The sequence below is a fragment of the Danio rerio genome, chromosome 16 (genome assembly GCF_049306965.1).
Source record: "Danio rerio strain Tuebingen ecotype United States chromosome 16, GRCz12tu, whole genome shotgun sequence".
Lineage (NCBI taxonomy): Eukaryota > Metazoa > Chordata > Actinopteri > Cypriniformes > Danionidae > Danio > Danio rerio.
In genome coordinates this window covers 49590933-49735111 of record NC_133191.1, presented here as the reverse complement: position 1 = coordinate 49735111, position 144179 = coordinate 49590933, and the positions used below count along the sequence as shown (strand labels likewise).

General features: G+C 34.5%; 5 protein-coding genes and 2 long non-coding RNA genes across 14 annotated transcripts in view; 6 read left to right on the top strand and 1 right to left on the bottom strand.

Annotated features, from left to right (window-relative positions):
• hpn (hepsin) overlaps positions 1–23262 on the top strand; it is a 39829-nt gene extending 16567 nt beyond the window's left edge. Inside the window, exons 5-13 of one of the 2 annotated variants that reach the window (NM_001098187.2) lie at positions 1245–1374; positions 1512–1628; positions 5122–5162; positions 5235–5400; positions 7240–7436; positions 10368–10463; positions 14605–14747; positions 16865–17029; positions 19039–23262. In NM_001098187.2, the coding sequence (NP_001091657.2) occupies positions 1245–1374; positions 1512–1628; positions 5122–5162; positions 5235–5400; positions 7240–7436; positions 10368–10463; positions 14605–14747; positions 16865–17029; positions 19039–19092 (1109 nt within the window). In that variant the 3' untranslated portion in view covers positions 19093–23262. The remainder of the gene's footprint in view (positions 1–1244; positions 1375–1511; positions 1629–5121; positions 5163–5234; positions 5401–7239; positions 7437–10367; positions 10464–14604; positions 14748–16864; positions 17030–19038) is intronic. The other variant, XM_021466731.3, reaches the window with a different exon arrangement.
• Positions 23263–36190: 12928 nt separating this feature from the next.
• Positions 36191–44025, top strand: fxyd11 (FXYD domain containing ion transport regulator 11). Of its 2 annotated transcripts, NM_001282018.1 has the most exons (7): positions 36191–36250; positions 41391–41434; positions 42103–42135; positions 42594–42608; positions 43283–43357; positions 43462–43486; positions 43615–44025. In NM_001282018.1, exons 2-7 carry the CDS (start codon positions 41401–41403, stop codon positions 43640–43642), a joined length of 210 nt encoding a protein of 69 aa, NP_001268947.1. In that variant the 5' UTR covers positions 36191–36250; positions 41391–41400; the 3' UTR covers positions 43643–44025. The 2 variants fall into 2 exon arrangements, with proteins under 2 accessions (NP_001268947.1, NP_001268949.1); NM_001282020.1 differs by having other exon boundaries at positions 43462–44025.
• A 2593-nt stretch (positions 44026–46618) lies between these two features.
• Positions 46619–69514, top strand: fxyd3 (FXYD domain containing ion transport regulator 3). Of its 2 annotated transcripts, none has more exon segments than NM_001256212.1 (8): positions 46619–46760; positions 62332–62382; positions 62471–62506; positions 62597–62620; positions 62766–62840; positions 63732–63768; positions 64402–64445; positions 68868–69514. In NM_001256212.1, coding segments are annotated over 7 exon segments (270 nt in total). In that variant the 5' UTR covers positions 46619–46760; positions 62332–62348; the 3' UTR covers positions 68888–69514.
• On the bottom strand, positions 53233–112902 carry LOC141378317 (uncharacterized). Of its 2 annotated transcripts, none has more exons than XR_012392522.1 (4): positions 112672–112902; positions 112103–112246; positions 54765–54839; positions 53233–53357 (listed from the first exon to the last, which is right to left on the bottom strand). It is a non-coding gene; the product is annotated as an uncharacterized lncRNA (long non-coding RNA). The 2 variants fall into 2 exon arrangements; XR_012392521.1 differs by having other exon boundaries at positions 53233–53354.
• Positions 93693–99324, top strand: si:dkey-33i11.9. The gene is made up of 2 exons (NM_001386350.1): positions 93693–94112; positions 98793–99324. Exons 1-2 carry the CDS (start codon positions 93792–93794, stop codon positions 98958–98960), a joined length of 489 nt encoding a protein of 162 aa, NP_001373279.1. The 5' UTR covers positions 93693–93791; the 3' UTR covers positions 98961–99324.
• Positions 112903–114858: 1956 nt separating the features above from the next.
• LOC137487975 (uncharacterized) lies at positions 114859–118394 on the top strand. Of its 4 annotated transcripts, none has more exons than XR_011006833.2 (8): positions 114859–114903; positions 115462–115534; positions 116493–116550; positions 116640–116733; positions 116857–117014; positions 117110–117205; positions 117380–117497; positions 118241–118394. It is a non-coding gene; the product is annotated as an uncharacterized lncRNA (long non-coding RNA). The 4 variants fall into 4 exon arrangements; XR_012392520.1 differs by having other exon boundaries at positions 117380–117509; XR_011006831.2 differs by lacking the exon at positions 115462–115534.
• Positions 118395–120201: 1807 nt separating this feature from the next.
• On the top strand, positions 120202–122977 carry si:ch73-343g19.4. Its single transcript, NM_001386409.1, has 2 exons — positions 120202–120547; positions 122436–122977. Exons 1-2 carry the CDS (start codon positions 120251–120253, stop codon positions 122616–122618), a joined length of 480 nt encoding a protein of 159 aa, NP_001373338.1. The 5' UTR covers positions 120202–120250; the 3' UTR covers positions 122619–122977.
• The last annotated feature ends 21202 nt before the right edge of the window (positions 122978–144179 follow it).

The following is a 144179-nucleotide window of genomic DNA, read 5'->3' as shown; positions in this document are numbered from 1 at the left end:
AAGCTGATGTGATGCTTAAGAATTATTTAAAGATCTGCATTTATTTACAACAGAAATTTTTTGTAACATTACAAATGGCTTCATAGTCAGCTTTCGTTGATTTAATACATTGTTTTATTGATTGTTGATTTCTTTTAATTTATTAATAACATAAGTTTTTGTATACACCATTTTTCCTTTACATGTTTATGGTCATCATATATTATATTTTATATTATATATATTTTATTTATTATATATATATATATATTTTTCCACTTCTTTTGGGACTAATGCATAATTTATATATATATATATATATATATATATATATATATATATATATATATATATATATATATATATATATATATATATATATATACATACATATACTATGCTGTATATAGGCTATTTACTTTGAAGATAAAACTATTAGCCTTCTTGTGAAATATTTTGTTTTCAAATATTTCCCAAGTGCTGTTTAACTGAGATTTTATTTGTCAATATAAGAGGGCCAATATTATTGAACATGGCAGCATTTTATCAAAAAAATTGTTTCTTCCAGCCAAACTGAAATGAATCAGACTTTCTCCTTTATATGCAGAGTTCATATGCAAAAACCTCTAAATGCTGTATGAAATCTTATTTTAAAATGAACATTTTTCTCCAGCTCCTTTGTTTATGCTTAGTTGTTTCACTTAAAATGCAATAAAATAACATATTTATCATAATAAAAATAAAATTACTTGACCTACACATAGGAGCCTTGAAAAATAGTCATTTGAGAAGACAATTTCAGGTGGCACTTAGAGAAACTCTTCATATATACTCTAGATATTTACAGCATGTGTACATACAGTTGAAGTCAAAAGTGTTAACCCTCCTTAAGTGTTTTTCAGTCACTTTAAAAATATTTCTTAAGAAAATACTTTTTCAGCACATTTCTAATTCTAACCATAATAATTTTACTAATTTATTTAGTCTTTGCCATGATTACAATACATAAGATCATTCTACTTTTTTTTTTCTTCAAGAAATCAGACATTCTCCAGAATATATATTTTACAGACAGTACTGTGAAACATGTCCTTGCTCTGTTAAACATCACTTGAGGAATATTTGATAAAGTACATTTCACAGGAGGGCTAATCATGTTAACTTCGACTATATATGTACATATTGTATTGCCACAAATCATAGCAAATGCATAAGGTAAATTAAAATAGTATGAAGATGCTCACAGTCTTGATTGTGTCCTGCAGTGCAGGTGAGTGCAGCAGACCAGAGGCTGAGAGTGTTTGACTCCACACAGTGGAGGTGGAAATATGTTTGCTCATCCAGTGTCAACCAGCTCATCGCCAACATCACCTGCGAGGAGATGGGCTTCGTTAGGTAACAAGCCTCATATATACTGGCAATCATTTGAGACAGTCTGGATAAAATAATGAGTGAAGCTCATCATTGTTTTACCTACATATGAATTTGTATTTGAGGGTAAATTAGTCATTTGTAATGTTATTTCTTTTCAGAGCAGTAAATTTCTCAGTGACGTGTGCTCCTGAGAGTGGCGGGGACCGAGATTTTTTCTGTGTAAAAGAGAGCGAGTTAACATATGGGAAGAAGATAAAAACAGCCCTCTATCCTTGGTAAGACATCGCCGTTTTGTAAATAAGAAAATAATATATACATACAGTCAAGCCCAAAATTATTCATACCCCTGGCTAATTCTGACTTTATTTGTTCAGATGTAAATAAATCTGAGAGTTTTTTTCCACAATGATGCCTCTTGTACATCGCCTTATTATCATTTGGAAAAAGTCTTGGTTGTTTCCAGTCAAATAAAATAAATTGCTCATTGAATAAAAGTAACTTAAAGTCAGATTTTGCCAAAGGTATGAATCATTTGGGACTTGACTGTATTAAGCATCTACAGCAAAAAATACATGTCATATCAGTATACTAAAATCATTTCTTAAATATCATGTGACACTGAAAATTGGAGTAAAGATTCTGAAAATTCAGCTTTGACATTAAAATAATGAACATAATTTTAAAATATATTAATTAATAATTATATGTTATTTTGGTAACACTTTACAATAAGGCAGGGGTATCAAACTTATTTTAGCTCAGGGGCCACATGGAGGAAAATCTGTTCCCAAGTGGGCCAGACCAGTAAAATCATGGTGTAAATATAACCTAAAAGCAACAACTTCAGATTTTTTTTTTCTTTGCTTTAATACAATCAACATAAAACAAAGCTGGAGCCTCAGGAAAACACAATATCATGGCATTTCGTAACTTTTTGATTTAGTGGCTAAATCCTATGAATTTGGATGATCTCATTCGTACAATTTAGTACGATTTGCTTATCCACCAATGACGGTTGGGTTAGGGGTGTGGTTGGATGCCACGCCTCCTTTTTAAAATCGTACATTTTCGTATGACTGAACAAATTAGCCACTACACTGACAAAACGTAAAATAGTTACGTTTTTTTCGTGAGAACACCTCAGCGTGGTATGGCAGGGCATAGATGGTGTCTTTTTCTCTGAGAAGGCTGTCAAGCTGATGCTGATTTAGTCTTCTGGATCGGATGAAATTAACAGTTTAAAATTGCTATTGTGTTCTTGCATCCAGTGGACACAATTGGAATCGCAGTTTCTTTCATTGAAAAATTGCAGCTAATTTTTTATATAATATAAATATACTTTAATATATATTTAATATATATAAATATACTTTACAGAATTATCTTGCAGGCCGGGTTAAACCCATTTTGCAGGCCGATCATTTGACAACCCAGCAATAAGGGGTCCGTTCTTTGTACCTTGCTACAATGATCTAAGATGATTTGGCAGATCCTGGATCTTTTAATCTTGATAACTGATCTCTGGCTAATTGTTCTTCAAACAAAATCACTTATCAAAATAAAAAGATGAACTGATCTGAGATCTCTGCGTGTGTTGTGAAGAACTGATCTGTCGATCCTCAAAATCATGATCAGCATTGCAAAAAATGGCTGACGGCACAGCAGCGTAATGACATCATCTGATTAATATTCAATTATCCATGTGGGCAAAGTTGCATAAAACTCGTAGTTTGTTAAATATGATATACAATAACTTTCCACCTTTGTTGTGGGCTGCAGGCTTTACACTTTCATGTATCAACAGTATTTAGCAGTTTATTTAGTTTTACAGTTAGAGCGGATTTTCTTTCATCAGCATAATAACTGGCTGTTTAAATTAATTCTGCATCAAAAAAGCATTTTGATATCTGTAAAGGTGTCTGCAACTTTTGCAAAGCATCAAATCACCGGCATATTATTTGTCTAAGCATGTGCATGGCTGCAAAAATTATTATTCCTTTAAAATAAATAAATAAATAAAAAAAAAATTAAAAAAAAAACAAACTGCTGATTATTGTGCATGTCTATTATCATAGCTGGACCGGTACCTTTAAAATAGTACGCGTTTGTATCTAAAAAGTCCATATTGATAAATGTTCTCTTTGAACCCCTTGGGAAGAGAACACCCTGTGACAGTTTCTGTACTTTTATTTTGAAGTGCACATATATAGAGTTGAAGTCGGAGTTATTAGCCCCCAGTTTATTTTTCTCCCCAATTTCTGTTTAATCAAGAGAAAATTTCTTTCAGCACATCTCTAAACATAATAGCTTTAATAACTCATTTCTAATAACTGATTTATTTTATCTTTGCCATGATGACAGTAAATAATATTTGACTAGATATTTTTCAATACAGCCCAAAGTGGCATTTAAAGACTTAACTAGGTTAACTAGTCAGGTTAGGGTAATTAGGCAAGTTATTGTTTAACGATGGTTTGTTCTGAAGACAGTCAAAAAATATATAGCTTAAAGGGGCTAATAATTTTGACCTTTTAAAATGGTTAATAAAAAAATTAAAACTGCTTTTATTCTAGCCAAAATAAAACAAAAGGACTTTTCTCCAGAAGAAAAAATATTATCAGACATACTGTAAAGAGTCCTTACTCTGTTAAACTTAATTTGGGAAATATTTAATAATTCAAAGGAGGGCTAATAATTCTGACTTCAACTGTGTGTGTGTGTGTGTGTGTGTGTGTGTGTGTGTGTGTGTGTGTGTGTGTGTGTGTGTGTGTGTGTGTGTGTGTGTGTGTGTATAAAGGAACTAACCCAAAGTAAAATGAATGCATGAATATTAGCATGACCTACTATAATAATAAACAATTCCTGTACAACATTAATAACCACAGTTTAGCATTTACTAAGGCCATATTAAAATACAAATTAATGCTAGAGTTAACATGAAGTAGCAATGCAACAATTTCTTTGAATCAGCATTAGCAAAGATTAATAAATACTGTAATAAATGTATTCAAAATACATTTGTATGTTCAAAACAATTTTCATGTGAGTAAATGCATTACCTAACACTAACTACTACAAATCTATTGTAAAGTGTTACCGTTATTTTAAATAGCAATATTATTTCACATTCTTTCTGGTTTTTCAGTTTTCAAGGGTGGCACGGTGGCTCAGTGGTTAGCACTGTCGCCTCACAGCAAGAAGGTCACTGGTTCGAGTCCCAGTTGGGCCAGTTGGCATTTCTGTGTGGAGTTTGCATGTTCTCCTCATGTTAGCGTGGTTTTTCTTCCAGTTGCTCCGGTTTCCCTCACAGTCCAAAGACATGCGGTATAGGTGAATTGGGTGAGCTAAATTGGCCGTAGTTTACATGTGTGTATGATTGTGAGAGTGTATGGGTGTTTCCCAGTACTGGGTTGTGGCTGAAAGGGCATCCGCTGCGTACAACATATGCTGGAATAGTTGGCAGTTCATTCCGCTGTGGCGACCCCTAATAAATAAGGGGAAAAGCCGAAGGAAAATGATGAAATGAATTTAAAAAAATCATAATTGTCATAAATTCATCCATATGATCATATTTAGACAAACAAATAGTTCTGCCTCAAACGCACACCATTGAGTTAGTCAACATACAGTAATTTCACTTGGTTTCAGCTAGTGAGTCACTATGAACAGCAAGTCAGATTGCTGTTCGACAGACAAAAAAAAAAAAAAACACAGATAGTTGAACACCTGCCCAGCTCTGTGATTCATTCTGTTTCATTTCTGTTTCAGTAAATGTGACAAAGGGCAGATTCTTGAGGTGATCTGTCAGGGTAAGTTGTCATTGTTTGTAACATATTGAATATTTCTGTACCACAAATGCCTGATGTGTTGATGCTCTGTAGACTGTGGTCGTCGAATGCTGCCTGAGGAGCGGATAGTGGGGGGAGTGGATGCTCGACAGGGCTCGTGGCCATGGCAGGTCAGCTTACAGTATGATGGAGTTCATCAGTGTGGTGGATCCATCATTTCAGACCGCTGGATCATCAGTGCTGCACACTGCTTTCCTGAGTGAGTGACACACACATTTCACTATAGACTGATTTCACGTGATTTTAAAAAGCTAAATCGAGGCTGTGGTGGGAAGAAACCCGGAAATATTGCTTGGTGTTATATCCGCTTGTTAAGTGTGACGTCACGCGAAGCAGCTTCCGGGTCCAAGGGCTCTATTCAACTGAATCGGGAGACTCATGAAATGGTAATAATAAATGTTTACAAAGCGATTTAAGGCTTTCGAAAATCAAGATAGCAGTATATATGTCCATGCCTAACATCCGATGGCCAAAAAGTGATTAATTTTTTTTATAAATTGTTAAATTTTTGGTATTTGTTATGGAGCTAGCCCAGAGATTGTTGTGTACACTATGATTTTATATAAAATTAACTTTAATGTGTGATAGGAATAAAACGTGATCATAAATGAATGATTTCTCCACTCAAATGAGTGGCGGCTTGGCCCCGGAAACAGTATTACATACGTCACAAACACGTGACCACTTAACAAGCGGATAGGAACATTGTGTACCTGGCTTTATATCTTATTAGTGAAGAGAAAGTGACACAAATGTATCATTTCATGGCCTTCCGAGTGACCCAAAGGTCCGTTCTGAATGAATAGTGAAAATAAAAAGAGATCTCAGACCTTATTTTCAGCTAAGTTAAGGGAAATGGCACTAGTTATCTAACGTTTTCTTTCCCAAACACACGTTTTAAATGCTATTTATCAAGATCAAATTAGTAAACTGATTCCTTTAAGATATTAGACTTATCACGATACTGAATTTCAGTACTGAAATAAAAAAAGGTAATTTTCTGTTAACATTTAAGGTACTGTTGATGGCTTTCTTAAATTTCTTAAAACTAGTATTTTAGTGCCCTGACTGAGTTTTCTGAGAGACAGAACATAATGCTGATAATGCTGATGCCCTAATGCTGATTTGCCATTGTGTTTACATGCTCAGCAGAAATGACTGTGATTGGCCGAGAAGGTCATCAGTTCACCCACTGATGTTTACAGAGTACACACACAGACGAGTGACCCGCTGAAGACTCAACTGATCTTCACGGCTGCTTTGTGCTCCAGTGTCCGTGTATCTGTGTTTTCACTAAATAAACTGAAGCTGAACAAGGCCAATCACAGTAATTTCTGTTGAGCACTGGTGAATACTATGGCAAATCAGCATTAGGGCATCAGCATTATCAGCATTATGTTCTGTCTCTCAGAAAACTCAGTCAGGGCACTAAAATGCTAACAGCATGTTAAACTATGTTTAAAAATGTGCTTAATGCTTTATACACAGTACATTATGCTACATTATGCTTTTAAAATGCTCTTATAAAGCTATCAACAAATTATTTTTTAGAAACATGTACATTGGAATGAAAAATTCCATAAAATTTTTTCATAAAAATGCTATCAACTGGTTAAATTGTTAGAAATGTACTGAAAATACTACCAGAATGCTAATATTGTCTCAGAAAAGTGCTTTAAAATGCTATCAAGCATCCTAAATCAGGTTATAAATTGTAACATTATATTGCAAATGACTAAACTGTCACTTTTGATCAATTGAATATATACTTGGTAAATTGAAGTACACTGAAAAAATTATTAATTGGATTTACAATAAATTGTTGCAAACAATTTTTATGGGCTGAATTTAAACAAATTAAATTTAGTAATGTTCAACTTAATTTTTTTTATGTTTAAATTCAGCCCATATAAATTGTTTGCAAACAGTTACCTTAAAAATTTAGTAAATCCAATGAAGCATTTTTTTCAGTGTATTATTATTATTTTTTTAAAGAAAAACCGCATGTGTGATCTCACTCTCGGGCCTGTATTCTCAGGAGGTATCGTCACGCATCCCGCTGGCGGGTTCTGATGGGCTCGATCTACAACACTCCCATCCGTAAGAATGTTGTGATCGCAGAGGTGAAGACGGTCGTCTACCACAGCAGTTACCTGCCCTTCGTCGACGCTAATATTGATGATAACAGTCGGGACATTGCAGTCATCTCATTGACGAAACCTCTGCAGTTCACTGGTGAGTTTTAAACACACAATGTTGGTTTATGCATGTGTGTGTATTTCCTGAACTTTTGATTTAATATTGTGAATTATATTACAAGTGTGTTGAATGCTTGATTCTGATTGGCTGATGAACATTCTACGTTATGCAGTTATTGTGAGATAAATACACGATTAAATAGTTTCAGGCAGGTTTTTAACAGTTTCATATAACTACACTGAATTCACATTTATTATTACAGTTATTTCACAGCCTGCAACAGACAATAGTGAAACAAAGCAAAAGACATATGAGCCTTAAATAAAACGTCTACGAAACTAGTACTAGACAGAGGAGCTATTTGAGGACAAAAAAGCAATAGTCGAATGTAAAGACCTAGGGGGGAAGGAGAGATTGTCGAAAGTAAAGACCGGGGGTCCGCTTTCCATTTCAGGGCCCCTAAATTGCCAGGGCCACATGAACTCCTTTTTTTCTTTCCACTAGTGACAGCTCTGGTCTCACTTATAAACAGGGCTTAACATTAACTTTTTTGATCACCAGGCACTGTGGCTAGTAGATTTCCAACATTACAAGCCACTCGCCATTTTTACTAGCTACAATTTTGTTGTTAGGAAAATACATTTTGTATGCATAAATTTGACTTTTGCATGCTAAAATTACTTGATTTAGATGTTGTGTTATCCACATGCTTCCTCATTCAACTTTTTTTGTGTGTGAGCTTGCTCAATGAACAAATGGGTTGTGGTTTAAGGGTGTCGCATTGCATTTCACGTAACTTTTTAGGGCTCAACACTAAGGATTTACTAAATTGTTTTTTGGCCACAATGAACTAAATGTTTCCTTGCCACAATTTTTAAATAATGTGAAAAAAAACAAGCAAAATATAGCCGTATACATACACTTTTTATTCAACAAAAATGTTCTTAAAAATAAATAAATAAATTAATTAATAAATTAATAAATTAATTAATAAATTAAAAAAAAAAATATATATATATATATATATATATATATATATATATATATATATATATATATATATATATATATATATATATATATATATATATATATATATATATATATACACACATACATATACATGCACATACAAAGTTGAAGTCAGAATTATTAGTCCCACTTTGAATTTTTATTTTACCTAGCAGGTTAAAAAAGGTAAGCAGTTTAACCTAGTTGAGCCTTTAAATGTCACTTTAAGCTGTGTAGAAGTGTCTTAAAAAATATCTAGTCAAATATTTACTGTCATCATGGCAAAGATAAAATAAATCAGTTATTAGAAATGAGTTATTAAAACTATTATGTTTAGGAATGTGTTGAAAAAATCTTCTCTCCATTAAAAAGAAATCGGGGAAAAAAAATAAGCAGGGGGGCTGATGGCACCAGTTGTTTCCTTTGCGCAATGAAACAGGAAGCTGTAAGTAAACTCTAAGAAAACATATTTAACTTAAATACGGTGAACCACTTTAATTCATCATACAAGTTATAATCATTAATAAATAAATTTACATTTATCCTGGTGTATGTTCACTTTTTACTCAAATTTTATAAATCATACCCAGTGTTTTTAAGTTTGGTAACAGTAATATAAGCTGAATAATCGGTCATTGCATTGAGTTAATTGAATTGTTAGAAAATCCCGAATTAATAAATATGAATTAATTTGCCACAGCGTGATAAGTCCACATCTCATCATCAAATACTCCTTACATAAACGTATACATTTAATATATGAATGTAAAAGGAGACAAGACAATGGGAAATGATACAGAGAGCAGCACCTTTATTCCTGCAAAACTATGCAGATTGCTGTGGGTTTACAACAAGTCCTGTAACGAAAACACTTAACAAATTCTTAACACATGTGAATTTATTGAAGAAATAGAATTAAAAACATTTTAGAGCCTGTTTACACCTGCATTTACTGTTGTCCACTAGTGAAAATCTTACCAGTACCAGCTGTAAACATGACTGTAAATGCATAAAGTGGGGCGAGAGTGGGTTTGTGCCCATGGCACATCACATATAAACAGAAATTTGGATAGAAAGACAAAGATACAAGACATGCACTAAGCTCTAATGAGGGAAATAACTACAATCCTATAAAGCACTGTGTATGCACAATCAAAGAAAAAAATCAACCGAGAAATATAAAACTAAATAATTGGCAAGCTTTGATTGATAACACGCTCTGATTGGTCAATTTTCTGCACAGCCTTATAGGATAGTCTTTCTATGATTGCTTTACAAATAAATTGAATGAATGCAAATAGATGTATTAAAAAAAAAGGCATACACCATTGATTTAACATTTCTGAACTCACAAAGAGACTATCTTTAAAGGTGTATTAGTTATCCTTTTAAAAAAAGAGACTTTCTGTAATTCCACTGTTCAACTCTGATAGTTGATAAAAAGTGATTGGCTGTTATACTTTTTTATCAAATTTTTTTTAGCATTTTAAATTGAAGGAATTTAATACAAAGTTTTTTTTTTCTTCATAGGCTCTGTGTGGTAAATGTTTACTGGCAGCACTTTGATTGGAGTCTGTTATGAGGTGTTTTTCATTAGCTACTGGTTTGTTACAGGTCTGTCGGAGTGAGCACAACTTTAAAGTAAAACCTCCCTCAGGTCTCAGGTTGCTCGTCCTGAGAACAAAGCTCCTCTATTTCCACGGGACCTTGAGTCAAAACAAAAGACAATACATGCAGAACTTTCCAGAAGGACAAACCCTTTCCTCAAATTCACCTCTTTTCCTTTCTCTTCTTTTTGTGTGTGTAAAAGTAACCAAAGTGTTGTAGGGAATAAGTTGGGCTTATAAATGTTTCCCAATGTAAATGGAAGGTAATTGCTCTTCATCCACTCCAGTGTTCATCCAAAGTATTGCATTCTCTTTCACACGTTTGACACTATCTATTGTGCTCTTTTAGATTATATCCAGCCCGTGTGTCTTCCGACCTACGGCCAGCGTTTGGCAGACGGACAGATGGGTACAGTTACTGGCTGGGGTAACGTGGAGTATTATGGTTAGTAATGTCTTTAATTAAAGGTCACTGTAGCGCTGTATTCCACTGTTTATCATCTATCTTTACCGGGAACTGGAGACTGTCTGTCTGTCTGGCTGACTTTGACCTTTGTGTCAGTGACCTTTGTGAGTGTTTTTGAGCTTGAAATTTGCAGACAATAATTTTGACTCGGTTAAAAAACATAATATTAAAAAATAAAAACAGTAGATCTACTTGATAGAAGCATACACTGAAGAAATACTGGGTTCCACACAATCGATTTGTGTTGGGGCAATATAAACGAATTATGATTAGTGTTTAAAAACTTTAGTGGACTGAACATAAAACAACTAAGCTGCCCTCTCAAAAAGCTCAAGACTTGTGTTGTTTCAGCTCATTTGAAATTAGTTTGAAGAAACAGCAACTATCATTTTTGAGTGTAGTAGGTGTATCACATTTCACCTGTTATCCCTTGAAAAGAAGTGTGCTTGATAGTACTGAAAATACACTCCTTAGTAGTAAAATAGACTCTGCAATCAGTTTACACAAGCATATGCTCATACATTATACTTTTTCCATAATATATGATTTCTTTGGGGCCTTATGTTAGTGTACTTTTTCACCAAGTTTGCTAATTAAAATATTACAATATAGCAAAACATGCATACATACAGGAACTTGAAATTAAACAGCTGAAACTAATTTAAAATTAAATACCAAAGTTGAAGTTAGAATTATTTGCCCCCCTTTTATTTGTTTTCCCAATTTCTGTTTAACGGAAAGAAGTTATTTTTCAACACATTTCTAAACATAAAAGTCTTAATAACTCATTTATAATAATTGATTTATTTTATCTTTGCCATGATGACAGTAAATAATATTTGACTAGATATTTTTCCAGAAACTTCTATGCAGCTTAAAGTGGCATTAAAAGCTTAACTAGATTAATTAGGTTAACTAGGCAGGTTAGGGTAATTAGGCAAGTTATTGTATATTGATGGTTTGTTCTGTAGACTATCGAAAAAAAAGAGCTTTTATTCTAGCTGAAATAAAACAAATAAGACTTTCTCCAGAAGAAAAAATATTATCAGACATACTGTGAAAATGTCCTTGCTCTGTTAAACATCATTTAGGAAATATTTTAAAAAGAAGAAGAAAAATCAAGTGGGTAATAATAATTCTGATTTCAACTATATATGAAATTGTATATGTTAGAATACTAAACTACTAATAATATTAGGGCTGCACGATATTAGACAAATCTAACATTGCGATTATTATTCTGCAATATACATTATAATATGAATACAATTTCAGGTGAAAAACTGTTTGAAAAGAATTGATAATTTTATATTGAGTGGGATGATAGAGGGAGTGCATAAAATATAATAAAAAATCTACAAGCATAGGTCAATTCAATAAAGGAAAAGATACTAATTAAGAGATTTGTATTTATTTAATAACGCTTTTTTTCTGAGGAGTTAAATTGTATTAAGGTGTACAGTAATTGAATTATTAAAAGTAAAATATTAATGCATATACTTTTAGAAACATTTCAATAAAATTAATTGTTGTTAAAGGTGCAATTAGTACAATTTTAGGCAACACAATTTCTCAATTTTTTTTAAAAACCATCACACAGTCACAGGCCTCAAAAAACACTTGCGATTTGATAAATTATAATCCAAAATTAACATTGCCTATACTCGCGATGTGACTCTTGGGAATAATCACATTGCGATATTGATGCTGAAACCATATATTGTGCAGCTCTAAATAATATACTATGAAAATAATACACTGATGATTCCCTGGATTTACTAATTTTTTTTAAGTTAAGTGGTTGTAAACTATTTATTCGGGCTGAATTTCAACAAGCAAATTATGTTGAACATTACCAAATTTAATTTGTTTGTTTAAATTCAACCCATGTAAATAAATTGCAACAGTTTAGCAGACATTATTTTTCTGAGTGTAATAATAAATACTAAAATAACACTGATTCATTTCCTAACATGAATATTATTTCAGTACAATTGGTATGCTTTTACCTAATGGTAGAAATTAAGGATGTATGTTTTAAAAAAAATATCGTTATGCTTCTGCCCACGTACTTGCTAAGCTTTCATTTACTATACACAATACCTGTTTCTTCATAAGCACCGAGGGTCACAAATTATTGTCTGTGTAGTAAATGACAACATGTTTGCCTTCAGGTCACACCTAAGTGATCAGATCTGCATGATCAGAATAGTTCAAGTAAACATCACCTCTTAGAAAGTGAATTACATTCACGGAGGACAATGGCTAAAACAAATCAGTCTGGGCCATACAAGTTAAATACAGTACAGTATTACCAGTGGTGTAAAGTAAGTAACTACAAATACTCAAACTGCTGTAATGGAGTAGTTTTTCTCAGGATTTGTAATTTACAAAGTAGTTTTTAAAATGTGTACTTTTACTTTCCCTTTACTTTACCTACATTTTTAGTGCAGTATCGTTACTTTTAATTCACTACATTCTTTCAACCTGCAGTCACTACTTTATTTCTTTCTTGTCTATGGGCATTGGCTGAGTTCAAAAATCAGTCCTGTTATTCCTGTCCAATGAAATCGCATATAGAAAGTAAATCACATCATACTGGACAACCTCAAGACACGGGTGGTTTAGAAATGCAGCAAACCTTTTGGAAGCATTAAAAAATGTGTGAGAAGATGTCCAATATCTTTATACGCAATGACCCAGAGACTGTTTGGATGAAGGATGTCGACTGTATGATGACTGAAACGGCCTTAAACAATTTCTTAATGGAATAATGAAGAATGGAAAGAAGGGCCGAATGAAGGAAGGGCAGGACAAGGAATGGAAGGAAGGACCGAACTAATGAAGGAAGGTAGGACCAAATGAATGAAGGAAGGATTTAAGGAAGGACTAAACAAACTAAGGTATGAATGAATGAGCGAGTGAATAAATTTATGAGTGAAGGAAGGAAGGAATGAACGAAGGAAGGAAGGAAGGAAGAAAACAATGAATGAACAGACAAACTGATGGACGAAGGAAGGAAGGAAAGAAGGAAGGAACAAATGAAGGAACAAAGGAACAAACAAAGGAGGAACGAACAAAAGGAAGGCTAAACGAAGGAAAAAAGGAACGAACGAACAAACTAATGCATGAAAAAACGAATGGAGGAAGGAACAAACAGAAGAACGAATGAAGGAAGGAACAAACAAACAGAGGAAGGAAGGAAAGAATGAGTGAACGGACAAATTGACGGACGGATGGACAAACGAACAAACAAAGGAACAAATGGACGAAGGAAGGAAGGAACGAACAAAAAAAACAATGAAAGAACAAAGGAAGGAATTAACGAAAGAAGGAAGGACGAACGAAGGAAGGAAGGAAAAAAGGAACGAACGAACATGCACGAACGGAGGATGGAAGGAACAAACGAAGAGGAACGGACGAAGAAAGGAACGGACACACGGACGAATGAACAATGGAAAGAAAGACGGAAGGAAGTTCAGTAAATGCATTACAGAATGTTCCGTTTACACATCCCTGCACAAAATGCATGTAAACGCATCAACTTTTCACAGTTTAATGCTTACTACTCCTGGGTACTTTTGAAAGCTCTACTTTTTACTCATACTCTGAGTAATATTTACAACAAATACTCTTACTCGCACTACATTTTTGGGCATGTAATGGTACTTAATTTTTTTGTACTCTTTTCACCACTGAGTATTATACACGGTATGTCATTGATTACCTCTGGATAGTGGCACAAATACAAAAGTAAAGGAGAATGTAGTTTCCTTAAAATGTGAAAATGCATTTTTGTTCAACAGAGCAACTCATTTTTAACAAGAGTCAGTTGCCAATGAAATGTATTGTATGGACAAATATATAATGGATCATACATAAAATAATATAAACATATGTAATGGGAGTCAATGGGAACCAAATCAAAATATATTGATCTACAGTGGTAAAAATACAGTAAATGGAAAGAAAATTTAGACATTTTCATTTTTAGGGTAAACTATGCCTTTAAATACAATCTTCCAACATGATTTGAAGGCAACATTAGTATATATTAGATTTAAAAAAAAAAAAAAACGTCACTGTATTGTCCTAATTTTCATCACTTTAACTCTTGCAGGAACTCAAGCAAATGTCCTCCAGGAGGCCCACGTGCCCATCATCAGTGATGCGGTGTGCAATGGCCCTGATTATTATGACAACCAGGTCACAACCACCATGTTCTGTGCTGGTTATGAGAAAGGAGGAACAGACTCATGCCAGGTACTGTATCTGTCACTCAGCAGCACTGCGCACGGCCACTAGAGGGACACATTCATAACTAATGTGCACGTAGCTGGATGCTATTGTTGTGAACTGATGTATTTGTCCTGAATAGCATTCAAAATAAGAATAATTAGAGCGTCCCAAATTATGGTATGTTATAAATATGTGGTATATGTTGTATAAATGAGTATTATTTCCAGTTAAAATGGAAGAAAGATCCATGCATGCAAAAAAGAAAAATATATATAATAATATCATCATACTAGACTGTAAAACTGTAATTGTAATGATGTTAAATCTTTCATTAGTTTATTTTTTATTTAGTATTTATGTATTTATTTAGTTTATTTAATTAATTTAGTTTGTTTATGGTAAAGGTTTGGCTACTATACAGCTTATTTTAAAATCTGAAATTATAAATCTTTCTTATTTTAGCATGCATAATATTCAAATATGTCAGTTCTATTTTGGTATAAATAGTCAAAAATATATAAAAATGTAAATATTTTTTTTTATATAGAAACGTTTCATGTTTTTTAAAATTATAACATTTACAGTTGAAGTCAGAATTATTAGCCCCTCTGAATTATTTGCCCCCTTGTTATGTTTTCCCTAATTTCTGTTTAACGGAGAGAAGATTTTTTTCAACACATTTTTAAACATAATAGTTTTAATAACTCATTTCTTATAACAGATTTATTTTATCTTTGCCATGATGACAGTAAATAATATTTTACTAGATATTTTTCAAGTCACTTCTATATAGCTTAAAGTGACATTTAAAGGCTTAACTGGGATAATTAGGTTAACTTGTCGCAAAGCATCCTGGTAGCGGTAGTCAGTGTTTCCTCTAGGATTTTTTCCAGCTGTGGCGACAGGCCTTTTTTACACCAATCTACCACCTACCTGTGGCATTATTTCAATGGCAAATGACATGAGCGCAGTATTACAAGTCGAGATCGCATTTATGTAATAGCCTATAGCATGCAAATCTCTTTGCTTGCGTGTCAATTTCCTCAGCTTGTGCACAAAACTTCTTGCACGCCCCCTCAAATATAAGCTGCTCAAGCGCAGATCTTCTTGTGCGCTCTCAAATAAACGCTGCTGAAGAACGATTTAGTGCGTTTATGAAATGAGCATGTCTCCAGCATTTATTAGATTTGTTAGGAATATTTATGAATGTCTCCAATAGACCTACAGAGCGGTATTAATGCGTCCTGAAGTAAAGTGAAACGGCTATACGTCGAGTTTGCCGCATCACGCACCTGTCAGTCAGTCAGTCAGTCAGCACGTAACCTTAAAGGGTTAAACAAATGACGCACAGCACTACTACTGTTACAGAAAATTTCGCGTTGTTATAATTCACTTACCTTTTAAAAAGTTTTGGTGCAAATATCCTATAAAAAAATTAAAATTCGCTATTAAAATAAAAAAACAGGACTGAAAATTTTTAATAAAAAGCTGTTATGTAGCCGTGGCGGGATCAATTTTGGCATGGTGCACCGCCAATGGAAGAATAAACGTAGCGGAAACTATAGTAGTTCATGTGATGTTTGTGTAGGTCACCAGCGATCTAGGGATCTAGTGGTGATAGTTACAGCCATGATGACAGCACATAATATTTAACTAGATATTTCTCAAGATACTAGTATTCAGCTTGAAGTGACATTTAAAGGCTTAAATTAAAGGCAAATCATTCTATATAAAGCTGGTATGTTCTGTAGACAAAAAAAATATTATTGACCTTAACATGGTTTAAAAAAAATTAAAACTTCTTTTATTCTTGCTGAAATAAAACAAATAAGACTTTCTCCAGAAGAAAAAATATTATAGGAAATACTGGGAAAAATCCCTTGCCCTGTTAAACATCACTTGGGAAAATTTTGAAAATATATATATATATATATATATATATATATATATGCACAGGAGGGTGAATCATTTTGACTTCAACTGTATATGTAAATTTTAATTCTTTTATTATCTGTGTCTTTGTCCTATCACTGTCATTCTGTTGCACTGTGGAAACTTATGTCATGAAAACCAATTCCTGGTATGTGTAAACATACATGGCATTAAAGCTCTGTCTGTTTCTGGGTCTTCTATAAATTCAGGGGGACAGCGGTGGACCTTTCGTAGCAGCAGATGTGCTCTCTAAGACCAGCCGCTATCGTCTGCTGGGAGTTGTAAGCTGGGGCACAGGCTGTGCTATGGCCAAGAAGCCTGGCGTTTACACACGTGTGTCCCGCTTTCTGCCGTGGATTTCAACTGCTATGAGGGTGAGTGATGCAGATGACCATTCATCATAACAGCACATCTTTCAGTAATGCAGTTATCAGATGCAATTTTTTCAATTGCAGCAGATTTTCCAAAGATTTTCAGTAGGCTTAGCAAGATCATATGACATTACCAGGCTTTAAATAACCTATTACTTTATTTATACAGAGGGTAAAATGACAGTAGCAACCATCCTTGACCAATCAACTAAACAAGTTTACTTTTATCTGGTGCATGTTAATTTAATTGCATGACCAGACCATGCAAGAACGGTGTATCAGTGGTTGGGGCTGTCGCCTCATAGCAAGAAGATCACTGGTTCAAGTCTTGGCAGAGTCAGTTGGCATTTCTGTGTGGAGTTTGCATGTTTTCCCCGTGTTGGTTTCCTCCCGGTGCTCCAATTTCCCCCACAATCCAAAGACATGTGCTAAAGGTGCACTGAATAAACTAAATTGATCATTGTGTGTGTGTGTGTGTGTGTGTGTGTGTGTGTGTGTGTGTGTGTGTGTGTGTGTGTGTGTGTGTGTGTGTGTGTGTGTGTGTGTGTGAATATGAGAGTGTATGGATAATTCCCAGTACTGGGTTGCGATTGGAACGGCATCCACTGCATAAAACATATGGCAGAATAGTAGGTGGTTCATTCTGCTGTGGCCACCTCTGTAATAGAGACTAAGCCAAAAGAAAATTAATGAATGAATAAAAGCATGATAAAACACAGTATCAGTTAATATATATAAAAGATATTTTACATCTAAATGAGACTTAATAAGGAAATGTATTTATTTGTTTTTTAAATAAACATTTAATGCCGGCAGCTATGTCTCTGCAACTCTCACATGGTTGCCCACTGAAGCTAAGCAGGGCTGTGCCCGGTCAGTACCTGGATGGGAGACCACATGGGAAAGCTAGGTTGCTGCTGGAAGTGTTGTTAGTGAGGCCAGCAGGGGGCACTCAACCTGTGGTCTGTGTGGGTCCTAATGCCCCAGTATAGTGAAAGGGTCTCTATACTGCTCAGTGAATCTTTTAAATGAGACGTTAAACAGAGGTCCTGACTCTCTGTGGTTTTTAAAAATCCCAGGATGTCCTTAAAAAAAAAAGTAGGGGTTTAACCCCGGCATTCTGGCCAAATTTGCCCACTGGCTTCTGTCCATCATGGCCTCCAAACCATTGGCTTCATCACTCTGTCTCCTCTCCACTAACCAGCTGGTGTGTGGTCTGGTGCAATATGGCTTCCAATACGTCATCCAAGTGGATGCTGCACACTGGTGGTGGATGAGGAGATTCCCACAAATATGTAAAGCGCTTCGAGTGTCTAGAAAAGTGCTGTATAAATGTAAAGAAATTATTATTATTATTATTATTAATGCATGGTGAGAATACAGGGGAAAAAACAACTTAGTGACTGAAATTGGGTAAAATATTCTATTTAGTAAATTTATGAATTGTTCGGACAGGAATGTTTATAAATGTAACGTAAGGTGTAACGTCATGAATGTTAATTAATTATTTTGCACAGTAGTACAAGAGACATGCATATAAAAACTATTTACTGCTCTTAATGTCTTAATAACCTATTTTTATGACACATACATGCTTAATTTTATAATAAATGCTCTGTCGTTTCAATTGTAGTGGGTAAAACTGCAATGCTCATTTACTGAACAGAAAATTACATCATATTTCATATATGTACTTTGATTATTCTAATGCTAACAATTTAAAAAGATACGGATTGGTTTATTTTCTTTATTTAGAGTAAGTTGTGTATAAAATAGGCCTATGATATAGCAGGAATTATACAATGTAAACTTAAGTTTCTCTCGTGTTTCCTTTTTTAATGAATCACAGAACCTAATGATTCTGTCTGTCCATATTTATACAGCAAAAACACAATTTATTGGTGCAAATATTAAGAACATCACCACAAAAATCTGTCAAATTTTAAATTTTATAAATTGTCCTATGAAATGGAGGGACTGATTTATGTATAAACAAACTTTTCTCTCCATAGATGTATGAGAATTCCCCAGGAGTGCACAAAATGGCACGAGCCGCCACACCATAGTAATTCACAACGGAACATGTTGTATTTGAGACTGAAGTATTGATGTGTTGCTGGGATCGGTCTGAGATCAGACGTCTGCTGTGGATCAGATGTTTTGAGATGATCAAACTGGCTCAAGGACATTTGGCTAATAACTTTCGCTTGGTCTGACCCAAGGAGGGCCTTGATGATGATGAAGATGCTGTACTTTGGGTTTAATATGTTTATGAACACCTCATTTGTACAAAACCTAAAACCTTTTCCTGACATCAAAATGTGGCAGATACAGTATGGAAATTACTCACTGAAACTTAAAAAAAAAAAACTTGCTTTATATAGAGATGGTACTGTTTAAAGGTTTAGTATTGGTTTGTTTTTGATAGAAGTCTCTCTCGCTCGCCAAAGCTGCATTTATTTGCTCAGAGTACAAAAACACAGTAATATAGAAAAATTTGTAAAAGATGTTAATATGTTGAAAACGTTAAAATGATCGTCCAGTTTGATACTTGTTTCAGCTTCAAATTGTTGTGGAAACTTTATTACTTTTTAGGATTCGTTGATGAATCCAAAGTTCAAAATAATAGCACTTATTTGAAATGTATTTTCAACATGAAACTTTTTTACTGTAACTTTTGATTGATTCATTGTGTTCTTGATGAAAAAAATAACATTTTAAAAATCCTTTATAATATTTCAGTAATTAATTTTAAATAAAAATGTAATTTTCACTAAAGAAAGTTTTGAATATTGATAATAAGCAAAAAAAATCTTAATAATCAATAAACCAGCAAGAAACAAGAAAACAAAATCTTTAAAATAAATAAATCGGCATATTATAACTTCTGAAAGATCCTGTGATACTGAAGACTACAATAATGATGCACTAAATTCAACTTTCCATCACAAGAATTTAAAGTTTAAAATGTTCACATGGAAAATAGCTACGATAGGATTTATACATATATAATAATATTCTGTTTTATTACATTTTTTTATTAAATATATTAATTCTTGCTGAGCAGAGGACTCTTTTTTTTAACTCAAACATTCAAAAATAACCAATATCAAACTGTTTGAATGGTAGTTTATATGAAAAAACATTCAAGGATATTTTTATCCTATTTGTCCTGTAGGTTTGTACAGACTGTAAGGTAGCAAGACGGATTAAATCTGTGATCAGTTTCAGCTCTAGTTAGATTGAAATTTCTGTTTTTCGTTCATGCATCTGAAAAAATACAATTAATATTTAAGAAATAGAATGCTCCAGAAATTAAAAAAAGTACAATGTGTTTTAGCACATTCTGAGATCTAAGAAGTAGGGGTGTGCGATATTGCCAAAATCTAAGTATATCTAAAAAAAAATTTTGTAATGATTAAATTATATTTTGTTGAATATGTGTGTTGCACTACAACCTTTTAGGCCTCTCATTGAGAAACACATATGACACTAAAACCATCAATAGGTGATTGCAACTCCAATGCTGAGCCCAAATTCACTTACTTAAACTTAGTCTTAAAACCATCAACCTTATTTGTAAAGAAAAACATACTTTGAGTGGGTAACAAAAGAGTATGCAAGCATTGAGACATACTACCTGCTCATTCTTAGATCATTTTTTTGCTTAGTAACATGCACTGTCAATCATAATGAAACATCATCCACATTCTTTCATATAAAATGTCCTAGCATATACTAAAGCAGCAGCAGCAGCAGCAGATGGATCTGCCATTCATGAGTCTTTCATGTAGAGAAATCTCCTCAGGTGTTTGCTTATTTGCGCATTTAGAAGTTAATGGCCAAACACGCCTGAACAAAGTTCACATTGTTGCAGATGAAATATGAAGAATACGAAGAGCGATTTAAATATTTTCCAGCTTAGATATTAATTAGCATGTAGTCCTTCAAGCAGCTTTACCAAAGCCTCTCCACTTAACAGTCAGTCTCATGCATCCACCATGTTTGTAGTTCAACACTTTTTACCCACATTTGTAGTTCTAATTGAATTCATGTCTGATGCGCAATGTATTGTCGGCAATATTAGCTATAAGAGTAAGCACAGATCTACATTTCCAATTTCTACCAGAAATAGTAGACCATCCAAGTAACTTTGAAATACTCAAAACATCATACTACGAATTGGGACATACCAATTCTATTTTCGAATACTATTTAGGAAATAGTATGTGAATTTGGATGCAGCACTTGTCATAATGAGTGATTTAATTGATGACTCTTTTTACGAGCTCAATTAATTAAAAAGCAGAATCATTCAGCAGCGAAACACTACAGTGTTCTTCTGAGACGCACAAATGTTCTGCACCACCTTTAAAGGACAGTTTTCTTGTGCAAAACAGAAAAAAAGAAGAAAATAAGTATCACATTTGTGATCACACATGCTATGACAACGTTAGTGTGATATTATTATGATATATTGTAAATATATATTACAATAAACAACATCGAAGAATATTTTTGGTTCTCGTAACTTTAAATATAGTCATTCTAACAGGCTTCATGTTGCAGTGAATGCTTTTGATCTTCGTTTATTTGTTTGCTAGTTTTTTTTGCAAAGTAAGTGACATATTCAATAATGTCTTACACTGTTAAGAAGTACAATTTTAATATCATAAACCAGTGGTTCTTAAACTTTTTTCACCAAGTACCACCTCAGAAAAAAAAATTGTCTCTCCAAGAACCACCATAATCAGGGGTATTGAAATAAAGTAGCGTAGTTGGCCGAATTAAGCAGCTACAGCACTGCACAGTTCGAAAACGAGGCAGAGTCATATTCATTCAACGACATTATATTCCATACAAAATAGAAAGCTGATCAGTCAGTTCTTGTCACGTGACTCGCGGTGCAGCATTCTGAAAAGGTAGGATGTTTTCAACTGTGCACGCCTGGAATACACAAATGCGTCATGCTGCAGTACTCATTTTGCTAGCCTGTGGGTTGAATTGTGGCACTCAAGTGACCGAGATGTAACGAGAGAATACGGTCATTTTTGAAAATAAAAGATTTTTTTTTTTAAATGAACGATCGTTCAGACTTAGATTATAAATAAAACGGAAATAATTAATGATTTTTTGTGCGACCCGGTACCAATTGAACTATAGACCATTGCTTGTTTGTGGCCCGAGGGTTTGAGACCACTGCTCTATCAAGTATCTGCTCTGCAAGCACCACGCACCTCTTTCTCTAGTTCTGCACCAATTAAATAGATTTATAGCAGCTGATGATGCGATGCACTAAAGTAAACATTTTACGCACATCGCTTTGATTGTAGGCTTTAGAGAACAGCTAATGCTGATCACATTGGTGTTATTGTACGAATCAAATTCATTGCTCAGTGATTCCTCCGCTCACCACTAGAAGTAAGCTTTGAGAACCTCAGTCATAGACAATAAATATCACACACCCCTACTGACAATAACTCTCGCCTTTATCTCACTCTTCAGTATTTATCTCAATTTTGTTTACTAGCGGTACACCTACAGTATAATAATATTATTAATAATATTAATAATAATAATGAAGCATATAAATCAAATCTTTATGACAAACAGAAGTTTACTGAATAATACAGGCCTTTGTCAAATGTGCCATGATGTACTTCAATAGGTTTTATAAAAGTAAAATGGCCAGAACGCTGACATTTATAAATGTTCGTTGAAAACTACATACCTTTGTGTATTTAGCTTTTTTTTTTTTTCTTAAAAGGAATAAAAAGCAATAAAAACCAAAGACTGGTTCAGAGAGCAGTATGCATAAACTCTTTGCTGTGGCAGTCAGTATTGTTGCGTATATTGTTGTCACTGTTGTACATATAATGGCTTCTTTGCTATGCAATGCACTGTTTAATTCAATTGTATGTCTAATTTTATGTTCAGCTGCTACAGTGTGTGTTTATCCAGATGTTGTATCATAACATTGAGAGTAACATTTGTAGTAATTTGGTAATGCTTTAGGTCAAATATTACGACAATAAAACATACAACTTAGCTTTTATTCTGTGTTTATGCTTCTTTTTCTGTTGATGAAACTAACCGAGATGAATGTGTGTACAATATTGAAATCCTGATCAGCGATTTGTTCAAATTTTTTTTTTCAACAAAATCTAAATGTTGCACCCATAATATATGACTCTTAATGAACACTTAATCTTTAAAATAAAATTTTACAGTACTAATGTTTGTGCTTTTTAATTTAGAATATAAATACATTATTGATTAAATGATTAGGTGCACACTGCCGCCCTGTAAAGAAAACTCATTTCAGCCGCTTGCATTTGAGATTTTGTTCTTCTGGTTATGAGTTTTGAGTGAGAGAAGGTAGAATTAATGGTAAGTAGATCAAGAAAGGTAGATTAAATGGTAAATTAAGAGCTTTGACTTTTGGCTAATCACCTTCTTTACCACAATGGGCCGGTACATTGATCACATTACACTAACCATTATATTCCATCCTTCCCTCACTTGTGAACACAAACCAAAGATACTTGAACTCCCTCACTTGGGGCAAAGACTCTCTTCCAACCTGAAAACGGCAAGCCACCATTTCCAGGTGGAGCACCATGGCCTTGGACTTGGGAGGTGCTGATTGTCAACCCTGCTGCATCCCTCTCAGCAGAAAACAGTCCCAATGCCGGATGAAGCTCCAGGCCAGATTAAGCAAACAAGACAAAAACTCTGCAAATAGCAGAGATTAAATCCTGTAGCCCCTGAACCAGACACACTCCAGCCCCAAAATAATGAACAGTACCAGTGACAAAGGAAAGTGCTGTCGGAGTACAACATTCACAAGGAACAAGTCTGACTTGGCAATGCAAACCGAAGGACAACTTCTCCGAGACCACAAAGCACATGTGGACAGGGAACACCCAAGAAACCTCAACAACACTAGAAAGGGCCTAGAGCTGGTCCAGTGTTCCACAGCCCAAACAAATACTACATTGTTCATCCTGAATTCATTGTTTTAATATTGGGCGAATTCTCCTGTCAGATAGATTGAAGAGATCCTCAAAGTATTCCTTTTAAGATCTGACAACATCTTCAGTCGAGGTCAAAAGCTCTCCACTTCAACTGTAAACAGTTATGGTGAAGCACTGGCCACCAGGTTATTGGGTCGTTGATGTGACTAGCACAAGAATAGCTACGCCAATAATGGAGTTGGAGACCATGGACCACTCAGTGCAATGGCTGTTTCTCAATTCCAAGAACGCAGAGAATGGACTTGCGTTCTTGTGGAGAGCGGTCTTGCCAGGTGTCCTCGGAAGAATGAACTCAGGAGACCGCGAGGGCAGAGAACGCGTCCTTTGAGAAATGGGATGCTGCGTTCTTCCTGATGGTCACATGACCTTCACGTGTTTTAAATGGTAAATTATTTAAACATTACAGCATTCATACAACGATTTATTGTTTTTCCCCTTTTCAAAATATATACTTTGCATAAAAACATTATAAATATATGTTGCACAATATAAATAAAACTGATTTTAATACGAATTTCAGCAAACAAACAACCCTTAATGTGTTTATTCCTTTACTAAGATATCCATGTTAATGTTTATTTTCACAGTTTTATTTAGGGAAACTCCTGAGGTAAATAAATGATATCCCTGAACTTTAATAATAAATCTAAATAAAATTCTGCGCTTCCCACCTCCAGTCGCAATGACTTCTGGGACTTCCAGAGCGAGTTCGCTGCTCAAGTCTGCATCAGTGCGTCCTCGATATCAATAACACATCCGGGAAGTTTCACGCGTCCTCCGTACTTGCGGTCTTGAGTATTGGAACTGAACTTAGGCAGCTGATGATGACGTTGCACGAGAACACGAGGATGCAAGACCGCTGAAGAACGAATATTGAGAAACAGCCAATGTCTCCAGCCTCCATAAGTATTGGGTCAAATTTCATCCAGAGGTGAGAGTTGAATTGCGGCCAATTACAGGGATATCCTGGTCGAAAATAGTCTCTAGGGTGCTCAGGACCTCAGACTGAGCTGAAAGCTTATCTTCCAACAAGACAGTGACCCTAAGCACACAGCTAAAATAACGAAGGAGTGCCTTCACAACAATTCTGTGACTGTTCTTGAATGACCCAGCCAGAGCCCTGACTTAAACCTAATTGAGCATCTTTGGAGAGACCTAAAAATGGATATTGGTTTACCATCAAACCTGACAGAATTGGAGAGGATCTGCAAGGAGGAAAGGTAGAGGATCCCCAAATCCAAGTGTGAAAGGCTTGTTGCATCTTTCCCAAAAAGACTCATGGCTTTATTAGACTGAAAGGGCGCTTCTACTAAATACTGAGCAAAGGGTCTGAATACTAAGGACAATGTGATATTTCAGTTTTTCCTTTTTTAATAAATCTGTAAAAATGGTCAACAATTCTTAGTTTTTCTGTCAATATGGTGTGCTGTGTGTACATTAATGAGGAAAAAATTTATCTAAATGATTTTAGCAAATGGCTGCAATATAGCAAGAGGAAAAAAACTTAAAGGGTATGAATTAGGGCCAAATTTAAAGGTAATATGTAATTTAATGTATAGTATAATACAACTTATAGAATGTTAATTACAGTATTCATTTTTTATTAGCATTATTAGCATTATATTGCTTTATCAGGTTCCCAGAGATGGGTTGCGGCTGGAAGGGCATCCACTGCGTAAAAACTTGCTGGATAAGTTGGCGGTTCATTCTGCTGTGGCGACCCCGGATTAATAAAGGGACTAAGCCGACAAGAAAATGAATGAATGAATGCTTTATCACGTTACAATGTGGATTTATATTAACACGTATATGGGCATGACGACACAATCATGTTAACACATTTTGCTTCTTATTTTCGTAATCTATCTTTTGCATTCTCCCATTAAACCTTCATTAAAGGTTTGTGCAAATGATCCCACCACAAATCAAATTCAAATGCATCTAAGAGAAGTCTTTCATTCACACACACACACACACACACACACACACACACACACACACACACACACACACACACACACAGACACACACACACACACACAAAAGGTTCAACAGGACTAGTGCTGTGTGGAAAAAATGTGTCTTTCTGGCTGATGTAAATTTCCATCTTCACTGTTTTGGCAGTAAAATGCCTTATACTCAAATAGGAGTTTGGTAATGCATGGAGGAAGGGAAAGCATAAAGAAATCAGTGCTAAGCACCAGGAAGTGTAAAGAGAGCAGTGCTCACTGCTGTAAAACCTGGAAAAGGGTATGTCCCAACCCAGACTTAAAACTTTCTTGGAAAAGCTCCTTGCAAATGAGCATCCTCCAGGGTGGTTTACATCGCAGTGTCTGGTAAGAAACAGCACAGCTTTTATTTGCTCCCTTGGTGAGCCATCGCTCGACAGACTGGACCAGCTCAAATGGCTTTTCGTGGTCCTGCGACTGATCAAATGGGAAGGATGAAGATCCAAACCATCGTCCGTCTGACGTGCCTTCTGCTTTTAGTGGTTCAATTAGCTTCAATTACTAAAGGTGAGCTTCATTTCAATGTTTACAATGAAAAAAGTGTCTTATATTCAACTTTCAATCAGTTTATGATCATTGACACTTAAACATTTTAAAAGTTAAATAATCTGTTGAATTAATAGAACAACAATATATATATATATATATATATATATATATATATATATATATATATATATATATATATATATATATATATATATATATATAATATTAAGACGTTTGTGTTGCTCAGTGGCTTAAAATTAGATTATTTTGTATATTTTTTCACATCATTTAATGCTTTGTATTGTATTTTAGAGTATTTCGTGTATAGGTGTAGTCCTTGGAATAGTCAAAAAGATCACGATTTCTTAGTCAAATGAGCAGCACTCCTCCTTACGCTGTGATTATTGCTTCTCTCTTTTCAATAGGACAAACACCCATTGTACTTCCCAAAACTTTGACCTCAGAGAGTGGGAAAACTGTCATCTTTGAATGTGGCTACAGTGGACTAAACAATGAAAAAATCTTGTTTTACATGATGGATTCAAAGCTTAATGCATCCGTGTCTTGCCCAGGAGACAAAACCAAATACATACCAGAAGAGGTGACAAACTGACTTTAAATCACTCACATTCATGGCAGAAATTTAGACATGTCTGCTGAAATTATGATGAACTTACTAAGTTGCTATTTACATCTTTGGTCTACTTTACATTTCTGAACATTCATGTGCTGCATACTGAAAACCACATTTCATGTTCGAAATATGTCCAAAATGCTTTATTGTGGATTGATTGATTATAAATAACCTTTAAATCAAAAGTCTAAATTAACTACATTTGGAAAATTCTCAAAAATTCTTCTCATGTTGAAAAATAATTGGCTTAAATGTTTAAGTAACTCTGCATTTTGTGTTAAAAATGTTTAAGTCAACAGTGTGTGTGTGCGTGTGTGTGTGTGTGTGGAGTTTCGGTGCAAAAACCTCTAAATGCCATTTGAAAATTTCACTTTCAGAGGTTTTTGCATCTGAACTCTTTATATATAGTGCATCCAGAAAGTTCTCATAGTGCTTCACTTTTTCCACATTTTTAATGTCACAGTCTTATTCCAAAATGGAATAAATTCATTTATTTCCTTGAAATTCTACACACAATAAACCATAATGACAATGTGAAAAAGAGTTTTTGAAATTGTTGCAAATATAATAAAAATAAAATAGCGGAAAAATTACATGTACAGAAGTATTTACAGCCTTTGCCATGAAGCTCTAAATTGAGCTCAGGTACATTCTGTTTCCGCTGATCATTCTTGAGATATTTCAGCAGCTTAATTGGAGTTTACCTGTGGTAAATTCAGCTGATTGGACATTATTTGAAAAGGCATAAACCTGTCTATATAAGTTTCCAGGGTTGACAGTGCATGTCAAAGCACAAACCAAGCATGAAGACAAAGGAATTCTCTGAAGACCTCCGATACAGGATTGTCTCAAGGCACAAGGCTGGGGAAGGTTACAGAAAAATTTCTGCAGCTCTGACAGTTCCTCTGAGCACAGTGGCCTCCATCATCTGTAAGTGGAAGATGTTTGGAACCACCAGGACTCTTCCTAAAGTAGGCCAGCCATCTAAGCTGAGTGATTGGGGTAGAAGGGCCTTAGTCAGGGAGATAATCAATAACCCGATGGTCACTCTGTCTGAACTTCAGTGTTCTTCTGTGGAAAGAGGAGAACCTAACAGAAGGACAACCATCTGTGCAGCAATCCACCAATCAGGCCTGTATGGCAGAGTGGCCAAACGGAAGCCACTCCTTGGTAAAGGGCAAATAGCAGCCTTCCTGGAATTTGCCAAAAGGCATCAGAAGGACTCTCAGACCATAGGAAACAAAATTCTCTGGTCTACTGAGACTAAAATTGAACTCTTTGGAGTGAATGCCTGGTGTTGCGTTTGGAAAGAACCAGGCTAATAGCATCCCTACAGTGAAGCATGGTGGTGGCAGCATCATGCTGTGGGGATGTTTTTCAGCAGCAGGAACAGAAAGACTAGTCAGGATAGAGGGGAAGAGGAATGCAGCGATGTACAGAGACATCCTGAATGAAAACCTGATTCAGGGTGCTCTTGACCTCAGACTGGGGGGACGGTTCATCTTCCAATGACCCAAAGCACACTGCGAAAATTTCAATGGGGTGGCTTCACAACAACTCGTTAAATGTCTTTGAGTGTCCCAGCCAGAGCCCAGATATAAATCCTATTAAACATCTCTGGAGAGACCTGAAAAATGGCTGTACACCGCCGCTTCCCATCCAACCTGATAGAGCTCGAGAGGTAATGCAAAGAGGAATGGGCAAAAATTCCCAAAGACAGGCGTGCCAAGCTTGTGGCATCATATTCAAAAAGACTTGAGGCTGTAATTGCTGCCAAAGGTGCAAAAACTCTTTTTTCACATTGTCATTATGGGGTATTGTGTGTAGAATTTTGAGGAAATAAATGAATTTAATCCATTTTGAAATAAGGGTCTAACATAAAAAATGTGGAAAAAGTGAAGCGCTATGAATATTTGCCAGATGCACTGTACTTGCCGTATATACAGAGTATTGAAAGTTTAAAGCAATGTGTTTGCTACTTTTGTACTATTTGTTTTCAGTAAAATCACTGTCCATTGAGACGATTCTCTTTTCTTTTCTTCGATGCGTTCAAAATAATGAACACATTCTCTCATTCTCACATTCTCTCATTGACTGCGTGATTCATTGTGACTACTTTAGTTTTAACTTTACTTTAGTTTTTTTTAAAGCTAATTAAACTAGAATGTAACTTTCGCTAAATAAAAAAAATAATGATGTCAGACAATTAAATACACAAATTAAAAAACAAGTATATACAACTTTAGCACACTTTTTTATTTTGGAAATAAGCTGTAATTTTTCTATAATGTTTCCCCTTAAATATTTTACTGGGTGTCTTCTGTAAAGCATGGTAAACATGATCAACATTTTGCCATCATTTATCATTGCTCTGAAAATAAAATACTAAAAGAAATATTTAGCAGTTTTCCTTTGTAAACATTAAATTTTACTAATTCTTCTGTCCTCAGTCAATGAGAGCCTACTGTACGGCCCGAACAGTTGGAGTGATAGCTACTTGGGAGCTTGCAGGAATAACAAAAGATGACAACGGCACAGTTTTTTTGTGCAGAGTCAATGGTCAGAATGACACAGTGGCATACCTTTATGTATATGGTAAGTGAGCTCCAATTAAAAATCTCTGTGAGCAAGAGAACAGACGGTTTCATTAATGTTTCTCTGTGTTTGTGTCTTAGAAAATGACTCCTACTATGCTAGACTCATCGGCTACGTGATTGGAGGATTTTTAGCTGCCCTCATTACCATTGTTGTGGCTTATATCCTGTTAAAAAGATCTGAGAAAGCACAGCGATGCTTCAGTAAGTTTACGTCTTGTACAGTAAAGCTCCACCTTTCATTTAATCAGACATACAGTGCTCAGCATACAAGTACACCCCTCATTTAGGTTAATATTTTCTATAGGAAGCTCATTCATTCATTTTCTTTTTGGCTTAGTCTCTTTATTAATCCGGGGTCACCACAGCTGAATGAACCGGCAACTAATCCAGCACGTTTTTTTGCAGTGGATGCCCTTCCAGCCGCTCTACTGACAGACGCTGGCGGTTGTGGTCTTTATCCTCCTTGTTAGAGTAACTGATTCCCATGCAAAGAATCACTGGTTCGATCCCAGGTCAGACCGGGTTGGGTGCAGTAAGACCTTTGGGTTACACATGGGGGCTCATCCGAGATAGGAGTGAGGTTTAAGGGGGTGAGTGTAAAGGAGGCCATCTAGCAAAGTGCTAGCAAACTCACTCCTCTGATGTCAAGAGGTACTTGGAACCGACTCCCATGCAAAGCATTGACCAAGAAAAGACCAGTGGGTTAAAATTATCTACATTCGCTGAGAAATGTTTGTTTTCAAAATGGGGTGTATTTATGTGGACCACTGTATATGTCATATTGATCAGTACTAAACATTTAAATATGCAAACCACCCAAAAATGAAACTAGATGGTCATTTACTCACTGTTTTTAAAAAAATGTATGCATATATGTATTTATTTTTGTTTTTAATTGTTGACTTCTATAAGTAATTTACACGATGCAGTTAAAAGTCAGTCATGGCCATAAAATCTACACGTAGAAACTCACAGCGTCTATCATCTTTGTTTGATTAAAATTTGTACATTTAGACGTATTATAGTGTAAAACATTCCATAAGGTTCCTAAAAAATAATACTTTTACACTTTTTAAATTATTTCAATTGAGCATTAAACAGACAGGCTTTTTGTTGTAATCTCTCTAAGATTTAATTGAAAATATTCAGAAAACAATTAAATGAAAAAATAAGAGGAAAAATAAACAGAATTCCATGTTTCCTTCATTAATTGCATTTTATGAATGAGTAAAGACCAGGTTTCATTTTTGGGTAAACCATGCCCTTTAATTGCATCAATTCATAACAGTAAATCCCTAACATAATTTACAGTGACGTGTTGGTCGGTTGTTTCTAAAATGTGTGCTTGTTTTGCATTTTAGGGTCTGTGGGTGGAATTCAAGATGATGCGACAAAATAACACTCTCACCCCTTTCATGCTTTAGTTCAACAACTACAGATGTAAATGGGTAATAATAGTCATATACTGAACCTCACATAATGTATATAAATGTCTGCAGGCAGTTACTTTCTGTTATGTAATTTTAAAGAGAACGCTCTATTCCTGCAGATCTCATTATGATCCACTAGAGGGCGCCTTTCTTTCTTTCTTTCTTTCTTTCTTTGTCAGATTAGTTGCATCCTTCATTTGGTCACTGTGTTTATATTTCTTGTAACCTTTACATTTATCTAAAATAAGAGTATAAGAGGGACTTTTTTGTTGTTGGCTAATACACTTCTATGCAACAAACCACTAATGTTTATCCTGTAGATAAAAAGTTCAGGTTATTATTAATCTGCCAATTAAAGAATGGTCAAGCTGTAATTGTCAAACTGTTTACAATTGGGTGCTTCCTTTGATTAATGTCTTAACATAAGTAACACAGAACTGTAAACTAGCTTTTTACTAACTGGCGAAAATCAGCAGGACACAAACTGCGTTTTTGGTTTGTAGCGAGTAGATCAATAGTAGACGGGTCAATATTGACACAGGTGCGTTCTGCACCCTGGAATGAGTGTTTCCTTTCTCCTACAGTACGCTTCCCATTGTAAATATCAGTCAGTCCATGAGCATTTATGTTCTTCTATTTTTTCGGAAACTGTGTTTAGCCATGTTTTACAGCTTTTGTTATTTGCATGTGTGCTCCAGCAGTTGTAAACAGACAAAAGGTCACATTACAACACGTCTCATTCGGTCAGATTTAGGTTGGATTTTGAAAGTAAATGTCAGTGTGTTTATAACTATTAAATGTATTTAGAGGAGGAAAATGATCAGTACTTCATTACAAATAAAACTTACACTGTAAAAAAAAATTGCAGCCTTATATTGTTTAGTTGAATCAAATGAACTTTTTCAAATCATCTAAACTTATAGCAATTAAACTGACTAGAATATTAGGCTACATTAAACTTTGTATAATGTAGCTGAAGCCTGATTAACTTATTAAAATAAAGTTAAAGCATCATAAAAATGTCAAAAAATGTTTAGAGTGTGTATTCAAATCTAAAATATTTGTCATTTTTATTTAGACCCTTGTTGTTCTGTTGTCCTGCACTTCACTTTATTTTCTAATAGAGCCCAATTGAGTAAACTTGTTGATTTCTCTTTTATAATTTCACTTTTTAAAATGATTGTAATATTAGTTCTCTGATTTAATCAGTGGATGGATATTATCGGCTGGTACTCTCTGTTCTTTCAGCTTGTACTTTCGTGAAGGTGATTATCTTGTAAAGAGATTTTTCTCTGGGGTCAGTCTGACTTCAGTATGAACATTTTAGATTATTAAAAAAAAAATGAAAAACGAAAGAGTGTTTTTTTACTCATCAAAAGTCAGAGTGTAAAAACAGAGTGAAATTTGTCCTGGTGTTTTTTTTTTAGACATTAAATTTGGTATTTAAAGTGTTTGGCAAAACATCTCATATTCATCTTAAATTTAGCTTAGTTTTAGTATTAAGTACCATATTTGCATTATAAAGTGCTTTTTCAAGTCTTTTTAGTATTGAGATAATTAGCGTTAAAGTTTTTGCATTCATACACTGTAAAAATGCTGGGCTCCACACAATTACTTCATATTGTCTCACTTCAGGTTGATTAAGTTAACTTAATCGCTTTTAAAAATTTAAGTATAGACTGAACATTAAGTTGTCCCAAAAAAAAAAAACACAAAAGAATTGTGTTGTTTCAACTTATTTTAAATAGTTTGAAAAAGTTGCAAAATATTGTGTGTGTGTGTGTGTCTGTGTATTGCAAGATTAATATGGGGATCAAGTTTTTCCAAGATACCAAAATATACACAACAAAATAAATTAATTAGTAAATAATCCATTTTGAGAAATGTCACCTTATAATACCAAACAACAATTTTAACATGATTTTTTTAATAATGAAAAAAAACCTTGCCATTTTGCCATTTAATTTTCCTAAAATTATAATTATCTTTATCATGAATAGGATGTAATAAGCTTCTGAGTGTTTCTGTGGAATATCAGATGACTGTTCCTGCTCTGTGTGTTTGCTGAGGGCTCCAGAGAGCTGCTCCTCCCTGACTCTTAAATACTGCGGTTAACAGATAGTACTTCTTTTTGAATGGTCCAGCAGGAGGGCAGATTTTTGTTCTTTGTGTGATGGAAATATTGTAAAACATCTTTCTGAACTTTATTGGAACTTATTGCAATATGTATTTACACTGCTCAAATGATGTTTTTTTTTATATAGGTAAATGTAAAAATATCAGACTTTTTGTATTATTTTAAAAATATTTCCCACGTGATGTTAATTTAATTGTTTTCTTGCTTCTTTTGATTTGCCTGGAATAAAAGCAGTAAAAAAAGCTGCAACTAATTTTAAGCTCAATATTATTTAGCCACCTTAAGAAATTATAATGTTTTTGTTTTTCTAAAGAACAAACCACTCTTGTCCAATGACTTTTAAGTGTTTAAATTGCAGTTTAAGCTGAATACTAGTGTCTCGGAAAATAACTAGTAAATATTACAAAATAACTAATATAAAAAATTACTTGTAAAATATTATAATACTGCCATAATAGCAAAGACAAAAAAGATAGTTATTAGACATTCCTCCGGTTGCACAGACAATGCTTAAGGCTAGTCTTAGATTAAATTGCATGTTTGAGCTGTTTTAACTGAAAATAACTTGCAGTTAGATACCTTAAAATACCTTAGTGGCATTGTTCTGTCTCTAGAAATCACACCAATAATGTGTTTGTCTGTTTTTTTTTACAGCATCTTTATAAAAGTGGCTTTAATAGGATAATTTAAATAAGTTCTAGTCCTGAAAAACTTAAGAAAAATCCTGAGAAACTGTACCAATAATTATTAAAACTATTGTTTATAAATGTGTTGAAACTATCTTTATTAATCAGAACTTGGAGGGCGACACGGCAAGAAGGTCGCTGGATCGAACCTCGGCTCAGTTGGCGTTTCTGTATGGAGTTTGCATGTTCTCCCTGTGTTCGCGTGGGTTTCCTCCTAGGTGCTCCTCTTTCCCCCACAGTCCAAAGACATTTGGGACAGGTGAATTGGGTTGGCTAAATTGCTAAAGTGTGTGTGTGTGGATGTTTCCCAGAGATGGGTTGCGGCTGGAAGGGCATCCGCTGCATAAAAACGTGCTGGATAAGTTGTCGGTTCATTCCGCTGTGGCGATGAAAATGAATGAATGAATGAATCAGAACTTGGAAAATAATTGAAAAAAACGTAAATTTCACAGGAGGGCTAATAATATTGACTAAATATTGTGTTATACAATTAAAAATATACATTTTTTAAATATATATCTCTTTTAAACAATCTCTCAAAACATACTCTGCAAAAAAAATCACTTACTTAAAGTTTTTGTCTTAATTTCTAATCCAAATATCTAAAACTTCTTAATCAAGAAACAGTTAATAGACAAGACAAAAATGTGTCTTGTTTTTAGAAATAAAAAGTCAAAATTAAATTTTTTTTTTCATAAAGTAATGGAGGAAGTAATAAATAATATTAAAATAAGAATATTTTGCTTGTTATGTTGGCAGATTACTTGGCTTGTTTACTTACTCACTTAATTTTGACTCATTGCTGAAAACAAGACTATCTTTTTTTACTTGTCTAGAAAATTCTTCTTGATTTAGAAATTTGTAGATATTTGGACTAAAAACAAGACAAAAACTAAATAAGAAATACATTTTTGTAGTAATGGGAAGTTCGGATCATTTTACTGACTCGGATCTGAACGAGATGAACAAATCTTTTTTTTTTGAGTCATTTCGTTCATTTGGTTCAATTTGCCAAAATATTATTAAAATGTTACGAATTGCTTCCAAACACATCTACAACTAGCCTAAAAGGTTGATCAAACAACAAATCAGTCACAATTATAATACTATAAGAAAGATAAAATAATAATTCAATGTTTACCTGCTCTTTTGTCTATGAAGGTATTTTTATCTCTTTGCTCAGCTCACCTCTCCATGTCTTCAAATGTCAGTGATTCGTTCACGTTACACTGACAGTCACATATAATCTTAACCAATGTACACAGTCTGAGCCGATAGGAGCTTTTTAGTCGAAGTCTAGTTTTAGTCTAGTCTTATAGCCTAATTAGTTCACCTTTCAAGTCTGCTGGTTCTTGAGTCGTTCGTTCATCACGTGACAGAATGACTCAAACCCGTGGACTCGAGAGATGAATGGTTCAATTCTTTTTCCGGCTCTAATCGCATAATATTGGCCCATGATAAACGAATGACTCAGACCCAATAGAGGACTCGAGAGATGAACGGATCAATTCTTTTTCCGGCTCTGAACGCATATGACTGGCTTCTGCCTTTCCGCGATAAACGACTCCAAAGATTTAAAAAGGAGCGATACCACCTGCACAAATGTGCGCACGTGCGGATAAACAAATCACTCCCTGAGAGGACTCGTAGTTTCTGGGTCATATTGAAGATTCGTTTAAAATGAACGAATCGTTCATGAAGGACCCATCACAAATTTTTTGCAATGTATATTTTGCTGCTATCAAAGATAATGCTCTAATTTAAAATAAAACATCTTCAAAGGGTGACAGAGCATGCATAATATCAGAGTACCATTAACAAAAGTTAATGGTACTCTGATGGTACTTAATGGCACTCAGTTAATGGTACTTGATGTTGGCCCATAGTGTCACATTACTGTCGTCCAGAGTAAAGGACATCAGCTTTAATCCGCAGTGAAAGTTGAAAGGACAGTGATTTGCAGGTGTGCCTACATCTTTAAACTGTGTGTAATTCATCAACACAGAGGTCATGTTTTGGGCTAAACAGTGGACACGTGATGCACACACCCCATATGCATCCATCTGATATGCTGCTCTTTGTTTATGTGTATACAACGAGGAGGAGTTTTCTTTTAAGGTTATAGGAAAGACAGAAAGGTCTTTTGATAGTAGCCCACCTGAGGAGCCTCATCCAACATCTACAGCCATCAGTTCCTCTGCAAAGGTAAGATCGGGATCAGGATTTTACTAGATCGGGTTGAACATGATGCGGAAATAATTAAATGAATGTCCTTTGGTGTTATTGATTAAACTTGACTTTGAGGAAGATTTTCATTAATGTTTGATTTGCCACTGATCAAATGTATAATCCAAGATCTGAGGTGTTTGAATAAAGTTAGTAATTATAAGATAATGATCATGTTTGAGAAACAATCAGGTTGAAAGATCAAGGTCATTTGATGTGGGGTCATTTTGAGAGTTTTGGTTAATAAAAGACCTGTAAATTATTTATTGTAAGGTTTACAGTTCACATGTTTGACATTTTTGTTTCATTTTACTTTAGCTAAATTACACTAGAATACATAAAACACTTTTTACTGTCAGCTATTTGCTAAGAAATAATGTTTTTTATTTAGTTGAATTATATTACTTAAAAAAGACTATACATTTCTATTTAAACAAACTTATTTCAATCTCAAATGAAAAACAAAACAAAGAGTAAAATGAGCTCAAACTTAAAACTAAAATTAAAATATAAAACCCGTATACACATTTACTCTAGATAAACTAAAATGTTTGTTTTACCAAAAACACATATTACAAAGACTTCCAAATTGAAATGAATACAGAAAATAAAAAAATTGTATCTTATTTATTAATTAATTTTATAATAATGTTTGATTCATTGTTGATGAAATACATAATCATAAAAGGTCAAGGTCATTTGATATGGTTATTATGGGCATGAACAAAATATTTATTGAAAGGCTTAACTACAGTTCACAAAAAAAGTGTTCAAATTCAGTAAAATGAGTTAAAATTAAAAGGAAAATAAAATGTAAAACCCATATAGACATTAACATGAACTAATTTATTTATTTTTTTTTACCAAAAACACAAAATTACAAAAACAGTCAATTTGAATTGACTAATTGAATACAGAAAATAATCTAAAGCATTCAAAATATAAACAATTGTATTCTCATTTATTCATGAAGATCATAGTTAATGTTTGATTCATTGGTTGAAGAAATACATAATCATGAAAGGTCAAGGTCATTTGATACAGGATAATTTTAAGAATTGTTGTATAGAAAGATACATAAATACATTAAAATATACACATAAAAGTACATAAAAGACCTAATAAATTATACAACTTATAATTTTTCCTGGAAGGATTCATTTAAGCGACAATTTACAGTTAACTAAAATTAAAAGGTAAATATCATGCAGGTATATTTAGTAAAAAGAACCAAAACTACAACTAAAATTTCTAGATGGCATATATACACACACATTTAATAACTAAATATTAAAAAATAAAAAATAAAAATTACAAAACCTTTTAAATTAAAATCACTACAAAAAATATCAAACACTCCAAATATAGACAAAACATAGAAATGTAATTACTATATATATATATATATATATATATATATATATATATATATATATATATATATATATATATATATATATATTAATATATATATATAATAAAACAATAATTAATACATGAAAAAACACTCGATTTAAAATGACAAGAGCTACCCAATCATTTAAAACTCCCCCAGAGTTGAACAGTGTATTTTACACTACGTAATCCATTCAGCCAATCTTCGGGTCTGTAGGAGCACATTTAGCCTAGCTTAGCATAAATAATTGAATCAGATTAGACCATTAGCATCTCATTTAAAAATTAAAAAAATTCTATATTTTTCAATATTATTGCATCTGCTGCAACAATTTTCCTTAAATTTTATGCCAGAATAAGGGTATAGTTCCTAGACATTTCAGCCTAGAAAATAGCAACTTTTCATTTATTGCTGGTATTAGTGCACAATGCACTGTAACTACAAAAGCAACAAGCTTTAAATAGCAACAAATATCTAAACTTTCTCTTTTTTTACATTTTTATTAAGATTCGAATAGTCTAATCAGATTCAATGATCTTTGCGAAGCTAAGCTAAAAGTGCTTTCATTCAGAAACTGGCTAAACGGATTTTAAAAAATGGTAAAATGAAACTCTTTAACTCTAGGAGAGATGTACAATGAGTCTTTTTTCTTATCGATTGTCCCTTTAACACACAATTTTAATCATTTTAGTCTGGCTTTTTAATTTCAAAAGATGAATTTAGGCAATAAACGGCACTGGGGTCACGTGTGGTCAGTGCGAGGAAGAAAGTGCTGAGCTAGAGATCAGAGATGACTCAAGACCTAGAGGAGGTGGGGCAGCAAACTTTCCAAAACACCTCCAGGCATTCACGGGTACACCAGCAGTGTCCTAGGACGTGCTGCGTCCCGACTGCTTCGACCCGTCATTCTGTGTTTACTTTCAAAACACCAGCACTGTTTTCTCTCAGCGGCACCTACAGCTGGAGTTTCTTAACAAACATTCCTTGTTTCACTGCGGGCCTGAAGATGGGAACGGGGCGGATAATCATCTTAATTACATGTGCTGTAGACAACACTCACATTATGCTGTATTATACTAATAGAGGATTTGAAGATAAAACAGTTTATTGTACTTTATTTGATTAAAAAAATATATAAAAATATGTTATGTGGATGTTTACCAGTACTGGGTTGCAGCTGGGAGGGCATCCACTGCATAAAACATACGCTGGAATAGTTGCCGGTTCATTCTGCTGTGGCTACCCCTGATAAATAAGGGACTAAGCCAAAGGAAAATGAATAAATGAATGTATGGTGGACATTTCCCAGTACTGGGTTGCATCAGAAAGGGCATCCGCTGTGTAAAACATATGCTGGATAAGTTGGCAGTTCATTCCACTGTGGCGACCCCTGATGAATAAAGGAACAAAGCCGAAGGAAAATGAATGATTAAATGAATGTTATGAGGATATTTCCCAGTAATGGGTTGTGGCTGAAAGTGCATCTGCTGCATAAAACATATGCTGGAATAGTTGGCGGTTCATACCAATGTGGCGACCCCTGATAAATAAAGGGACTAATCCAAAGGAAAATGAATGAATGAATGTTATGTGGACATTTCCCAGTCCTGGGTTGCGGCTGGAAGGGCATTCACTGCATAAAACATATGTCGGAATAGTTGGCGGTTCATTCCGCTGGGGTGACCTGTGATAAATAAAGACTAAGCTGAAGAAAAATAAATAAATGAATACTATGTAGACATTTCCAAGTACTGGATTGCGACTGGAAGGGCATCCTTTGCATAAAACAAATGCTGAAATAGTTGGTGGTTCATTTTGCTGTGGCGAGCCCCAATTAAGGGGCCGATCACACCGAACGCACATTTACGTTCCAAAAACACAAGGCACACCTCACTGCCTTTTTGTTGACAAGAAAAAAGGAGCGTTTTTATTTCGCTAGGCAATGACTGGATTAGCTGGGTATTGTTCGAGAGTGTTGCTGTTGATACTAATATTTTCTATAACGCTTCATTCATATGGGGCTTCAGCGTATACGCTTGACTGAAGGCGTGTCTGAAGTTGGGGCTAACGCGGTCGTCATAGCAGCGTCAGCTAATGAAATTCAGTCAGCAATAGGCCACTGTCTAGCTGGTGTATTTGCATACAGTGATCTGATTTGTGGACACTTCCGTCGGGCGTGAGGCTTTATTTAAACCAAAATTACCCAAAATTAAAACTAAAACCATTCTTATTAATACAATAAATATAAAAAATATTAATAATAATTTTCATATGAGTTTAAAAAAGTTAACCAGTAGCCAAGGATTTATTTTCTTGATAGCACATGTATTAAAACAGCAATAAAAAAACAGTAATAAAACTAAAATGAATAAAAAAAAACATATGTAAACATATGTCAAGAGTTCAGATGCAAAAACTTCCAAATTCCATCTGAAATTCTCCTAAAATGAGTGTTTTTCTCAGCCTCCTGTGTTTATCTTCAAGTATTTCACTTTAAAGGCAATGAAAATAACTTATTTGTCACTATAAAAGTAACATTTCTGAGCCTACATGAGTCGGGGGAAAATGCTAATTTTAGAAGAAAAAAAATAAAACTTTTCATGTACACATTATACTTTAAAGTAATACAAATCTGAAGTTAAAAATATTTACTAACATTTAAAAGTTTTAGTAGTGTATGTGTCATTTTAAGCTGTGAAAGGGTATCATTTACAAGAAGAGAACATTTTATTCTTTCTTGACATTACTTTGTGATTAAGAAATTTACTTGCGTTTCTGAGCTAAACTGTTTCTTTATAAATTTCCTCACTCATTCTGTACATGAATTACTTTTACTATTGATTACAATGTATTGATTTATTTTTTGGCGAGGCAGTGGCGCAGTAGGTAGTGCTGTCGCCTCACAGCAAGAAGGTCGCTGAGTCGCTGGTTCGAACCTTGGCTCAGCTGGCGTTTCTGTGTGGAGTTTGCATGTTCTCCCTGCCTTTGCGTGGGTTTCCTCCGGGTGCTCCGGTTTCCCCCCACAGTCCAAAGACATGCGGTACAGGTGTATTGGGTAGGCTAAATTGTCCTTAGTGTATGAGTGTGAATGTGTGTGTGGATGTTTCCCAGAGATAGGTTGCGGCTGGAAGGGCATCCGCTGCGTAAAAACTTGCTGGATAAGTTGGCGGTTCATTCCGCTGTGGCGACCCCGGATTAATAAAGGGACTAAGCCGACAAGAAAATGAATAAATGAATGAATGAATGATTTATTTATTAATTTTTTCTTAATAAAATGCTGACAGTTCTTTTGCATATAATGTGTGGCGACAGGAGCTGCTAATCTCCAAAATTATGTTTAAATCATAACAGTGTAATTTATATCCTCATTCACATATAATCTACCACTTCAAATAGACCAAATAATTTATATTCACAGTTTAAAAGAACTGAATCAGTTTTCCGAGTCATTTGAATCCTAAATCTGAGTCATTTGATGTAAATCATCTGTTTTGTTCAAAAGAAATGATGGTTGGCACTGAATATTAATGCAGTCATGATTGTACCGAATTAAACTACAAGTAAACATTGAGAAAGTTTTAAAAATCACTTTTAATTTTTTGTGAATCACTTCTAAAAGATTATTGTAGGGTGTTTCTGGTCAATTTGAAGATCCAGTCCCTATTGCTTTGAAATGAGAGCATGAGTAAATGACACACATTTCCTGTGTTTGTCCTTGTGTAGGAGGGGTAAAATGAGCCAGCTCACAGAACTAGTTCTCCTAACAGGTAAGTCAGGATTATTTGTGTATACAGTAAAGGTCACAGACAGATCTGACCTTGAGCCTGAAGGTCAAACTTTCAATTAGGGCTTTTCAGCCACTTTTACAGTAGATTGGGACTTTCTGACTTGAAGATACATAAACATGTATATATATATATATATATATATATATATATATATATATATATATATATATATATATATATATATATATATATATATATAGTATTTTTTAATTAATCATTCTTAAATTATATGATTAGTAAAATATTGCATTGTACTTATTTATTATACAGAACATATGACATCCTTGTTTGAAAATTAAAGTTTAAAGTTTTTAAAACAAGACTTCATTTTACTCAGAGTATAAACTGTCATGTTAAATGTTGTGATGTTATGTTACGTTATGTAAAATGTTATGTTAATTTTACATGTTATACGTTATGTTAATGTTATGTTATATGTTATGTTAAATGTTATATGTTATGTTGTTATGTTAAATGTTATGTTAAGTTAATGTTATGTTAATGTTATGTTGTTATGTTAAATCTTATATGTTATGTTAAATGTTATATGTTATGTTATGTGTTATGTTATGTGTACTGTTATATGGTATGTCATGTTGTCGTGTCATTTTGTCTCTGTGTTAACACATCTTTATTGTCATCTGCAGTCTTCTTGGCACTGTTCAGTCGAGCAGAAGCAAGTAAGTCAGAAGTAGTTTTTTTTTTATAAATTGCTATTAACTCTGGTATTATTTTCTATTTTGTAATTATTTTTGTATTCAATAAAACGAGAAAACATAAAAACAATTGCTCTCTATACTATGGCACTGTAATGGATTGTGAAACATACATCAAATTTGATTACAGTTTTGATTTTCACAGCCTAATTTGACCTGCGTATTTATATTTCTTTCCTCTTTACATTTTTTTCAATTTGTTTATTAATATTTATAGTGAAATCAGTGCAAACTATTGATGTAAAACATTTACTGTTTTTTTGTGTGATTATTTTATTACGCTACATACAAAGCATGTTCGTTTTATTCACAACATAATCGTAACTTAATTTTGAATGTAATTATTAAGCATTATTAGTCGTATGCATTGGGAACTGGCATCATTTTGTTAATAACCTTTCTCCTCTTTTTTGGTTTTGCAGATCCTTTTGTTTACAGTAAGTATCCTGATGCTCATGACTTCTAAATATAATACAAAACATAAATTTGGTCAAAGATGAAATGTGTTTTTGAAGCATGGAAACAATAAAAGTGTGATAATACAACAACAAATATTGAAATTTAGAATATGTGCTGTTCTTCACAGCAAATATAATGACTATCATACATAATTTATGAAAGAAACTCGCTAAAATGTCATTAAATGTAACAGCAGTTTATAAATGTTTTCCATCAAGACAATTTTAATAATTTAAAATATAATCAAAATTAAGATGATCACTTTAAAGACTTAAACACACTGTAAACACACTGTAAAATGATCTGTAATTGAATAGTTTCTGTATTTGGAGGTTCATAAGTGCTTGCCATTTATTTACGGTTGTGAATTTTATTATGGAACCTGCTCTGTCAACTTTTGGTGTTGAAAATTCAATTCTACAGTTAAACAATGGGACTTTTAAGACTTTTTAGTATTTTAAAATAATATAATGTATAAGAACTAATACATGGAGAAATAAGTATGTAAATAATAAGAAAATGTAGCTTTTTAGATTAATAGTAGCTGAATTGTATGTTGATAAAAGTAATGGACTTAAGATCGATCCCTGAGGTACACCTGTCTTGACGTTGCATATCTGCTGTTTTTTTTTTTTTTTTTTGTATTTTTTAGACTATGAGGCGCTGAGGATCGGGGGTTTGGTCTTCACATGTGTGCTTGTAGCAGGAGCTGTTACAGCTCTGTGTTGTAAGTAGATCTCAAATTGTGCACATGTATTTTCCATTTATCAAAAACCACCTGTTTTTACATCATATGCTCACAGAAAGAGTAACAGATTGCTCTCTTCACAGGGGGGCAGTGCAAACCAAAAAGAAAGTAGGTCACCTGAGCTGTCGGTCACACTCGTGCTTTTAAATCGCAGTAAAATGATGTACATTTCAAGATCACAACATTTTTGGGGAATTTTTGGTGGTGTTTTTGAAAATATGCATCTTATTTGACAGGCATGATGATGACGCAAGCAAAATCTAATGATTATGATCTGGAACTTCATCAGCTGAAAACTTTCCGCTGGAGTTGTGATCGAGTATAAGACACTTTTTTTTCTGGTCTATAATCTACAGGTGGCTTTCTAGCTCCACTTTTCCCCCTTGTAATTTGTTATGTAGAATTTCCATTGTTTTAACCAAGTAATTTTTACATTAATCACAGATCCTGCCCATAAATGCTGAGCTCTCTTATTTTGAATTTGTAGATTCATTCTATAAATAAGTTAAGCAAATCTCTTCAAGTGACACTTTAATAAATATTCTCAGTGATGGGGATGCAAAGCTACATTTCATTTGTAAGATATTGTTACCTTGGGGTTTAAACGCTGTACAACATGAAAAAAAAATAAAAATGGCAACCTAAAAGTGGTAGTTATCTTGTTTATTTAGGTCAAAACTTCTATTTAATATCACTAAAACATTCATCAACTTAGATCAAGTTTTATTGGTTGGATTATATACTAGGGATGTAACGGTATCAGAATTTCACCGTACGATAATACCTCGATATGAATGGCACGGTACGGTATTTATTGAATAATTTACAGGACAAACAAATCTAATGAAAAGACTCGAAAAAGGTGCCAAAAGTGTTTATTTACCTTAGCACTGAACATATCAATGACATACAAATTAGCCATCTATCTGTAAGTTTCGAAACAGGAACTTCAATTTTTCAATTTTAATAACAAAAAACTATTAAACCATATAAAAAAAAATAAAGTTTCAATTAAGTATTGTTGAAAACTCATCACATTCAACATTTAATCACGCACTCACTTAGATAGAGATGTGTTTTTAAAGGAAAATTATCATACAACTATAATCTGGTAAAAGCTGGGATCTCTGGGCATGTCCCCTGCAACAGAAAAAAAACCCTCTCATTTGGGACTGAGGTTTCTGGGACAGAGAGATATGATTTAGCCAAGGTTGACAGCAGTGGGTAACATTGTGCATTGTCTTTCTACCATTTGAGAGGACAAGCCATGAGTGAGATAGAGGTCTCTTTGCGGTACAATTCAATGTCTTCATCAATCTAACAAGTGCGCTGTGTTCTGCAGTCCCCATGACTGTTTTTAGTCGTATTCCCCGACTTATATTTCACCACAGTCTGGCAGTGCCTGCATATTGTTTTCTTCTTTGTCTGTCACCTTTTCTCCTTTTTTGTATCTTTTTAGAAAGAAACCGAAACACTTCCACACATCCAAATTAAAACTTTAAATTGGATCATTTCCAGCTCTTTTTCTTCCCCGCTACTAGCAGCACACTCCATTTCCGCATTACTGGATAGTAACAACAGACCGCAAAGGATGATGGCCACGCCTAGGCTGATGGGAATTGTAGTTCCCGCTACCTCCCGTTCACTTCATTCGCCTAAGCAAATTTTTCTCAGAAATATAGTTTTATTGAGTCATGCGCCTACGGTAATATTGAAAAAAATTACTATTGCACTATGATGGTATTTACAATATTGTTACATCCCTATTAGATACCGTACTTCAAGTCAAAAAACACAGATTGTTTTTGCAGCTTGAGTCATAATATTATTTTATTTATTTTTAATATTAATATTAGTGATTATAATAAGATTTTAATATTATATTTATAATATTTTAAAATATATTTTATTTTTCAGATAACTTTCAACACAATTCATGGACTGGCATGTTTTGTCTATGGAGGCAAATTATAATGTTGTTTCTCACACAAAACAGACACAAAACATTTTAAAATATTTAGAAGTAGTCGGCTATACAGCAATTGTTAAAATATGATATAAAATAACATTATTGAAATAATCAGTTAAATTTAAGCATTTTGTATCAAGACAATTTTTACAACAAATAATAATTAGAAAAGAAAAGCAACACCTCACTCAAAACATGTCAAAAATGGGAGTAGATTTGATGTCAAAATGACATTAAAATGAAAGCTGACACTGGCGTCAGAAAACATGTCCTGTAATTGAATTTTGATGCCAATGCTGGATAACAATGCTGTTTTCACATTTAGGTACTTTACATGCATTGTAAAGATACAAAATCCAGTGTAAATTTGGAATTGAAGCATTCAGATGAATAAAACTTTACTGTGTTGTTATTTTGTGGCCAAAAAGGTATCAATGTGTGGAAGTCAAATGGATACACCAAGGCTTTAGCATAAAACCGATTTGCATTTTTTTTTTTTTTTAGTAGATGTTTTTAGATGTTGTTTATATATTAACCCCTAACTACCCCACCAAGAAAAAAAATGTTTGAATTGCATTTCTTAACACCTAACGTCACTAGTTACCACACTCAATGCATTTTTTTTCCCCAACACATCCCATAATTTCTAAAATATCAGCCACAACCAAATGGTAGATATGTCAGTTTCTGGTAAAAGTCCTGGACTTAATACATATACTATGAAAAATCTGAAAATATGAAGTGTTAGACCAATTTATTTTAAAAACAATATTCAAAATAAAAAAAATAATATTAAATCACCTTTATTTTTTTCCAAGTATGCCATAAACTATTTCAGATTCTCATTTAACATGCTTTCTTGTTTGTTTTACACAATAAAACCAAAATCAAGTGTTGCAGTGCAGCAGGATTATGATTGATTGTGTTTTTGTAAACCATCAATGCAGTTAAAACAGTCAATCTTTAAATTACTTTAACAGTCATTAGTTAAAACAGTAAAACATGATCAACCTTTTGGTAAAGGGGCAGTCAAAAGGTTAAGGTGCATGTTAAGTAAAAAAAATGCCCCTTCGAAATCTATTTCCAGATGCAACTATCACCCCTCAACAGAACTGTTCATTTCTGACCCTGGGCTGTACTTTTACAAACTCGGGTCAAATCAATGTGTCCACCCACTAGCATAAAAAATTCAGAGCAAGCGTGCATGACAAACAAAAAAATGATCAGAGCTGCTCCTCCAGAGAAAAGATCCTTCATTCAAAACTCAACCCACTCAGGACTGAGCCAACCTGTTGAGCGTATGGTTTAGGGTGTTGGTTTAAGTCTACATCCGATCTTTAACCGCGTTACGGGTGGATCCTCCACAACCACGCATCAAACTTCAACCTTTCAGTGTCTTTCCGCTTGATAAAGGTGAGTAATGAACTATGAATGCCTTTTTAATGCCTCTATCCTGAAACATATGTTATGGCTGATGAATTTATTCAAGTTTTTTGAAGTCATATATGATATATTTAAGCATTCAAAGACTTTAAAGGGTTGTGTGAACATACTTCACTTGGCGTTCAAGGTAGAATCTTTGAGTTATTTGAGATCATTTCCAGCTGTTAGTCTGTAGGGCATTCATTTACTGTACTTGAAAGGTTATTCTAATACTGTTTACTGTTTTACTAAAAAAAAGAAACACAAATACATACTGTACTGACTTAAAATAATACAAATTTGTGACATTGTAATCTTAGAAAACTACCAAAAATGTTCCTTCATGGGTTTTTTCTGATTTATTACCAACTTTCTCCTTAAGTAGTTTTATAAGTATAATATTATGAGTGTAAAATATGATGTGTAATCTGTACAATGTGTAACATATGATGATCTGCAAAGTGATTCGATTTCTCAGCCTTTTTTCCCCTCATAAAGGTTTCCAGTGGGCACATAGGTGTGAAAATGCAAATTTTCACACCTATGTGAAAACCTTGACCTCGAATTAATATCAAAATGACATTTAACATTGGCATTAAAAAAATGAATTTAAGACTGTCCTGTAATTGAACTTTGACGCCAATGATAGATTATTTGCATTTGAATTTTTGGCATTTTATTTTTTTATAAATTTGATGTCATTTTGACACTAAGGTGCCTGCTGGGTTAAAAAAAAATGTAAAAAAAAAGCCAATCTATTTCCAATCTATATCGAAATCTATTTCCAGATACAATTCTCGCCCCGAACAGTTAATTTCTGACCCTGAGCTTTAAAGTACAAGTTTCTGATTTACTACCAATTGTTTTCTTAAGTTATTCTATAATTATAATAATGTGTAAAATATGATGTGTAATCTGTACATTGTTTAAGATATGATGATCTGCGAAGTGATTTGATTTTTCAGCCTCTTTCAGTCGATTTTTGAGATTTGAGGAGCATGATTTAAAAAAAAAAAAACCTTTCTGTCCACAAGAATTGACTATTGGCCAGGGTTGCAAAAAACAAAATCATGTTAAAATAGTTTTTACATTTATTTGTGAGTTTAAATATATATATATATATTTTTTTTATTTAGATTTATAATAGGGTCTCAGACTTTTGGAGTTCACTGTACAAGTTGGCTTTCACTTTGAATTACTGCAGCTTTTCAAAGATCATCTGAATTTCATACCTTCATCACTGAATCTGAACAAAATCCAGTTACACTTTAATAAAATAAACCCTACTAGAGCTAATAATCAAATATTATTTTAGTTATATTCGCATTTCAACAGCTACTAACTCATTTTACTAATTCAGTCCTTTGCAAACATACATTTGTGAACATTTGAATACAGAACATGGAGGTTAAATCATGAGTTGGAGTGTATGAGTGGATGAAATCCAGTCATTCATGAAGTAAACACATCTAACGTTGTGTTTAAAGTTAGAGATGCACCATGACAACCCAAGAGTCTCAAACCGAGTTTTGTTTGGTTAATCTTCAGCTTTTACAACCAGTGATCCAGCTTTCCATGACAAAATATGGAAAAGCTGACACTCCTGGACATATTTTAGACTGAAAATAGTGTTTGCAACAGACTAAGATGCAAGTGTTAAATGGAAACAGACATGTGTTTGCTCAATGGAACAAAGAGACAACACTACTGTAAAGGAATAGTTCACAGAAAGTGAATATTCTCCCCTCATTTACTCACTCAACTTGTTTCTAACCAGCTTGAGTTTCTTTCTACTATTGAACACACACACACAAAAAGAGATATTTTGAACAATGTTGAAAACGTGTAGCCATTGAGTTTGGATATTTTGGAAGTCACTGGCTACATTTTAAATAATCTAAATATCTTATTTTGTGTTTAACAGAAAAAAGAAACACAAACGTTTGGAACTAATTGGGAGTGAGTAAACATCAATTTTTTGGGTGAACTATGCCTTTAACAACTGGAAAGGGCGGGATTGTGGTTTTAGAATGGTGATTCATTTGATCAGAATGTCTCATTCCTTCCTGCATCACTCGATGCACATGGAAAGCAGACACGTTGAAATCGCTAGTAAACTTCAACGCAAACCAACGTTGAGAAGTTTTCCTGTGTGGTTTTGTCTGTAAAAAGTTTTTCTACATATCCATTTTAAAGCAGTCTGTGTTACTAAAGGGCATCGGTCAGCGTGTTTGTGCTGGAGTGTGTAATCATACAATACTTCAAAGTTCACAGCCTGTTCTCAAGGGTGGAATTTTGTTCCTAATATAGCCACAGTCTGGATTCCTGTGTACATGGCGTGCATCCTTTGTGTGCCATGTGATTGTGTCAGACTCTCTTATATGGAGTCAGGGGTGTTTTGGAAGAAGTAGGTGAGAACAAATGTGACTTAACTCAACACTCACGCACTTCTATAAATACAAACTGCATGTATATCACATGTTGCATGCATATACGTGCGTGTGTTGTGCATTTCAGCCTAGTATTTGTCAATGCCACCTGGTAAAGAAACACAACATGCCTATGCAGTGTCCTAGACTGCAAAAATACTCTTTTTAAGTAGAGTTTTTGTTTAATTATCTAAAAATTAATAAAACAAGAAGCATTTTCTAGACAAGTAAAACATTGTCTTTTTTTTAGGAATAAGAAGTCAAAATTAAGTGAGTTTTTCCTTAAAACAAGTAAAATAATCTGCAAATTGGGGTGAACAAAATAATCTTATGTCAAAAGTAAAAACAAAATTATTTTGCTGACCCCATAGGCAGATTATTTTGCTTGTTTTATGGAAAACCTCACTTGTTTTTAGCATATTATTTTTGAAGAAAATTCCTTTTGCTAGTCTAGAAAATGCTTCTTTATGTAAATATTTTGAGATATTTGGACTAAAAACAAGACTAACAATCTAAGTAAGAAAAGCATTTGTTGCAGTGTATTGTTGTTTAGGTTGTCAAGTACTCGCTCATGCTCATTGACTGAATACAAAATCCATATATGCATCATTACAGTTTTCACAAAATCCCATTTTTGTAGTTTGCACAGGAACGATAACAGTACTGATTTCAATAGCTGCACATTGAAACCCTTTTCAAAACCGAAGGCCCCTAAAATGTTTTCATTTAACCAGTGTTGTATAAATGCCAGCTGCTTCTCTCTTTCTTCATTACAGAATATTAAATTCGACCTCCAGATCAGCAGCTGCTCGCAATAATTACTAGACTGATCAAATTAGTGCAGAGGAGGAGCTGTGGCCATAAACTAGAGATTTGTCATACTGTATCTTTAGCCAATCAAACTAGGGCTGCACAATATATCGTTTCATAATCGATATCGCTGTGTGCATCCGCAAGTCACACTGCAAGATATGCAATGTTGAGTCTGAATTATAGCTGACCAGGAGCTACAGAGCACATATGATTTAAAGTTTAACCATAATAGTGTGAATGCTTTCATTTGCATGTGTTTTAAAGCCGGTGACTGACCATTTTAAGAGTTTAAAACATTTGGACAGAAATATATATATATATATATATATATATATATATATATATATATATATATATATATATATATATATATATATATATATATATATAAGTTTATATAAATTACGATCATATTATTATGTTTGGAGGTCTAGCAAACAATAATTGTATTTTTTGATACATGTAAAAAAAGAAGAAAAAAAAGGTCCCACTTTATAATAAGTGGCCTTAACTAATGTCTACTTACATAGGATTTAATAGTTTGTTAAAATGTACTTATTGTGTAAATACATGTATTTACTGTGTACTTATGCTTGATTAAATAAATTTATGTAATTACATCTGTAATTAACTTTTGTAATTACATTTATTATTACACTGTTGACCCTCCCTTACACCTTAACCCACCCTTAAACCTACCCATGCCACCAAACCTGTTCATAACCCAACCTCTATCCCAACTTAAAAGCACCACAAGTGTTCTCAAATACATTATAAACACAGTAAGTACATTGTAATTATTTTTTTGATGTAAGTACATAGTAGTTAAGGACACTTAATATAAAGTGGGACCAAAACAACAACAACAACAACAACAACAAAAAAAAAACATACTTAAAATTTTTGTCTTGCTCAAAGCAAAAACAAGATTATTTTACTCACTCCATTTGCGGATAGTTGTGATTGTTTCAACTCTTAAGTTTGACTTATTTCTTTTAAAAGGTAAAAACAAAATGTTTTTACTTGATCTTTATTCAGAGAAGTTTTTTTTTAGATATTTAGACAGGTAACAACGTTACAACAACATTTTTCAGCATTGTGATTATTCAGTTTCTGCACCTGAATACTGTTAAGCAGGTCGCACACCAGAAGCGCCGCTCGGCGCCGCGACACGGCGCGTACATGACAGATTAAAGTATCGCACACCAGACGCGCACATTCGAATGATATTTAACATGAAACTAATCAGATGGCGCTCTGTGGCGCGGCTGAAAAATGAACTGCGTCCTGAGCCGTCGCCGGGCGCCGCCGACAGCCGCCGACTTGCGGCGCCGGTGTGTGTATCCTGATAGAAACCTATGTTTAGAATTCTAAAATACGTGTCGCTGCGTGGCGCTGCGCGGCGCGCCGCCGAGCGCCGCTTCTGGTGTGCGACCTGCTTTAGACTTAGAAAATTGTTAAATACAGCTATTTAAACCATCTTGTAAAACTGTGCTCATAGCGCAATTTTTAATTGCAGGAAAAATCCAATAAATCACAATATCAGATTTTTCAATATTGTGCAACCCAAAATCAAATGCACCAGTTTATTAATTTTTAACCCTATTAATACTGAAATCTAAAAGGCTTTCGGAGTTTAACAATGCATGTGTACCAATATTAATAACAGCCTGCATACATTTCAACAAGAAAACCCTAAAATCTCAGCCAAAACTATAAACAATAATTAACAATCCAACTAACTTGAAAAATGATAGAGGAAATAATAATCCATTATACAAGCAATTATAGTTTAACATTTAATTTAACTAAATGCTAAATGTGATTAATTCACATAAAATATACTGTAATAAAACAGAGCTTTAAGATCAACAGATAAAACGTTAACAACTACTGCAATATGAAAACTTACTGAGTTTGTGTAAACCTATACAAATACACAATCAACTATATTAATTAAATGCGTAGTTCAGCCAAAAAATGAAAAATCTTACATCATTTACTCACACCTCTCTAGTTCAAAATCTATTTGAGTTCATGGTCATTTTTTCCCCTAGAATGGAAGTCATACCAACAACCAGTACATCAGTATATCCTAAATATTTTAAATAATTTACTCCACCTTCACTTTTTTAAAACCTACAATATTTGAGTCCATGGTAATTTAAACCTACTATAAAAGTGCAACCAGTATTCTTCCAATGAGCAATATCACATGAATAGCAGCGTGATATGGCTGTATATCAGCACTTGTGGGAGGCCCATAATCGTGTATATAAAAACAAAAGCTGCGTCCCAAATGGCACACTATACACTATGCACTCATGCACTATGTACTTATGCACTTACACACTCAACAGGATAGTATATGTATGTAGTGTCGTCCCAAATGGCACACTAATGTTTTTTTACTAAGCGGAAATTCAAACCGTTTTCCTGATGACGTTTGACGGACGCCAAATCAGTGAAATAAACGACCGAATTATCAAATATTACCTGCCGTGAGTGTTGCCGCATTCACCATCGGGAGGCGCTATAATCACTCTCGTAGAAGAATTTTGTTTTCACCATCCAAAATAAATAAAGTTATCCAACAAGTGCGTCCGATAGCTCCGCCTCTTCCGCTACGTAGGCAAACCTGCGGTCGTTGATTGCGTGAAGTGTCCATCATTACACACTTCATTTTAGCGGCTGAATGAGTGCATCATCCGGGAAATTAAAGTGCACTTATTATTTTTAGAGTTTTCAGTGTGAACACACTACTTACACTATTTATACTACAAAATGGCGTAGAATAGTGCATAAGTATGCGATTTGGGACGCAGCTAAAATCAAACATGGAGAGTCTCAAAAAACCTTGTATATGAGGAACTACTTTCTTCCTCATTGGATTCAAATCATAAGCTGACAGTTAAACAGCTGAGCAAGCATCTTTTAAACTGTAGATCTGTAGTGTCTGCTTTTTGCTAGCTGTGGGCGGAGTAATACACAAAGGGTAAAGAGGCTGTACGGGTGCTGATATTACTTAAATATATCACGGCTATCAGCAAATCAGATTCGAGAACCAGACAGAACTGTTGTATAAAATAATTTACTGTATTTTGTGTTCAACAGAAGATAGAGCTTTGTGTGCCTTTGTGCATGACTGTCTATATACTACTTTGTATTTGTAAATAAACCAATATTCTGATAGAGCTGTTTCAGCACTCAATTAAACTCACCGTCTTGATGCAATGGGTTAACAGATTGACGAGGTAGCCCAGAATAAATTATTTTAAGAAGGTTGCCATGGGGTGGCTAGGAGGTCTCAAGGTATTCTGGCTGAAAGATGATAGAAGGCTCCCTGCTAGACCAAATCAAGAGCAAACCATAATAAATCACTTAATAATAGCAAGACCTCTTCACAAGCCACAAAAACATTACAATTTACATAATAATAATAATAATAATAATACATTTTATTTAAAGACGCCTTGCTGACAACTCAAAGACATCATACAATAAACAAGAGCAATAGAACAAGAAAAATAATAAATATATATATATACACTTAATTAAGTATTAAAAGTCATCTTAAATAAGTGGGTTTTGAGTCTTTATTTGAATCATGTGAGGGATTCAATGTTTCAGATGGCAGGGGGTAGTGAGTTCCAAAGCAGGGGAGCAGAGCAGCTGAATGCTCTACTGCCATAGACGATAGACGAGCAGAGGGAACAGACAAGTGGAGGGAGTAAGAAGATCGCAGGGTGCGAGAAGGAACAGAAATGTGGATGACGGCAGACAAATATGGGGGGGCGAGATTGTGGATGGCTTTGAATGTTAACATCAAGATTTAAAAAATCAATTTGAAAATGAACAGGTAACCAGTGAAGCTGCTGCAGGACAGGGGTGATGTGATGAGAAGAAGGGGTTCTGGTGATGATATGGGCAGCTGAGTTCTGGACCAACGGAAGTTAACGGAGGGATTTATGAGTGAGACCAAAGAGAAGGGGGTTGCAGTAATCTAAACAAGATGTGACAGGGCTATGGACGAGAACAGCAGTGGCATGAGGGGCAAAAGAAGGGCGGAGATGGTTAATGTTGTGTAGGGGGAAGTAAGCAGACCGGGTGATGTTATTAATGTGAGAATCAAAAGATAGGGTGCTGTCAAGGATGACACCCAGACTCTTAACCTGTTTGGAGGGATAAATGGAACAGTCATCAATAGAAAGAGCAAAGCTGTCAGTTTTGGAGAGAGTTGATTTGGTATAATATGCAAACTTTCATCTGTGATTTTATGTACACCTATACACATTATCAACTATATAAATAAAGGTATAGTTATACTTATATCGTAAAACAGGGGTCACCAATCTTGGTCCTGGAGGGCCGGTGTCCCTGCAGGGTTAAGCTCCAACTTGCCTCAACACACCTGACTGTGTATTTCAAGTATATCTAGTAAGACCTTGATTAGCTTGTTCAGGTGTGTTTGATTAGGGTTGGAGCGAAAATCTGCAGGACACCGGCCCCACAGGAACAAGTTTGGTGACCACTGTCCTAAAAATTACCTTTGCCTTTACTTGTTCAAAACCTACAGTATTTGAGTCCATGGTATTTTGCTCCTACTATAGAAGAGCAAGCAGCATTCTTCTAAATAACTTATTTATAAGGTGCTATGTGTACACTATGTGTGCATTAGTGTCTATTTACTACTTTGGATTTGTTAATAAACCAATATTCTGATGGAGCTGTTTCAGCACTAAATTAAACTCACTGTCATGATGCAATGGGTTGTCAGGTTGTAGAGGTGGCTAGGTGGATGAATGGTTGGATGCTGCAAGGTGGCTTCCTGCAAAAATCCCAAGCAATTAAAGAATAATCTAAACCATTCATCACCAAAAATGCTAAATAAACTGCCATCCACAGCAGTGAATGAGAGCTTTCTGCAATAAGTACGAGGCAGTCACTGGGAAGGGACGCTAATGTACAAGAACTAAAAGGTACATCTTCATTTTTTTAATGATTTCTAATTAGCGCATATTATTAAGCTACTTAAAATGTAATCCCTGTACAACTGTTTGCTTTAGGGTTCCACACAAATGGCAGTGTGTTTACTTAAAGAACAGTACATAGACATTTTAAATTTGAAAGCTTTTTATCCAAGTAAGGCCCTCTCCAGCCTATACAACATCCATTTTAGCTGTGCTCAAAAAAATGTATGAAAAAGGAACCATCTTTTTTCTCTCTTATACCACACTCTAACAATTAACCTATTGTTCCATCTTGCAAAGCTATTAGATGGCAGTAAACTCTAGACAACTTGCTTTGAAGCACAGTATCCTGTTTTACTAAACAAGATAGAGTTAAGAAAAATGCCTAAAATGTTTTTTTTCTGTGATTATTATTATATTTATAAAGATTTTAGAACAATATCATTATCATTATAGTTATCATCCGCGCTGTGAATGGGCCTGTCCTGTGCATAGCAAAATGTAATACTAGGGGTTAGTGACTATGAAACATTTTATCCAGGCACAATACAGGTATTCAGACTTGCCCAGGCACCAAGAGTGAGCAAATTCCTTGGCTGTCCCATTTAAACTTTCAATTTCCTGAGTAAGGGTTGAATACTAGTGTGGAATAAAGAGAGGTTTAGAGATGGTATTGTTCATTGAATGTGTTATGGCATCTGCAAAGAAACAAGGCATTACATTGAAACAGGGAAGGCTGGCTTGTAATGTGAGATGAGGAAGTGATGTTAAACACCGTAGGACACAATTCCTCATTCTTTCCCATGACTCACACACACACATACACGCACACTGGCAGGCCAACGTGACCGTACCAGATCACAAGACATTCATTATTATCTCCATGCACCCTGGGTGATCCACCCTGGCAGGAGGATGCCAAACTGTTCGGATTGTCCAAGCCAAAAACAGTGAGATGAAACACAATTCTTTCAGCTCTTTAGTGGTATTGTTGCATGAAGAGATTTAAGAAGCATATTTAAGACTCCCTGAAAAGATTGTAAAATATAGAGATCAGTTTTTTCTAGCCAGATCATTGGCAGAATTATCTAGGCACTGATTGTACTGGAAAAGTACCTATCTGTATGTGCTGTTCACTTACTGAATGTAAAGACATTCAGAAAATTATAAGTGAGGCCAACAGTCGATTACCTTTTCACTACATTAAAGTATAACTTTAAATAATTGTAGAAACATTAAAATGAAATAAAAAAGTAGTCGAGCACACGTTACATCTGCAATCATAAAGTTTAGACAAACACAGACATGATTTAACTGCTACTTTTTCATTCAAACAAAGTAAATTTTGAGTAACTTATGATTCAGACACAACATCGGCAGTTACTGTTTTTGTAATCCCAACATAAAGTATTACAAACTAATGCGTGGCGTTTCATAACTTTACCTGAATGAATCATTGTTGTTGAATGACTCGGTTGAGAATGATTCAGTGGCTCGCTCTTTTACACAAGTTATGATTGCTTGTTGCCACCTGCTGCCTCAACTGTGTAACTTCACCAATGCCCAAAATATGTCTTAAACAAGAATGCTGCTCTGATCGTTAAATGTTTTTTTTTTTTTTCAAATATCTGTATGTTAAACGTGCATAGTATGCTAGACAGCAAAAGTTTGCTATTTTAGCAAAAGTCAACCTTCTTTGATTTGATTGGTGATCTTTGAGTAGTCATCTTTTTTTCAAGAGTCGACTTTGATGCTCATGTCTGATTACAGGGCGAATCCAGGCAGACAGGGCCGGAGTGGGACTGCTTTTCAGCCCTGGAGTTTCAAGCCTTAGACCGGCCCACCTCAGTTCACGACTGACTATATTAAAATAAGGACATTTCCAATTCAGTTTCTAATTACAATATCACGTCTTTTTAAGAAAACAGCTGCTTTAGAACTTCAAATGTTCAACAACTCTAACAGTATTATATGTCTTAACAATAAAAATGAAGAGAAAAATAAATAAATAAATAAATAACATACTCAGACGAGAATCAAACCTTGATCGGCAGCGTCGTACTCTAACGTGCTAACCACTGGACCACAGCAGATGTAGTTAAATCACCAATAATTTGCAGGCTAGTTATATATAAACAGAGCAGAGCTACGGTAAAATGATGAATAAGAAGACTGGTCAAATAAATAAATTAATTTAAAAAGTGTGACTGCTGAGTGCAACAGATTCTGAAGCTAGGGACACCGGCCCTCGCGGCCAAAAAACGGACCGGCCCACCGGGAATTCTCCCGGTCCTCCCGATTAGCCAATCCGGGCCTGCAGGCAGATAACGTTTTTCAAAATTGGGGCTACATGGTGGCTCAGTGGTTAACACTGTCACCTTGCAGCAAGAAAGTCACTGGTTTGAGTCTCAGCTGGGTCAGTTAGCTTTTCTGTGTGGAGTTTGAATGTTGCCCCCATGTTGGCGTGGGTTTCTTTTGTGTGCTCCGGTTAATAATTCTGACTTCAACTGTATATATTAACTTTCCTTCTGCTTAGTCCCTCTATTCATCAGGGGTTGCCACAGCAAAATTAACAGCCAATTTATCAAGCATATGTTTTACACAGTGGATATATATGCCTGTTTTTAGTTAAGCTCCATCAGATGAGGATTTTTTCAAGCATAGGATCATTCATAATCTCTTCACAGCAATGTACCGGCCATTTTCCAAAAATTCTGTATGCGTAAAAGTCACTTCTCATTCCAGAAGATTGCCTGAACACAATTTACGGTATTATTATTTTTTTTAATGGTTTGTTCATATATCATCTTTACAGAAATTTGCAATTTTCCGGCAAAGCCTGTGTATAAAAGGCTGCTGTCAGGAACTATTTTTCTCTAGTGGAAGAATAGCAGGATTAATGTATTCTAAAGTAACATATTAATAGGAATATTTTTGGCTGATATTTATAAACGCTAACTGATTATCTCCAGCTGGTGGCTCAGTGGTAAGCACTGACGCCTCACAGTAAGAAGGTCACTGGTTCGAGTCCCGGCTGGGTCAACTTGCATTTGTGCTGAGTTAGCATGTTCTCTGGTTTCCCCCACAGTCCAAAGACATGCGCTATAAGTGAATTGAACTAAATTGTCCACAGTGTATGTGTGTGAATGAGAGTGTATGGATGTTTCCCAGCACTGGTTTGCAGCTGGAAGTGCATCCGCTGTTTAAAACATATGCTGGATACGTTGGCAGTTCATTCCACTGTGGCGACCCCTGATGAAGTAAGCCAAAAGAAAATGAATGAATGAATTTATATGGTATAACTGATTCTCTCAAGACCTGCTGCATTCTGTGATTAAGATCCTTTCATTTAAAATGAGTCCTTCTTGACTTATATGTTACACAAATAAATAACAGCATATGAGATTAAGTAAATTATGACAGAATAACTCACTGTTCCTCTAATCAAACAAGCACCTGCTTGCAAATTAAACGTCCTCCTATACTACACAAAAGCTAATTTGACTTGATTTGCATAAACAAAGGGTCAGGCCTTCAAGCTTAAAGGGATAGTTTACTCAAATAATAAAATGTCCTCACCATTTACTTTTCCTCATGTAGTTTTAAACTTTTATGAGTTTCTTTATTTCTGTTCAACACAAAAGAGGATATACTTTGAAAAATGCTGGTTGATGGCACCCACGGACTTCCAAAGTAAGAAATAAATAAATAAATAAATAAATATATATATATATATATATATATATATATATATATATATATATATATATATATATATATATATATATATATATATATATGAGCAATATCACACGAGTAGCAGTGGGATATGGCTGTATATCGGCACCGGTGGAAGGCATGCGTTGCCCTTAGTGCCTTAGTGCCCTCAACAGTGCCGATATACAGCCATATCGCACTGCTACAAGTGTGATATTGCGTTTATACAACAGTTTGACAGCATAATTGTGTATATAAAAACAAAATCAAACATAGAGAGTCTCAAAAACCCTTTTGAATGAGGAACTACTTTCTTCCGGATTCAAATCATAAGCTGACAGTTAAACAGTTGAGCGTGCATCTCATCTTTTAAACTGTAGATCTGTAGTGTCTGCTTTTTGCTGGCTGTAAGTGGGCGGAGTAATACACAAAGGGTAAAGAGGCTGTAGGAGTTCTGATATTGCAGAATACCGCATGGCTATCAGCCAATCAGATTTGAGAACCGGACAGAACTGTTGTATAAATACATAGAAGAGAATGAGTGTCATACAGAGACCGGCATTTTTTTTAAACATCTCAAACAGGTTTTGAACAAGTGAAGGGTGAGTAAATGATGTCAGAATTTTCATTTTTTGTTGAGCTGTCCCTTTAAGAAGTAGGCCTACAGTATAATTACGTCTAAACTATAATGGCACAAAACAGTGCATGTGTGTTTGGAAGAAGAAACGAGATAATTCATGTGGAAGATAATATGAAAACAGACTCAAGGGATTTATTAAACCTCTTGGAGACTCTCTGAAAACAAAAAAAAAGCTCTAGATTAGCTTCTGCCTCACGCTGGCCCAGGCTGATCTGATCAAAGAGCAGAAATACTGGACTTTATTTTGTCTCAGCATGTCTCTGGTGAACCCATTATTTCTCCCCTTTCTTCGCCACCATGTTTGTAAGTTGAAGGTGGTGAATGTTACATCATCTCGTGGCGTAGGGATGGGCAAAACATTCCCTCTGGTCTCTGGGAGACGAAATGGAAAAATCCTTGCTAAGCTCGATAGCGCTGTTCCAGCATGTTTAATTACGATGTGATTCAACATCTACATCTGTCAGAAGATGTAAATCTCCATGCACTTGGAGAAACACGCGCTCTTTATATGGAGGGGTTTAGCACTTTCACATGTTTCCTAGCAGCTGAGATGTTCCAGGCATTGTTGACATTTGATCCAGGTCTGCTTTGTGTTTTCAGAGCGGCTATTTGTTGTGTTTAATCAGATCAGACGCATTGGCAAGGATCGTGATCATTTGATTTAAGCCCATTTTTGTTGATGTGAAGCTAGAGGAGGACGATAATTCAGGCATTAAGGGAATTCATGTTATATTTAGAGCATAAGTGGATTGTGAAGCATAATGGGAATTATCTTTCGTGTATGTAAAGGACACATGATCTGCTTTCCGATCATAATGTTGTCATTTTCCTGGGTTTAATGGCAAAATCTTCAGCTTACAATAACAATCCATTTTACTACTATACCAGGGATCACCAAACTTGTTCATGTAGGGCCGGTGTCCTGCAGAATTTAGCTCCAACCTTAATCAAACACACCTGAACAAGCTAATTAAGGTCTTAGTCATATTTGAAACACCCAGGCAGGTGTGTTGAGGCAAGTTGGAGCTAAAGCCTGCAGGGACACCGGCCCTCCAAACTCACCAGCCACTTTATTAGGTACACCTTACTAGTACACGGTTGGAGCCACTTTTGCCATCACAACTACCTTAATCCTTAGTGGCATAGATTCAACAAGGTACTGGAAATATTCTTTAGAGATTTTGGTCCATATTGACATGATAGCATCACACCGTTGCTGCTGATTTGTTGGCTGCACATCCATGATGTGAATCTCCTGTTCCACCACATCCCAAAAGTGCTCTGTTGGATTGAGTTCTGGAGACTGTGGAGGCCGTTTGAGTACAGTGAACTCATTGTCGTGTTCATGAAATCAGAAATAAGATGATTCACGCTTTGTGACATGGTGTTTTATCCTGCTGGTAGTAGCCATCCGAAGATGGGTACACTGTGGTCATAAAGCGATAGACATGGTCAGCAACAATACTCAAGTAGGCTGTGGTGTTGAGACGATGCTGAACTGGTACTAATGGGCCTGAAGTGTGCCAAGAAAACATCCCCCACACCATTACACCACCAGCACCAGCCTAATCTGTTGATATAAGGCAGGATAAATCCATGCTTTCATGCTGTTGACACCAAATTCTGACCCTATATCCGAATGTCGCAGCAGAAATCGAGACTCATCAGACCAGGCAACGTTTTTCCAATCTTTTATTGTCCAATTTTGGTGAGCCTTTGCAAATTTCAGCCTCATCATTCTGCTCTTAACTGACAGGAGTGGCACCCGGTGTGGTCTTCTGCTGCTGTAGCCCATCCGCCTCAAGGTTGGACGTGTTGTGTGTTCAGAGATGCTCTTCTGCATACCTCAGTTGTAGCGAGTGGTTATTTGAGTTACTGTTGCCTTTCTATCAGCTCGAACCAGTCTGGCCATTCTCTTGTGACCTCTGGCAACAGCAAGACATTTGCGCCCACAGAACTCCCGCTCACTAGATATTTTCTCTTTCTCTGATCATTCTCTGTAAACCCTAGAGATGGTTGTGCGTGAAAATCCCAGTAGATCAGCAGATTCTGAAATACTCAGACCAGCCCGTCTGGCACCAACAACCATGCCATGTTCAAAGTCACTTAAATTACCTTTCTTCCCCATTCTGATGCTCGGTTTGAACTGCAGCAGATTGTCTTGAGTTACTGCCATATAATTGGCTGGTTAGAAATTTGCACTGAGAAGTTGGACAGGCTTGCTTAATAGAGTGGCCGATGAGTATATAAAATTGATGATCACCTCTTTCATTGTATTTTGAGTGCTTTAGTCAACCTTGTTACTCCTGTGGTGTTCATAGTCAAAAGTGAAAGCCATAGGAAATGAATGGGTATCCAGACTATATTCATCCATCAGGCTGTAAAACATCCCATATACTGTACACCACCCCAACTCACTCACTATTTGTATTTTCAGTGCTGTTATTTAATGTCTAAGTCTATAAATTCATGTTAAACACAACTTAGAGACATTGTTCACTGCTAAAGAATGTTGAATAAAAATTAGTTTTTTGTGCTTATTTAAGAGCAGTTAAAACCCTACAGAGGTGAACACGACAGCAGGAGGGTTTAAAAAAAAGCATAAATATTACTCAAAAAAAATGACGTTTACTGTTTGTTCACATTACTTATTTAAATTAAGTTGAAACAACACAATTCTTAAGTTTTTTGGGGGACATTTTAATAGTTTTATGTTAAATTCACTTAAGTTTACTAAATTCCTTAATGGTTTCCCAACACAAATTGATTGCGTGGAACCCAACTCTTTTTATACAATCATAACATACATTCATATTACTTTAAGTAAATAAGTGACTCTAAATTGTAATAAACATGACTTTTAAAGTAACCGTTACTGTAGTTGTTGATGACTAGTGTATAAACCAACAATCTGAATTATGATTATTGATTTCATGTTGATGCATATTACATGATAGTATTGTTTTTAATGGAGACCTAATTTTGTATTGCAGGCAAAATCCACATTGTTATGATGAAATCTTTGGCACTAGTGTTCTTGACATGTAAGTTGATTTTTTTTTTAAATACTGTCTTGTGACCAAACCTTCTTAAGGTGCTATTTTGATAATAAACTTTATTGTGCTTTTGTAGTTGTGCCCCTTGTGTTGGCAGAGGGTCAGCAGACCAGTAAGTCTTCTCAATTTCTTTTATTTATGTGTAGTGATAAAAAAATGTTAAATTAAAATTAAATGTTTTTTTTTGCCTTGCATTTTGCAGCAGAGGATGATCCCTTCTCTTTTGGTAAGTTTTTTTTTAAATATTTAAATATTTTCTTTACATTTTAACATTCAAAATCTGTCATAAAACTTTAAACTTTCTATCATAAAAGTATCATATTACGTTTTTGAGATTAATTTTCAGGTTTTCATTCTGTCTCTCTCTCTAGATTATCACAGACTGAGGGTCGGAGGTCTGATCTTAGCAGCAGTTTTATGTCTGATTGGCATTACTATTCTCCTAAGTGAGTTTACTGACTGCGTCACTGCGTTTTGTTTTTGACGTTGGGTAACCAACTAATTTCTAAACTAAATGAATAAGTTGGATGAGCACAAATCTTTGTTTGTTGCAAGAGGTTTTATTTTTCTGTATTGTAAGCATGACTCCTTTTGAACTGATTTTTTTTTAAATAACAGTGATTCATTTAGGACTGAGTAACCATAAATAAGAATTCAATAGATTCGTCAAAAATGCTGATTCATTTTAAATGAATTGCTCAATTATTGAAGTGATTTGTTCAAAACTCAATATTTATTTTGTGTTTGTTTAGATCTACCACAACTATTTTATTCATTTTTACTGGGAATGTTTGTTAAATCTGTAATGTAGGTAGTTTTTTTCCCCATTTATTGAACTATTGATCTAAAGCTGACACGTATTTTTAATTTGTAACAACAAATCCTGAATCTGTGCTCACTGAAAACAATCACTGGATTTTCCTAAATTATTTGCATAGACAATAAATTAGATGATTGGCAACACAGAAATGCATACATACTATAGTCATGTTTTTTCCTTTGAATTTTGAGATAATATTAATAATAATAATAATAATAATAATAATAATAATAATAATAATAATAATAATTCATAATTCATAATAATGACAAAAAAATCTTTATTTTATAGTGACTTTAAAAGAACCATTTCAGCATTTTTCATAGATATAAAAAATACAAAAGTAAAATACATGCAAGAATACATGCATAAGATTAAAAAAACAAAGCAACTATAGTAAATGCATAAAATCACTTAAAAGCTACCTTAAATGTTCAACTTTTAGGTATAAAATATTGCCGTTTGATCCACTCTACTGTACCTGATTAAAACATCTTGTGTTTTGCCATTATTACAGGTGGCCACTGCAGATGCAAGTTCAACCAGGACAAGAGGTATAATGAACTTGTACATTATTTTCCAATACAAAAAACTGTCCTAAATCACGATGACATTAACTACATTAAGAAAAAGGGGTTATACAATTTTACAATAAAAAATAAAGAAATTAAGCAAGCTAATCCTTTAAAAATGCCAAGTGGGACTTGTTTTCTCTTTACACTAAAGGATAGTTCACCTAAAATGTAAATTTACTCAACCTCAGTTGGTTCAAAACCTTTATAGGTTTCTCAAAATAAGACATTTTAAACACAACTGAAAACCATGTAGCGATTTATTTCTATAGTAGAAAAAAAAAAGTCAATGGCTACCAGTTTTTAACATTCTTCCAAATATCTTCTTTTGTGTTGATCAGAAAAACAAACTTTAAATAGATTGAGTTAAAATTGAAATTAATTTTTGAGGGATTAAATATTTTAACTTACACCACCGACTTTTTTAAAATTCTGTCTACATTTCTGAGAACTTAATATCCTACGTATGTCACTTTTGCTTGCTTCTTATTTTAAGAATGTTCAGACATTTTGTAATGCAAAGCAATAAAATATAAACAATTTTTGGTAGTGTTCTATACATTAAAGGACAGTGCAGTACATACATTTACATTAAGCACATCTCTGTTTTGATAGGAGGAGGACAGGAAGTAACGCTCAAGCAATGCTCAACGACACAGGTATGATCTCTGTCATCTTCCTAAACCAACACAGGGTCTATGGAAATACATGGTTTAGTCTACATTGCAAATACACACCTTCTAGGTAAAAATTAATAATGGGCAGTACAAGAGCAAAATGTTTGTTCCTTTGTACTCTTATTTTTACATAGACATAATATTGACACATAAAGAATTATTTCATGCAGTTCATTGCATAACAGCAAATACATATCAAAAACACAAGGAGGACGTGTATCTGAAGTTTACAACAAAATTTCCAATTCTCAAAAATATATGCAGCACCCTCTAGTGGATTTGTCATCTGAAACTTGCAGCAAAATATGTACAGCAAAAACGCTTTTCTTACTTTTTTTTGTCTCGTTTCTAAGCCAAATATAAAAATAATCTGTTAATGGTGTAAGTAAAATAATCTTATGTCAAAATGATAAATAAGATTATTTTGCTTAACTCATTGGCAAATTATTTAGCTTGTTTTAAGAACAAGCTCACTAGAAACAAGACTTAAAATCTAAGTGAGAAAAGTGTACCTGAAGCAATTCAGGCTTTGCAAAAATGTAGGCCGAACAGTTCACAATCAATAAACCACATCTGTTAATTATTAAAATTTCGTTTTATAAACATTGAAGAGAGAATTATTAGCCCCCCTTTGAATTTTTTTTTTCTTGTTTAAATATTTGCCAAATGATTTTTAAAAGAGCAAGGAAATTTTAACAGTATGTCTGATAATATATTTTTTCTTCTGGAGAAAGTCTTATTTGTTTTATTTTGGCTAGAATAAAAGCAGTTTTTAATTTTTTAAAAACCATTTTAAGGACAAAATTATTAGCCCGTTTAAGGTATATATTTTTCCGATAGTCTACAGAACAAACCAACATTACACAATAACTTACTAACCTGTTATCCTAACCTGCCTAATTAAGCCTTTAAATGCCACTTTAAGCTGTATAGAATTGTCTTGAAAACTATTTAGTACAATATTATTTACTATATTTTTTACTGTCATCATGGCAAAGACTAAAAATATCAGTTATTAGAAATGAGTTTTTAAAACTATTATGTTTACAAATGCGTTAAAAAAACTTCTCTCCATTGAACAGAAATTGGCGGAAAAAATAAACAGAGGTGCTAATTATTCAGAGAGTAAAAGTGATATTTAGTGACATTTTAGTAGTTTGAAACAATATATTGTATAATAAATTATATAGAGAGGATTAATCCAGTTATACAACAGAAAAAGTACAGGTGGTTTATTACCAGGTTTAGTAGCATTAAATAATTTAAAAACAACACAGAAAAATCACTTCAAGCTATTAAAAATGTCAATAAAAATCACTTTTTCAAACTTGTCAACATCAGCAGTTGTTGGAGAATAGATCAAGGTCACATAATGCAGTTCAAAAGCATAAAAAATGAATCAATAAATATAGACAACTATTTATTTACAAATAAGTTTACAGTGCAGCAACATGAAGCTGATAATATACAGTAAATCAGCATTTCCCTTACAAAACCTGTCACAATTCATGTTGTCTGATGGCCGTGCGCTGCACGTATGAACCCCATCTGCTCATTATTGCTGTGCCAGTGCCCTGTGTGTGTGTCGCGGTGGGCCCGTATGTCTGGTCTCCACAACACCACACACACACCGTTTCCAGGATGAGTCATTTATTCTCCCCTGGGCGTATTTACTCTCCATGATCCCTGAGGGTGAGGCCGGAGAAACAGGATACAAAGATGCATGATGTAAATATTTTATCCAGTATCTTATTTTCTATAGTGAAGATGAAAAGAATTGGCATTTAATTAAAGGCTTTTTGCTAATCGGAGCCAAGTTTGAATTATTAAACGGGGTCATTTTGTGAGTGTCAAGTTTTGCTTGATCTATTGAGATTGAAGAGGTCATTGTAGAATGAAAACACACTGTTACTTTCCTTTCCTGAACTCAAAGCTTAAGGCAAATGTTTGTTTTATTTTAACTAAGCTGCAGGAAATTGTTTTGTAGTTATAAAACTTTCTTATATCAGACAAAAGAACTGCCATAAAAAAATATTACAAGTAGATTTCAGGAATAAAAAAGATATACTATAGGGGGAGAGTGGGGACAAACATAACATTTCTTATAAAAAAAAAACTCATTTTAAAGGATAATGTTAAACAGAAATATACCTTTGCTGTGGTTACTAACTCACAAAAGTGCTCTATCAAAATCAGGTGTAATTTGGAATCAATGCAGAACAATTTCAACATAACTTCACTTTAAACTAAAGTTGCACATTGTTAATTTTGACCCTGTCAGTAGAGAGGAAAGTACCACACAGGTGGGTCAAAAGTAACAATATTTACTAGATTTACTGGCTTAATCTTGTTTATTTCAAATATTTCTGACTATAACCTTGTTAATGTTCATCGGAAACTTATTTTGTCCTTTATTTTTGCAAAACATTGTAAGAGCTATAATTTAATTGAATATAATTTATTAATAGTGCTCTGATTCATGTAAAGGTAAACATGTTTAGTTGTGTACAATTGTTGATTTCACCCCTACTCTTTTGTTTGTAATGGTTTGCTCTGCCCTTATTGGATTGTTTTGAGTTATATTACAATATAGAAAAGTGAAAGAAAGAAAGATGGAGCTACACGTTTTTTTGAGCGGAGTTTGTTATTGCTTGAAAATTCATTAATCATCTTTAAATGGAAAGAAGCCAGAGTCGCTTTATTGCTAGATTGATTTTTGAAATTCTGATTACAGTATACATTAAACTGCATTTTCAGTTTCAGTTCCATCAAATGTTTCAAAAGCAACCCAACAATGCAAAATGTTCACATTTCCAGATATTTTTTTAAATATTATTGGCAAAATTCATAATTTTTTTGAAAGCATCTGACTCCAAACACTGCAAAATGTGGAAGTGAAAAATAAGGTTTGTCTATTAGCAGTAGGACATAAATAACAGTGTTACCTTTATCCGCACAGGAACTCTTGCCATTTAAACCTGATTTGCTTTTAAACTGAAAAACTTTGAGATAAACTTAAGATATGTGTTATTGCACTAAATAACCTGTAGATTGATCATTAGTGTAATGCATGAAAAAAGAAACACAACTTGTAATAAGGAAAAAATAACCACTACAATAATTTACTTTTTGTTACTAAAATCTGAAATTTGGAGTTAACTGTACACGGTACCGATATCAGGTGATATTTAGCAGCTCCATCAAGGGTTGCATGCAGAATGTGTTGTTATAGCCTGGAATACAGATGTTGTCAGGGTTTCAAGAGAATCGATTTTGTTACTTTTTATCCCACGTTTCTTTCATCCCTGCTTTCCCATATGGTCCCATAGCCAGGGGGGGTTTGAATGACCCACCCCCCATTGACAAAGGTCCAGAATTTGTCCCATACATGAGCTCGTTTGTCCTATTTTGACTGCTATGCCATCATAAATTGTAACCCATTGAAGATGAGTCGGCTGTCACTTCAGCGAGACTTCTGATAATCAATTTTGGTCAATGTAAACAATTATTACTGCTGTGCAAGAAAACATACAATCTGATGCAAATGAAGTCATCTTTCACTGATGAACCTATTGTATTGTTGTTAAACAAAGAAAACATTCACAAGTAACTTTTCTTCTAAATGTTGGGCCAAATAAAAAGTCGCAAAGCACCAAAAACAGACCATATTAAAGTGCATTTTAATACTAACTAGGCTATTGTTGTTATCTATAAATTTTCAAATTGACTTTTTTTACAAGAGAGGCTAGAATTTTTTTTTTATTTATTATTATTTATGTATTATTCATATGACCAAATCCTGAGAAATAGTTTTTCGATAAAGGCTATAATTTAATGAAGCTATAGTTTTTCATTAAAACCTTTAACAGATTCTATTTTTTTATAAAGATGCATTATGTAAAAAATGTGTATCAAATTTTTAGGAAATATTTTTGGTCCACCAAAAAAAACAAAGTTCTGGAAATATCAGTAAATGCAGTATTTAAAACTCTCTTAAAACTCTCAAAAAAAAATTTGACCCTCTTACCTGGCAGACTTGCTTTAATGAAGTATTACAATATGATGTTATAAATAGATTCCAGGGGAAAAAAATATATTTAATTATATTTTTATACATTATTATATTATATTATATTATATTATATTATATTATATTATATTATAGTTACACAAAAACAATGCACAAAAGAGTTAAGTAACTTTTGACACAAATATAATGTACAGAAATAAATTTGTAAAATAGCACAAAAATACTGAAATCTCAAGCATTTTTTGCACACACACACACACGCACACGCACGCACACAGTTTAAATCTAACAGTATACAAAATACAAGTAGAAAAACCATATATTTCATCTAAATAACTTAAATTATTTTAATTTCAACACTTTCTCTTTTACAGCGAGGGCGAGTGAATGCTAAAAACCTGCTGACCTGAACCAATCAGAGGAGACGGTCCCGCCTTCTTTCATCACATGTGCTGGTTTATCAGAGGAATCATTTCTCTTTAAGACGAGGAACCTGATAGGATGATGGTTTTCTGTTTTCACTCTGTGTTTGCTTCAGATCATACAGGAGGAAAGAGAAAATCCATTTTTGTTAAATGCCAGATGTGTCTTTTTAATATCAGTTAATTTAAACCAATTACCAAAATCAATATAAATTGTTCTGTTTTTTTATCCTGTCAGAAATTGTATTAAGTTATGTTGGATGTAGGTACAGTATGAAAGGGAAGGATTTTTATGTGGCTTGATTCAGTCTCATATGGAAACCTTTAATCAAATATTACTGTAAGCTGTAGTAAATATTACACTATTGCATTATATATGAAGTAGTTTACTGTTCAGAATTGTTTTGAGTAACTAGTTCATGCTGTCAATGCTTATAAACGACCCGTAATATTTACATTGGGGTATTGTCATGTGCTTGTTTTTTAGCCCACTGACACGCTTGTAGTATTACAGTAAGAGTTTGTTTTTATTTGTTGTGTGGAAAATTTGTCAGTATCGGTCAAACATGAACACTAAAATAAACCAAAAGTCTCTAAAACACCTGTATCAATGTTTTCTGTTCTCCGTCTCCAGCTGACTGACACCCTGCCGGCCGCTTCTCAAAGCCACTATAAAGATGTGTGTGGATTTTGCATGGTTTGCAAGGATTGCATTGGATGATTTAGCTTTAAGCTTGTTATTCCTCACATTCTCTGTTAAAATGATAATTATGACGCTAGATAAACACTGTGAGAATGTAATAAGCTTAGGTAGAAATGAAAGAGCAGTCAGAAGGGCTGAAAAGTTACTCAACAGCTCCCTCTATTGGTACTATAGTATTCTGATACAGATTTTTTTATTAAGCATTACACAGTAACTATTATTCACACACGTTAATGAACTTTGCAGAGTTCAAAGAGTAACATAAATACATAAATGATTAATATAACGCTAGATGGAAATGAAAGTGCTAGGAAAGAAGCTAAATAAAAGTGCATTCAGAATGGCAGAAAAGTTACTCGACAGGGCCCTCTGCTACGTTTTATTAACCATTACATAGGAACTATTTTTCACATACTTTAATGAACTTTGCAGAGTTCAGAAAGTAAAAAAAAAAAAAAAGTATATATATATATATATATATATATATATATATATATATATATATATATATATATATATATATATATATATATATATGATTATTACTATATGAAGCTAGATGGAAATAAAAGAGCAGTCAGAATGGTTGAAAACTTACTCAACAGCGCCCTCTGCTAGTGATTATTTAAATAAACTATTACATAGGAACTATTTTTCACACTTTAATAAACTTTGCAGAGTTCAGAGAGTAAAAGAAAGATATTTAAAGCTAGATGGAAATGAAAGAAGCTAGGAAATGAAAGTGTTAGGAAAGAAGCTAGAAAATTAAAGTGCAGTCAGAATGGTTGAAAAGTCACTTAACAGCGCCCTCTGCTGCTGATTGTATTTTATTAAGCATTACATGGGAACTATTTTTCACACACTTTAATGAACTTTGCAAAGTTCAAAGAGTAAAACATAAATAAATGATTAATATGAAGCTAGATGGAAAAAAAGTGCTTGGAAAGAAGCTAGGACATGAAAGTGCAGTCAGAATGGTTGACAAGTTACTCAACAGCGCCCTCTGCCACTGATTATTTAAATTAACCATTACATAGGAACAATTTTTCACACACTTTGGGCCCTATCATACACCTGGCGCAATGTGGCGCAAGGCGCGGCGCAATAGTCTTTTGCTAGTTTCAGCTTGGCGCAAGAGTCGTTTTGAGGCGTTGCGCTACGCTGTTTAAAAAGCAAATGCATTAGCGCTCATATGTGCGCCCATAGGCGTTCTGGTCTAAAAAGGAAGGCGTTCTGAGGTTTTTACAACTCAGGTTTTTTAAACACTTTGTTGTTATTGTTCATTTATTTGTTTGCTGGAAATTAGAACTGAATTTAGAAATAGTTTTGAAACGAATATTTGCACTTAACAAACAAAATTAATTATTTATAGACTAATTGATGTCTGTGCGTAAAGGTTTCACTATCTAAGAGTGAATGTGAAAGTTAATCCATTATCTCTCATTCTCACGCAGTAGATGCTCTGTTTAACAGTTTTCTGTTAAAAAACTGTTAACTGTTTGCTAGTGAAATGCTAATTTCTTCCACTTAGACTTATTTTGCGTCCTGTATATAGCGAATGCGCTCTTGGCGCGATGCAGCTGGCTCTTAAAGGGAATGGGAGATGAGACTCTAATTGGTTTATTCTCAAAACACACCTGTAACTCATTAAGAAAATAAACTCAACCCCTTTAGATCATGCGCCACGGCGCAAAGCAGATTTTCCCGTCCTTAAAATAGCAAAAATGCGTTCTGACATGCTCTGAAAGCGTTTGCGCCCTGCGTTTTGGACCATCAAAATAGAGCCCTTTAACTTTTTTAAAAGGGTTCAGAGAGCCATAAAAATAAATAAATAAATAAATAAATAAATGATTAATGTGAAGCTAGGGCTGCCCGATGGCACAGTGGGTAGCATGTTCGCCTCACAGCAGTCACAGGTTTGAGCCTTGGCTAGGTCAGTTGGCATTTCTGTCTTGAGTTTGCATGTTCTCCCCATGTTCGCGGGGACTTCCTCCGGATGCTCCAGTTTCCCCACAAATCCAAAAACGTGGTAGGTGAATTGGGTTGGCTAAATCGTCCGTAGTATATGAGCATGAATAAGCGTGTATGGATGTTTCCCAGTGATGGGTTGCAGCTGGAAGGGCATCCGGTGTGTAAAACATGTGCTGGATAAGTTGACGGTTCATTCCACTGTGGCAACCCAAGAATAATAAAGGGAATAGGCTTAAAAGAAAATGAATGAATGAATGAATGAATATGAAGCTAGATGGAAATGAAAGTGCTTGGAAAGAAGCTGGGAAATGAAAGTGCATTCAGAATGGTTGAAGTTACTCAACAGCTCCCTCTGCTTGTGATTATTTAAATTAACCATTACGAATTATTTTTCACACTTAAATGAACTTTGCAGAGTTCAGAGAATAAAACATAAATACATAAAGGATTCATATGAAGCTAGATGGAAATGAAAGTGCTAGGAAAGAAGAAATGAAAGTGCAGTCAGAACAGCTGAAAAGTTACTCGACAGAGCCCTCTGCTGCTGATATTTTTGATTGACCATTACATAGGAACAATTTTTCACACACTTTAAGGAACTTCGCAGAGTCCAGAGGGTAATAAAATAAAACATAAATGATTAATATGAAGCTAGATGGAAGTGAAAGTGCTAGGAAAGAAGCTATTAAATGAAAGTGCAGTCAGAAAGGTTGAAAAATTACTCAACAGCGCTCTCTGCCACTGATATTATTTTTATGCAAGAATGCTTGTTTGGTTAGTCTACCTTTGATTGGACCATTCTCATGGTAAGCCGAAATAACAAACTTTTCTGGGAAATAAGGAACTTTCATGGGGGAAAAACGGGGCATCTGGGCACCCTTATGGAGGACTAAACAGGGCTACTCAAAACTCTGATTGAGCTACAGCCATTCCGAGCCATAGTTTAGAGCAGTGGTCCCCAAACACTGGGCTGCGGACCGGTACCGGTCCATGGATCAATCAGTACCGGGCCGCACAAGAATGAATTGTCTTTAAAGGGTCACGAAACACCTAAACACATTTTTTGAGCTGTTGACAGTCGGATATGTGTCCCACACTGCTAAAAACACTATTAGGACACCTATATTTCACTAAAAAGTGTAAATTGGTTGTTTTTGCGTTATTTTAAGCAAATTCGTACTTCCGGTTTGAAACGAATTTTTGAAGCTGCGTCACGGCCATGACATAATAGCGTGTATTCCAGCGTGCAGACTGGGAGTCTGTGCCAGAGTGTGTCTTATTACGTCTTACAGTGTGATGCATTAATGCATGAGTAAGGCTTGGTTCAAACCAATCAGCGCACTCTATTGTGCAACTTCATTAATATTTATTACTGTCATATTATTCATTAGTGCTTAGACTACAGACACACCACGTTGTGTTGGCAAAACAAGCGTGAAGTGTTGCTTTTATAGTTTGCTACAGTTAAGTTTCGTTTTCATTTTCTCTCTGTGAGAGCTCAGACTCACGTGTGGATTACAGTGTACGCGACGCTCGACAACAATAACTTACGTGTTTAAGGAGGAACATTGTTTACCTGAGAGCTGTTCTCATCTGAAAACGCTGAGATCCGGATTCGCTTGTAGTATTCTCATCATAAAGATGCGGCTCTAGTTGCTGGTGATTGTCCTGTCTCTACACATTTGGTAAGTGAGCGACCAGTGCTCTTTGTTTTTTCAGTTTGTTCGTATCGCACCACAACCAAACTTTAACCTCGTGTAGGATTTTTACCACATTTTGTGACCGGAATAACACACGCGGCTTTCTGACGCTACCTGCCGTGTGCATCTAAGTTTCTGGGAAATGCGGAGGGTTTTTTTCTCTCATTCGCCGTGCGGTATCAAACATTGCATGAAAAATACACGCTTAGAGCAGTTACTCGAATCAAATATCTCGTTTGTCGCGAGGGGCATGAATGAATTCCCTGAATGAAAGAGCCAAACTGCAGTTAAAGTCCACCATTTAATAATTTGGCAAATAATTCGACTACAGATGTCCATGTAGGTTAAACACCATCACTTTCTCCTGTGTGTTTGTGTGTATTTTGACTCTGAAACTTGCGCTTGCCCAAATAGACACTCCCACACCCTCCCACTTTAGTTCCTCCGACACTCCCACCTAAACAAAGCTGGACACACCCACTTTTCTGACTTTTTCCAAAGTAGAGGTGTGAAAACACTCTGCTGAAACGAGGGGGTTTCATGGCCCTTTAAGTTGGCAGATAAAGTAGCTGCATTTAAAGCCAAACTGAGGCATATTGGACATGTTTCAAACATTAGCGGGGATTTTGTGTGAGACTGAGCCTGCGCCCTCACTCACCAAGCTGGTGCACAATCATCAATCTTCACTGTTAAAGGAGTTTGAGCGCTACTTCCCAACCTCAAAGGACCCACAAACGGCTAGGGAATGGATACATGAACAATTCATCAACAAACCAGCTGAATCCAGCATGTCCGTGCAAGAAGACCAACTGCTGGAGATCGTAAATGACGGCGGCCTTAAAACAGTGTTCAGGACAACAACTCTGCCGGTGTTCTGGATTAAAGTAATGGGAGAATACCCAGAGATCGCACACAGCGCTGAAAACCCTGTTGCCATGTCGAGATGTACATGATATGTGTGTTTTGGCGCTCACAGGCTGTTTCACTGGCACACGCAAAGCTTGAAGGTAAACAAACAACGCTTTTCATTAGCATCTTATCGATATTTATTTACACGGTTGGCATTAAGATGAACATATAAACATTATCTGCCTAATTTCTATCAGCTTAATGTGTCTGGAAAAATATTCAAAGGCTTTTATTCTTATAAACCGCGCGGACGTGAACGCGTCTGACTGTTCTGATTCGCTAAAGCAGATGTCTCACGTCAGCACGTTCTAGACGTGCACGCGCTCTGTTACAGTTCATATAGACCAGTTTCTTCTTCCTCCAGATCATAACATGTAAGTGTCACTAAAATTGCGGTCTCTGAACTGAATAAGTGCGTTTCTGAACTGCCAATCCTCTGATGTCTGCTTTTGCTACGGCCACCATCAGCTGTTCCTCACACACGGTTCGGTCAACTTTCTAAATAGTTCAGCTTTTACCACTGTGTGGATTAATACTAAATGCGTCTCATTGTTATTACTTGGGGTTAGGTTTAAGAGTAGAGCAACTGCACTGATTTATTGTACTCCTGCATTGGGTTCTCACATACTCTCTGGCTGCTATTTCATAGCTGTGATGGACTTTTCTCATGTTGAACGCAGTTGACCAATCTCAACAGACTGGGTCATCGGACCAATCACCGCAGAGTAGCTTCATGCTAAGGAGGGGTTTAGGAACAAATGAACCGCTGAACAATTCATATGGGAGTCGCTGGAATATTTAGGTAAAAATAAACGCATATTATACGACAATGAACGTGTTTTTTGACTTTGCACGCATATCATCCTGTTGTTGGAGACCCCTAAAACCAAAATATGACCCTTTTTAATGCAAAATAGGGGCTCTTTAACTAATACATTTACGGTTTTCTTTTTTTTTTAAATAAAAACATATCACATAAGAACACAAGTATTTTTTTGCAGTCATTTGAGTACGAAGGGATACAGTTTATAAAAAGCCAATTTCGACCACACATTACAAAGAGTGAAAGTGCTGGAAAATGCAATACTATCTGACTGCAGACTAGCATGTGTAAGCTGAGAATGAAATGTCAGACATAATGCATCCAATAGAGTTAGTAACTTTACTGTCACTAATTGTGACCTAACGGTGTGCCCATTAAAAGCATTGCATGCAGCTCAGCTTGCATCTGCACCTGGTCATTTCCAGTTGAATTATGTTTTTTTTTTTTTTTTTTTTTTAAATGGTTAAGAAAATCCTCAAATGTAGAGGTTTGCTTATTTGTGTGCGTAAGCTATAAATGCATGCTGATTCTTCCTGGCATGAGCTGGTTTGAGGTTAGATGTTTTGCATGCATGAAACCACAGAATGAGAAAAGGTTTACCACCTCACTGGCGATAAACCCTTCTCTTCCACTTCCTTTAAAGACCTCACAAATGAAAGTAGAAGACATTGCAGAACTAAAAAAAAGTCACCTGAAAAACAAAAAAAAAAATCGGTTTTGTAACACGCAAGTGCAACGGAGTTGAGGATCCATGTGCAGTGTTATTAAGAAGTAGTCAGGCAGGCAATGGTACAGGTAAAGCAAAGATAGTCCGATATAGTCCAACTGATTAGTCCTAAACTGCTTCAGCTGTGTGTTTGCAATCAAGGGGCATCTGGACCTGTTGTTTGAGTGAAGTGCATGATGGCATTTGTAGTTCATTAAAGTGGCAGATTTGTAGTTCTTTAGCGATCCAGCCAGTGCAGACTGCTGGTGACCGTGAAAAGTTTTTAAAAAGGTGGGTTGTTACCTATCCGTTATATTCCATAGAAACTGAAAGGAAGAGGGGGGAGGACACAATGCTTTGGTATGCTGGTTGATATATTTTCCTAATATATCTCAAACGAGAATTTAATTAGAGAAATTATTATTATTATTATTATTATTATTATCCAAGTGGGTCTTCCTGTGTTTGCCTGGGTTTCCTCCAGGTGTTCTGGTTTCGCCCCACAGTCCAAAGACATGCGCTACAGGTAAATTGAATTAGCTAAATTGGCCATAGTGCACTCAAATAAAAAATTGTTGAATGAACATGATTTAATCGTGGCACCCTTTATGCATCTAATCCAATCAAGTAAACCTGAACTGCTTTGAACATGTTGTATGAACACAAAGCACATTTGTAGATAAAACATGGTTTCAATATGTCAGTCTAACTTCTTTGCAACTAATTGACTCAAAGTGTTTGTATTGTGTTATTCTAATTAAAATGATTCTAATTTACTCAATGTAACACTAAAGCTTTACTTTAACAAAATTATGTCTTGTTAAATCAGCTAGATAAATGTCTTGTTCAATATTGTTGTTTAAATTCATTCATTCATTTTCTTGTCGGCTTAGTCCCTTTATTAATCCGGGGTCGCCACAGCAGAATGAACCGCCAACTTATCCAGCAAGTTTTTACGCAGCGGATGCCCTTCCAGCCGCAACCCATCTGGGAAACATTCACACACACACTCATACACTACGGACAATTTAGCTTACCCAAGTCACCTGTACCACATGTCTTTGGATCACATTTGAACAAATTTCTACTTTAATATTCTGAAAATGTTATATAATATCAAAATTGTAATATGTAATATAAAATGTATAAGAAACATTTAGCCAACAAAATAACCTTGGCTCTTAAGAAAACTGATCCCCAAGCAATACCTGTAGGACGTTAACATCATTTTTTTTTTACCAATTGAGTTTAAACAGCTTTCTTCACTTTGGTACTCCTATTCAAAATGTAAAAGTATAAAATGTATTGGAAACATATAGCCAACAACATAACATGCATAACATTCAAGCTCTTGGGAAAACCAATTCCCAAACTGTGCCGAAAACATGCGGTGATACTTCTTCTTGTTGTTTTCGTATGGTGACATCCAAACGCACTACCGCCACCTACTGATATGCGCCAAGTGACTCTCCAGAGTGAGAGTTGTCGATTTGAAGCGTCTCAGTCTCATTGAATCAACATGTTCTGATCAAATTCATTTGATTATTTCTTGATTCAGTTTCAAATAACATGAATTAATCATTTAATTAAACTAAACTTAATAAGTAAACTTAATTTGTTCTTTTCAATCTGACAAATTTTTATTTTGTAAATCCAATACATGCCTAGTTGATTTTTTTGAGTGTGTATGTGTGTGAATGCAGGAGTGTATACGTGTTTCCCAGTGTTGGGTTGTGGCTGGAAGGGCATCTGCTGCATAAAACATATGGTGGATAAGTTGGTGGTTCATTCCGCAAACCCCTGATTAATGAAGGGACTAAGCCGAAAAGAAAATGAAAGAGTGATATTTATTTTTCTGAGACTTCTTCTGGGCTAATCATCCATTATAATATTGGCTAAATTTATTTAAAATCATGTACCACCAACTGAACAGATTTGAAAGTGGCTAATTTAAGAAATACTTCCTCAAAAGAAAGTTTTACTTGGGGAACTAAAATGACATTGCTATAGATCACCTTCCAATTTAAGGGAAATAAAAATAAGAATAATAAAAGTGCATTTTAAAGTATACAAGTGCTAAAATGAATAAGATATTGAATTAAATAATTCATTAATTTGACCTGTTTACAACTGGAAACCAGACATAATTGAAAAACAAACACACTGTCATCATTTACTTAACTCTTTTAGTTTCTTTCTTTTACTGAACAAATTCATTCATTTATTTTTCTTTGGCTTAGTTCCTTTATTTATCAGGGGTCGTCACAGCGGAATGAACTGCCAACTACTCCGGCATTACACAGCGGATGCCCTTCCAGCCACAATCCAGAACTGGGAAACACCAATACTCTCTCATATTCACCCACGCACTCACACTATGGTCAATTTAGCTTACCCAATTCTCCTATAGCACATGTCTTTGGACTGTCGGAGCACCCAGAGGAAACCCACATGTACATGGGGGAAACATGCAAACTCCACACAAAAATGCCAACTGACCCACCTGGGACTCGAACCGACGACCTTCTTGTTGTGAGGCAACAGTGCTAGCCACCGTGCCACCTCAAGTGAACACAAAAGCAGATATTTTGAAGAATTTTGTAAATCAGTAGTGACCTCCATCATATTTCTTTCTCATGAATATTAATAACTAAACATTTCCATCATTCTTTAAAATATTTCTGTCAATAATCATTTGTTCATTCTTTTTTTTTTCAGTTTAGTCCCTTTATTAATCTGGAGTTGCCACAGCGGAATGAACCGACAACTTATCCAGCATATGTTTTACTCAGTGGATGCCCTTCCAGCCTTAACCCAATACCGGGAAACACCTTTACATTCACACATACAGTACAATACAGATGATTTAGCTCATGCCTTTGTACTGTTGGGGAAACCGGAGCACCAGGAGGAAACCCACACAAACACAGAGAGAACATGCAAACTCCACACAGAAATGCCAACTGACCCAGCAGGGGCTCGAACCAGAGACCTTCTAGCTGTGAAGCAATCGTGCTACCCACTGCGCCACAATGACACCCAATTATGTCAATATTCCTGTCAATAATTATGTGAGAAACAAGAAACTCATAAAGGTTTAAAACCACTAGAGGGTGCGTATATCTTTTTATTTAGACAGACCACCCCTCTAAATTCACAAATGGCCACACCTGCTCCACACCTGCTCCTATACGTGAAAAAATAAGATAGATAACTAGGTCGAACAACATAATCAAAACTAACCATTCCTTCCACATTCACTGCAGGGAACTGTGCAAGTAAACGGTGGTCCCTGTGGTTCTCTGTTACCACAAAGGTCTAGTTACCGAAAAATTCTCTTGATCTTCGTTCTAAAGACTGAAGAGACGTAGAGTATACCTGCAGTGTAGAAGGAGTGTGGACGTCAGACATGGCTGAGGCTTTATCTCCAGCATATTCTGAGTGTGATAATCCTGCATTTCAACATGACTGTCATCAGCTTCAAGCAGAGTGGCATGAGCCAGTGGTCCTCGTGCAGCCCCCTGAATACATAAGGCAAGAACCACCGGCTAAACCTGTGCCAGATTACACCTGTTACTCCATTTTTACCTCACTGTGGTGTTTGTGTCTGGGGATAGCCGCCCTTCAATACTCCAAAGCTGTAAGTATACATTTATTTACTTTGGATTTTATATTTTTGTATTTTTCATATTTTTTGTGTGCATAACTTTTATTGAAATATTGTGATATATTAGTCATTGTAATGTAGTCATTTACGGTTGAATTATTTTAAATTTAAATGCCACATGATCCTTCAGAAAGCATGACAATATGTTGCTAAAGAAACATTTTCATCACAGCTGAATATTCTTATGCTTTGTGGACAATTTTAGAGGGGCTATTTTTAAAGTTACTAAACTATATTTGTGTTATGGGGAATGCATCTGATCAATCTATCTAGCAGTTGAAGAAAGATCACTATATTGAACTGTAAAGTTATAATATAAATATGAAATGTAATAATAATAATAATAATAATTTATTATTGTTACTGTGCAACATGAGCAACTTTATGGAGTTTTTAGCTTGTATTTAAAAAAAAAGATTATATATATATATATATATATATATATATATATATATATATATATATATATATATATATATATATATATATATATATATATATATATATAAAATCAAATATATATATTTATAGTTATAGTTTTAGTTGGCATTTCTATGTGGAGTTTGTATGTTCTGGTTTTCTCCACAAGTCCAAAGACGTGGTATAGGTGAATTGGGTAAGCTAAATTGTCCGTACCCTCTTAGAAATAAAGGTACACAAACTGTCACTGGGGTGGTGCCTTTTCAAAAGGTACACATTTGTAATTAAAGAGTCCAAATTGGTACATCAAAAGTATATATTAGTACCTTTCTACTTTTGAGGTACTAATATGTACCCTTGAGGTATTAATATGGACCTTTAAGGTACCATCTTGGAGCTTTTGAAAAGGCACCACCCCAGTGACAGCTCCTGTACCTTTATTTCTGAGAGTGTAGTGTATGTGTGTAAATGAGTGTTTATAGATGTTTCCAGGTGATAAGTTGCAGCTGGAAGGCCATCCGCTGCATAAAACATGTGCTGGGTAAATTAGCAGTTTATTCCGCTGTGGCGACCCCAGATTAATAAAGGGACTAAGCCAATCAGAAAATGAATGAATGAATGAATACATAAATAAATACACACACACACACACACGCGCGCACACACACACATATATATATAAAGTTGAAGTCTGAATTATTAGCACCCCTGTTTATTTTTTTCACCAATTTCAGTTTAACAGAGAGAAAATTTCTTCAACAGATTTCTACACATAATATTTTTAATAACTCATTTCTAATAACTGATTTATTTTATCTTTGCCATGATGACAGTAAATAATATTTGACTAGATATTTTTCAAGACACTTCTACAGCGTAAATTGACATTTAAAGGCTTAACTAGGTTAAGTAGGTTACTAGGTAATTAGGCAAGGTATTGTTTAATGATGGTTTGTTCTGTAGACTTAATTTAAAAATTAAAAAAAGTTTTTATTCTAGCCAAAATAAAACAAATAAGACTTTCTCCAGAATAAAAAAAATATTATCAGACATACTGTGAAAATGTCCTTGCTTTGTTAAACATCAAAAAAATTCAACGGGGGCAAATAATTCTGACTTCAACTGTATATATATCACTAATCACTATAAAAGCACTATTATTAATAGCCCCATCTAAATTATTAACATTTTAAATTCAAACATATTCTGACTATAAATAAAATAGATTTAAAAAGGTCAAATAAACAGTACCTCAGCAATACTATTATAAAGGTCTAAAAGATTTAAAATGTCAAATAATTTAAACAATTAATCATAATAGCACAATATGCTATTTCAACCGTCATTCTACACTCAAAACAAAGGAAATTACCTCTTATCAAAATCAAATAAATTTGGTTCCCAAAAATGATAAGATAAGAAACAGGTGTGGCATTAAATAACGTCTCAATTTCACCCCTGCTTTGTGCACATCTGTGAATTTCTGTATTATCAAACATCAATAATTGCACTTCTGCTGTTCTGAAGTATAATACAGTGGAAGGGGAACTTCAATGCAATGTGGAAAACTTCCACATACAGTAGCATTTCCGTTCCCTTCCTCACAGAATGAGGGTTAAGTAGCAACTGTTATGTTCAGTTCAAAAAGAGATCAGTGGTTCAGAAAAAAGTAAGGGCAATAAATGGAACTGGAAATACTGAATTTGTTCAGATTCAAAAGGAATATTGAAATCCACATAATTTTATATATTTACAGAAGTTTATATATGCAGTATATACAGTTGAAGTCTGAATTATTAGCCCTGTTTATTTTTTTCACCTATTTCTGTTTAACGTTGAGATTTCTATAAAAGTTTTAATAACTCGTCTCTAATAACTCATTTATTTTATCTTTGCCATGATGACAGTAAATAATTCGACTAGATATTTTTCAAAACACTTCTATACAGCTTAAAGTGACATTTAAAGGCTTAACAAGGTTAATTAGGCCAAATAGGGTAATTAGGCAAGTTATTGTATAACGATGGTTTGTTTTGTAGACTATCGAAAAAAGGGCTAATCATTTTGACCTTAAAATGGTGTTTAAAAAAATTAAAAACTGCTTTTATTCTAGTTGAAATAAAACAAATTAGACTTTCTCCAGAAGAAAAAATATTATCAAACATACTGTAAAAATTTCCTTGCTATGTTAACCATCATTTGGGAAATAATTAAAAAAGAAAAATAAATAACTGTTATATACTGTATATAAGCACATAACCTCAAAGGGTAATTTTACTAAAATATTATTTTATCACTAATTCCTTGTGTGTGCTAGCACAATAAATAAAGCTCCTACTGATTCTACTAATAAAACCAGTGTTGCGTCTGTAAACGTGGAAGCTAATGTAGGTCAAAAAGGTGCAGGTGTTTCACCCAAAATTAACCTCAGAGCATTGTGCTTTTTTCCACCATGTTTCTTGTAAATGCGTCAACATGCATTCTTTGGAAAGTCCTCAGTGCATCATGAAAAACCACAATACTGCACATTTTTACAACACTGAGACTCTCACAAGATTTGAATTCATTATATATGACCAGATTGCTGGTTCTGATTCAAATGTGTGGTTTCTGCTTGCTGATTTATTCAGTGCAGTGTACAGTAGATAATGCGAGAGACTGAAAGATTGGTTTTGATCATCAAACCTGATTATCAAACCTCATTTCATTATTTTGTACGCTTGTATTGATAAGAATATACAAAGAAAATGCATTAGTGAATGTACAGCGCTCAGCGTATATGAGTACACCCTTCATAAATCTCTTTTAAACTCATGTCTAATGGGAAGTTATACAATCATTTATTTGTGCATATTACTCTGCACTGAAGCTAAATCTGGAGCTTATCTGACAAAATTACTTACTTGTACACCCAAATTCATGTTAGAGAAAACTATTAAATACAATTTTAAAACACAAATAAAAAATAATAAAAAAATATAGAAAATTTAGTTGATATTTTGTAGTTTGTTAAAAAAAAAGCAATTTCTTTTTATTTAAATGTATTATCTTTCTATTTTTAAAGATGATCATTATATATTAATAATAAGCAACATATATTACCTATATTTACTGGGAAATGTATAAAATATAAATTTTCAATGTGAGGTGTACTTCTATATGATGAGGACTGTATTAAGTTTTTTAGGTTTTTATTCTTTTTTCTAAGAAATGTAGAGGATTTGTGAGTTGATGGAAGAATAACTCATTTAGTCACAACGATCTGTAATGAAAATAAATAATTTGGATGAAAATGAAATGCTTTAACTGAGAAAAAAAATTAAATATTGTATTGGTCTCCTTTTATGTTGTCTCATTTTGAAACAAAGAATTTAGTGCATCATTTTGATTATAAACATAAATATTATGAGAATATGTGCTTATTAAATGTTGTGAAAAAAATTAATAGTGTATATATATATACTTAATATATATATATATATATATATATATATATATATATATATATATATATATATATATATATATATATATATATATATATATATATATATATTAAGGAAAATGTTGAGTTATACATTTAGTATATTTTCACTTTTACATTCAGGTTAAATGCAAATATGAATAAAATAGTGTACTAAATATTAAATTAAGATTTAAAGATTATATCTAATCTGATACATTATGAGTCGGGCCAGACAGAATGTGTGGACACTTTTTGCTATTTCTGCTGAGAATTTTCTCCAAAAAATCTGCAAATTTATGCGGAATGATTTTAGGATTATCATGACTAAAAACTTAATATATGAAATATGTTTACATATTTACATATTACATAATGTTTGCATTTTTACTTATTGAGCACGCTTAAAAAAGTTTATAAATGAACATTTTCCATCTTTTGTTATTCATGTTTTATTGTGTATTTATGCTTTTGGATTGCGTTAGGACCTTGATTTTTTCTTCATCTACTTTTGAAGTTTGCAAAAGTGACATTTATAGACATTTTTAATTGTTTGAAATTATATTTATTGCCTTTGTTAGTATTGTAAACTACAGCCCAGAAGCAGTCATTTTTCTTTTTTTTTTATTCTGTCTTTTTTTAATCCAATATATTGCTTCAAACTACTAAAATACAAATATAAGTCACTTTATTAAATTGTAGAGTTGTATTTTCAACATTAAAAGTCAACAGATCAGAGATAAAGGTCTCATATAGCAATCTATAACCGTAAATAAACAAAAATAAATCTGTGAATCACAAAACATGAAACAGATTTTGGTAACACTTTAAAATAACGATCAATTAGTTATGCAATAACTAGCATGAACAAACAATTAGTAATACATTATATCTTGTTAGTTAATGTTATTTAAGTTAAATATGTTAACTGACTGTGCATGCATAATGTTAACAAGCACACCTTTGTATTTTAATAATGCATTAGTTAATGTTGAACTATGATTAATAAATGCTTTACAAAATTATTCATACATAGTTAATGTTAATAAATACATTAACATTAACTACTGGACCATTATTCTAAAATGTTAACTGGATTTACTTATATATATTGTATTATTAGAAATAGTGTTCGGTCTAAAATATATCTAAAAAAAAAAAAAAAAAAAAAAAAAGCGAGAGACCCTGATTAAAAGTCAGGAAAATGTAAATGACTCATAAATACATCAGATATGATCACACTTGAGTCTGCACTTTTCACCTCAGAACCGAAAACACAGACCTATTTCTATTTTCCCCATCCTTCTGAAGTGACAGTGTTTGGTGAAGCGAGTGATGCCGTTTCCATTTAAAACCTAACCAAAACCCTGTTCCTCCTTGACCTATTTACATTTCTCAATCCTAAATGCGCAGCTAAGAAGACATCAATACTCTTTTTTGGTGCATGCAGCAGTTTGTGGTTTGCGGTTAAAGATCTCATTGTCTCGCACCATGTTTTTTTTCCCCATTGTGGTTTGACTTTTGCCATTTTACCTTTCCTTTCACAGACTCGCAGAGCTAACGCTGCTGGACGGAGAGAAGAAGCAGTGAAAAACTCTCGCACAGCACTCATGTTAAATCATGTGGGTTTTGCTGTGGGCTTCGTCTTGACTGCACTCTATATACTCTACAAACTGTACCTCAAAAATGAGACATAGCTCCATAGTGTCTCTCCATCTTCATTTTAAGCAAATGTTAAGACTTGTATTTTTTTCTGTTTTAATTCATTTCAGCATTGCCTAAACCCCTTGATGTGCAAAACCTTTTTTTAATACTTACTAGTGGTAACACTTTAGAATTGTGGTAAATTAGTTTATGTTGATTATTTATTAACATTAACCGAGTTGGTCAGCATGGTGGCTCAGTGGTTAGCACTGTCACCTCACAGCAAGATAGTGGCTGGTTCGAGTGCTGAATGGGTCAGTTGGCATTTCTGTGTGGAGTTTGCATGTTCCCCCTGTGTTTGCATGGGTCTCCTCCGGGTGCTCCGGTTTCCCCTACAGTCCAAAGGCATGCACTGGGTTAATTGAATGAACTAAATTGACCGTTAGTGAATGAATGTGTGTGAATGCGAGTGTATGGGTGTTTCCCAGTACTGTTTGTCTGGAAGGGCATCCGATGCGTAAAACATATGCTGGAAAAGTTGGCGGTTCATTCCGCTGTGGACACCCCTGATAAATAAGGGCCTAAGTTGAAAGAAAATGAATGAATAATCTTGTAAAGCATTTCCTAATTATAATTTAACATTTACTAATGCCTACAGTAGGGCCAGACGGAATCTGCGGACGTTTTTTTGCCATTTCTGCTGAGAATTTTGGTAAAAATCTGCAGATTTCTGCTGAATTATTTTGGGAGTATCCAGCGGAGTATTACAACTAAAACCTTAATATATGAAATAAAAAGTAATAAATTACTGAATAAAAACTGAATAAATTTAGATTTACAAATTTACTCAAGTAAATAAACTGAATTAATGATGGGCTTAAAAATAAGCAGAAATCTGCGGAATTCTGCAGAAAATCTGCCGAATTCTGCGCGTGCAGATTCCGTGTGGGCCTACTAATGCCTTATCAAAATCCAAAGGTGTGCTTGGTAACATTGCACTGCGAGTTAAATTGAACTAAAATAAACTAATGTTATTTAACTTAAATAGCTTTAACCGACATTAACAAAGAAGAATAAATACTGTAATATTTGCATTACTAATTATTTTTCATGTTATTAAATACATTAAGTAACATTAATTAATTATTAACATTATTTTAAAGTGTTTCCAATACTTATTTATTTGCTTTATTTGTTTTAAATTGAAGGAAGCAACAAAAGTTTAAACTGGCTAAAATTTTATATTGCATTACTTTTTGCATAGTTTTATCTAGCTTTTTTATTCCGCATATTTAAAAAATAAAAAAATTGTATAATAAACATTTAAAAGTTGTTTGATACTTGTTTATGATGTTTTTTATGAGGTTCATTAAAAATGACATTTTTCAATCAAATGTTTGTCTCATTTTCAGCTTTTCCCCCCAGATGTCCAAAATAATACAACAAGCATATTCACATCACTGTTATCGCAATTACTTGTTAAAAACAATTCATCACCTTTGATTATAAGGTCCTATCTGCTTTCTGAATGATTTTGAGATATTGAGCTTCAAAGCTTTTGCATTCTATAGCAAACAAGTGTGAGTTTAACATTTGCTTTTTTAAATAAAAAGTCTTAAAATGTAAACAGTTTGAGACCTCTTTTGTAAACATACATTTGAAGTCAGAATTATAAGCCCTCCTGAATTGTTGCAACACAGGCACATTGGGAATACCACTATATAGATTTCTGGAAATCACAAATTACTTAACCAGAGATATGTATATAATGTATATCTGCATTTCATCCTTTAAACGGATGCATGGGAGTGGTATGACGCCACCGACAGCTTCTGTTTCTTTTTGCGATACTGATACCGATTACCTATTATTATGTGTGGACGGCTTTTCTGCTGTTACCAGTTTGCCCAGTGGCTCGCCTCATACGTCTGCAGAGTTGAGAGAGAGTTGACCACAATGACAAGGTTCAAGTTTGGCAAAGAACGGCTCCAGAAAGCAGGTAAAACAAAAGGCAAAAATTAAATATAATCTTACAATGTGAGCAAAATCACCTGTTTTGTCATCCCCTTGGACATTACACTACAGAATCAGCTGCAGCTCTGAACAAATATAGCTTACTTCCTCTTAAAACAGGAAATGATGGGAAAACCAGAGTACAAAAAGGAACTTGGGAAAGCTTACTGAAAAGTCACTGTTCAATACAATTGAGAAAAAACAAGTCCTTTATTGAACTGAAATGTATCAATTATTTATAAAGTATAAATAAACATGATGTGTGTGTGTGTATATATATCATGAATCATGGATCAGTATTATCATGTCACCAACGCCCAATTAATAGGTACAGTTCTCACTACCTTAGGAAACTACATTATGTAAGATTATGTTTAAGTGCACAACCTTAATGAGGAAGACTGACTACAGAAACTCATCACTGTATGATTTATTTTTATTTGTTGTTATATTATACTATTTATTGATTAGGTTAATTATATTGGAACTGTAGAGCCAATGCTACCAAATTTTATATCGTGTATACATACCAACCACACCACAGCGGGATAAACCGCCAACTTATCCAGCATATATTTTACACAGCGGATGCCCTTCCAGCTGCAACCCAGTACTGGAAAACAACCATAAACACTTGCATTCTCACACATACACTACGGCAGATTTAGTTTATTTAATTTACCTATTCTGCATGTCTTTGTACTATGGTGGAAACTGGAGCATCCGGAGGAAACCCACGCGAACACGAGGAAAGATGAAAACTCCACACAGAAATGCCAACTGACCCAGCTAGGGCTTGAACCAGCAACCTTCTTGCTGTAAGGTGACAGTGTGACAGTGCTAACTACTGAGCCACCTAGCCACCCCTTAGGGTATATAATGGCTACATTTTGTTTGTAAAACGAAAGTTATGGTGCGGTACTGCTGACTGTAGGGTTGTAACGGTATGAATTTTTCACGGTATGATAATCGTCTAAAACAATACCACGGTTTGACGGTTTCGCGGTATACGGTATGTTACAAATGTTACAAAATAATAGAACAGTGAAGCAAATTTGACTTTTTCCAAATAATATATTTTTAGTTACTATAAACAACACCACTTACAATGAACAAATAAAAATAAGAAAATAATAAATAATGTGTCAAAGTCCAAATAAAGTCCAAATAAACATGGTGCAAATCCTCAGTAAAAAATAGATATAAATATTTACTATACTATAAATAGTTTCATAACGAAACTAGATTCAATATGGAACATCCATAGGTTTTATGTGCCAGCATGGATATGGTTGTCTATGGATATGGATTTGGAAATGGTTGTTTGCAATGCAGATAAACAGCTGCATCTTCATTTGCGTCTTTTGAAAACAGCAAGAGCAGCAGTTCGTCTTTGCTGTGTCACTGTTTTGTCATGTTTCTGTGCTGCTGTGCATGCAAAAGTACTTAGTATGAGAATTATTTCATGCAAAACTTTTTTTTTTGGCGTTTTATTTAGCCGCGCATAAATGTATGCCTTTCTCTCATTCCGTGTTGTTCAAAAAGCTTGGTCCACAAACAAAAGCGAAACCTATGCTTATTGGTTGTGATATAGCGAGTTTGAACCAATCTGGGCATGGAGGAGGGACAATGCATCAATGTATCATGTCTGATTTGTCCGGAGACACAGTGACGAGCGTTTCTTTGTCAAATCAGCGTTGTCAAATGTTGATGACGTAACCGCACTGATTCCGGAGCCTCTGAAAGTCCGCGAATGTTATGTGATACAGCACTGGAAAGCTGAGATTCTCTTCTTTATGCCAATCTTTGAATTGTATGAATCGGATCAGCGGATCAAAAGTTATTAAACATTTAAGAGCAATACTTATTTTTAGCCGCGGGCGGCTGTCTCGGTCTTTAAGGGTTAAAACCGTTGATATGCAATTGTTCATGGTATGATAATCGTGCACGTTCAAATCTTGGTAAACCGTCATACCGGTATATTGTTACAACCCTAGCTGACTGTTTAACTCCATATGAGAACATCTTTTACATTAAAAATAAAACAAAAAATAAAGAGCAGTGTGATACTGGGGCAAAAGCACGCAAACGCTGTGGCTTTTCTTTTCTAGTTTGCTTTGAAAAAACAATCAGGTGGGTTATCGGAAGGGGGGCAGGTGGGTCAGTTGATATCAAGCTGATATATTATACACCACAATAAGCTGACTATATCTTTTCTCAGGGACACACGCCAGAAAGACGTTGAGATACACAGAAATGTGCACACATTTGAGATTGTCCAAAATGTAGAAGGTACTCTACATTAGTGGTACTCATACAGTAGTGGATTGATTTGAAAAAAAAATCTGCAAGAAGACATAATTCAAGGTACACATTTCTCGGTTCTTAAAAATGTATCCCTGGGTACATATTTTATAAATAGCCTGGTTTGATAAACAGTTAGTTACTTTAAAAGTGAGAAAACCTGTTGCCTTATAAGTGATAAACTGACTTTACTTTAATTAAGCGAGTAATTTGGAACTGGTAAGTTGACTTGTGCGGTTTATTTATAAATTCCAGGGACAGACGAGTCTTCGCTGAGGCCCAGCTTCCTGCCTCCACTGCTGAGACTGCAGCTCTGCACAAGACGTTTGGCCAGCGGAGAAATTAAAATGGTTGTGCCCAACTGAGTCTGATTTCTCTCAAGGTTTTTTTCATCCCTCGCCAATTGGTAAAGATTTTTTTCCCCTCTCCGCTGTCGCCACTGGCTTGCGTGGTTTGGGATTGGTAGAGCTGCGCATCGAAGGATTTGCTGTTCAATGTTTGGGCCCTCGGTGGTGATTAGTAGACCATGCTGAACTGAGCTGAACTGAACTTGAATCACTGAATACTGGACTACACTGTTTCAATTTGCTATGATCTTTTATGTGAAGCTGCTTTGACACAATCGACATTGTAAAAGCGCTATACAAAGAAAAGTGAATTGAATTGAATAAACTAATTTCGAGAGGAACACATGCTTGATTGATCACAGCTGGTCCCGCATCAGCTACACATATCGCATCGTCTTCGTCTTAAAGAATCCCACCCTACATCCCTACTTCTCCCCCTTCTCTTGATAGGGCAACATGGCAGCCCAGTGGTTAGCACTGTTGCCTCACAGCAAGAATGCCACTGGTTCAAGTGCAACTTCATTAATATTCATTACTGTCACAGTGTTTAGACGACAGAGACGCCACATTGTATTGGCAAAACAAGTGTGAAGTGTTGCTTTTATAGTTTGCTGCAGTTAAGTTTTGTTTTCATTTTCTCTCTGTGAGAGCTCAGCTGGAGTCACGCTTGGATTACCGTGTACGCGACGTGCGACAACAATAACTTACGTGTCTAGGGAGGAACATTGTTTACCTGAGAGCTGTTCTCATCTGCAAACGCTGAGATCCGGATTCGCTTGTAGGCTCTAGTTGCTGGTGATTGTCCTTTTTCTACAGATTTGGTAAGTGAGCGATCGGTGCTCTTTGTTTATTCAGTTTGTTCGTATCGAACTAACTATTGCACCGAGTGTAAACATGTTAGCACTACAACCAAACTATTACCGTCGTGTAGGATTTTCACCGCATTTTGTGACCAGAATAACACATGCAGGTTTCTAACACTACCTGCCGTGTGCATCTAAGTTTCTGGGAAATGCGGAGGGTTGTTTTCTCTCATTCGCCGTGCGGTATCAAACATTGCATGAAAAATACAAGCTTACAGCAGTTCCTCGAATCAAATATCTCGTTTGTCGCGAGGGACATGAATGAATTCCCTGAATGAAAGTTAAAGTCCACCATTTAATAATTTGACAAATAATTAGACTACAAATGCCCAAGTAAACACAGTCACTTTCTCCCCTGTGTGTGTGTGTTTTGACTCTGAAACTCAGCGCGCCCAAATGGACACTCACACACCATCCCTCTTTAGTTCCTCCGACACTCCCCCCTAAACAGAGCTGGACACGCCCACTTTTCTGACTTTTTCCAAAGTAGAGGTGTGAAAACACCCAGCTGAAACGAGGGGTTTTCATGACCCTTTAAAAGAGAAAACAGTGCGTGTGGCTTGCAGGCTAATTGGATGTAGTAAAGCAGACATTTCATTCAGAAAAATTTGGGAAAAGGATTCCGGGAGAGTTATTACAACCCAACCCAACATCCACCATTTCTATTTTTTGTCTTAGTTCTGGCAAAACTGACAGAAGGAGGGGTTTGGTTACTTGTTAACCACCAAAAAAACTCAGACAGATGTAATCTGAAAATTAAACTGAAAACAGGAAGTGCCTTTTCAGATCTGAATCTTAAATTACAAGAGCAACAGGTTTTTTTTTTCCTTGATAACATGCACTGATGTTCATCACAAAACTAGTAGTATGAGCTAGCAAAATCGTTATGGATATGTTTAATTGAATGTATACTTTAATAATTATAAGGCAAAAGGTGTACTCACTTTAAGCAAAATTGAAAAGTATTCAATTGAAATAAAACTGATTAAGACCTTATTTAGTTCAGTTGAATCACACTCAAATTGGTTTTCCCTCTCGGTGCAGTTCGTTTGGGCAGGTGTGAATGTAGCAGTCGCACTCAAGTGCACACCAAAAGTGTACCAAAAAACCGTACCTAGACCTCCCTGAGGAGGGGGTTAGTTTGTGGTGAGAACATGATCCAAACAAGAACAGACCTAACTGCAAAAAGTACTGTGCCTTTTCAGACTAATCCAGCTGTCGTAGTCCAAATCGTTGTGCATTATGGAATGTGGAGGAGAGAGAGAGAGAGAGAGAGAAAAACGTTAGCTGATGGATCGTTTGTAATATTTACAGAAGATGACCATGTCAGTTTAGCTAAATTAATTCACGCCTCCTCTTGAAGTGACTTGCAATGCGCCTTTGTCATGTGCAATGTATTAAAACATTGTTTTCCAGCCATGGACACACTTCATTGTATAGTTTGTCTAAAGTGGAGTATACAAACTATAGTATACTATAAGCAGGGATACAATCAGCCAGCGGGATCGTCACTCTTTAATTGCAGGAGTTCCATTTAGGATATACATTCAATAACATCTGACCAATGAGTGATGTGGGTTTTGTCACATGACTGCATTTTGGTTATTTTTAACTGACTCAGACCAAAGCAATCAGTGTGGTGTGAAAAGGAGCTAAAAACAGCAAAAAAAAGCTACAATGTATCATTTGTTGTCCTTGGTCCAGACCAAATGAACAAACTACAGATGTCAAAGCACCCTTAGGGTGCTTTCACACCTGTGAATCGAATCAGTTGTTCCGAAACAGAGATTACAATTGTTACATTGTTGCTCTTTGCTCTTGGAGGGGTTCGCTTTCACATTGCAAAGTTTCTAATCGCTTGGATAAAGGCTTGGATTGTAGTAAAACAAGATGGAGATTTCGGTCACAGTCACCAGCGATCTAGCCCATGCAGATTGCTAGAGAACTACTAATCTGCCGGTATATGAACTACAATATCCAGTCATGCAACACACACACACCTGCTCCAAATCTCTATTGATTAGACTCACACAGCTGAAGCTGCTCATGGACCGATGACTGGTTGCTGAGTCTTGTTATACTGTTAGTGAACATTATGATGCGTTTTCCTTGCCTTGCGTGTTTGAACCTTGCTTTGTTTTGTTTGCTTAATCCTGTCTGCTGCCTACCTTTGGCCATCTGCCTGTTTACTGACGACTCTGGATTTGCCTGTGTACATCTGATTGCCCCTGTGTTGACTGTTGCTTGCCTGATTATGTTAATAAACCTGCGTTTGGATCTGTACTCTCGTCAGCGTCCGCTTCACATTGCAATTTCACTACAGCGATTACATGGCAGGGTTCGTTATTTATATTCTCCTGGAGTTTGTATATGTCTGTTTGTATCTGAATTTTATATAACACATGAACATATTTATACACATAGCTAGGCCTGTATATAATCTTTATTGGTGCAGTCAAACAAATTATTGCATTCAAAAAAGGTTGTACACATGGAAATATTAAAACATTTTTTTTTTACATGCCGCCTTTTCTTTCATTTTTCAGCCAGATTCTTGAACTTCCCCCACTTTATGAGCAAAAACGTTTGAATTTCTATAAAAGCTGTTCAACATTTCTTATTTTGGCTAATTTAAACAGTTATAAACAACATAAAACAGACACATGATGATGTTCTGATAGCGATTCCTATGTAGAAGAACCACTTCCTCCCCTCCATCTGAATTTCGTGCATCATCAATGACGTCATGTGAAAATAACCTATTGATGCCCAATATATAGTAAACCTTCATTTCACTTAAAGTCATATGATCTCTTTATTGACATGATTGACTAATCGTATCTTGTAAAACGGGTCAAACTGGTTAAAAACAACACTCATTACTCAGATAGCTTGAGTCATAGGCACAGTAAGATTCAAAATAAACTATACTCATCCAAACAACACAAACTCTGTCCATTTATTTTTATCATTAACTTTTAATTCAGTAATTAAAACATGTGTTTAATCAGTTTTGATTTCTTTTTTATGTCACTTTTAAATCATAATTATATATAAATACATTAAATGTTGTACAAAAAAGGACTTTCTTGCTTTTATTAAGCTGCATTCTGCAAGAGCTGTAAATAATATACACAATATTACATGCTGAATCCACATTCTGCAGTCAAAACTTGTGTTACTGTGTGCAAAAGGAACCTGAATCTGTCACGCCTCCTTGTCACATAACCTTCCACGTGACAGCAAAGTGACAAAGTCCGTGACTGACTGACACAGACTCCTCCGTCAGTGCGTGTCTTCCATTTCTCTAAAACCCATAGAAAACAAGTTTACCTGCTCAACCATGGATCCTCAAGAAAACTGGAATACATCAGAAAAAGCCAAACTGCTTCAGCCTGGACCTCCACCGTACCAGGATCATTCAACATGCCCCCCTCCAGGCAGCTTTCAGAGCACTTCTGGGTATCCAGCCCAGCAGTTTGGAGCTCCAGGACCATATCAAGGACCATATCCAGGCCATCAGGCGGTCACCGTACAGCCTGCGATTTATGTGACGGCCACTCCACTGGCTTATCCACTGCCAGATTACCTGGGCTACTCCATTTTCACCATGCTGTGCTGCTGCTTTCCTCTGGGTGTTGCTGCTCTGATTTACTCCATCAATGTAAGTATTTGTAAAATAAGAAATCAGGTACTGGAAGTTTATTATCTGTGTGTCCTAATTTATATGAGGAACCAAGACAAGTGTTTCACTGCACCAAAAAAAAGATGAGTCTTGTTTCTAGTCCAAATGTCTTTAAATTCTTAAATCAAGAAGCATTTTTTAAGGAAGTAGAAAATCTATTGCTTTTAGAAATAATAATATAAGTCAAGATCAAGTGAGATTTTTCCAAAAAAATAAATAAATAAATAAATACACAGATGTAAGTAAAACAAACTTACTTAAAACTGATCTTATTTTGTAAATTGGCAGATGATTTAGCTTCGTTTCGGGAAAAAAACTTGCTTAATTTTGACTTATTATCTCTGAAAGCAATACAATATTTTTTACTTGTCTAGAAAATGCTTTGGGGTTTAAGATTTTTTGGATGTCTAGACAAAATCTCTAAATAAGTTCCTCTAAGTAGGTAGTGTAGCAAACGTTACTGTCACTGAGGACTAATAATTTGTTTAAAATGCTTGACTTTGGAAATTAAAAACTCTAAAAGTTGTTGAAACAGAGGTCAAGACCCATAATCTAGTTCAAATATTAAATATATTCATAAATAAAAGGAAATAAGTGTCCATGAATCACAAGCTACAGGCTGTTTCTGTTATAAAATCACACAACAGATATTTCCCCTTTCAGCCATAAAGATAAACAACACTCAATAGTTAGTAATGTAAGATAAAAAATAGGACATACACCCAGCGCAATATGGCGCAAGACATGTTTAGCGTGATTTTTTGCTGTTTTTAGACCAACACAACCCTAATTTCCATGTTTTGCACCATGTGTTTAAATACCAAATCCATTTGCCCCAATTATTTTGACTTATGGGTGTGTCGGTCTAAAAAAAGAGGTGTGTTAGGGCGCATTGTTGGCACGTTGCCATTTTGAAGAACTGAAATAGACTGCGCCATTGACCAACTATAAAAGCAGGTCTATAGTCTAGATTGTGTTAGTTATGCACTTTTGTGGGTTCAAACGCTTACACAATACTTAATACATACAGGATGTACAGCAATATACAAATATCTTTACAAAAAAAAATTAAAGGGTTAAAATATTGCAAAAATTATTATTTTCTACATACATATAAAAATCACTGCCTCCATGCCTTCTTAACTTCGAGGGGTGGGGGGCGTCAGTTTATTCATGACAATTTGCATTTGTTTAATGTTATTATTATCAGCAGTATTATTTATTATATGCATATTTATATTTGTTTTAACAAAAACAAGTTTAGATTTGTCCATCTTTCGGGTTTTGGAGACGTATGTATCAAAATATGGGGCATAAGAATTGCCCGTGTGTTTGAATATAACCACACTTTGTTATGATTGTTTATTTAATCATTTACTAGAAACTAAAACTAAATATAAAAAAATTGTTAAACTAAATTTAATATGTAGGCTAATGGATGTCTTCAGTGGAGTGAGTACAACACCATTTCCTTATCCATGGAAGTTGTAAAAGTAAAGTAAAGATAAAGTAAAGTAAAAAGAAAGTAAAGAGGCCAAATGGAGAAGGCTCATTCTTTATCCTCGCGCTTCAGATGGTTTTCTCGCTAGTAAAGCATTCAGTTTTTCAAAGTCCACCATGTAAATAGCAAATGCGCCATGGACGCAGCTGACTCTTAAAGGAAATGGGAGATTAGACTCTGATTGGTTTAATGCACGTTATGCTCAAAACACACCATAGCTCATTAAAAGAATTAGCACAGCCATGTTAGACCATGTGCCAGGGCGCAGAGCATATTTTTCCATCCTTAAATTAGCAAAAGTGGATTCGGACACGCCCTTAATGCTTCTTCGCCATGTGCTTTAGACTTTTCACCTAGATTGTTAAAACAAAGCCCATGATGTATTTACATATAGCATTTATTTGTTGTTAATGTTACTTGCATTAATAATGTTTCCAATTTCTGTATCTTAACTTATACACTCAAAAAATTACGTTTGTTATTTGTTTAAGCTACTTCATAAGAAGTTGAGCTGAAACAACACACTTCTTGAGGCTTTTAGAGGGGATAACTTTTTTTAAGTTTTATGTTCAATCCACTTAAATTTGTAATAACTAATGTTACTTGATTCCTTCATCTTGCCCCAATACAAATTGATTGTGTAAAACCCAGCATTTTTACAGTGTATGGCCCACCCATACAAACTACTAATGAAAGTTTGTTCCACTAGAGAGTTACACTTTCCTTAAAATTACTGACCGCTGACACCAAAAGTTGTCGAAAGAGAGATCAAGGTCCATAATAGAATTAAAAACAAAGGAAATTCCCCCCATGTAACTTCCTCAAAACAAATGCAAACAAACCTGGTTCCAAAAATGATAAGATAGGGAACAGGTGCTAAATAGCGTCTCAATTGCTCCATTGACATCATAAGTGCACTTCTGTTGTTCTGGAGTACTGTTCACTTTGAATGCAAACACAAAATGAGATCAGTGGTTTAGAAAAAAGGAAGTGCAATAAGTAATAACTGGAAACACTGAATTTAAAGAACACCGATATGTGATCATGAAACTTTACACTTCCTCTTCGTTTACAGTTTCACTTAAAAAGCAACAGCAATTTCACAGTAGCATGTGTGTTGTTATACAAGCACCGTTACTACGAGTTTAATGATTTCTACATCTGATCTGATTCATGAGCAATCATGTGAATCCCTGGTTTACCGTAAACACAGGTCACATGTAAGTGTTACAATGTGACTATTTTAAAGTCTGTGTGAAAGGGAGGTTGCTAAGACTTTTATTTTCAGTATATTGCGTATTGTTCTAAAAAGTACCGTTAGCATGAGATTAATGATTTCCACATCTGATCTGATTCATCAGCAATCATGTGAATCACCGGTTTAGTGTAAACACAAGTCACATGTAGTGTTACAATGTAATTTTTAAAGGCCATGTTAAACAAAAGTTGCTAAGACTTTTCTTTTCAGTATATTGATGTACTTCCAACTGAAACAGAAGGGACCCTTTACATTTTCAGGTTTCTCAATAGCGGAGGTCATCATAGATTGGTAAACTTAAAGTGCAGTGAATGGGAGAGTACAAAAATATTACAATTTTACAATCCTATTTGCTGAAATAATAAAAGAAAAACACCACGATGATGTTATCAAGACTTTCAGAAAACAGAAAAAAAGATGTGCGAGACAGCCAGAAAAGAGAATAACGTTAAATTTACTGTCTTGCCTCCATAGACCCTGCATTACAAACACCTCGCGTAAGCGGTAAATTATTTTTGTGTAATTTGATGTAAATGTTCATACAATTGTTTTTTTATCAAAAAATATTTAAAACTTTTAAGGATTTAAGGTGCTGATGACCGTTAAATGCATCATAACAGTGTAGTGGAAAGCGCATATTCCAAGGTTATATATGAGAAGTTTGGCCGGCAGCTATCTCTCTGCAACTCTCACATGGTTGCCCACTGAGGCTAAGCAGGGCTGCGCTTGGTCAGTACGTGGATGGAAGACCACATAGGAAAGCTAGGTTGCTGCTGGAAGTCTTGTTAGTGAGAACTGCAAGGGGAGCTCAACCTTTGGTCTGTGTGGGTCCTGATGCCCCAGTATAGTGATGGGGACTCTATACTGCTCAGTGAGCACTGTCTTTCGGATGCGACATTAAACCGAAGTTCCTGACTCTCTGTGGTTGTTAAAAATCCCAACATTCATTCATTCATTCATTCATTCATTTTCTTGTCGGCTTAGTCCCTTTATTAATCCGGGGTCGCCACAGGGGAATGAACCGCCAACTTATCCAGCAAGTTTTTTTTACACAGCGGATGCCCTTCCAGCCACAACCCATCTCTGGGAAACATCCACACACACACTCATACACTACGGACAATTTAGCCTACCCAATTCACCTGTACCACATGTCTTTGGACTGTGGGGGAAACCGGAGCACCGGGAGGAAACCCACGCGAAGGCAGGGAGAACATGCAAACTCCACACAGAAACGCCAACTGAGCCAAGGTTCGAACCTGCGACTCAGCGACCTTCTTGCAGAGAGGCAACAGCACTACCTACTGCGCCACTGCCTCGCCAAAATCCCAATATGTCCTTCAAAAAAAAAAGTAGGGGTTTAACCCCGGCATCCTGGCCAAATTTGCCCACGGGCCTCTGTCCATAATGGCCTTCTAACCATCCCCATTTGATAATTGGCTTTATCACTCTTTCTCCACTCCACCAATTAGCTGGTGTGCAGTCTGGCGCAATATGGCTGCTGTCGCGTCATCTAGATGGATGCTGCACACTGGTGGTGGATGAGTAGATTTCCCCCAATGTGTTAAATTGCTTTGAGTATCCAGAAAAGTGCTATAAAATGTAAGTAATTATTATAACCAAATTAGCAAATTAACAATAAAAAGGGTGTGGTGAAAATGTTATGTCAAAAAAGTCGTCAAACTGACGTCAACAGATGGCCCAACATTCCAAACACAGAAGTAAATGTTCAGACTTTGATTGAAGATTACCAAAATAAACATTTTATTTCAGTGGATTAACTTGCACAAATTCAATTTTCACCTAAAGAAAAACAATGTGTGCTAACAAATAAACATTGTAAATTTGGATTTGATTCAGACTTCAAGTATGTTCAAGCATGTTTCATGTTTATTTTCAGACTCGCAACGCCAACATGTCTGGACATCAGCAATTAGCAGAGAGCAACTCCAAAACGGCACGCACTCTTAACCATACAGCTCTTGGTATCGGCTTGGCCTTTCTTGTGTTTTATATCGTCTACGTCGCTGTGATGGTTACCAACGCTCAGCATTCAACAGATCCATAATTGTCAGAGAAATCATGGCTGGACAACAGGAAATTGAAGAAAAAATACATGATGTAATGCCTCGGGAATGTTTTATAATCACATTTTGATGTTTTTCTAGACCTTGAACTATCGTGCAACTTTATCTGTAGGAAATGATTATAGCTGATCTGTCTTACTCATCGTTAATAGATAAAGTAACTAACACATGATTTGAAAGTTGATTATCTAATGTTCCAAGAAATGCAAACTCCTGACTCTAATAGTTGATTATACAATGTTTCAAAAACTGTGACTTTAATAGAAAAGGTATAGTTGGTTGCTTTCTTTTCGTCCTGTGTATTGATTAAATATAATTAATTAAAATGTTTTTGAAAAGTTAAAATATTGTATGCTTTTTATTTGATACACCTCATTTAATTTGATACACCACACAGTGACTTAATTTTTAGTTGACTTTTCTAGTCATCTCAACTTACATTAATCAAACGCACTAAAATATTCCTAAAATTTACTATAAACTCAGTCTTACTTATCAATCATCTCCTAACTGTGAACTCTTGAAAAGTATCAATAGATGAATTTTGAAACAAAGCCTCTTTTTCTAGGGACATTTTGTTACAGATTTTAATACCAATGCAGAGTGACACTCAAATGTATACAGACAGATCCTGCTGTCTTCAAACTGTGGTTTGAGGTTATGAGTCAGAATTTCCAGAGATGGGTTTTTGCAGAAGCTAATGTTACCTACGAATGAGATGTTTTTAAAAACATTTACCGTCAATACCAATCTTAAAGTTTATTTAGTCATCTTAAAGTTTCTAGTTTTCAGAATTTTATGAATGTGTACTGTAAGTTTTATAATGATTAATTAACAGGTCAGCTCTAAAACAATAATAAAATCTGGATTTAGAAAATACGTGCACTCAAAACTTACAGTCTCTCAGCAATTTTGATGACATCACTCTGCATTATGTCAAATGAAGTTTGATCTAGAATCTGAAATGCTGGTAGTACTGCAGTCTGCTCTGGTCCATCAACACGATAGTATAAAGCAGATCATATGCTCAAGTAAACATAAAACAAATCAGTTTAAATTCTACAACCACAACATCACATTCTGAGTTCTACAAAGCATGCTGTATGTTAAAGTTCAGGAGTGATGACCTGTTAGAGAATAGTTATGTCCTGTGGGAGACTAAAGTGATGTGGAAGCCTCTACACTACACAGCGGTAATCTTCAGACATATTTAATTGTCACAATCACATTATAATCCACAAAATAAATGCATAGATATGTGTTTAGTTTCTACACTGTTAAACTAGCATGGCACAGCCACAACTAAAACCTCTTCAATCTTCAAATTTTGAACTATGAAAATTTTCTCATTGTACAAAAAAGCAAGCATTTACTTTTTTTTTTTTTTAATTGTATTGTTCCCTACTTTGGATATATATATATATATATATATATATATATATATATATATATATATATATATATATATATATATATATATATATATATATATATATATATATATATATAAATATATATATAAATAAATAAATATATATATATATATATATATATATATATATATATATATATATATATATATATATATATAAATAAATATATATATATATATATATATATACACACACACACACACACACATATATATATACACACATACATACATATATACATATATATATATATATATATATATATATATATATATATATATATATATATATATATATAAAGTGTGTGGGCCCTAAGAATCGTCCTAACTACCCATTCTCCCTATCGGTGCTCACCAGTAACAATATACAGCCATATCACACTGCTTTGAATACAACAGTTACTATAGCAGGGGTCACCAAACTTTTTGAAACTGGGAGCTACTTCTTGGGTACCAATTATTGTGAAGGGCTACCACTTTGATACACACTTCTTAAATAACAATTTTTCTTAATTTACTTTAATTATATGTTGTTATTATTAATGATTAATGATATTCCTCTATGTGAAGACACTGATCATTTTAATGATTTCTCACAATAGTTCTCAACAATGATTTAACAAGGTAAGAAACAGAAATATCAATATGTAACACTTTATTTGTCTGAAATACTTTTAGTTTATATATATATATATATATATATATATATATATATATATATATATATATATATATATATATATATATATATATATATATATATATATATATATATATATATATATATATATATACCTTAATGTCATTAACAAATTTTACACCACTACAGGTGTGATTTAAAAAGAATAACTTCAAAAAATACTAGATTCAGCTAACTGGTATGTGATGCAATGGTGAGCTATTTTTATAACAGGCCTGTGGGCAACACAGGAACTATACTGTACAACAGTTTGTGTATATAAAAAAGTCAAACACAGAGAGTTTCAAAAATCCTTTTGCATGAGGAACTACTTTCTTCCACTGTTCATTCACATCTGTGGTTGATGTCAAAACAGCTGTTGCTAATTCACCAACATCACTTCAGAGCTTGTATTTGAATGATTCTTAAGCATAATGTCTAAAGTGATGAAAAAACAGGTGATTTTGCTCACATTTTAAGATTATAATGCTGAACAGCATAAAATTCCATCAGTCAACAGAGATTTCCCAGCATTTCTCTGTTGCATTTATGATATCATGATAATTAACCTCAAAAAAGCCAAAGTATAGCAAACACTTCCAGATTACTATTGTATAAATACAGCACTACAACATGCAAAAGAGAGAGATCGAGTGTCGCTCACCTGTTTTATAATGGTTTGATCAGGTGTAGTTTGAAATTTACACTGAATTTTTCTCCCCTAAGGACTTACTATGCGGTCTCTTTCTCCATCTTGTGGCAACACGTCAGCCATCCTTGCTCTGATCGATGTTACAGGCCAATGGCCGCCAATGAGCTAAATCTCCAAAATTATAAATGTTTAAAATAGGCACTATCCTTATAAATAAACTACATATTTGCAATCTAAACTACAGTCTCGCCTAAATAAGCCTCAAAAGTACATTATGTTGTGCAACAGCAGCAATATTTGTCAAACTGTAGTGACTTTGTTGGGTAACATTAAGCCTTTATTGAGTAATTTATTAATAACTCAACCAGTTGGGTTAAATGTTTGGTGCTTTGTTTGGTTATTTTTAGCCTTTGTTGGGTTATTTAAAAACTCAACCAGTAGGGTTAAAAATGTTTAACTTTAACAGTCAACTGATTTAACTGACAGAACAGAACAGCTGTATTAATATGCTTACGTAATGTTGTGTTTGAGTTATAAAATTCAAACGCATTAAAATGTTTATTTTTTTAATCAAATTACCTCTTTGTGTCGTATTTTTTATATCCGTTTAACCAGCACTCTTAATTTGATGATACAAACACGCGCTTCATAGCCGATCTATATAGGGATAAAAGCGCTTTCTCTACCTCCATATTCATTTCTACATTTTTTTTTTTTTTTTGGAGGAAATGATACACATATTTGAGATATTAGTGGTTAAGGCAAAATTACCATTACAATTAGATATGTTTGTAACCCAAATTGTTGGGTTAACCTTAACGGCTCTATGGATTGGGTTAAAATAACCCAACAGCAGGTCGGTGCCAAAAACAACCCATCAATGTTTTACATGTTGGGTTATTATTAACCCAACTGTTTTAAGTGAGTAGCACAAGCCATGGCTATATACAAGCCAGGGTTTGCATTAAAGGAAAATACATAAGAAATTAAATAAATAACAATAAACAGGAAAAGAAAAGAAAAAATCGGCGTGAGAAGTGACCTTTATACATCTCTCATATAATACTACTCAGTTAAAAGTTGGGTTAAAAATATCACAACATATAATCCAACTTTAGGCTATTATAGCCCCTTCCCAACCTTGGCTATTTTAACCCAATGCAATGGGTTATATAATTAAAATAATAATAATAAAAATCGCAACACAGAGAGGTAATTTGATTTAAAAATAACAACAATATTAGGGTTAGGGTAAATTAAACGTTATAATGCAAAAACAACATTGTGTATACACAATGTTGATTTTGCGGTATAGCGTTTATTTACCCCAACTCTAATACCGTTGTATGCACACAAACACGACATACAAATATAGGATAATATTCTTTATTGGAACTGTTGGAGACACAGATTGAGTAGTGACAATAATACTCAATCCAGAAAGCTTATAACAATTTTGAATTTTTTTTTTTTTTCAAAAGCTGTGTTTCATCAGTCTTATCTTGACAGTTGTGGTTTCCAGTCACATGGTGCAAAAGAAAGTGTGGTCATGCCACCATACAACTATGAATCTCTTCACATACATTTACTGAAGCTCAAGACACCAGAGTACAGCAATCTCATCTCATCTTGAAGTCAAAACCGGAAGAATGGATCACAGGCAGAATCAACCTGAGACTGTTGTGATGTTGCAGCCTCAGCATCCATACTATCCAGGCCAGACACAGGGTCCCTACGCTCAAGGGCAACATCCAGGACAACTGAACGTCTCCGTACAACCTACATCATTGCCGGAACACCTGTGTTGTTCCATCTTTACCATGATTTGCTGCTGCAGTCCTCTGGGCATGGCGGCGGTGGTATTTTCCATCCTCGTAAGTATTACTTCATGAACTCTACTTTTTATTTGTGAACTATTTGTTTGTTTTGTTTATTTGTTTAATAAACTGAAAATAATGTGAAGCCTAATGTGCAAAGCCAAAATATGTCCGTGCTAATATGATCAACAATTCACTTTTGTTGGTCTAAATCAGGGGTGTCATACTCGATGCCAAAAGGGCCGCAGTTCTGCCCAGTTTAGCCTATTTAAACACAATTAAACTAAATCAGTAACTGAGAAACCTACAGGTAAGAGTGTTGAAGCAGGGTTAGAACTGAACTCTAGTTTGAATCCCCTGGATTAGACAATATGCATTATGTGCTACAGATGAATAACTATGTTTGGATGAATTTTAAACTCATTGGAATTACTAACAATGAATAAAATATACTAGGGCTGCAACAACGAATCTATTAAATCGTAAAAAATCGATTACTAAAAGCGTTAGCAATGAATTTCATAATCAATTAAGTGTGTCGCGCGACACAGAGACGTTTGATTATTTAAAAAAACACTTTAGTTCAGCATGGAGCAGAGTGAACACAGTCTCTCTCAGTCTCTCGCGCACAGATACAGAGTTTAGCGTCTCAAAGACAGGGATGAGGAGCAAAGGAGCAGCAGCAGGGTGAATCACTACAGAATCCTACTTTTGCTCCGTTTTGAAGTGAGGACCATAAAGTCCCTGGTGCTGATGTTTTAACTCGTTCTCCAACGTGACAAGCATGACAAGTTAGCGTTAGCTCGTTTTAGGGCTGCTCGATTTTAGTAAAAATCATAATCACGATTATTTTGGTCATAATTGTAATCATGATTATTCTAAGCGATTATCAGTTGAAGTCAAAATTATTAGCGCTCCTGAGAATTTTGTTTTTTTAAATAACTTTCCCAAAGTATGTTAAACAGAGCAAGGAATTTTAACAGTATTTCTTATTTGTTTGATTTTAGCTAGAATAAAAGCAGGTTTAAATATTTTGAAACCCATTTTAAGGTCAATATTATTAGCCCCCTTAAGCAATATATTTTTTGATTGTCTGTAGAAGAAACTACTGTTATACAATGACTTGCCTTATTACCCTAATTAAGCCTTTGAATTGCACTTTAATCTGAATGCTTGTATTTTGAAAAACATCTAGTAAAATGTTATGTACTGTCATCATGTCATCAGCAGGCAAGTAAACATGGCAATGTCCATCTTACGTTATAGATCACGATCACTTACCGTACGTTCACACCGAAAGCGGCAAGAGCGTCCAAGGTCGCTCTGGCCGCCCTGGCGACAACGCTGTCTGCCTTCAGCTCCGGCGGCGAGAGCGTCAAAACTCGCTACATTGATCTCGTACTTAAAGGAGCCGTTGCAGCATTATCAGTTACATTCCTGCATAAAACATGTTTTTAGCGTGAAAATGTTGCGCACTTCTTATCAAATTCATATAACAATGGAAGATCAAGTTGCGTGTGGTGTGGCTTTGCTCTATTTATCCAATATGTGTCCATATGTCTGAAATATCCTGAAGCAGCAGTACTGTTTTGTACTGTTACATCACGTGAGATTCCAGCTTTTTAAAGATAAATTTATATAACATTAATGAACATCAGTAACTCGCCAGTAACTTATTTAATGTATGTTCCTGTAAGAAAACATTGTAAATAATTGAAAATCCGGCGACCGCAATAATCAAACCCCTGGGAAAAACTGTGGTCGGAACCAAAGTTCACAGGTCTGTGTTCCCTGAACTGCTATCAAGCGATGGACGTCTTTATTCTGATTGCTTGCCGCCGAACCGCGTCATAGCTCATTACCATAAAGTTGACTTCATTTCAACTCTCCTCGACGCTCACGCCGGCGAAGACGCGCCGCGCTGCTCCTCGACGCTTATCGTCGCCTATCGCCGCCGGCTCTCATTTAAAATGAGTGACTTCCGGCTACTTTGACGCTCTCGCCGCTTTCGGTGTGAACGTACGGTTACACGTTTATTGAATTGGAATATCGGGTAGCTGATGACATGAGCCAGCGTGTGAATATGTTGAATTAAAACAGAAAAAATAAATAAAAGGGACACATCTGTCATACAGCGCTATTGTGGTTGCCGTGTGTAACGTGATAAACATGAAACGTCGCCGCGGAAACATTAAGTCAAAGACAGCTTTCTTGTCAGTTCAACCGCATGTACAGGAAATATAGAGAATCCAGGGTAAATGGTCGCCTAAAAAATGACTCCTGGTTCCAGAATATTTTAAACACACTAGCAAAAGGATAAATAACAGAAGTAAAGCAACAGTGGTATAGTTACTTTCCAAGACTAAAAACTAAAGTTTTTATTCACTCGCCTTTTTTGCTCATTCATTTTTCCATCTGTTGTCATGTATAGACTGAAAAAGTACTTTTTTTTCTTTTCTTTTTTGTCTCGTTTCCAGTCCAAACATGTAAAAAATCTTAAATCAAGAACAGACAAGAAAAATGGCATAAGAAAATGAAGTGATGCTTGACTTCTGTTTGAGATTATATCTTACTAAGTTTGTCTTTCTTACCCCATTGGCAAATAATTTAGCTTGTTTTAAGCAAATAAACACTTATTTTGAGGTGTGTGGGTTTTTTTTTTTTTTTTTTTTCAGAAAACGAGACATAATGTCTAGTATCTTGATTTAAGATTTTTTTTTGAGATATTTGGATTGGAAAACAGGACAAAACTACTTAAGTTTTTTTATTTTATTGTTATTACTATTATAACAACTCAGGGATGAGCTTTTTCGAATAAAGGGTTGGAAATGAATGCTTTTCTTGTTTTTTTTTTATATCTGATTAATCGATTAATAGAATGAATAATCGACGGATTAATTATCAAAATAATCGTTAGTTGCAGCTCTAAAATATACGAAATGCTTAGAAACCTGATGGCATGTTGATGTGACTTGGTATTAGTTGTTAAACAGTAAGTTCACCTGTTCTTTTTACAGACTCGGTATGCAAACTATGCAGGACAGAAGGAACTAGCAGAGAAGAACTCCAAAACAGCAAGGATCCTGAATTATGTTGCTGTTTTTTTTGGCATCTTTATTATAATATTGGTTATTGTCTTCATCTTTCTTGTTAAATCCTTTCTTGAATATATGAATAGACTTAGAGATTTATAGATATTACCTGTGAACTGTTGTCATGGCTGGCATCAGGTAATGACAGATTGATTTTTGTCATTTAGGTAAATGTTAATGTGTTTACAGTCACTCGGTTAAAATTAATGCGTTAAGGCTGGACATTTAAAACCAGTAAAGCTCTGACTGACCGACTGCATTTATCATGAGTAAAACAACTTTCTTTTTTATTATTGAATTGCATTTTAGGTGATAAAACCACTGCCAATATCACTGTAAAAAAGTTGACTCGACTTAAAATTGTAAAGCAACTTGATGCAGAGCTTTATTGAGTTGACTTAAATTGAGTCAAGTGCAGTACTTGGGTTGAAATTTGAATCAACTCAAAAAAGCTCTGCAGCAAGTTGCCTTACATTTTTGAGTTGAGACCTTTAACACATTTTGTTGCATTTAAGTTAAATTGCATCTACAGTTCATGCCAACTAATTCTCATTAGATTATACAATAAGTAGACTGTTAGGTTGTGGTTAGGTTGACATGTACTTGCAAAGTTTCTTATAGTCAGTTAAATGTCTGTTGAAGGAGCAATAACAGAAGATATTAAACAGACAGTCTACTAATACTCAGAAGTAATTGGCATGTAGTTGCAATGCAAATTTTAGTCAACAAAATCTGCAATAGGGACCAACAGTCTTACCAACTTTTTTTACAGTGATGTTTTAAAAATCTATTTTCTGTTCTCTTTATTTAAGTTTTGTTTATATCTTTTGCTTTTTCTTATGCGCACCTGTGCTATTTTTCTTACATTTTCTATTTTTCATGTTTGTAAAAACTTCCAATAAATAAATAAATATATACACTGCAACAACTGTGTTTTTTCAACTTTAAAAAGTGTTTGTCCTGCCTTAAAATTCTAAGCTTACTTTACTTAAATGGTTGATAGGTTAAAGTTAACAGGACTTGACAACACAAGTCTAATGGATGTGGTCTAAGTTTAGTTAATTTAAAGGGGTGGTCCACTACAATATTCATTCATTCATTTTCTTTTTCGGCTTAGTCCCTTTATTAATCCAGGGTCGCCACAGCGGAATGAACGGCCAACTTATCAGCACGTTTTAATCAGCGCATGCCCTTCAAGCTGCAACCCATCTCTGGGAAATCCACTACAATATCATAGTTTAAACTTTAGTTGATGTGTAATGTAGCTGTGTGAACATAAACAACATCTCTGATCAAAGACACTCAAAGTTCAATAAAAAAGAAGACATTGGCTTTTATGCTGCATTCACACCAGATGCGGAACGCCCGTCAAGCTTGAGTGATTTACATGTTAAGTCAATGCAAACGCGCGAATAGACATCCTGCGATGTGATACGAGCGAATGACGCGAATTGTGCAAATGACGCAGTGCGAATGGCGGGGCACGAATTGAGCATTTTGCGCGTTTGACACGTTTAACGCACATTTCGCATGAATCGCTCAAGTTCGAGAAAGTGAACTTCAGCATTCGCGACGCTTTAACAAATCAGAAGCTTGCTCTTGTGGGGGCGTGATTGTGACATATAGCCTGTTGTGGGTGTCCCAGGGGAAATTCTCCAGCCAACACCCACAAGAAGTTCATCAAACTGGGCTGGGCTCAGTCAGAAGCACCGCTGAAAGCCTCCGTCAGCCAGGTTAAGTTTCTGGAGGAGTTTATGAGTTACAGAGCTGGATGCACCTCTGAAAGTATGTAGTGGACTCAGATACAACCCTAAACCTTTCGACGCTGTTTTTCAGCCTTCATAAAGCACATAAACACTGTTATTTTCTTCATAAAATCCATGTTACCCATTCAGCTATGAAGCTAGAGTCACGGGGCAGACAGAAGACAGTCCGCGTCTGTTCTGAAGTGAATTGGACGAGCGATTGAAGCAGGGTTTGACGTGCGAATGAAGCGAGTAAACTCAAACGTTCATGTGGCTATTTAAGCGATAATAGCGCGATTTATCTGCGCGTTTCGCGTCTGGTGTGAACGCAGCATTACAGAGATAGTTTAGCAAAACCTACAGCAAACGAAGTTTGGGGAATACAAAAAAATACATCCGGGCTAGTGAGATCACAAACGCTTCAGGTTACACTCATTCACAACACGCAGCAAAGGGGCGTGGCTAGAGGCTCTGTAATTCCTATATCAGTGAATGCTAAGATGTCGTTCAAACTCTGCTATTTTCACAGAACTCATTCTGTTTCTGTATTTGGGCTTCTATATGACATGACACAAAGAGAGAAGTGCTTACGGTTTAATTTAAAATGTGTTCAATATAATTATTAAAAATATATAGCTCTAGCATTTGACAAAGGAGAACTTCCAGAATCTCAGTTCAGTGCGGGATTCGGCTAAAAACTCCTCCAACCAACGAAGCTGTGGATTATGAGCTGAAAACAGCCACAATCTTTACCAGCGATGCGGTGTCTCTCTGTGTGGCCGCTTTCCCTGTTTTACATCTCCAATAACAAACTCACAAAATATATGTGAACGCTTCCTATTACTTACACACGCTTATTCTGAATATATGTGAAAGACACTTGTCAGATTTTATTTTAGAGAGCAGGTGTGAGGTTCAGTTGTGTGCTCTTCATGTTCTGTCTGATTTATGAACAAACTGATACGGCTCTCTTGAGGGCGGGCCTTTCAGAGAAACTAGGAAATATGACAGTCATTTTCATGTTAGCTGCGTAGCTGTATGTAATCAATGTAAGATGTAGGAAATAATAACGTGATTTTCAACAAATGAAGCATAAGCACACATTGCTTTGCATCTTATAAACACAACCAAGCCTTATACAAATACACTGTGGACTACCCCTTTAAATATATAAGTTGTTGTAATAAGGAATTATGTTGATAGGATGTTGATGTAAGAATTGTGTTGACTGGACTTTTTCATAATTGTGTAATGGACATTAAAAGTGTAATTGAGATGGTATAAGTTTAGTGAACTTAAATAATAAAGTTGTCTTAACACATGTTAAAGTTGAGAGGATAATACACATGAGAAACACCCACACACTCACATTCTCCCTCGGCCAATTTTGTTTATTTAATTTACCTATAACACATATCTTTAGGCTATGGGGGAAACCAGAGTACGCAGGAGAAACCAACACTAGGAGAACATGCAAACTCCACACAGAAATGCCAAGTGTCCCAGCCCGGTCTCAAACCAACAAACTTCCTTCTGTGAGGCGACTGAGCCAACGTGCCACTAACCACTGAGCCAACATGTGGCATAGCGCAAAATGCAAGGCCCCCCCCACAGAAGCTAGTAGGGGTTTACTAGCATTTAACACTTTGTGATCGCCTGCAGCAATCAGAAGAAAGGATTCAACTCAATAGAGAAAAAAAGATAAATAGAATATGTGTTAGTATACCTTATCAATTACACAGTTTAAAAGAGAATAAACCAGCCACTGAAAATGTGATAATCAGTATTATCAGTAGTAATGATTTCACTTAGATATCTAAAATTTGCAGTAGGTTCAAAAATAACACAAATATTATTACAACAAGTAATTTGAATAGTCAAACTACAAAATAAAGAAGATGTCAAAAGTTAAATGAAAAGTTCAGAAAAAAAAACAGTTCAATTCAAATTTAAAGTTTCATTGTTCCGTTCGGGCTGAGATACCAAAAAATACCTTTTGGTCCACAGCCGGGTTCGTTTGACGTCATAGTATGGTACGTTTTGGTTGGTGTGAACATGTCTTCTGAACTCATGTGCGCACCCGTGAACCGTACCCGAGTCTGCCTGAAAGTGGTGCTCTGGAGTACAGCTCATGCAAACTCTGGTATGGTTCACTTCTGATGGGAATGCAATCATACCAAATAACAGAGGTGAACCACCAACTGTACAACAAACTATCGTTTTCATTACGTTCGTTCGTTCGTGTGTGTAAGTGTGTGTGTGTGTGTGTGTGTGTGTGTGTGTGTCTGTGTCACGTTTCGTACCTTGGCGACGCACGCGACTGAGCCAGGGCAAACACAGTGATACACAGTGATGTCTGCTTGTCTCCTCCAAAAACAGCTTCTGCTGTGTGATGTTCTGAATGTTTATAACATTTTTGCGGCAGATGGACGCGAGTCGCTTTCTGTATGTCCAAAACCAAAAGCTTTAGTTAAAGCAGATTAACTGCGATGTGCGGAAGTCTTTCCATTTCGGCCCTTGAAACAAAACAGCAGCTCGATGATGCAAGCGTACCGGGGTTCAGAAGGACAAAAAGACAGTATAAACACAAACCAACCGAGGAGTTGGCAGGGGGAGATAATCGAACTTGGGTATGGTCCAGGCAAATTAACCAAGTGTGAAAGCACCTTTAGGTTGCTTTCACACTAGACCTTTTGGTCCGCACCCGGGTTCGTTTGACGTCAGAGCTAGAATGAATATGTCTTCTGAACTCGGGTGGCACCCGACTCTGCCTGAAAGAGGTGTTCTGGGGTACGGTTCATGCGAACTCTGGTCTGGCTCACTTCTAGTATAAATGCAATCATACTAAATAACAGAAGTAAATAACAGAAGTGACCGCCAAATAAACAACAAACTTTTGTTTTCATAATGTTCGTTCGTGTGTGTGCCACGTACTGTACTTTAGTGACAAGCGGCAGTGAGCCAGGGCAAACAAAGTGATATTGTCTGCTTGTTTTCTCCAAAAACAGCTTCTGCAGACATTGTGTGATGTTCTGAACATTTATTTTTTGTTCTTGCGGCAGACAGACACGAGTCGAGCTTAGAATGACCAAGAGGCAACACTCAATAGAAGGTTCCATTGCAGCAGCAGCGTCCAGCAACAGCCCCAGATTCCAACATTTTGGAGTGAAAGCAGTCAGCTATCTGTTGAATCTTATTGCTGCTGGGATGGCAAGCAGCTGTTTTGTTGTTTGTTTTGTTTTTTATTTAAAAAGTGCATTAAAGCTGAGATACAACCTTGAAAGATGCCAATACAAAACTTACTATGACAATAATATGCTATTGTTCTATTGGAGTTTTCATTGCAAAATAGATGTCGAGCCATCTAGTGGCTGTTCTCCAAATCGCACAAGAGTATTGCCTCTTGGTGATTCTATGCTCTTTGCTGGGGTTCAGAAGAAGAAAAAACACCTTAAACACAAACCAACCGAGAAGGTGCCAAAGAAGGGACAATCGAACTTGGGTATGGTCCAGGTAATTGAGCCAAGTGTGAAAGCACCCTTAATGCCCAGTTCAGTTCCAGAGGACAATGAAAAAAAATAGAGCAGTGCTCCTCAAAGATGAAAATTTTAAGTAAAAAAGTATAAAATAAGATATATATGTTTGATCCACAAAAATCCATAGCAAAACTTGGAAAAACATAAAACAAAAATTGGTTTGATCCTACCAGATTTGATGACTGATCCCTCTTTGTCTCTATCACCAGTGACAAAATGATGGGGTGGTTCGCCAGTCCAAACTGGACAGAAGGTTTAGCATGGACAGTTTTCAGTCTCTTCAAAGTGAAAAAAAAAGAAAAGAAAAAAACGGCCTTGAAACAACAAAGCCAAATTAAGCATTAGTTTCAGTTGTCTGAAATTCTGAATAAATCATCTCAAATTCAAAATAAATTGTATGTCTAAATTATTTACACATAACTTACACAGAAAGACATGCTAAATCACCATGCGCTTGTACAATAAATTGCGGTCCACTGTATGTACAGCGAAGCTGGCATCCATACACATTTCACACAAGGAATTATTTTCAACCATAAAACTTTTCAAACAGAACACATCACAAACCTTTAAATAATTATGTAACGTTACACACATTTCACACTCGCTGCTTCACATTTCACAGAGTCCGAGCTTTTAAACTATTAAATAACTTTTCTTCTGAATGCTTTTCATCACAATTCACAGTATTTGACTTCAAAATAATAAAATACATATTTCTTAAAGAATCAGCACTTACCAAGTAGAAGTGTTGACGAGAATGAAAAGAAACGAAAAGGAAAAAATAAACAGTAAATATTAAAGTCTAATACATTCGTTAGGTCTCCTCTCAGTTTTGTCAGTTGTTGGGTCTCAAAATGTCAAGTATTACTGTTAATTTCTCACAGTATTAAACTAATATCAAGCTAACTTGTTAATAAGCGCTGGATTATTAAGCCGTATAGTTACGTGAGCTCGCGCTCTCTAGTTTAAATTCAACCGCATTCTGTCGGCCTGTGCACGCATTCAACAGGGGCGGAGCTACCCTCGGCCTTTCAGGTTAAAAGTCTCTCAGAAGATTGCAGAGCAATCGTTCTTTAAATTTCTATTTCTAAAAATATTCCTAAATGTTTCTGTAAAAATAATAAGATAAATTAATTAATCACTTATGTAAGATAGATTATTGACCTGGGTTACATTACCTTAAATTACAGTTTTTCTCTGTCGCTTTGGTTCATTACTCACAACACTATTTACATTTGCACAACAGTTCATGCATTTCTCAAAACAGTCATTTGTGCCATCATAGTAGCATTTTCTCATTCCTTCCAACTAATTGCAAATGCTTTTGAGCATGCATAAAAAACTATAGCAGGCTGTTAATAGCTGTGAATATTTATAAGAACTGGTGTAATTTAAATAAATTTAAATGTGGTACTGTATTTTCACTGGGACCTTCTCAAAAGATGTATCAAGATTTCAATTTTGAGGATTAATGTATACAGTTTGTTCAGACAGGAAATAGTTATCAGGATGTGCATCACTGGTAGAGACGTGATTAACCTAAGACCTGAATCTTAAAACAAGGATGAGAAGACTTAAAGAGTACAGGCTCAAATACAATCACAGAGTGGTACCTTTTTTCACTTTTTGAACATTTTAGGTACTAATATGTGCACTTTAGGTACTAACATGTACTTTTAAGGTGCCAATGTAGACCCTTTTGGTGGAAAAGGTGGTGCCCCAGTGACAGCTTTCTCACCTTTATTCTGAGAGTGATCTCATCCTAAGCAGGTCATTTTCCTGTACACCAGCCATACTTAAAAAGAGGTAAGTTAATTATTAATGGAATTATTTAATCGCAAAATATCAGACAAGTTTCTGTGTCTGCGCTTATAGATTTATATTATTCATTTTATTCTATCAAGCTTTTTATACATAAAACGTCTGAACAGTGTCTAACTGAACGTCTAAACAGTGTCTTTTTATCTGTGGTTTGAGGTTATGAGTCTGATGTGCCAACCTTCTGCAGAAGGTAATGGGCTAATGTGAGTCATTTCAAAATAGAGCGGTGGTAGATTGTGTTTCACCTTTACTTTCCATGTGGTTTGTCTGACCCACTCACCTGTGTAATACACATTTCAAAAACGCACAATGGGATTTTTTCAGAGATATAGAGTGACTGTAAGAAAGTGTTAAATAAAATACAGTTGTTCTTGACTGCTTTGATGCAGCCGTCAACTGAAACTCCACATTTTCAACAGTTAACACACAGGCCTAAACAGCAGCACTCATGGTCAAAATTACACATTTTGCTTGCAAAACGCACATACCATATCAAAATATATATATGTATGTATATGTATATATGTATATATGTATATATATATGTGTGTGTGTGTGTGTGTGTGTGTGTGTGTGTGTGTGTGTGTGTGTGTGTGTGTGTGTATATATGAGCTCTTTCAATTAATCATTACACAATAGACAAAATACAGAACTCAGTGTGAATCAGTGCACCATTGCTTGCATTGTAGCCTATTGCCTATGCTAGTTGTTGTCTTTCTATTTGGGCTGTCAAATTAGCCTTTTTGCAAAGAATTGGATCCAGAATGAGAAATGGTTTGATTAAATTTATATTGAATTCATTACACTTTTCAAAATGTGGCTGAAAACTGCACTGTAAACCCTAATGCTGTAACTAATTAATTGAATTGAGTTCTATTAACTTAAATCATTAAAATTCGTTTATCTTAATTAACCTTGATGAGTATTTAGAACTTTTTCTTATTTTTGAGTTTGAAAAAATTTAATCTTTCAAGTAAGGTGAACAATTCTGCTGGGTTTAATTTATACAAAATGTCTCTTTAAAGTTTCATTAACTCAAAATCTGTCAGCCCAATGATTTTGCGTCTGACGTCATCCAGGTTCACGTACGTGCTCATGCTTCATTCGTTTTTTTCAAGATGGCGGATCGGCCTCGCTTCACACTACAGTAAGTAAAATATTTACAAATCCAGGAAATATTAAATGTATGTTTTAATTAATATAATCACAGTAACAGTTCAATGTAATGTAGAGTTAATCAGGGTGCGTTTACATGTCGTACATTACAGAAAACATGTTTAGCCTCACTTGTTGCTAACTAACGTTAACATTACTGTTTAAAAAGTTAGAATCAGTGCAACGTTAGCGTTAGTTGTAATGTGTTAACTCTGAATTTTAACAGAGTGTGATAAAGAAAAAAATATTTAAAATCGGCAGATTACATTTTTCAAAAAAATTTAAATCTTGGCGCGAGTATGCCTTTTCTCAGCCTGTGCTGAAGTTGTCATGGAGACGCGCGCTCTCACAACCGCATGTCATGGCGCTGCGCTGAACTCCATCCAGTCTGTGAATGTGGTATTATCTTCGCGATCTGTAGGCACTTCGGAAACGAAAGGCGCAAGAAACGTGACGTTAATCATAACTCAAATGATCTCCGCCTAAACACTAAACGGTATTTTCTGATGACGCGCAAAAACGTAGTCTCAAAACTTAATGTCACACGCAGCTTGTTGCTTGCTGATCCATGTATGAGGATAGCCTGACGGAGAACATTTAAGCTGCGCTCCTCACCTGAGCAGGTACAGAGCAGAGCTTCATTTTACACTACCACATTGAGGTAAAGTTGGTTTTATATTCATACATTCATTTAGTAACAACTTGTGACTCGCTCCATAAATTGTTTACCATGGTACTTTGTCTATTTGTTCTGAAATTACATGCAAGTATGACATGAAAACAACATTACACTAAATGCACTATATTTTTTTGACTGGACAATGTTGTACTTTGAAAGTCATTGGCTGCTAATATGATTTCACCATTAAGAATATGCAAAAATTACCTTTCTGAAATTATATTATTAAGGAGAAAGTCTGAATGTGTAAATATAAAACTAACTTTACCTCAATCACCAGCACTGATCAACACTTTATATTTCCTCGCGCTTAAGATGACATCTTTGCATATCAATGATTACCTGATTAATGCGATCAGTTAAATGAGTTTAAATGTCATTTAGGTCAAATGTATTTTAATGGTATGATAAAAGTTTTTTTTTTTTCAGTCTATTTTTTTAAATGTTTACTCTGGAGAAAATATAAACAGCCTAAAAAACAAAGTATGCATATCTATAACACATTAATACAAAATTATGTTATTAAATAAAATAATAACAAAACAAAATATTCAAGACGTGCTAAACAAGACATAGTTTTCTGATGTGCAAATTTTGTAGCTTAAAATATATTTATATCTTAAAAATATAAATATTTTAGTCTATATATATTTACATCATTAGACAATAAGGTAAGTTTTGTTATTTCTAGCTTTTAAAATCAGGCCTTAAATTTCTTTGTCGTCATATTCAGTTTTAGAAATTTCAAAACTGTTTAAATTAAATCTGTGTTCATCGAATCAAAGCAACTAATATGATAATCAGCTCTATTGCTAACCGTTTTTGAGGTTAACGTTAGACATCATGCAATTGTACTACTTCCACTCTCAGCTAAATGACACTGTGACTTTTTGTACATACAGAATTGTAGGTCGGGTGTTGCTGACTACAGATAGGTTCTTAAATGGAGGCATGTGAAAGGTGGGTAAAATATTTATTTTGTACTACTATGCCTGGCATATCCAGATAAAATAAATATTACAGTGTATTTATCAATGATACTTTTGCAGCAAGGAAAGTGAAACTTCAGCTAGACCTTGAGTTCAGTTTACAACATGAAGATCCTGCTTTCAACATCTGATCAACACCTGATTTTCATCTGAGGTAAAAAATAGATAAGTAAATGAAACATAATAATAATATTAATACATTTTTTCTAGAATTGTATATTTTGTGGTGTGGGTTTGTTTTATGAAATTCTCTCTTGTTTCTTTTTGCTGTTTGCAGAGTACCAACATGTTACAAATGAGAATTTTCCCCACAAATTCTTTGCAAAACTGGACCACCACCTATTTCATTTGATGACAATTTTAAGGCAAACAGCATCCAAAACTGGCAAGACAGCAGATACCCTGGCTAATCTTTTAAAGGTTTATGATGAGCAGGTATGTTTGGGGTCACGTGTTAAAGTATACATTAAAATATAATTTGAATTATTATTATTTTTTTAATTTTTAAAAAATTGATTCTTGATTTCCAGGAACTGAATGATGTCAGTTCATGACGGACTACTGTTATCAGAGGTCTTTTGGTCTTGCTGCGTGAGCGTGACTTAAGATTCTTTAGGAACACCATGGTAAGACTTCATTCATTCTTTTCACAATTAGGCATGTTTAATGAAAAGATGAAAGTTTTGAAAACTTTTACTTAATAACATATTTGTAATCAAGAATAGTTGATGAATCATATAATATTGGCTCAGTCATTTTGATACTGTCCTTACATTAATATCCTTGAATTATATTTTTAGATTGATAATCCTGCTGACTGAAGATGCTTTATTGGCCCTGCATTCACTGAGGGTCTCTGTTGTCCTGAAGAATGAATTGGACACCACCCACAGCACACTTCCAGACCTTTCTTGTCTTGTATGGATTAATGTATGGTCTTCACATAATATATAGTAAAGGACTTTGAACTTGTGCAAAAAGTTTTGCTTGGCATGGATGATGGAAAATAAAAAGTCTCGTAGCATGGAAACCTTAAAGAATGAGTTGATGTAGAGCTTTTTTTTTTTTTAACTTAATAAAGACTGTCTCTGGGGTAGTAACTTCAAAACATTTATTTACCTTTAATTGGTAAGTATGCATTTTATTATATATAGGGATAGTTTGTCCAAATGTAAAATTCTGTCATTTACTAACTCTTCACTTGTCCCAAACCTGCTTGAATTTCTTGCTTCTGTTAAACACAAAAGTTAAGTAAAGCTGACAACCTGTAACCACTGACTTTCTAATAGGAAAACAAATACTGTGGAAATCGGTGGTTACAGGTCTCAGCTTTTTTTTTTTTTTTCAACAGAAGAAAGAAACTCAAACAGGTTTGGAATAAGTAAATGACAGAATCATAGTTCAACCAAGACTGAATATATATATATATATATATATATATATATATATATATATATATATATATATATTGTAACGAGCGCACACATGCCACGTCGCCCTGGTCGCTAATTCAACCCAGCTGGACCATCATCAACACAGGATCGTTCACAGCTGGATGTCATCAAGTGGAGAGGCATATAAACCAAGCCCACGCAAGGAGAAGATGAGCTTCATTCACCCAATGACTCCATGCGCTAACGCTTGTCTCTGTCTCTCCACAGCAGACTCCAGCTCGTGACAATCCCACATCCGACTACTCACTGTCCTTCACTTACTTCCCGGAGCACCAGAGCACCTCACCTTGAAGAAGAGCACCGTTTACACCCCATTCACGTTGTAAATAAAGCACCCTCTGGGGACTTGTCTGTAAACTTATCCAACTGTGTCGCTGTTTTCCCTCTGCTTCGCTACAATATATATATATATATATATATATATAATCTGCTCTCCGTTAAACAGAAATTGGGGGAAAAATAAATGGGGGCGAATAATTCTGACTTCAACGATATATATATATATATATATATATATATATATATATATATATATATATATATATATATATATACAGTTTCTGTGTAGTTTACACTAAACGAGTCACTTCACAGAATGTGCACTTATTATTTTTTTTAACGAATGCCTTAAGAGTAAGTTTTACACTTATTAATGTATTATTAAATTTTATCAAACTTATAGTTGTTTTTTCTTGAGGCTCTTATGTCTGATATCATATTTACACTGTGGGTAATTTTTATTAATTTCAGAATAGTGTTCATTTTCAATCTCTTTATGTCTAATAGTTTTTATCGTTTTAAGACATTTGTAATTGCATAGGAGACAAATTTGAAAGTACTGTTGGACATTTTTTCTTTAAAAATAAATGTCTTAAATGGTATTGTCTGTGTGTTTTAAATTACAGATTTATTTTGACAGATTTATGGGGTTTAAAGATTAAAATAATGGCTAATTTTATTTGTGAAACTGACGATGGAGAAGTTAATTTTAAAAAATGCTATCAAAATGTATGAGCTGGGTGACAAAGTATGTAAAGGTGAGATAAATAATTAAAAATAAGTTAATTGCTATTAAAATGTATGAGCTGGGTGATTTAAGTATTTAAAGTTGAAAGAAATTAAAGCAATTAAGTTAATTGGTATTAAAATGTATGAGCTGGGTGACTAAGTATTTAAAGTTTGGAAAAATTAAAACAATTAAGTTAATTGCAATTAAAACGTATAAGCTGAGTAACTTGGGTATTTTAAGTTAGGTGAAGTGTCTTGCATGAGTACAACAAACTCAAAACTTAATGTGTCTGTTTACTTAAAATAGATAATTTCATAACTTAAAAAATTTGACGTAACTGATTACCTCAAATTTTTTGAGTTTTGTCAACTTATTCGGGATTACAGTGTGTAATTTGTAACTGTAATTTGTAATGTAACTGTAAAGTAATAAAATACTGTAAATATTAGAGAAAACACATGTAAACCAATATACAGTCAAATCAGAAGTATAGGACATAGCCACGATTGACCTCCTCCATCCATGCTGGCACAGAACAACACAGACCTTCCAACATTTTTAATGTTTGCAAACTGATTGAAGATGTGTGTGAAGGAGTGTCAAACCGGTGCTTCAGTGAATTCATACTGATCTTGGTAGTTTCTAATGGTTAGGAATAGATGGTTTCTGTTTGGTTGACAGCTAAAACAATGGAGTTTGGACTGCTTGAATGACATCCGTGTTAACCGTGAAAAATGGTGGGGAAAATGTGTCAATCCAATAAGAAGGGGTTTAAACATTTGCAAGACCGGTCTTCTGCTCTGCTGGGATAGGGATGATGAAAATGAAGTGTAACAAACAAGCAAACAAGAAAAACTGTGATAAATATGATAATTAGATATTGATTAGGCCTAAATATTTTCATAATGTTTCTTGAGGTAGTTGCTAGTTAACTGCAAAGCTGTTGAAGTAGTTTATGCATAGCATTCAATGAATCTACTACAAAATGCAGTGACGCTTGCTTCACTGTTGCTGCCCCTAATCATTTTAATGCCACCCACTAACCACCCCTTAAATTAATTCCTAGATCCGCCTCTGTGTGGTATAAGCGTGGTAATATTCTTGCAACTCCTCCCCTATAACTATAAATCACTTCAAAAACTACATTCAGCTACTGGCACAGACTTTTAAGAGACCAGAGCACAGTAAAGAAAATCACAATCAGAAGAATGGATCGCAGTCAGAATCCACCTGAGAAGTCCGTGATGTTGCAGCATCAGCCTCCACCTGCATACCAGGACAATACTGCTGCATATCCTCCATACTATCCTGGACAGTCGGTCCTGCAGGGCGCCTACGCTCAAGGGCCACATCCAGGACAAGCGGTGGTCTCTGTACAGCCTACAGTTTTTGTGACCGCTGCTCCACTGGTCAATCCACTGCCAGATTACCTGGGTTACTCCATCTTCACCATGCTTTGCTGCTGTTTACCTCTGGGCATTGCAGCACTGATATTTTCCATCTCTGTAAGTATTAGTTTATGTGCTTTAAATTGATTTTTTATCTATTTTATTTAAGATCATTAACAATCTCATATTTTATTTCACATGCACAGTACGATATGCAATGAAATGCTTATAAATCTGCCCGTAATATAAATATAATCATATAACATTATATTATTATATATATTATCAATAAGAATCTAATTTATGGAGAAGAATATATAAAAACAAAAGACTATTTTAGAAATAGAAAAAAATTGTTATTATAAAACTCAGAATATAAATTAATTACACCTTTTGATATGAAGAATATAGCTCATGAAAATATAAAATATTGAAAAATATATAAATATATAATAAAACATACAACTGCACTGAAGTGTTATAGAACATGACTACAAAAAGAAGAGTTAAAATGTCTTTCCATTTCATCACCTTTGAATTATAAGTTAGTATTAAATGACAACTCATTTTACGTTATGGGAGTTTTTTTTAAAAGTTGTTTACATTAAGACTTTTTATTAAAAAAGCAAAAGTTACACACATACAGTTTGCTCTGGAATGCAAAAACTTTGAAGCTCAATATCTTAAAATTATTCAGAACACAGATAGAACCTTATAATTCCAAGATGACGATTTATTGTTTATCAGTATAAAATATTAAAAATCTAATAGGGGAAGTAGTCAAAAATGGTCACATGCAAAAATGAATATTTATTTGTACTGTGTGAGTCTTAATAAACTATTTTGTATATATTGAATGTCTGAGGTGTACAGCATGTTCTTTAATAGACAAAATTGAAATTTCATCATTCTGCATTGTAGTTTGGAGAATAATAAAAATTCATTATACTACAACTACTGTAATAAACAGTTGAAGTCTGAATTATTAGCCCGCTTATTTTTTTCCCCAATTTCTGTTTAAAGGAGAGAATATTTTTTTCAACACATTTCTAAACATAATAGTTTTAATAACTCATTTCTAAAAACTGATTTATTTTATCAGTTCACCAAATTTAGTACTTAAGTAGACTATACTTAAATTGTTCAGTTCACCAAACTTAGTAGTTGAGTAGACTATAATGAAATTGCTCAGTTCACCAAACTTATTACCTGGGTATACTTAAATTGTTCAGTTCATCAAACTTAGTACTTAAGTAGACTATACCTAAATTGTTCAGTTCACCAAACTTAGTAGTTAAGCAGACAAAACTTAAATTGCTCAGTTCATCAAATTTAGTAAATAAGAATACTATACTTAAATTGTTCAGTTCACCAAACTTAGTACTTAAGTAGACTATAATTAAATTGCTCAGTTCATCAAATTTAGTAAATAAGAATACTATACTTAAATGGCTTGGTTCATCAAATTTAGTAAATAAGAATACTATACCTAAATTGTTCAGATCACCAAACTTAGTACTTAAGTAGACTACAATTAAATTGCTCTGTTCATCAAACTTAGTACTTAAGTAGATTATTCTTAAATTGTTTAGTTCATCAAATTTAGTAAATAAGTAGACTATACTTAAGTTCTTCAGTTCACCAAACTTAGTACATAAGTAGACTATACTTAAATTGTTCAGTTCATCAAATTTAGTAAATAAGTAGACTACTTAAACTAAAACTTAGTACTAGGTTTGGTGAACTGAACAATTCAAGTATAGTCTACAAAATTAGCAAGTTAATAAACTTAAATATGCAAGTTTTGGGAGACTCCATTACTTGAATTATATAATTGAATTAAGGCAACGAGTTTACTCAATTAATTTGGTTCAGTCAACTTATTGTGGTTTTCAGTGTAGTGTTTGTTTTCTGATTTGAAATCTCCTCAATCTGCCTTTGGCGCAAAGACATTCAGAAGGAGAACAAAAGTGGTTAACAGTAAGTTTCACAATTGTTTTTACAGACTCGAAACGCCAACCAAAATGGACAGCGGGAATTGGCAGAGAAGAACTCTGAAAAAGCACGCACCCTGAATCACGTTGCAGTTGGTCTTGGCATCGTTTGTTTAGTATTGGTTATTACCATTCAAGTTGTTATGTTCAAAAATGCATATAACTATAACTATAAATATCGTAACTATAATTAACCAGAAGCTGCTGTCATGGCTGGGTTTGATTCTCTTCATTTAAATGTTAATTGTCTACAGTCACCCAGTGAAAACAAATGCTTTAGGGCTGGACATTTAGAGCAATAATAGCTTTGCCTGGTCAATCACAAATAAAAAAAAATGTTATTTTAATAATTCTGTACTGCATTTCACCCCAATATGCTCTCTGTTTTGTTTAGACCTTTTGCTTTTGTGCACATGTCTTATTTTTAACTTACATTTTTGTCATGCGTGTATTTCCATTAAAACTCTCAGTAAATGCATAAATATACATTTGATTGTATTTGGCTACCTACGGTTTTTGTCAAATGTTACCAATAAAGCAGTTTGTGTTACACAAATATCATCAGATAGTTTTATTTATTTTTACTCCAGAATTACTGAAAACTACAGTGACTATACGAACAGCAGTATGTTAGGGTGTGATTTCTAACAAAATAAATGCTGTTCACAGTTGAGGACTGCACATATAGAACATTGTAATATGTTATTACAAAGCTGTAAAGTAACAGAGTCTCTTTACTTGAATAAGTGTTCATGTAAAATAAACAGGGGAATTCTTTTTTGGATATTTGATGCCTCATATACACTAGCTATAAAAAATTATGGTAACACTTTACAAAAATTATACATGAATAATGATGTATTAATATGTAAACTAAACATTACTTCATTATGACTTAACGATGAGATATAACGTGAGCTAATCATGGACTAGTCTTAACTACAACATAATTTACAAGAGTTCAAGTGTGAATAGGGGTTACCTTAATTACTTATTAGTACATATTGTTAATTAAAGTGTTAATTAACATTTAAGTGTGTAAATGTAACCAACATGAACTCATGAGCTGTTAATGTATAATTATGCCATGACTTTACTTGGAAAACTGGAAACTGTGCGTGTTGATTTTGACAAAACACTTTTCTATTGTTACTCTGTGTAAACACACTAGACAGATGTGCATAAGACATTCATGAGTAGGTGGGTTAATGATGATGTGCCCCTCAAAGTTAAATTAATCATGAACTAATATGGTAACTAATGCATTAATTAACAAACAATCATGTACTAACAAGAAATTAAGGTATCTGTTATTCACACATGAACTCACGTGACTCATGTTGTTAAAGTTAGTTCATGATTAGCGCACATCTTTATTTAGTAAAGTTTAGTTTGCATATTACCACATCGTTATTCATGTCACTCTAAAAAATAACTCAAGAGGTCTGTTACCACATAGTTGAATACATTGTTGTAACTTTAAATAATTAAATTGCTCATTAGATTAAAACATTCAAGTTGTGAGAAGAATTTTTTTAAGTTTTCACAATAGGAAAATATTGATAATTACATCAACTAAAAAAATACAGCTAACTTAAAGATAGATATGTCTGTCAACTGTTTTGAAACAAAATTTAACTTGTAGCAACCCAAAGAAATAGGGTTGAAAACTCAATTTTTCCATACAAATGGAGTTCTGACTTTCAAAGCTCCTCCCTGAACAAGCAAGAAGCAAGGTAGAAAGTTTGGCACATTTTAAGGTGAGATATCTGAATTTTATTTAATATCCAAAACAGCTTTCTTGTGATGTTAGCAGTGATTTTTGACTGAAAGTTTTTTTTTCTTGCTTTATAAGAATACACAAGAATTTGAGGAGGACCTTTAAAAGTAATGACAATTTCCATCAATGGTGATCAGTCTACTTTGGAATTGAACCACAAGATGGAAACCATCATGGTTGAGGAAATGATAATACTAAATACAATAGATATATCAATGTGCTGTGCTCTTCTGATGGGCATAATATATGCTCTGAATCAAAGCTACCTTAAGGAATTTAAAAATACTTGTGAAGTTTCTCAAATGGGATAGACTGAAGCCCAGTGCAGATGTAATGTGTTTTAAGAACATTATTTTCTAAAGTCTCGACTGATTTCAGAGTAGATTTTGCTCTTTATGTTGCACTTTATGTTCTTTTGTATCTTTAAGTCCACACACTGATGTTTTTTGTTATTTTTCGTACTGTTTATAAGGGATAGTGCACATTTTTGTTTTGTAAAATACTGAAAAACTGTGGTTTTAAAAAAAATACTGGAAAACAAAAATGCTGTTGTTAAATATATTTCTACTAAATGAACAGTACATTTGAAAACATACAAACAAAGTAACAATTTCAGCTTCTTAATTTATTAGAGGTTCTAAACGTGAAAACTTAAGCATGTATAATTATGGTAGTTAAGTACATAACACTGAATTTATTTAAAATGTTCATAAAAATTGTTGAAACTACTTAATGTTTAGTAGTCAACTTTAAAAATGAAGTTTATGCTATGTAAAAGTGCCTCTGATTAAAGAGGAAAAGGTCATTTGGCTAACATGTTTGTTAGATGCTGTTGGAACTTGAATATATTAATGGAAACTGCTGAGTCAATTTTGTTGGTTTGGTCCAAACTATATTTTTTAGAGTATATACTGTTATTGTAAAGTATTACCAATCTAATATGGCAATATATGCAAATTACATATATGACATATGAGTTCAAATTAGGATTTCACATACTGTATATAAATATGTCATATTCACTGTAAAAAATGCTGGGTTTCACTCAATGCCTTCACGTTTTCCCAAAGCTAACAACTGTTTTTACAAGTGGATTGAACATAAAGCAATTAAGTTGTCCCAAAAAAAACTCAATAATTGTGTTGATTTAACTCATTTTAAATAAGTAGTTTGAACAAGCTGATATATTATTTTTTTGTGTATGCAACATTTCAATGCCAACGTGTGTTTCAGTCAAGTGATGTTAAAGCCAGCAGTGTTTGAGCGTAATTTCTTCTTTATAGCAGAATAATGAAAACAAAATCACACATTATGCTTGAACATGTAACGAAAGGTCTGACACAGAGGGATCCATTTGCAGTATATTTATTAAACAGAGTTTAATAACAATAAGCACACAGACGTTAAGCGTGTGCAAACTCACATCAAACACTGTAGTATCAAGTCGAAGGGCTGGCGGCAGGCAAATACAAGGGGAGCATTCAGGCATGGGTCAAAGGCAGGCGGCGAGGATCAAAGTCGGTATTCAGGCTAGAGTTCGGGGCAGGCGGCAGGCAAGACAGAGTCGAGATACAGTCCAAGGTTATCAACGGGAAAGCAGGCAAGGGTCAGAAACGCTCAGTAGTGTTACCCGGGGCAGAACAAGAGGGCAGTACATGCCTAAATTGTATTGCATTTTTATAAATAAGCAAAATATAATTTAATTTACCTTGTGCATTTTAACAATTGTATGTGGTCGGGATCACAGTTTTCAGTTGAGTTTGTGTGAGCCCTGCAAATCTCAGATAAGGTGGAATTGAAAAGATGGCTACAAAGAACTTCCACTGAACAGTGGAAACTCCCAACACCTCCCATACCATCCACCCCCCCACCTCCAACCACTAACAACACCACCACTTTTAAAATGAGATGCATCATAAAAGAAGCATAAAAAAACTATGATGTACTGTACTATGCAGTGTAATAATGATTCATTTACTAACAGTTCATGAATTGGTCAATCATTTACTTTGCCTTTAATCTGTTAATATTTGATCAGTTTACATTTTAAAAGTTGTGAAAAGCCAGCTTACCTCTGGATGGCCTTACAGTTGATGTCAAAATTATGAGCCCTCCTGTGAATTTTTCTCACCTAATCAACTGTTAAGCCTTTAAATGCCACTTTAAGCTGAATACTAGTAATACTAGTAACGAAATCAGTTATTAGAAATTACTTATTAAAACTATTATGATTATAAATGTGATAAAAAATCTTCTGCTAAGCAGATAATTGGAAACAAATATACAGGGGACTAATAATTCAAGCTGGCTAATAATTCTTACTATACATGGATTTTAAAGTCGAACAAAGTCTTAGGAACAAATTGTGAGAGACATGTGCATGTGGTGCTTCAATAACTGAGAGCATATTTTTTCTGGCAGAACCATCATATGACCCTAAAAGCAAACATGATTAGCAGGACAAGGCTTCACACACTGGCCTAATTTCCAAGGCAAAAAAAGTGAATTCAATTTGTTCGTTATATTACTTCTTCATAGAATAACAGACAGAAAACAGTTCCTGCATCTAAGTATAGATAAGATCAGCATCATTTGCTTATTTTAAGGAACTATATACTTCTCTGTATAAAAACTGAACAGTAAAACAGTTCAGTACCATATTCTGTAAATGATGATAATTAAGAGGAAAAATCTGAAACTATTTAAATACCTGTAATTATCAATATCAACCATTTTGGACTGAAAACTCCAATAGAACAACAGCATATTATAAGTCTGTAAAATAAACTATTAAAAGTGCTGATAGTAAGTGTTGTATTGTCGTCTTTCAGGTTGTATCTTAGCTTTAAATGAACTTTTAAAATAAATAAATAAAAAACAAAGCAGCAGCTTGTCATCGCAGCAGCAATAAGATTCAATGGACAGCCGACCACTTTCACACCAAAATGGCGGGGCTGTTGCTGGGTGCTGCTGTTGCAATGGAACGTTCTATTGAGTGTCGCCTCTTGGTCATTCTAAGCTCTTTGACCCTGTGGAGTAGGTCAGGGAGTAGTTCTCACGAGGATTTACAGCGAGAGTTTGAATATGCTATCTAAACTAACTGAACAGTAAAACAGTTCAGTCCCATACTGTAAATGACGATAATTAGTTAAGAGGAAAAATCTGAAACTATTTAAATATATAAATACCTGTAATTATCCATAACCAATTATAAAGTATTGAAAGGGTGGGTTTTCTGATGGATGATTTTCAGAATGGAGTATCACATATAATTTATCAAGTCTTTATGATTTATGATGAATTTTCCCTTTAAAGTCCCTTTTTTAATCAGGGGTCACCACAGTGGAATGAACCGCCAATTATCCAGCATATGTTTTATGCAACGGATGCCCTTTCAGCTGTAACCCAGTGCTGGGAAACATCCAGACTCGTTCAGACACGGCCAATTTAGTTTATTCAATTCACCTATAGCGCATGTCTTTGGACTGTGGGGGAAACCAGAGCACCCGGAGGAAACCCACGCCAACACAGGGAGAACATGCAAACCCCACACAGAAACATTCAATTGTAACTCTGGTCAAGTAGAAGTAAAGGTATAGGTCAAATAGCTGATGTAATGGTAACAGGAGGAAAGATTAAAATACAAATATGCCAACAAGCTCTGACTGAAACTGCAAGATCTGCAGTTATGATACAATGGAAACTTTACAAACTTCTTATCACTTCCTGTTTATAACTTCTGAATTGGTTCACATCCTCTCTACATTCACTTCACTGACATTCAAAGCAACGGAGCACAGCAAAGAAAACCACAATCAAAAGAATGGATCGCAGGCAGAGAGCATCTGAGGCTGTTGTGATGTTGCAGCCTCAGCATCCACATGCATATTATCCATCCAGCTCAGGCCAGTCAGTCCAGCAAGGCCCCTACAATCAAGGGCCACTTCCAGGACAAACTGTGGTCACGATGCAGACTGAAGATTTTGAGCCCGCCGCACCACTGTCGGATCACTTGTGCTACTCCATCTTCACCATGCTTTGCTGCTGCAGTCCTCTGGGCATCGCAGCGCTGGTATTTTCCCTCTCTGTAAGTTTTAGTTCATCTTCTTTATTTTAATTCCAAACTATTTATTTTATAAAGCTATGTAGGCATAATTAAAAGACATTTTACTTGAATACTGTACTCTTTGCATTGCTGGATGGGTTTGTGTAAGTTCATATACTTTTGTTTAAGAATTATCAATTTCAATTTTATGTAAGCAAAGAGATTTGAGAATTCAGATGTTGAATTCTGTACTTAAGTATTATTTATGAGTATTTGTATTTGACTCAATTCAAATTTTAAGTTACTAATTTTACTTTTCCTTCTGAATAAACAAACATTTCATTTTACAATTTTTTAAACTTAAAAAACTTTAATATTTACATGATTACATTTATTTTCTTGCATGGACATTAAGTGAAGTTTCATAAACTAATTTCGAGAGGAGCACGTGATATGATTGAGCACAACTTGCCGCTCATCTCTTGCCGCTCATCTCTTACCCGCTTATTGACCGGGCGGGAGCCCTGGGCTCAGATATCTTCGAGCTCAGGGTTCTCTCCCAGGACAGCATGCCAAACCTGCTATAAATGCTAAGCATGTTTAAGTGGAAACTTTTGAAATATGATAAGCGGACACAACGTGTGTGCTTGATATGCAAAAGCTACTGATGCATTTTTTGCACAATATTTTGCCAAAAGGAATTCCAACTCCTTCAGACCCGAATTATGATCAAAGTTTCTGAAAAATGTAAAAGTGTGTTTTCACACTTCTCAAGGCTCCTATAAATGAGACCAAATTATAATAATAAAAATTAAACACCCTTCAACTGTATATATTTATGTCCATTTTCATAAGTTCAGCTTTTCTTAATGAACATCATACCAACATAAAATACAAAAAAAAGACAAACATAGAATTGTTGGTATAATCTTAAAAATTATTTTTAAAATGACAAGGATTAAAATTGTACAGTTTATTTTAATTTTGAGGGTTTTGTTGTATACATTGCATCTTGTTTAAAACAAACTGTATCTTCATCTTTCTTATCGCTTTACATAATGTCCACATCTGAGCTTTCATATCTGCTATATGCTCAAGAACTTCAAGATCATATCCTGCATATGACATTGTTTCAGCAATGGATTAATAAATCAATATTATTTTACTTTAATTAGAAAGTGCAATCCCTCTTTTTTCATACAATCTATGAAATATTGTCAAACACGTCAATAAATCTTAATAAAAACATTGTAATTGAAGTGATGCCATCCTGTTTTTCAGTGCAGTGGATTTTTTTCAAATTACAACATGCTGAGCCTTACCACCATTTGATAGGATAAAAAGCGTCTACTCTCATGGACTGCAGGCTTTAAATTAGATGAAATGCTAAGGAACTACAAAAAACATCGGCTGACAAGTCATGTCCATTGTAATAGACACAGGGTCCGAATATATATATATATATATATATATATATATATATATATATATATATATATATATATATATATATATATATATATATATATATATATATATATATATATATATATACATATATATTCATTCATTTTCTTGTCGGCTTAGTCCCTTTATTAATCCGGGGTCGCCTCAGCGGAATGAACCGCCAACTTATCCAGCAAGTTTTTACGCAGCGAATGCCCTTCCAGCCGCAACCCATCTCTGGGAAATATATATATATATATATATATATATATATATATATATATATATATATATATATATATATATATATATATAAATACATGCACACAGTTATACTCAGAATTAATAGCCCCCCTAATTACTATAGCCCCCCTGTTTACTGTTTTCCCCAATTTCTGTTTAACATAGAGAAGATTTTTAAAACATTTCTAAACACAGTTTAGAAATGGGGGGGGGGGGGGGGATCTGCAGAGTGGGGCACTTTTGACCATTTTGGAAGGGCACTTTCTATCCAAGACTAAAAAGGGCATGTGCACTGCAAAGGTTGAGCCCTATGTGTGCACATGCCTGATCAGTGGTCAGGCAAGCAATGGTCAATACAGGTGTAAACAGGTATATAGAGGCAGTCCAGAATTGTAGTCGAATAACAGGCAAAAGGATAAACTAGGCTAAGGTCAAAACACAGAGAAACAAGACAAGAAAAACGCGTTGTAGTGTTACTACTACAGTTAACAAGACTTGGCAAACTGAATGAGTGAGTGTGTGGCTTAAATAGTGTGTGCAATCAGTCTCTGACAATTCTCAGGTGTTGTGAATGTAATCTGTTTAGATGAGGAAGCATGCGTGTCTGGGCGGAGTGCAAGTATAAATATGTAGTCCAGAAATGGTGGAATTGTAGTCCATGATTTATTGTAAGACACTGATTGTGAGATTGAGATTGTGACACTGTTAAACATAATTTGAGAAACATTTCAAAAATAAAAAAATAAATAAAAGGGGGGCTAATAATTTTAGACTTTGTTTATAAATAAATAAATAAATAAATAAAAAAAAAATATATATATATATATATATATATATATATATATAGAGAGAGAGAGAGAGAGAGAGAGAGAGAGAGAGAGAGACTGTTTACAAGTTGACAAGTTGATAGTGTTGCCATAAAAAATACAATAAGCAATAAATCATTGATTTGAACAAAAAGAATTAACCTGATTAAAAATTAAACATCACAAACTTCACTGAGAAAGAGTGCTCTGTATTCAAGATGAAAAATGTAGTTAACATTGTTTCACAATTGTTTTTACAGACCCGAAATGCCAACGGAGCTGGACACAGAGAATTAGCTGTGAGGAACTCCAAAACGGCACGCACCCTGAATAATACCGCCTGTTGTCTTGGCATTGTTTTGATTGTATTTATTGTTGTCTTTGAGTTAGTGTTACTTGAAAAACTAAAAAACCTAAATTATTTGGAAAAGAATTCCCAAAACTGAGTTGATGTCATACTGTAAAGCAAATACGCATAAATTACAGTTTTTTTTTATTTTGTTAAACATGTTTTTATTTTCCCCCTATATATTTATGCTTTGAGTTGCATTATGGGACCTTTTAACCATGAAAAGTGATTTTAAGAACATTTTTAATAGTTTAAAGTGATATATTGTCTGGGTTGGTGTTGTATTTTATGCAACAAAAACCTTGTAATAAACTGCTGGTACATTTTCTCTTTTTTTACAGAATTATTTCTCTATATATAATTTTTTATACATAATATTATTTTAAACTACTGAAATGTCAATAAAAGTCACTTTGTTGAACTGTAGAGTTGAATTTTCAACATCAGAAGTGGACAAAGCAGAGATCAACATCCCATAATTTACATCACAACCGTAAATAAATGGAAAACATAAAATCGGAAACTGTTAATAAACATATTTTTTACAGTATGTTTGACTGCGGTTTATGGGTAAATTGAAAAATATGGGCAGTATGATGCAAGGCTGTTGAATTTTTTGTTGTCGGAACTTTTTACCTTTACTGACCATATATTGTGTTGCATCATTGTCTGTTGTTGTGTTTTAGTTTGAATTTGTCTGAACGATAGTGTGTTTGTCATTTAGGGTATTTTTTTGTGCTTAGATAGCTAAATTTGAATATTACATTTGAACATTACATTCAAATCTAACCACTGGATTAAAAACATAAGTTATTTAATCAGAAAAAAAGCTTCAAATAAAGAAAAACTAAACCTGACATTTGTTAAGAAATTGGAACATTACTAAATCAAATGTAAATAGGTCAAAAGTAAAAGGAGTTTATACTAGCCCCTTTCACACAGTAATACCAGTATATATCCGGAAAATTTCTGGAACAATTTTACCGGTAAACTGGTAAAAGGTGTTCACACAGGCTTGGATGTTCCAGAATATTCCGGAAATGACCATTCACACATCTATTGCAAAATACTGATAAATTTTGAAATCAATAACCAGAAATTACCCCAAAATAACCCGGCTGCGCTTATATTTGTAAACATAGAAGGGGTCGGACTTTTCTTGATGGTTTCATTTTTTTTTTTAAAGCTTTAGCATTCATGCAGCTGTTTTGGGAGACATCCAAAGGCAGAAACTACATAACAAATTATGTGGATGGATGTTTTGAGAACAACTTATATGTAAAAATATAGAGAAACACTTTCGCTTGTCAAGATGTACGTAATACCGGCTCCTTCACGTGCACACGCGTCAAGCAACTGAAGCAGAGCTTAAAGGCAAACAAACAGCAGTTTATCATAAGCATTTTATCGATAATTTTTTTCAAAGTTCTCATTAAGAAGAAACATAGAAACATTATCTGACAAACATCTAGCAGCTAAATGTGTCTGGAAAAATATTCAAAGGCTTTTATTTTCATAAACCGCGCGGATGAAATCCGAGGCTAATGAAATGAAGAAATGTGTACAGTTCAAGTCAAAATTATTAGCCCCCCTTTGAATTTTTTTTCTTTTTTAAATATTTCTCAAATGATGTATAACAGACCAAAGAAATTTTCACAGTATGTCTGATAATATTTTTTTATTCTGGAAAAAGTCTTATTTGTTTTATTTCGGCTAGAATAAAAGCAGTTTTGGAATTTTTAAACACCATTTTAAAGTCAAAATTATTAGCCAGTTTAAGCTAAACTTTTTATTCGATAGTCTACAGAACAAACCATCGTTATACAATAACTTGCCTAATTACCCTAACCTGCCTAGTTAACTTAATTAACCTAGTTAAGCCTTTAAATGTCACTTTAAGCTGTATAGAAGTGTCTTGAAAAATATCTAGTAAAATATTATGTACTGTCATTATGACAAAGATAAAATAAATCAGTTTTTAGAGATGATTTATTAATACTATTATGCTTAGAAATGTGTTTTAAAAATCTTCTCTCCGTTAAACAGAAATTGGGGGGGGGGGGGGGTAATAATAATAATAATAATAAAAAACAGGGGGACTTCAACTGTATATAATTAGCAAGAGAGAGTTATTAAGACATTCATCTCTTTAGCTTCATATATTGAAGGAAATATTCTTTTTATGATATCTGTAATTGAAATTTACCCGTGTTGTCTGTCTTGTTTAGTTAGTTTCTCATTGCTGCCCTTACAAACACACAGATCTGTATTACTTGTGTTATTCCATCTTTACCATGCTTTGCCTTACCTGAAGGCATTGCAGCAGCACTGGTGTATTCATTCTTTGTCAGTATTATTTCTTGTACTTGATTTATATTTATATATATATATATATATATATATATATATATATATATATATATATATATATATATATATATATATATATATATATATATATATATATATAAAATATTCAAATATTTTAGCTATAAAATATTTAAAAATTAGTTGACTCAGAGTTGTTTTAAATATTTGCCCTTATTTAGAATCTTTAGCCACTTACTGCCTCAGTCTTTCCATATAATCCCCACTGATTTAAACTAAATGAATAATAGCAACTGTTGAACTATACACATTTTATCCAATGTTTATTTTTTTTCCATTGACCCTTTTCACTTTAAGGTCTTCATTAAATCAATATTGTTAAACTTGGCCTACCTTGTAAACTGACATTGCTACTTTTGATATGAATAAATCATTTGTGCAAGTTTAAAAACAATTGTGTTGTGTGTTTGTAGTTCCATTTAACTGAGCACAGAATAATCTGGAAAAAGCACAAGCAAGCTAAATGGTACAAATATAAACATTACAAGTTAAGTCTTGAGACTAAAGTATATACATACTAGATTTAGTTTTTGTTGGTATATTATTGATCACTTCACTTTACATTATGTGCCTTACAGATGTGAGGAAGAAGGCTACCTGCAAAAAATAACGCTATATAGTACACTGCAATGATTTCATAATCCATTACCTTTATTAAAAGCACACCATCAAACAATTTGCTTACAGTTCCCCCATGTGGCCGATGCGCACAATTGTCTGTTACCAGTGTTTTGAATGCTGTGGCTGTACAAACTTCCTCGTTGGCAAACCAAAAGAGTAGGGTGAAGCTGCAGGCCCTGAGACACAACTGCACTGGCTCACACCAGCACTTTCAGACCTATCGTTTTGTCAGACAGTGCCTCCTGTCAGGTTCACCTGTTCAGGGTCAGGTAAAGAGGCAAATCCGGAGACACAACTACACGACCAGTGGCGGTACGTGCTAGCTTGAATGGCACCCTTGGCGAGATATATCTAGCAGCAGAACCACACACATTTCAGGCCAGGCCCGGATTGGCTAATCGGGAGGACCGGGAGAATTCCCGGTGGGCTGGTCGTTTTTTTTTTTTTTGGCCGTGAGGGCCAGTGTCCCTAGCTGCTTGCACTTTCAGCAGTCGCACTTTTTTCGTTTATTCATGTATTTGACCATGGCCTCATTCTTTTTATTCATTATTTTGCTGCAGCTCTGCTCTTTTTATTTATTTTCTCGCAGCCCCATGAGCAAAATGCAGCCTATGTAAATATCATCATTCGACCCCAAAAAGCGGCACCTTAGTGAAGATAAGAATTCAAATACTTAATATTAATGAATGATACACCTGCTCAATGAAAATCAGATGATTCACTACATTTATAAATCTGATTCATAAATCATCCACCACAACAGTGCTATTGTGGTCTCGTGATCAGCACGTTGCTTTTAGACTACGCCGACCCGTGTTCGAATCTCACCTAGATCATCATTTTACTCTTTTCATTTTTATTGTTAAGACATATAATACTGTGAGGGCTGTTGAGCATTTAAAGTTCTAAAGCAGCTGTTTTCTTGAAAAAAAAAACGTGAGAGTGCCATTAGAAACTAAATTGGAAATGACCTTATTTTAATATAGTCGTGAACTGAGGTGGGCCAGTCTGGCTTGAAACTCCAGGGCTGAGTCCCACTCCGGCCCTGTTTCAGGCACACACAATCTAGCACACACGATTTAGGCTAACCATATATGGTAACCAACTAACTCCTATAGGAGCATTATCGCCACCTACTGAATTTCAAATATATGGTTTCCCATTTCAGTCATCATTATTATATCTTAACTCAAATTATGTCAATAAAAATAATTGGTTAAAGACACTTATGACTTTATTCATGTGTACACATACACAAAGAAAGCATAATAGACCGTCTAATTGTAGGATTAAGTGTAATAAACTAAATCAGATCTTAATTTTATCATACTTGGTTAAAACCACTTTGTTGTAAAATATAAAAAGCAAACAATATTGTGTCACATTAAAATGAATTACTAATCATGTAAACGATACATAATATAGTTAAACTGATTATCTTAACTGATTATCTGATTATAAACTTCTATCTTTTACTAAACTGTCACAGCTGTTAAAGTATATAATTTATATTTATATATGATATAGTATATATATTTAATTATTATTATTTTTTATTAATCATTAATATTTAATTTGTTTCCACTGCTAAATTTTGGTTTAAAAACAATATATTGCTTACTATAAATTACTACAGTATTCAATGTGGGAAATCATAATATAAAAGTTATTGGAAAATTAAGCAAATACACACTATTAAATCGCTTGAGTAAAATATTAATAAGTGTTACACATTTATTACATGTAAAAATATTTTATTATATATAAAATGCATTATTGCTTATATTAACTTGCTATTATTTCCTCTAGTATAATTGAATCCTTTAGATAAATTAAACCTGTCCAATTTAGATCTTTCAGCAAGACCAGCAAACATAATAATGACGGATCATCTATGAAGACTGATAGAAAACTGTTTAGTCTATTATATTGAATGGCGATCGGAAACAATGGTTCCCATTCGCCCGTGTTTGTCATGACTATGTATGAACACGAGATGCCACTGTAGTTCGCCTGCAACTCCCTGCGAACTACAGTGGCGAAAAAACTACGTATCCACACATTCCTTCGTGCATACATCCGGTCTTTCATATACACTGATTGCAATCACAGCTGTCTCTGTTTCCCCGTTGATCACCTGGACTATATTCAGTCATTCATCCTCTGTTAGTCGTTGTCGTTCCTGTTGGTATTTGTTTCCTGATTCCAGTTTATTCTTGTGCTAAAGTCTAGTTCTAGTTTAGTCTGTTTGAGTTCCTAGTTTGTTTGTTTGCTTTGGCACTTTGTTACTTACAGTAGATTTTTGGATTTTCACATTAAAAGATCTGCAGTTGGATTCTTCACCCGTTTTTGTTCCTGTTTTGATCCTGTAACGTGACAGTGTTGATCGCCATATTTGTGAAATAAAGTAAACACTATTGTTTATTGTGTACAATCTTTAATAACCATGTAAATCAATATATATCGATGACAATGTCCAAGAAAACGTTAATAACATTAACATCCGTCGTAACCATATGGTTTGCCTAGATTGTGTATGCCAGATTGTGTGTGCCTAAAACGTGTGTGGTTCTGCGGGCCTGCAGCTGGATATTATTGTGGCCCTGGGCGAGCCACCCCATACACACCCCACCTCCCCCCCCCCCCGCCCCCCCCCTTAGTTGGTTTATAGTAGTAACTTTTTAGCAGCTTACATCTAGTTAATACAGAAAAGCAGCATTAAACATGTACATTTAAAAAATGTTTACTTTGGGTAAAATAAGGAACAGAATTGGAATTATTAAAAATAGTTATAGTTATTATAAATAAAATAATAATAGTAATTATTGTTATGCAATTATTATTATAAATAAATAACAGAAATTAATTAATTTAACTAATTTTGATAATTCTATAAAATACAAAAAATAGATGTGTTTTATGAAATTATCTGTTCCCTGCCTTGTTATCCATCCTTTCTGCTTCTATAGATATACTTAGTCAAAATAAGATCATCATATTATATCTACATTAGTTTTGTCAACTAGCAAAACTTGCTGCAAGTCGACACCTTGTGTCATAAGCAACATAAAAGGCTGTTCCTCTGGTTTCACAGACATGTATTTTATCGGCGTGCATGTAAACAACCAGGATTCACACCAGGGGGCTGTTCCATAAACCAAGCTTAGAGAAAAGTCAGGCTTATTTTGGTAAGTCAGGTTTTTAATGGTGTATTCTGTTTCATAAATCAAATTTATGATAGTTCAAACTCAGTTACTCTGGCAACGTACGCTGGGAAACTAGCCTGGTCAGGAGCAAGTTAACTCTTAGGCTAAGTCAAGCTTAATCAAAGTAATGTTAGTATTCGCCTGCTGTAATTTGATGCATATTATTTTACACATTATGTTTTTTTTATGGCTTACACTCTAAAATTAAACTTTTCCCAAAATTAGCAAAACCTTACACTCAAGGAGCAAAACACTAGAGGCTAAATCTGCACAACTGTAAGCAGATTTGTTAGTGTTAGCTTTACACTCCTTGCAAAACAGTACACACAGTGATTTACAAATCACTTAACCCACTTGGATGCTTTCAACACAGATATTATTCATGATTGAATTTCCCTGCAATTTTAAAGCCAAGTCAAGCCATTTCAAGCATACATTGTTTTAGTTTTATAGTGCCCACAAGCTCTGAAACTGTGGGTTCTGAAGTCACAAGGTACAATGGAAATACTGTAAACTTACTTCTCCTTCTCTATAATCATTCCACATTCACTGGCATACAAAGCAAAAGAGCACAGCAATAAAACCACAATCAGAAAAATGGATCACAGACAGCAAGCATCTGATACAGTTGTGCTGTTGCAGCCTCAGCCTCCACCTGCATATTATCCACCCAGCTCAGGCCAGTCAGTCCAGCAGGGCCCCTACAATCAAGGGCCACTTCCAGGACAAGCGGTTGTTTCAGTGCAGACTGCAGGCTTTGTGCCCGCCGCACCACTGCCGGATTACTTGTGTTACTCCATCTTTAACCTGATTTTCTGCTACTGCTGCAGTCCTCTGAGCATCGCAGCGCTGGTATTTTCCCTCTCTGTAAGTATTACTTCATTTTTATTTTAATTCTGAACTATTTATTTAATTGTCACAGTTTAAAGGGATTTTACATAAATACTGAACTGTACTCATTGCCACAGGAGTTTTGTAGTATCGGTTCATGTACTTTTTAATATTAATTAAACTTTTTATATTTATATACTATCTAAGCATACTATAAAATAAAAAATGTCGGTTAATTAATACTTTCAATATTTTGTGATTTGTCTTTTCCATTTATTTACGGTTGTGAATTTCATTATGGCACGTTGATCTCTGCTTTGTCGACTTTAGATGCTGAAAATTCAACTGTACAGTTTAACAAAGTGACTTTTGAAATAATATAATGTTCAAAAAATATTATAGAGAAATCTATAAAATATCAGGAAATGTACTGACAGTTTTTTACAAGGCTTTGTAGCATAATATACAACACCAACCCAGACAATATTTGCCTTTAAACTATTAAAAATGTTAAATAAAAATATTTAACAAAAAATGTTAAATAAAAATATAGGATAAAAATTATTCATCAATAAATAAAAACTGAAAGCATGAATCGCAAAATACAGAAAACGGCTAATATATGTTTTTTTAAAGTGCCATTTTACACCACTGGAGGTCATTCATTTAATTTCTCACATTGTTATTACCTTTGTTCAGGGCTGTTTATATCATTGTTTATATTTAGCGGCACCATGTTAGTGTTTCATAACATCTAATTTTTACAAGGTGGGTTGTTAGCCAAATGGAGAACCAGGACACACTTACAATATAGACAATTTAGCTCACCCATTTCACCACATGTCTTTGGACTATTGGGGGAAACCAGATACAATACAAACTCCACACACAAATGCCAACTGACCCAGCCGGGACTTCTTGCTGTGAGGTGACAGTGCTAACCACTGAGCCCCCATGTTGTCCCACAACTGTTATTAACCACCAATAAAGTATACAATGAAAATGGGTGTCCAGATTTATAATTTAGAGTAAGAAACTGTCAGTTGGCAACGTTTAAAAGTTGATCGCGTTGCATTACATTTAACTACTCCAATAATCATGGGTTTAAATAAAATGATTTGTTGACCTAGATGCAATGTTTTAAAATGAAACATGACATCATGAATTAAGACAATATGCTAAGTGTAATATACTGTATTTACAACAGTTTCTTCACCCAGATAAATGCTACAGCATACTGTAGTATTATTAACTATAAGTAGCTGATAAACTGTAATAAATACTGTAATATACTTTTGTTACTGCTATATAGTAAACTGGGGTGCATTGAAAATCCTCTCTCTCTCTCTCTCTCTCTCTCTATCTATCTATCTATCTATCTATCTATCTATCTATCTATCTATCTATCTATATATATATATATATATATATATATATATATATATATATATATATATATATATATATATATGTAAATGCGCAATATCTCACGAGTAGCAGTGCGATATGGCTGTATATCAGCAATGGAAGCCGTAGGCCCCCAAAACTGCTACTGTTCTGAGTGCTGAGATACAGCCATATTGCACTGCTACGAGTGTGATATTGCGTTTATACAACAGTTCGACAGCACAATCGTGTATATAAATAAGAAAATCAGACACAGAGAGTCTAAAAACACCTTTTTATTAGGAACTACTTTCTTAGAAGCTGAAAGTAGAAGCTGTTTCTAATTCACCAATGTCACTTTAGAGCTAGTGTTTGAATGATTCTCTATAGTGTAATCTCTAAAGTGATTACAAAGGAGCTGATTTTGTTCACTTTGAACATGACATGAAATGCCATCCATCTACAGAGATATCTTTGCACAGTGTTTCAGTCTACATTATTTCTCTGTTGCAATCAGGATATCGCAATAATTAAAAAAGCAACGCAATCAATATCAGACTGCTGTTGTGTTTGTGATAAGGAAAATGCTAAATATGTGAGGACGTTGCTTATTTCAATTTGCTAATACAACACACATTCCTGATATGCGAGCAAATTTGTATAAATACAGCACTACAACATACAAAAGTGAGCGATTGATCATCTAACCTGCCAACATGTCCCTGAAAATTAGTGTTCAGAGGTGAATAACACTGTTAAGAACCGGGATAGGATAATAATGTTTAACAAAAGCAAGGAAATGTTCACAGTATGTCTGATATATTTGTTCTTCTGGAGAAAGAATAATTTGTTTTATTTCAGCTGGAATAAAAGCAGTTTTTAATTTTTTAAACACCATTTTAAGGTCAAATGATTAGCCCCTTTAAGCTATTTTTTTTCTAATAGTCTACAGCAGGGGTCACCAACCTTTATGAAACTGAGAGCTATTTCTTGGGTACCGATTAATGTGGAGGGCTACCAGTTTGATAAACACTTCTCAAATAACAAATTTGCTCAATTTACTTTTAATTATCCTTTATGTTTTTGGTAATAATTAATGATATTCATCCATGTGAAGACACCAATCATGTTAATGATTCTCACTAAAGTTATCAACAATGATTTAACAGGGTAAGAAATACCCTGTAATTAATGTATCAATGTGCAACACTTTATTTTAATATATCTCTGCAAATATTTACATTTTTAAATGATTACTTCTATATTAGATGAAGCTTACTGGTAAGTGGCGTTATGGTGAGCTATTTTTAGAAAAGGCCTGCGAGCAACACATTTGGGGCACCTTGTTGGTGACCCCTGGTCTACAGAATAAGCCATTGATATACCATAACTTGCCTAATTACCCTAACCTGCCTAGTTAACATAATTAACCTAGTTAAGCCTTTAAACGTCACTTTAAGCTGTATAGAAGTGTCTTGCAAAAATATCTAGTCAAATATTATTTACTGTCATCCTGACAAAGATAAAATAAATCAGTTATTAGAAATGAGTTACTAAAACTATTATGTTTAGAGATGTGTTGAAAATATCTTCTCTCCATTGAACAGAAATTGGGGGAAAAATAAACATGGGGGCTAATAATTCTGATTGCAACTGAATATATTTATGGGACTTTCTTTTTGCTTTTGGTTCAAAATATATTGAGAGCAGAAGTGGTTATTATTTAGTTTTTTAAAATGAAAACAGAAGTGGTTAACAACATTATGTTTCAAAATTGTTTTCACAGACTCGAAACGCCAACGATGCTGGACACAGAGAATTGGGTGTGAGGAACTCCAAAACGGCGCGTACCCTGAATTGGCTCGCCTGTGGTCTTGGCATTGTTTTTCATGTATTTTTCTTCGTGAAATTGGTAAAATATACAATCCTAATACATAACATGCGTAATATTCATAACTGAGCTCCTGTCTAAGCGGATTGCTGGTTACAGGCAAATTTGGTTCACTAGACTAGACACTAGACTCGTCATCAAATAAACAGAAATGAATGACTACACATATAAAGTCTGTCTAATCTGTCTACTTGACGACTAGTTTGGGGCTTTTCTTAGATGTCTATTAGATTTTCACTGACAGCCCATGTTTAGCCAAGCTGTCTACGTTTAGATGTCTATTAAACAAAATTGTTTGCTGGGATAACTTTTTTCGTTTTGAGCATTATAAACTCTAGATGATGAATAGTAAAGCCTAAAGTGTTTTCTTTTCAAAGACATGAACTGGGAATGTAGTCTAAATTATTCAGCAACTGTTTCTGTTTTAGTTTGGGAAGGTCATTGTCGAGAAAGTGTCTTTGACAAAGGTCAATTCATTAATGTTTTTCTGTGTTTACAGGATATCAAAAAACAAATATTGAACACAGTACAGTTTTTCTTTCTCATGACTTAATAAATGTATAATTTTTGTATTGTTTAGCTTGAAACTTTTTAGATGTACCATAGTAAAGCTCATAGTGTCCTCTTTCCAATAATATCTAATTTTAGTTTATATTGTAGCTCATTGGGGTCAAAAACTGTTACTATATAAAAGGCACATATGGTGAAAATCATATTTTTTAAGCCGTTTAAACAGAATTGTGTGTAGCTATGTGTCCACAGTCATATTGTGGTGATAGAAACACAATAATTCTTTTTAATTTTCTGACGTTAAAATAGGATCAAATTGCCTTTCATTTTGAAGTCCATACTTAACCTACTAACCAAAAACAGTGCAAAAACAGTGCAAAGTTAAACACGAGCGCTGTGTGTGTGTGTGTGTGTGTGTGTGTGTGTGTGTGTCCGTGCGTGCGTGCGTGTGTTTGTGAACCTTGTACTGACATCGTGTGTGACTCACCGAAAGGCTTGAATTAACCCCACATCAAGTAATCATTGGTTCTTACTGTAGTATTTAAACAAAATTTAAACTCATGGTTAATGAGAGATTTGTCAAAGGAAGATTATTAGCCAAAACTAAAGGGTTTTTCACGTTTAGTATATACCGTACGTCTCTTGCATTAGATGTTCCACACTCAGTCATAAAAGAGATTGATAAAAATTTGTTCAATTTCATATGGAGGAACAGACCACATTGTTCAAAAAAGACAATTTTGTGCCATCCAGTTTGGAGGTCTCAATGTTTTTGCCTTCAGCACTTCTAATTGTGTATTTAAAAACAAATGGATTAAGAATGACCTGAATTCTGAAGGCCAAATTTGGAGCATCATCCCTGAATTAGTTTTTGACCAGGTGGGGGTTTAGAATTCTTTAAGGTGTAATTTTGATATTAACAAGGTGCCGATAAAACTTTCCTCTTTTCATAAACGGGTATGCTTACAATGGATGCTTATAAGCATAATTTTTCTCCATATAAATCAGTAATATGGAACAACAAATGTATGACCTTTCAAAATAAATCCTTAATTTACAGAAATTAATAATGAAGTATTTGATGCAATTCCTAGTGGACTTGTTCAGCTCTTATATGGTAATTTATCCTCTGAATCAAATCTTTTACATACTAATCAGTTAAGTACCAATGAAAAGTATAGACAATATATTTAATACTGTTACATTAAAAAAGTTATGCATGTAACACATTGTTGCCTAAATGCAAATCTTGTTGGAATTCCTTATTTAAGCAAATTGAGTGGAAAAAAGTTTGGAACTTGCCTAGTAAATACTGTCTTGCCAATAAAGTTAAAGATGTGACAAACTATTTAATTTATCCAGTGAAAGACATGGAATCTCCATGCACTTTTTGATAATTAAAGGAGGAATCGATAAAACACTGTTTTTTTGAATGCACATATACCCTAATGTTTTGGTTTGATGTTGAATATCTTACAAAATTAAAAATTCAGTTTTCTTGTGAAGATATTTTATTGATTTACAATAATAATAACAAAACTTGAAGCAAAATTTGTTTATTAATTTAATATTGGAAGTACACTCTCAGAAAAAATGGTACAATGTTGTACCAAAGAAGGTACAAACCCTTGTCACTGGGGCAGTACCTTTTTATGGAACAGAATTGTACCTTAAGACAAAGAAACAAGTTTGTAAAATGTACCTTATCAAAGATACCAATGTTTTACCAGTTGTTTTGTATTATTGCCTTATAGAACTTAATAATTATTGTTTATGAGTTTCTTTAAACATATGCTTTTAAATGATGATTCATGTTCTAATATGGAAATTTGTCATAAATCACTTTGCCTTTCCAGTAATATTTATTTTCATAGATATTGTAACAAAGAAGGAGTTTATGTACACTTATGTACACTCTCTGAAATAAAGGTACAGGAGCTGTCACAGGGGCAGTACCTTTTCAAAAGATACATATTAGTACACAAATGTACCTAAAAGGTACCTCTAAAGTACCATTATGGACCCTTCAGGTACAAATATGTACCGTTTGAAAAGGTACCGCCCCAGTGACAGCTCATGTTTATTTTTGAGAGTGTACCTTTTTATGAGAACAATTATGTACCTTCATTTGAATTTTACTATAAAAAGTACAGAACAGTATCATAAGAGGTCTTTTCTGTACCATATGAGATTCAACTTTTACAAAGGTACAAAACTGGCCCTCAGGGAACATTATTTGTACCATCGTGTACC

What these genes read in the sequence shown, in the direction of transcription:
- si:dkey-33i11.9 (NM_001386350.1), top strand. Translation starts at nt 93,792, where the DNA reads ATGGATCCTCAAGAAAACTGGAATACATCAGAAAAAGCCAAACTGCTT. An exon ending in CTCTGATTTACTCCATCAAT is followed by an intron (nt 94,113 to 98,792) that starts GTAAGTATTTGT and finishes GTTTATTTTCAG; the next exon opens with ACTCGCAACGCCAACATGTC.
- si:ch73-343g19.4 (NM_001386409.1), top strand. Translation starts at nt 120,251, where the DNA reads ATGGATCGCAGTCAGAATCCACCTGAGAAGTCCGTGATGTTGCAGCAT. An exon ending in CACTGATATTTTCCATCTCT is followed by an intron (nt 120,548 to 122,435) that starts GTAAGTATTAGT and finishes TTGTTTTTACAG; the next exon opens with ACTCGAAACGCCAACCAAAA.
- fxyd11 (NM_001282018.1), top strand. Translation starts at nt 41,401, where the DNA reads ATGAGCCAGCTCACAGAACTAGTTCTCCTAACAG. An exon ending in AGAACTAGTTCTCCTAACAG is followed by an intron (nt 41,435 to 42,102) that starts GTAAGTCAGGAT and finishes TGTCATCTGCAG; the next exon opens with TCTTCTTGGCACTGTTCAGT. An exon ending in AGCTGTTACAGCTCTGTGTT is followed by an intron (nt 43,358 to 43,461) that starts GTAAGTAGATCT and finishes CTCTCTTCACAG; the next exon opens with GGGGGCAGTGCAAACCAAAA.
- fxyd3 (XM_073924940.1), top strand. Translation starts at nt 62,349, where the DNA reads ATGATGAAATCTTTGGCACTAGTGTTCTTGACAT. An exon ending in GGCAGAGGGTCAGCAGACCA is followed by an intron (nt 62,507 to 62,596) that starts GTAAGTCTTCTC and finishes TGCATTTTGCAG; the next exon opens with CAGAGGATGATCCCTTCTCT. An exon ending in GGATGATCCCTTCTCTTTTG is followed by an intron (nt 62,621 to 62,765) that starts GTAAGTTTTTTT and finishes CTCTCTCTCTAG; the next exon opens with ATTATCACAGACTGAGGGTC.